Genomic DNA, 144,179 nt, shown 5'->3' on the forward strand with positions numbered 1-144,179 from the left:
AATTTTTTTAACGTAGGTGTTAAAAAAAGAAGGGAAAGGATACAGCTCTCTTGAAATGTGATACATGGTACAAGGCTGTAGCGTAGAGAAAACTCATAGCATTATTTCATTCTTTTAATTATTCAGTGGAAGTTACCTAAATTGATAGATAAGTGCTGCTTCCTCAAGGTAAAAGTCTAAAAAACAGCCTGGTTGGAACTTCTGGGAGTGAAAGTCAGTGGATAGAACTGATTATGATCTGATAATGCCAGATAATTAATCAGATAATTATCTGATAAGGCATAATTTTCTTTGACTGAACTGTTTTATGGGAACACGTATATGTTGTTGCAAGCCTCCACACGTTTGTATGCAGGAGAGGTGGTCCTAAGTGTGTGACTATAGTCAGGGCACGGGTGTGAAATTGTTCAATTACAATAGAATTGGGGTAGAGTTGTAAAAATATGTGTGATGTGAATTTATGGGAAGAATAAAATGTAAAGTATTTGCTGATGATTGAATCCCAACTTAATACAGAACTACTTGTCTTTGATGTGTTTTTTTTTTTTTCTAGAGTCTTACGAGAGACACTGCCACTGAAATAGCCATCAATGTGAAGGCATTATATAATGAAACAGAATCTTTACTAGTGGGCAGGGTTCCTTTGGTAAGGAAGAGATGACTGGTAACACAAGAATGACGATCCATGTGTGGGCCTCAGCTTTATTCGGGAGCATGCATTCATTCATCAGATTCTAACGCAGAAGCAGCCTCCTGGCCTCCATCCTTAGGGCTTCCCTTTTACCTGGCTTTTGCCTTCGAGAAAATGCATGGCTACACCGGGGAGTTATGGTGCGGGCTAACAGGAGTAGAGGTTTCCCCTCATAGATGCCATCAGGTTTTTGTGCAGTACTGTTCTCCCCAGTCAGCTTTGAGAGACTTGAGCCTTATGAAGTGTAGCAGGCATTCCTCAGGAACTCATTGCTTCCTAATTGCAGAGAGGTAGAGGAAATCATCGGTTTTGTTCCTGAAATTAACATTTGAAATATGATTGGTATGGTTTTTAGATTCGCTTAAAGGGCAGCACTTTCTAGACTCGCTGTTTCAAGAACTAAATTCAAGAGCTAGCCCTATCTCTAGATTAACTCAGATTGGTGCTGGAAATGAAGTTTCGGGCAGGTCTGAATTGGACCACAGTCAGTGGACCTCAAGTGCTAGAAGTCCACAGATGTCCTGTTTGGTCTGCCTGGAGTCTGCCTTGTCAGCCTTTTATTCTCTCACCAGTTTCAAACGTTCTAGAATATTGGGTCTTCTCGCCACCTAGTGTTCGATTGTGGGTTATTCACACGCGCTGCTGTAACTGTAGAAAGCCTGATGCATTACGATGCATTAGCTATCTTTTCTTCCTTGTCACGATTCTGATGAACTGATCCGTGATGATCTTACAACATTCCTCTTGACTGTAATTTTATCTCTTGCTTTGGAAAATAAAGTGGTACTAAAAGTCATAGTATCCGGCATAGTGGGAAAATAGGAGGTGTGTCACAGTCTAGCTAACAAAGTGACTGTGCTTGGAGTTTGATTGGGGTCCGGAAGGGTACCATCCTTGGAGCATCTTTTACTTTGAGAAGAGAAGCTTCAAGGATGAATGACACCCATCTCCAGAGGAAGCTGAAGTAGTACAACTTCCTTGGGGCAGGACGTGGCTGCCTATGTTATGGCCCTGAAGAAAAACTTTTAGGAAGACACATTGATTACCTTTTTTGATAAAACCAATGGAACATTTTGCCAATTCTTGGCACTTTTGTTATTAACTAGAGTCTTCTTGTTGCTCTTCTAAAATCAGTCCAGTGAAATCCAGTGAGCTGTGGCTTTGGTCCCAATTTTTATGTGAAGGACATGTATTTTTTGTCTTATTTGAAATACAAAAGGTAACTCCTGACTGACAACAACTAGAAGCATAACTTGTTCTGTGTTTCAGCTCTCTACACTGAAAGCACCCATTGAGTGTTAGTTGGTTAGTATTTATCAATTATATTATGTTCATATAGAACAACCCACACAGACTCTTAATCATTTCGATCTACTTCTGTCATTGTCTAATATGGGTGTATGGTTTAAAATGTATACCAGTGAATTTTTTCAAAACCTTTGACCATATTGATGTCAAAATACAGTGTCAGTCATATTCGAGATCAACTAAGGCTTACACTTTATTTTGCTTCTAGAATGAATATGCAATACCATTTTATCAATTTTATAAGACGTGTATTCTTAGACTCAAAGGAAAGTAGTAAATTTTACATGACAAGGTGGAGAATCTCCATATTTTTATTAACTACTAGAAATGGTAAATACCTTGAATAACCAAGGAGAAAAAAATGACCATAATAAATAACAGGAACAATTTCGCTGAACTTTCAGTTTAAAATTCTGCAAACCTGTATATAGATCCTCTACAATCTTAAAGTAATTTATGAAAGGATTGATTCTCTGGAATAGACCTTAGAAATAATCTGGTCACTTTCTATTATTTATTAAGGAAGAAACTAAGACTCCTACCATCAGTCAGCCTTCCCTTGGTTGCATAGTTAGTAACAAAGCCAGGACCAGAAGGCAGTCGCCTCCCTTCCTGTTCTACATGTAACAGTGTTTATTTCACCTTTACTATTGAATTTATAAGTGCTTTTTAATAGCTGCCTCAAATGAACGGATAATAAGTGACCGGTTAAATTCTCCTTAAAGTTTCCAAACCCTCTTCCAGATTTCAGACCATTCAGCGTTTTGCTTTTGCCCTGATTTTTACAACAGCTTTTCGTCACAAATTTTTCTGAGATTCATGGGGTTTTTTTTTCCCCCTTAAACTTATTATTTTAATTCTCCAGGAGATTTCTGTGCCAAGCAGTTCTTATGATGTGACACGTTTTTGACCAATTTTTAAAATAGTATTATTTGCTTACATAGCGGCCCATGGAAATCGGAAGGATTTTTGCCACAAAGAAGTAGAATAGTGAGATTACTTACTAGCAAGCAGGCAGACTGGGTGGATGGACGCATGGATTGGAAGGGAGGGAGAGAGGAAAGAATTTACAAAAAAAAAAAGAGAGAGAGAAAGAAAGAAAGAAAGAGAGAAAGAAAGAAAGAAAAAGAAAAAAGAGAGAGAGAAAGAAAACCACCAAAAGTGATACTTTTTTTCTGTGACATTATTAAAGTCACACTAGCTACTTATCTTATCTTTGGGAAGTACGGATAAATCTATCCAGGTTTTTCTTTTTTTTAAATAAGCTCAATAGAAAATAATCTTTTCTTTTTTTCCTATATTCCTGTATCTTACCAACAACAATAACCTAGCCTAGCCTAATAAGAGATGAGGATGTTCGTTGTCAAAATAAAATGAATTTCTCCTGTTTGAGATTGGTCACTGAGCCTTGTTTTATTTTGTGTTTTTTAAAATTTGCTGGCGAACAGCAGTTAGAATCCCCGCACGAGGAACGCGTGTCTAATGCCTTACATTCTGTGGAGGTGGAGCTGCAGAAGTTAACGGAGATCCCTTGGCTTTATTATATCTTACACCCAAACGAAGATGCGGTATGTGAAATGTGGCCTGTTTCTTTATAAATGCAGACGTTATGACAATCAAATTTGAACAAGAGATATTCAAGGGAGAATGCATTTTGAATACCACTTTCAAATGTGCTGCTCTTGAACAAGCGAGCAAAGGCTTTTCTGTGAACAAAGGTACCACACGGGAATCAGTACATTTTCAAGGAGTACGTAGCATCATGCACTTTAATTGTTAACAAGCCACGGCTTCAACGGTGTGTTGTGCTTATAACCTGTTCCTGCGTTGGCTTTAAGATCGGGGTGAGTTTTTCTTCTCCTAACGTCCTGAGCAAATTCCTTTTCTTGCCCCACTCGAACAGGAGCCCCCCATGGATTGCACCAAGAGAAACAGCAGAAGCACAGTCTTTCGTATCGTGCCAAAATTTAAAAAGGAAAAGGTTCAGAAGCAGAAGACAAGTTCACAGCCTGGTAGGTGATCTGCACTGCAAGGGAAAGTAAAACCCTGTGGAAAAGATGACTCATTAAAGCGATGTCATCGAGGCGATAAAAATGTTCTGGAATTATTTGTGGTGACCCTTGCACATTATGGAGGTAGTAAACACCATAGAATGGTTAAAATGGTGAATTTTATTTTATGCTCATTTTACCACAATAAAGCAAATCATGTCACACCTAAAGTAAGTCCCCCAACCAGTAGGAGTCTTTAGCAACGAAGCACACAAGAAAACGAGGTGGTCGCTGATGGGCTTCTACTCTGTTCAGTGGACGTCAGTGCGTCTGTTTAGATGGTCCTGTGTCCTGCGTAACAACAATTCAAGGCATCAGTGGTGTGTAACTTGTTTTTCTTCTTCAAAGTTCAAAGTCTAGCTCATTTTGATGAATGGCATGTTGAAACTTCCATTTACTCCTTTAACTTGTTAAATAATTGATTTTTCCACCTAAAGTTACGCATTGTCTTTCTCCTGTTTCAAGGACTTCCTACACCATGTCAGCCCCTCAGTCGTGACAGCCCCCAGTGACACTTGCATTCTCAAGCGAAGATTAAACTGTCTGTGGTGGTATTGGTCTGGTTCCCTTTCCCCCTTCCCCTAGGAAGTAATTTTAATGCTGCAGTGGTGCTGAGGCTCCTTCAAGTTCTGTGTAGATGGCAATAGGCGCCTTGCACGATCAAATCATTTTATAATCCTTCCAAGTGAGCTGTCTCCTTTTAAAAAAGTGATATATGACCTGATTTTTGACAATTGTAGAGCAGCCACTGAAGGGCATTTTAAAACCAAGTATGGCAAATAAATAAATTTGAATTAAGCTAATCAATGTCAAATAAAATGTATAAAACAATGATGATACATATTGAAAAGTAACAGTCCAACTCATCTTAGCAGTACTGACAGTTTTCAGAAGACATTAAGGTGAGCTAACAACACATTTAGTGCTATCATTGTCAATAATTGTGATTACGAACCGTAACAGAATCAATAAAGGCATCCCTTGAATTCAGCCAGACCTGGAGCCGACGTCTGTGTAATATTCAGAAGCCCATGTCAGATTTTCAATTTTCATCAGCACTTGTAGCTACTTCAGTTAGAACTAGTTTCATATACGGTCTAAAGGAAGTCGTCAGAGCTTATTTAGATCTTGGGCTATTTAGATTGTGTAGTTGGGGCGGCTTGGAGAGGAAATGGAGCTAAAGCTCAAGGCACGGTGCACAGCAGTGAACATCCCTGCATAGTCAGATCTCTGTGTTGATTGAGAGTCTGTAACCTGCATGGGGGAAAAAGCGAAATGGGAGTTTTGTCGAAACAACACCTTTAACCTTTCCCTTTGCTAGCACTGCCGCTGTACTCTGTTTTGCATCTTCTTTGGCCAACCTTTGCTTTGTAATGCATTGAGCATGTAGAAATTAAGGGGGTTTTGCTCTTAACTTTGGTAGTTCAAAAATGGGGCACAGAGGAAGTTGCTGCTTGGCTGGATCTGCTCAATTTGGGAGAGTACAAAGAAATCTTCATCCGTCATGACATCAGAGGGGCTGAACTTTTGCATCTGGAAAGGCGAGATCTTAAGGTATTTCCTTTGTGCTACTCTTCTGCTTTTGAAAATTTCCCAGCAAAACAGAATCCTTTCTCCTGCACCTCTTTTGTTACATGCTTATAGCTTGGCTTCTGTCCTGCAAACATGCAGTAATCTAATACGCATTGTCCTGTGGTCGGAGTTCCTTGTATGCTTTTTAAACAAGAATGTCAGCAATATTGTCCTATCAAGTATCATTCTCTGATTATTATGGCTAAAGCTTAGCATGAAGTTAGTAATTTTTTTCTCTGCATCCATTGGTATGGCTGTCCCTGTGTTAATACTTCCAAATAGCTCATGTTTCTATCAGCTCATTTTATTGGATCAGCAAGAGAGGGGATCACTGTTGCTGAAAATGACTAAAAAAAATCTAATAAAAGGTTAACAACTAAAAATTGATTCAAAATACCAATAACAAAGTTTTCCTAATATGTGGAACTAGATTAGAAACTTACAGCAGTGGCAACTGAGGGTCCTATGATGTTGTTGTGTTTCTGACTGCCCTTTCAGAGCTCACGTGAACAACTAGACCTCTCTGTGACTTACTGTTATGCTTGTATTATGCTCAAAAAGAAATTTATTATTTTCTTTAGTAAATGAAGTAAAAATTATGCTTCGCTTTTGCTAGAATGCAGCTTAGAGCCTATTTGGCATTTATTTCAGAGAAAGAAAATCATTAATTCATGGTCTGCAGCAATTCCCTTTTATTTTGGGGGATGGAGACTCAACATGGCCAAAGTAGACTATTCTATTCCAAGGTTACGCGTAGGATTTTGTCATGTTGGATTTTCTTTTTTTTGTTTTGTTTTGTTTTTTTGTTTTTTTGTTTTTGTTTTTGTTTTGTCATGTTGGATTTTCTTACCAAACACCGCCATTTTAAAATTCCAAGATTGAGTAATAAGCAAGTGACAAAGCCTTTAACATATGTTGGAGTGATCTCTTTCCTGTAGACCAAGTTCTGAATTGCACAGAATTATGATACAGTGAATTCCTAACAAATTCATGAACTGCTGTGCCTTTATCTACAAATGTGTTAGCAGAGATCTTTGCACAATTAGTGAGTAATATATAGGATTTTATAAAGCAGAGTCATACAGTTTTAGCACATTAAAAGTGGACACCCCATCTACCTAAACATTTTTAACCAGGATAATAAAACAATAGATTAATTAATTACCGCAGTTGAGAGTCCCAAATCTGGAAAATAGCAAAATATACAGGACTAGAGTTCCTAGAGTAAAGGTTGACTTCAAAACTTGGAATGAGTGCACGAAAAAATAAATGTAGGGGATCATTATATCCAACATATTTATGTAGCTTCTTATATCCTTGGCAGGCAGCAATATTCATTGAATAGCTACTGATTGATATATTCTGCCAGCCTCTCTAGGAGCTTACATTTCATTTGCCATGAATAAGCATAAATTCAAGGAAAAGACTGAATATGTGTGTATATATAATTATATATGTATATGTTATATATGTACACGCGACCATAAACATACAAATACACACACACACACACATACACAATGAGTAAAGCAAATATTTGCAGAATGGAAAAACAAAGCTCCTACACATAGGAGAGTTAGAGTGATAGGACTTGGCTGGAAGAAAGAGTATGAGTAAAAAGGAAATGGTTAAGAATTATTTTCATAAACTTTCTCTTTAGCTTTATCATGGGACTTTTTGTTTTCCTTTGTTTTTATTTTTAATGCAAATTACATCCTTTCCCTTAAAACTTTTCTTTCAGAAATTTGCATTGACATCGTCCTTTTTAACTCTTTTCGTTCTAAAACGGGGCGTGGGGGAATGAAAAAAAGGAAGATAATTTTTCGGAAGGAGCCTGCTGTAGAACAAAGCTGTGAAGGTAGCAGATGAGCTCCCCTTGATCTCTGGTTGTAGCTAGACGAGGGAGCAGACTCTTCAGAATAAAGTCTTTAAGTGTTGCTGAAGGATCACCTATTCTCTGGGTAACCTTGTCCATTCCCGTTGCTGCAAATACGGTCCATGAAGATGTCCGTGGTTCACAGGTTTGTACCTCCAGCCCTGACCTCATTTGGGAGCTTTAGGATTTTATCACCAACTCTACTTGATAGTTGCCTATCACACGGGGGAGTCAGTCTTAACATGTCAAAACCCAAACCTCTGTTCTGCGGATATCTTCGTAAAAGCACCCTTCTCTCCTTCCAGGCACTCAAGCCAGAGAAGCCCACAGTCATACTCAGCGCCTTCCTCTTCCTTATCCTGGTCCCCTAACTCATTAAGCCCATCACCGAGCCAGGTTTCTAAACTCCATCCATTTCTCTTTCTGCTTTCCACGCTCCTACCGCATGCTAGGGCACCGCTCGCCCGTGTGAGACCAGAGTTCCTAACTGGCCTTTCTGCTGCTACCCTTGCTCTCTCTAGCCCATTACCCACACGGCAACCAGAGTGATCTCTTAACATCAGATAGATCACCTTTCAGTTACTTCCCATTTTACTGGAATAGACTCGCATCTTTGGGAGGTCTACACGATTCTGCCCATTTATGGAACCTTCTGTGGAATCACTGGCCCCTCGCTGGGCTGTACCCCATCCACCCTGGCCATTGTCCATTTGCTTAAAAATACTAGACTCTTCCTCACCTTTAGAGGTGCACCCTCCTACGGTATATATCTCCCACGACCCGGCACCTGGCTTACTCCTGCTCAGACCTTGGCTCAGGTATTACTTTCTTATCAGCAAGACAACTAGAGATAGCAATGTGACAGTGTTAAGGTGGGAAAGGAAAAATATTTCTGAGGTGCTTTAGGAAATAAATAAACTGATTGCATTATTCTCCTTCCAGGAAGACCATAGGCAAATGTGAGGGACACCAAAAGACAGCGGCAAAGACGCAATGTTTTTGTTTGTGTGGTTGGTTTTTTTTTTATTTTTTTTTTCATTTGGAAAGTTGCATATGAAAGATAACTGAATATCTACAAAGCATGTCTCTGCAAAATTAGACCTGTTCATCCAAAGAAAGAAAAGGCCCATAATAAAGAATATGATAAAAATAAATTAAGAACGATATAACAGATGTCATGGCATAACTTTATCACAGCCTAACTCCTAGAAGACATGAAGGTATTGAGCTCAAGACAGAGAAATATAGCTAGAAGTTAGTGTAATTCTGTGGAAAACATTCATCTCATTACAACCAAAATGGTAATTCTGAGTAGAGTCTGCTTCTCCCAAAGAAGTTTTTATTCTTGAAAATATAACGTGCGTATGGCCTGAAATAAAATATTTAATATTAAGTGTGTTTCTTAATCAGATAATTATGTTATCACAAAGCAGAAAGAATATTAAAATATCCCACTCAAATCAAAGAATCTAAATGCAACTGTAAATGCATTTATATTTCGCAGTTCGGTAGCAGGCGCGGGCTGTCTTTCTTTAGGATTTGGCCTTGCTTTTAAGTTTGCTATGTGAGCATACACTCAGGAAACATAGTTGCCTTAAGACTGGTTATGAATAGCCTGGTGTCCTATGAGAAAATATTTTTCAGGGTCCGTTGCATATTGTAAAAATGTGACCCAGAAATTATCTCAAGCTTGACAAGAGAACTTGCTGTAGAAAGAGTATTTTCCAGAAAGATTCAAAATTGTCAGTAGCATCACTGCTATAGAATTCAGAGAGCCTGTAGAGTATATGGAAGAGAGAGCACGTGTGTGTGAGTGTGCTTACAATCGTCTGATCTATTTCACTTAAAGCTTAAAAATAAATAATGCTCTTAGCTTACGAAATGGAACAGACTTTTGGAATCTTTATCATCTCAGACACATAATTTTGTGGTACCTTATAATCCTGTTTTCGAGGCTGCTTTGGAAGCCATCTTTTTGCTAATTTTCAGATATTTCAAGCCCTCTCTTTTTTATGCAGAATTGGTTTGACTTCATGTATTAGCCAATTGATAGTGCCCATTACACTTAAACAAATTATAGGGTTCAGAGGCCTTCACCCTTTCTTTTAGTTTTTCAAGTAGTGAATGTCATGGCTTTCTTGTATGCATCTCCTTCATTCCTGCCACAAGGATTTATTTGCCGAGTACCTGCTGTGCGCACTACAGTCTGGAATCCTCCTCCATGCTGAAAGCTAAATATTGAATTCTTGGCCCTTTAAAGGAAGATGGTTCTGTAAGAAACAAGGAGGGTTCTGAGGGAAAAAGGCCACAAGTGTTCTGAGGAAAAGCATCAACCCACAGAGAGCTAGGTTGAAGTAATCTTTTATACTTCTGCCTTACCAAGTAGAACAAATATTTAAACAGTCTGCTCAAATCGAAAACTCTAAATGTAACCGGAAATGCATTGACATTCCAAATTTAGCTGGTGGCCACTGATCTCTGTCATTAGGATTAGGCTTTACTTTGAAGTTTAGTATTTTAGGACGGAAGTGCCTTCAGGCCACTTGCGGCTGCCCTGATGTCTCATGTCACTTTTCTCAGAGATCCCAAAAGGACCTGTGTTTTAAAAAAAGAAGCAGAAGTAAAAAGGAGATTTTAACTCTTGAAGAACCGCCATTGTGTATAATTTCTGAGAATGTTACATTTAAGAGTTTGTATAAGATGTGATTTTTTTTTTTTTTTTACTGGTTGGTAATGTTTCAATGTCAGGTTAGTTTCGCTTTATAAACTGATTTTCGTAGCTTATGCTTCCTAAGTCATTGAGTAGAAACTAAACTAAATGAACTGAATGCTAATTATACTGTTTGCTAGTGAAATAATTAATCCCCAGTTTTCTCTTGTCAATAAACTTCTTTCTTTTCCTTCTTTTTTTTTTCCTACCTTTTCTTTTCTTCTTTTTCTTTCTTTTCTTTCTTTCTTTTTTTTTTTAGGACCTGGGGATAACGAAAGTGGGTCATATGAAGCGAATTCTCCAGGGAATTAAAGAGCTTGGAAGGAGCACTCCCCAGTCTGAGGTGTAATCATATTGGTGCTATTCCTTGGAAGGGAAGTAATTGCTACTTAATGCAAAGCTCTTAGAAGCAATTGTCTGTTTCTGTACTTTTCTGCCTAGAAAAGCAAGCACCAGGGAAGCACCTCTATGGCTTGATATTTTGCTGTGGGTGAAAATTTTCATTTGAGGTATTAGAAAATATTTTTGTGCCAAATAATACATTCCACAAAGCCATTTCCTTATTGTGCAAACTTGACATGTTCAAATATGCTCATATTAGTAAGAAGGTAGGAAGAATCCGAGACAATTGCATTGTCTGAAAGGTGGAAACGTTTACTTACGTTTGACTTTCCTTAAACCTGGTCAGATGGAATGTTCTTACTATGTGACTGCATAACAATATGTGGCTAAAACTTCTTAGGTTTCATTATTGGAGGCATTGGCTTCTTCCTTAAAGTCACTGGTTAGGAGACTAAGATATAAATTAGGTTGTGTTTTGAATGTTAGATTGGGTGTCACCTCAGATTCCTAGCATTCATTGGTCATAGAAAATGGTTGAAACCCCTCAAATATTATGAATGAATGCAAATCTTAATGCACGACATTCCTGCCTGAATGGTCTTTCTTTTTCTTGCATGTCACATGTAATCTCGTAAAACTTAGCTTTCATGTCAGTTTTAATGGAATTTAATTTATTACTACCGAAGTACCCTTTTGTTGGTTCAAGGCACTTTTCTGTTCTTTGATGTGGGACTTTGGATAGATGCTGTATCTAAGAATTTGTGACCATATGTCTGTGCCATAATCAACAAATGATACACATTTTATGCAAGTCAATTTGATGTCACTCTATATCATCAACAGTAGACGTGCGCATTAAGAAAATCTCTGGATATTTTTATAAAATTACATGTTCTGTTGCCGAACAAAACTTATTATAGCTTCCCAAACCAAAATTCCCACATTTTGTGGGGTTTTTTTGCTTTACTTTAGTATTTATTTAATACTCTGTTTGCATTTATAATATAGTGGGCTGTTGACATCCAGGAGTTTCCCCAAGGTCTCAGCTGGGATTTGTATACTGATTGGTCACCCAGACTTACCCACTTAGCTGGAGTGACTACTGACACAACTTCTCAACAAGAAATTTAAATTTTTAAATTTTTTCTTAAGGGCTTTATATTATTATTATTATTATTATCTCACTTAATTCTTATATCAGGTAGATATTATTTTCCTTTTTCTAAACCACTATACTTCAGTGTAAGCTTATTAGGAGTTAACATTACAATTACCAAATCTTTGAAAGCCAAAGGCATGTGTTAAAAAGTCACAAAAATATCCTTAAACAATCTTTCTTTAGACATTATGTACCAAAAATTAATTATAATATTTAAAAATCTATTATATAAGAGAAGAAAACAGGGTATTGACCCAGTGGTGACAATTTTCATGAAGTAGCCTTCTAAGTAGGTGCTCAATAGATACACATACACACACGTATACATACACACTTGTGTGTGTCTATACACATATACATGTACATTCACACTTACATATGCATAATCTTGAAATATACTCTCATTGATATTTTCTAGACAATTATTTGCCAAATGCTTAATGAGAAATATTAGTGGGAAAGCATTTAAAATGAACATTGTCAGACATATAATTTAATTATAGCAAAGGAGTTTAAATATTTGACACTTTATTCTTATTCATAAATTGGGTATTTAACTACTAGGAAAAAAGAAACCACAAAATTTGGATATCTTAAAAATAAATGAGCCTGATGAGTTCCTGACCAAATGTGTCTGACTATATATTTTACCTGTCTAAGTTGTGAATAAATAGAAATTTTCCAAAGGGAATTATATCCACTAGTGTGAAAGAGTCAAAAGCTACTCACTTCATATTGGAATGTTACCTACACTTATGAAATCAAAGGGCTTCTTTTCCAGTCCCTTTATAGTCCCCACCTCCCCATCCCCTGCAAGGGGTCCTGCTTTTCCAGGCATTTCCCTATAGAATTAAAAGAGAGATGCCAGCCTCTCTTTGGAACTCAGCTGTGAGATCACAGATCCCTGATCAGCTCGGCCAAAAAAAGAAAGGTAGGGGCAAAGAGGCAAGGAACTCTAGAGAAGAATTAGCTAATATAAAAATCTTTATTGATTTCCGTTCGCCCAAAATACCCCTTTGCCACTGGAAAAGGTCTAAGCTATTACATGTTCAGAATTTGAGAGTAAGATGTGAACGATTAAATTTTTTGTTTGATGTTGGTCTTTTTACTCCTAGGTAATAACTCTTACCTATGCTGTAAAACCTCCATTAATGGACTCTTTGGTTAACTAGCATTTTCTTGCAGATGGCTTTTGGATGAGGGAAATCCTTTAAAATGACAATTTTGCTCTCTTTTTTGTCGTTGTTAAATAAGAGCAATTTTTCCTGTATGCTTTGCCTGTGCGTGGCTGGTGTGGACCCAGATGACCTTACTCACGTCTGCTTGCCAAGATGGTGTCCTCAGAGCCTCCTCAGGCGCTTGTCAGCGTCACAGAGGAGCAGCTCCTTAGAGTTGATGGGGCCTCGAATAAAAAGTAGGAAGAGCTGCTCTCTGGAATCTGATCACAGCTCAGGGGAGTGCAGGTGGGGCCTTTGTACCTTGATCCATTCCTAAACTGAGGTGAGAAGCTTAAACCTGCTCCGGATTGCCAGCTTTAATTGCACCGTCCTGCCGCTAGGCTCTCCCACACCTGGATAATTTGGGAGGGGTGAAGGGGAATCAGAGCCCAGCCAACATCCATTCCCCTACAGTCTTATTCTCCTGAGGAAGAATTTGTTTTATATATATATATATTTTTTTTTTTTTTTAAAGATTTTTCTTTTAAAGATTTTACTTATTCATTTGACAGAGAGAGACACAGCAAGAGAGGGAACACAAGCAGGGGGAGTGGGAGAGGGAGAAGCAGGCTTCCCGCTGAGCAGGGAGCCTGATGCGGGACTCGATCCCAGGACCCTGGGATCACGACCTGAGCAGACGCTTAACCACTGAGCCACCCAGGCACTCCTAAGATTTTATTTTTAAGTAATGTCCACACCTAACGTGGGGCTTGAACTCACAACCCCAAGACCAAGAGTCCCATGCTCTGCTGACTGAGCCAGCCAGGTGCCCCAGAACTTGTGTTTCAAGGAGGAAGGGGAGAGGGTCAGACCTAAGTAAAATTTTAAAGTATTCCATTTTTCCCTTCAGTATTATCCCACCTCCCTTTGTGAGTTCCCTTCCGGCCTCCTGGCTTCCCATCTCCCACATGCCCAATACCGTGATGGTTGCTCAAATCCTCACTGCCATGTGTGACCCTATCTTCATCAACTCTCCTTCTGCAAAAGGACTCCTTTCACCTCTCCCTACTTAAGTGCCCATTATGGGTCATCTAAGCAAAGTGTTAGGAAGAAAACAATTTAAAGAAACTAATTTTAGGGGCACCTGGGTGGCTCAGTCGTTGGGCGTCTGCCTTCGGCTCGGTCATGATCCTGGGATTCTGGGATCGAGCCCCACATCGGGCTCCCTGCTCGGCGGGAAGCCTGCTTCTCCCTCTCCCTCTCCCCCTGCTTGTGTTCCCTCTCTCGCTGTGTCCCTCTCTGTCAAATAAATAAATAAATCTTTAAAAAAAAAAACAAAACTAATTTTACAGTTTGCATTGTATAAAAGGAAACCTGCTAATCTAAATAAATTGGTGGGTTAGATACTTTGGGGACTGTGATATAGATTGCTCTGGCTGAGAAGAGACGACCTGTGAATGTCTAGACCCATGCTGTCCGATATTGTAGGGACTAGCCACATGTGGCTATTTAAATTTACATTGATTTAATTAGAAAGTTAGTTTCCCAAGCGCACTAGCCACATTTCAAGTGCTCAGTAACTATAGTAGACGGTACAGATGTTGAACATTTCCATCATTGCAAAAATTCTACTGGACAACACTGGTCTAGATCATCGATACTCAAATGTGGTCCATGGACCAGCAGCATCCATACCACCTGGGAGCTTATAGAAATGCGGGATCGCAGGTCCACTCCAGACCTACCAAATCTCAATCTTCCTTTTAAACAAGATTTGTCAGTGATCAGCACTGGCCTAGCCACATTTTATCCCTCCCGGCTATTAGGGATTCAAGGTCTTCAAAAAGCCCTCAGAATAGCTCATTCCCCAACCCACTACTTCCTAGAAATCCCAGAAATGAGCTTTAACTCACTCATCATCCTCACTGAGTTTTCTTCTCAATGCTTATTCCTGATTCTGGTTCTAGATAAACCCTGCCTACTCAGGGGTTATATTTTGGTAGCTAAGATAAAACAGGAGATTGGCTGACCAACGTAGCTGGCCTTTCTCCAGCTCCCCACCTCACATCTAAGTCACTAACAATCCACATTTGCTCAGTTTCTTGCTCACGTGGCATTCTTATTTGTTCACAACTTAAGTCACAGGGAACATTTCAGAAGAATATGTACTGAGATAAGTAAAGACCGGGTCAGTCTCCTACAACTTGTACATTTCACTTTCTCTTATCACTAGATTATCTTGTTGACATAGTTCAAACTTAAGGATACAAACAGCACACGCACGTGAAATGAATCGCTAGGCATGGGAAAAAAAAGAAAGAAGCAAAATGACTCCAAGTAAACTGAATGTGTCATTAAAGTCCTCAAAGAAGGCATGTTTTGCTGGACTTTGTTTTTCTTATTATGCCAACTTATCTTGATTTTTCAGAGACTTAATAATTGCTTAAAGTAGTGCCTGCAAAGTATCATATTTTTGATCCTTAAAATACAAATTATTTAATTCTATAATATGATCTTTCCCAATGATTTATTGTCAATACTTAATCATTTTTACATACTGATATCATTTACCAAGACATTACTGCCTAGAGATTCTTTAGCTAATTTTAAGGAATAAAGAGGGCACTATTTTAGTCCTAAGAGAAGTTATTTTTAACAGGATTTGAGAAAGAAAATATTTATGCAAAGCTATGACTTAGAAAATTACAGTGGAAACCTCTATACACATCATTTCTGAAGTAAATTATCTATTTAGTCCAACACAATGGACTTTCATGTTATACAGATGCGAATTCTTCAAGGATATAGTTTTTCACTAAGCTCCATAAACATTACATCTCTCAGCCTGACGTTTAGGATCTCTCCTGCCCTCTCCCCACAGAATGAACTCATCCTGCATTTTTCAGATGCAAGTTGGGTAAAACAATGGGTTCAGAGTATGATAATAATACAAGTGGCAGTTTTAAAACACCAAGTTTTTAAAATCATTTGGAAAGAGTGAACAGTGAAGATTCTTCAAATACTAACTATTGGTCAATGGAATAACCTCCCTCGCGGTTCTCATGGTGCTTGGCAGCCATGTGTCTCCCTCTCTGGCTTGCCCTTGCCGAGAGCCATGGGGCCTGGGACTTGTTTGTCTCTGCTAGGCATCTCCCCTTGACTTTTGTATAGTGATCTCTGTGTCAGATGGTAATATGATGCCTTTGCAGTAGGATGCTTCCCTAAAGAAACAACCAAAACTTTAAAAAGGCAATGATTTTAGTTTTTTAATACCCAAAGCATTCTTTACCTTTATTATTGCTTCTTTTTATTAATGTCTCCAAATTTCATTTAGAGACATGTCTGTTAGCAGAAAAAACTATAAAGGTTTATCGTTACAGAGAACAGAGAGATAAAAGACAGCTGGACTGTACCTATTTGTATACTTCTTTCCGTTATTTTCAGGAAAATAAGTTTAACAGTAACTGAAACTGCACTAAACTCAGTAACAATGTTTAAGATAAAAACCCATATTACTACTGTAGATGAACATACTGATTCCCCTTATGTAACTAAGATATTCTATTTACACATATTTATATCTTCTCTCTTAATTTTTGATGCACATCCAAGCTTAAGTTGGAAAAACAGAAACCAAGCCACTACTTAAAAGCTAGAAAAGTTCACATAAAACATTTCATTTTAGCTACAAGTTATTCATTGCATAGGACTTTATAAATAGTCTGGTATTTCATAGGAACTGCATTTCAAGAGTAAATTTACCATACCTAAAAGAACATAGGGATACTTTTAAAATGCATTAAGATAAGTTCCATATTCAGTTGATGATGCCATTGAAGTAGGATAATGCAGTTAGATAAACAAGCTGAAAAGAAAAAAGAATATATTTTGTGGTCCTTACTGTTTGCACTATTGTTTACCACAGCTTAGCCATATCTATTTGTATATTCTAAGTATTAAGCTGATATGTAGCTAAAGATTTCTTACAGTTCTGGTAACTGGTAACTAGTGCTGTGAAAGATTTTGGTATTGTAACCGTCCCAGTTTTGTGAGTTATATATTGTATATTGAAGATGACTAATAAATTGGAGTAATATATTTATCTAGAGCTGGGGAAATATGATAATTATTTTCAGATCTTCAAGTAAGTTGTATGGAATTTGTTTCTTCCTCTCAAGTGAGATAAAAGTCTCACTTTTATGTTAAAATGTCTATTTATACAACAGGTTTCTCCTTTTACTGGTTTTATTAATTTTCATATTAAAATTTTTCTTATCTTTTGATACCAAAATAATTATCTTGCTGGTTATTCAAACTGCCAAGATGTATTTTAGTTTGCAGGAATTTTGGCAGACAAAATATTTAATAACAAACCAGCTTTGTATATTTTGTGGCTTCGGGGGCAAGAATTTTACCTTTGAATCTCTATGTGAGGCAGTGCTGATATTAACAAAGTCAATGATAAGACAGTATTACTTGTGATCATCAGTAGAAGGTTTTCTCAAGTTGTATAAATCAGTGCATTTATTTATTATGTTGTGAAATTTAATCTTTATACAAAATGCATATTCTAGCTCTTTTTACTGCTGTTGCTTAGAGTGTAATAGGTCTGTTAATGATTTACTTACGTACTTGAAGTACTCATTTCTGTCAAACAGATGCCCAATTTTTTCCTTGTTAAAAAAAATGATATCTTTTTTACCATCATTGATAACTAAATAGTAATAGGGATTTGTTAAAAAATAACTTGCATATTTAAAATAAATATGGAAAAAGGCATAAAGCCAAAATGAAATCACCAATATTAAGAATTTAATGTAACCAAGGGATTCACTGTGCTGTATTTTCTCAATATATATTTTATCTTCAAGTCAGAACTTCTTTTCTTTGATAAACTTTGTTTTTCTTGTAAAAGAGATCTCAGCGATTGTATGCCATTGTATAACACTCAACTGACCACTGAGATTCTTGAACCCCAAAAATATCACCAACTTCTAGGGGCCAGCTTTAGATTCCAGGGTGTGTATTTTTAACGCATATTTGACTGGCCTACTTTACAAAGAGTAACCTTGATGGATAATGCTTTATTTGTTTCTGTCAATTAAGTCAGTGGGATTTTAATCGAGTTTTGAGTTACTTTTGTTTAAAAAAGTATTCTTTGTTCAACTCTTAAAAAATAGAAATTTGAAACATAATGGCATAACCTACCACAGAGAATAGAATTATGTGTTTTTGAGGAAGAAAAAAAACTGTCCTGACTTAATGTGAGGCAATGTTGTACACCAAAGAACCCGATTTAATAAGCCCTAAATTCAACCATCTTATTGTTTTACAGTGTGAACAATAGGTGAATTGTGAACTGTTTAAGAACTATAGTAGGAGATTAAGAATTAATTTACTATAACTTTAAAGAGAGTTTTGTGTTAATTTTACTGTTGCACAAGCAATTATTGAAGGCAAGAAAAATATATGATAAACATTATATTGAAATATGGAAACATTATAAAGAAAAGGGAGCTCAAGCTGGTAATTTGGCAAAGATTTAGAAATGAATAGTATGAACATAGATATCTTCCACCTTATGTTATAGAAACGCCGAACATGTGTGAGATGGATGGTAGGCACAATACCACAAAAACCAAGAAAGTCACACTGGTCAAGTCTGAGACTGGATCCATGTGGTATCAAAATAGCCAATGAATTCAGGGAGCTCATTCTATGGTTGCAGTTTAGAAGTCAGTGAAGCAGGTAGTTTGGATGACCTCATCGTTTGTGTTTATCACATGACGAAAATGTCTGTGCTTTGTCAACTTCGTGATTGACAGAGGAAGACCGAGTCAGGATTTAGCTAGTTCCTGTAGAAGAATATTTGTAAATGTGGATCGGACGGTACCATGCAGACTGAAGAGATTCTCATGAACTTGCTAAGCCTTGAGATTTGTTAGCAGTGATAGATTTTCCTTTCGTTTGAAACAATGAAAGATTGTCAAAATTTACAGTATCGTAAATAGCTGAATTACATGATTCTGGAGTTCGAAATATGGTTTAGATTTATTTGTTTCTGTAACTGACTCTGGCACTGGCTCACTGTGTCTTTTCTACAAACTGTGCATGTGTTGGTGTTTCAACTGTCCCGATTAGAAATGGCACACAATATTATCAATTCTAAGTACTTGGTAATTTCTCTTTTACAGCAGAAATTATGTAAGTGTGAATCATACTTAAATTTACCAATTCTTTCCCGCTGTCGTTTGATAGACAAAGAAAGACTTCCAAAATTATAGTACGAAAACTGAAAGTCCAAACTAATATCCCTGATGTTCAGTTTGAAAGGAGAGTGAGGTTACATTAATACTCTCTACACCAGAGTAGGTTATGGGAATTTTCATCTGTGTACTACAGGTTCATATTATTCATTCACTCCCACTTCTAAAATCTTCAGAAATTTAGAGTAATTTTGTTTTTTCTACACTCACCCCAACCAACTATTTTATAGTAACATATAGATACATTTTTTTTTAAATTCAGATCTTCATATCTTTTCTTAGATAAACTCCCCAAAGAGGAAAATGTCTCCTTAAATCAGTGGTTACAAAAATGAATATGGGACTTTCTTAACTTGTTTTTTCCTGTGGTGTCACTTCCCTATACTAAGTGAATTCTGAATGTTTCCCCTGCTGTTTGATCTGAAGCTGGATCTCTAGTTTACATTCTCTGGCTGTGGAATGGTGCTCCCTCATGCAAAGTACCTTCGCAACTTCCTGTAAAGAAACTAGAGGTTGTTTTCATTGTTACCACAATGGAAATCTGAGTACAGTTAAAGGGGAAAAATTAGAATAGCCTTGTTAAAATCATTAAATATAGGTGAGGGTAAGTGAATACTGACTTTTATTTTTACCTGACATTTGAATTCAGTCACTGACTGATACTTAAAAATTTTATTCCTAAACCTGGTATTTATTATGGCATACTATGATAACTTGGAGCTCCTGTTACATCCCCTCCCCCTAAAAATGTTGAAATGATGAGAGAGTGTAAGCTGCATGATAGAGGGAAAAGCCCGAATCAGAACTCGTCTGCATGGGATTTTGATGTGTCTTAACGATACAACCTAGTTTTCAAGAAGACAGGTCTCTAAATGGTGGTTCCAGAATGATTTGGTACAGTGCCAGGAAGAAATTATTTTTCTGGGTATTTACTTCTCATGATGACCTGGCATACAGATGACCCTAGTATAATTCAAGTAATTATAACTTTTATTGGAACCTACGGGGTTTACAAATCTCAGTTGGGTATCAGCTTTTTAGTATACATGATGATGAGGATGGAAGAATTTTAAACTTGAGCAGCTCTTTTGTTTCCCCACCTCCTTTTACTTGGAAAAGCTATCAGAAAGCTTTTGAGAGATGACACAGTTTTCATAGCACATGATGTGATTATGTGCCTCTGCCAAACTCATAAACTAAAATATGGAACAAAACCATTGCTTAACCCCAATCTTGGTTTTGGATTGTATAAGCAAAAGCATTTTTTTTATATTAAAGTTTTCTCAGTGTTTATGCAGTTGCGTACTTCATTTTTTTCCATCTCAAAAGTTGAATTGGCATTTTATGTTCTATTTCTAATTGTAAGTAAACCAATAGTCCCCTTGCCTTAGTCAGCCCTCTATCAGTACAGCCCTTCGTGATCTTTCTCTCCTGTGCTTTTGCCACAGTTTTTCCACAACCAGTTTTCCTGCATACATTCTCTCCTACCTCTAGTTCATCTTCCACGAGGTCGACGGAGTGGTCTTTCTAAAACACACGTTTGCGTTGTCATTCCTTTTCTAAAAATTCTTACATAGGTTCTCCTTTTTGTGGAGCAACCTAACTCCTTAGCGTGACAGATGAGGGGCTTACTGGCTTGGCCTCATCCCCCCCTTTTTAGCATGCTCAGCCGCCATTTCCTCTAGAGACCTTTGTAATTCAGGAATTTGGAGCTACTCCCAATTCATTGCCTTGGCATAATCACTTGCCAGAGATCTACACTTTCAAAACTCAGTTCAGATTTAACTTTCTGTGAAGCTCTACCTGACTTTCCCAGCCAGAGTTTAGTATTTCGTCCATGCTCCATAGCATCTTGAAACTTTCTCTGTTAAAATAACATCATATTTCAATAATATATATATGTCTGCCTTTTCCCCCCACCCTCTGAATTTCTTTATCTTTGTAGTCTCAGTGTGGGGTTAGCACATAATAGGACTTCAATAAATGTTTTTGAAGGACTGAAGGTAATAGACCACCCGAACTTCTTTATATTTTTATACTTTCACAAATGCAAGCTTAGACTCCCGTGAGTCACACGAGGGGTGTGTGTATTCATGAGCAGGTAAGCATGCATGCACTCTGGGCAAGCCACCAGAGGATGAACATCAAGGGAGAGAGATTGTTTGGAAAAGGATAGTCATTTGTTAGCTTTAAATCGGAAATATTTACCAAATCTGAATTCTTGTTTCTTAAAAATGAGGCTTACAAAATTTTCACCTGTCAAATTCTTGTTTATAATTCACAAATATGCCCTAAAGATTACCTTTCTCCTTTGAAGACACATTCAGTGTATACAATTATTTAAAACACATACATTGATCACCTACACAAAATAAGATTTAAGAAAGAATCAAAACCAATAGTGAAGGTGAAATTTTCTCAAAAGTAATAGCCAGAGATATAGACTGAATTTGTGTGATTTCAGGTCATTTGTAGCTCATGATTATTTCATTTTTTTATGATGCAAATGTAAGACAGCTTTTCTCTACTGTTATCACCCCTTATAGAACATAAAGACTAAAATCTAATACCTAACAGTTTGTTTTTCTTTTATGATTCTGTAAAACCTTCCTACCATGTTCCCAAATCATGATAAAGGTCAACACAAAAAGTTCTTCGTAGTTAATAATTTCTAAAATTAAATAGTAATAAAAAATGCATGTCACTAAATTAAATGCCCTCTTCCTTTTCTCACTTGAGAGACCTTTTTCTACCTGCTTTATACTTGACACTTAATTAGATGCTGGGAATACAATAAAATAGTTTGTCTTCAGAATTATTTTCTACAGCCTAAGAAATTAGGTGGACAGGTTTTAAACCAAATATTTCTCAGGTGATTTCAGAGTAGTCTTGTTCCACCCCCAAAATTAATCAAATTCTAGGTCATAAAGAATTATTCCCATTTTTATGTCCAGTTTTTATACACCACAAATAATGTTTGACCATCACTTGTCGAGTACATCTTTCATCAATCTATAGAACCCCATTTCCACAACCCTATGTGCTATGTGTGGTCCAAGAGACTAATAGATTTGTCCAACAAGGGTTACATTTCAAGTCCATTTTAGGAAGGCATATATCCCTATTAATGCCACATACACCAAAATATATGAAGTATGCATTGTAGACCCACAGCAGAGGGAAAAAATTATAAAGTTATGCTTTCTGGTATACTTCAGAGACTCCGTTTGAAGTTATGGGTTGGTATTTCCTCCTCGATTATTTTTCATGGGGAGTAGGGAGTAATAATATTTAACGGTAGCATACTTATCTGAGCACATAGTAAATATACTACTAGTATTTGTATGCCCCGGTGCACTGATATAGATGAAAGAAAACAAAAACATTTGAGTTATAAAGAAATTAACTGCTCTGAATATTTATTGATGGTTAAGCGATAGGGTTCCCTTACGGGAAGGAAAAAATTATTGTCAGTAAGTATGAAAAAAACCTTACTTGTATGTATATTTACATTTTGATAGGTCTATTTTGAAGTCATTCTTGCCCATCAGTATAAAGTATCAACCATTTATTTGTTCTCTAGCAAAAGGAAATTCTTATTTTGATACAACTTTACTCTTTGTTCCATATTGTAAAAGGTCCACAAAAGAAAGAGGCTCAGAAGACTGGGCACTTATCTCACCTTTCAATGAAGATAATTAATAATTATTTGCCTCCCTACTTACATCATGTTGAAAACCTCACATTATAGCTCCTTTTGTCCCTTACATTTCAAGATAGTTTTAACCTAGCCTTTTGCCATATTATTTATAGTTAAGAATTTACTACATTTTGGTAGTCTGTTTTGAAACTTTTACTTGTATCGGAAAGATGCAAATCATGTCTATTTATTACACAATGGGCTCTGTTTGCTGCAGAAAAGAGTGAAACTTTTAACTGCTTAGCACACTTGCCAGTGAAATATACCTGACAGAGCAGAGGTTATAACTTTGGCTCTAATTACTTTTAATAATGGTAAGAAAATGTGTTTTGTTTGTTTACATGCTGTTTACAATGGCATAATTTTTTAAATATATACAACTGAGATATTTATTGCATACTATTTTAAAGATGTTTTATGTGTTTTCACCTTTGGAATATATTGTTACAGTTACTTATACAGATAATTTGGGTGGCTTTGTTAATGTAGCTAGTAATTTTTATGACTACTAAGTGACCAGTTTTCCGTGCCTTTTATTGTGGGATGCATGATTATGTATTTATTGTACGGAAGTCACTGATGTGTGTATTTTTGTACTTTGCTGAGAGTAATGGTTGATCTCGATGTACATGATGATGAGAGATGCCTTTCCCAAAGGGCACTGCCTTGAGATCGTCCTTCTCAAATAAAAAGAATGCATTTGGAAAATGTGTGAAGCCTACTTTCTTTGTGGTGGGAAATCTTATTTTTTTAATTAAACTTTTTATTTTGAGATCATTGTAGATTCACGTACAGTTGTACGAAAAAATACAGAGAGAGATCATGTGTCCCTTTTACCCATTTCCTCCCCATGGTAACATCCGGCAAACCGATAGTACAATATCACAACCAGGATGTTGACATTGACAGAGTCCAGATGCTGGACACTTCTCTCACTCCAAAGCCACACAAGGATCCCTTGGGTTGCCCTTTATAGCCACACCTACTTCCCTCCTGCCTCTGTCCTCTCCTTAACCCTAGCAACCATTCATCTCTCTCCACTTGTCATTTTATATTAATGGAATCATACAGTATATGACTTTTTTTTTCACTCAGCCTAATTCCCTGGAGATTCATCCAAATTGTTGCATGGAACGATAGTTCAGTTCTTTTGTTGCTGAGTAATATCCATGTGGCGGGGGAATTCTTAATGATAAAACATAATTTAATTTACCCCTATAGCACATGAGTCCTTGAAGCTCACCAATAAGCACTTGTTAATCAAATGGATGGCAAGTGTTGTCTCCAGCCGTAATGATCTATGACTAGTGAGGAAGAAAGATTATTGTAACAGAGTGATGTGCACTGATAAAACAAAAATACACCACCAAGTATGTGGGGAGCACGGAGGAAAGGAATGTGAAGCAGAGGCTTCGGGGCACCTTCCCGAATAGGGGACATTGAGTTGGGTTTTAAAGCAGTCAGCAAAGTATGTGTGTAAGGAAGGCAGAGGTGACAATCAAGGGGAGACAGCAAAATGACATGGCAGGTCCAGCTGGGTGTTGCTGAAGCATAAAGGTAGTACAGCAAAGGACAAGATGGAACTTGAGCAGTGAGGGGGAGGAACAATGCTATTGGATTTGAGCCCTGGACAGATCAGCACCCTCTGTGGGTGGGATTGACTTGCCAAGGGCTGAGAAAGGAGATCAGCTTGAGGTTGTAGGAAAGGTCTAGGCAAGAGGTGGTGAGGGACTTCTTTAGGGTGGTTTTCGTGGAGCCGGAAAGGAGGGAACAGATCTGAGAAATACTAATGTGTAAGGAGGGAGACGGAAGGAACCCAGGTTTCTACCAACTGGAAGGGAAAGCTCCGAGGTCAAATTCAGATTCAGACATCATGGATTTGAGATGACTGGAGGATGTCTACTAAGATACATGACAATATTGGAGAGAGGTATGGGAGGGAAATACAGATCTGGGAGCCCTCGTCAGGTGGGTTGAAGCCACTAGAGACGATGAAGGTGTCCTAAAAGATCCTCAGGAACTCCGAATAGAGGCCCGCAGTGTGGGACTCAGACCTCGGAGGAGGGAGCCCTGTCCATCAGATGGTGCCTCGCGAAGCTGGGTTCGGTGGGACCGGGTCTGGGAGTGCCAGAAGAAGAAGCTGGAGAAAAGGACCGGCCGCCTCTGCCATGGAGACAGCTGGCATCCAGGCCACATCGGCAGCAACGATGAGTAAAACAAGAAGAGTGAGTCCTTCCTCCTGCCTTCTGTTTCCCGCTTGGGCCCCCATTGGCAGAATGGGTAGGAAGCCAGCTGACAAATGTGGAGTGCCATTTGCATTGTGGAGCCGCAAACCCATGGGGTATGGGGAAATACATATTCCCCACTACGCATAAATATATGTAAACATATACACATATATATACACCTAACATATACATATAAACATATGTATATACATTAGCAGATTTAACATAACAGCACTTATTTACATGCAATGTACTTTAATAATTTTGTTTTCTTTTTTAAAACACCCACAGGGCATAGCAACAAAGGGTATATTTGGAGCTGAGCGCTCACAGTCTAGTAAGTGGCCACTAAAGCTAATAAAGCACTCTTCTTTAAGAACAACACTCGTGGGATGCCTGGGTGGCTCAGTGGGTTAAGCATCTGCCCTCGGCTCAGGTTATGATCCCTGAGTCCCAGGATCGAGTTCCACATGGGGCTTCCTGCTCAGTGGGGAGCCTGCTTCTCCTTCTTCCTCTGCCCCTCCTCCTGCTCATGCTCTCTCTCTTGCTCACTCTCTCTCAAATGAATTGATAAAATCTTAAAAAAAAAAAAAAAAAGAACAACATCACATTCGGTGAAAAGTGGGGCAAGAAGCTGGAGGATTCTTAGTTTGAAAAAGAGAAAATTCAGGGGTGAGGAGTGGGGGTAGATGTAGGAGGATATGAGGTTGGAGGTAAGAACTGTCTTCAAATCTTTGAAGGACTGTCAAGAAAGATTGGGTTTGCATTCGTCCTAAATGAGAGAAGCGAGATTGACGAGAAAAACTGCAATGTCTAGAGATGCACTGAACTGTCTCACAGAATGTGTTCCCTTTTGAGGGAAGAGTTCAAACACAGGCTGCGAGAATGTGAACTCCACTTAGGAAAAAATCTTTTCATTAGTGTGACCCAGTGTATGGAACAGTCCTCGGCACATGGTATGTGCACAGTATCTATTTGTTGACTGACTCAGAAGTAATTCAAACATCAGATCAGAAGACCAGAACACCCTGGGGTCCCTTTCAGTCCTGCAATTAATTGTACATAAAGGAAAAATATGCAGGGTCCTAACCAAATTAGGAAACAAAGGAACCAGAGTTTAAACTCTGCAAAAGCTTGTCATCTAGCAGCCCCTTCAAAGCAACCAAAATTGTATGCATCTCCATGGTGACCCTGAGGCATAGCTTGATGCGGAAGGGTTTTCTGAATCATCGTATTACTTTCACTTTAAAATGCAAATTATATTTTACTTTGTACTAATTCTTTTCAAAGAAGTAATGTGTTATACATAACTATACTTCTTGATTCATCAGAAAGCCCATTTCCTAATCTTGGCAGCCAACGGTTTATAGTCCGTCTTAGTCCCTTTGGGCTGCTATAACAGGATGCATGGATTGTAAACAACAGACATTTATTTCTTACTGTTCTGGAGATCAGGAAGTCCCAAGATCGGGACTGGGCACTGGGAAATTCGGCGTCTGGTGAAAGCCCACTTTCTGGCCATAGACGACCACCTTCTGTGTCCTCACTTGGCAGGAAGGACCAGAGAGCTCTCTGGTGTCTCTTATAAGAGCACTAATCCCATCCATGAGGGCTGTTCTCTCATGACCTAGTCACCTCCAAAAGTCCCCCACCGCCTAATACCATTGGGGGTTAGGATTTCCACAAACATTCAGACCATAGCATAGTGCTAGCAAATTAGACATTTTTCTAATTTTCACCAGGAAATCTAAACACAGTATATTTTTCTGTATTATTATTATTAATTTTAGAAATAAGAGTTGTCCCAGTAGTCCAAGAATTTGAACCCCACGTTTCCTTCCCCTGCGCTGGCCCTGGTGTGTGTCTCCCTCGGTCCCTATGCCACCACTGATACATTTCACAAAATGGGGACATCAGTGCTGTGGTTGGGGACGTGCAGGAGCTCGTCCTATGGCTGGGATGTGGGTACCAACCACAGGAATGAGAGGCTGCAGATAAAAAACACTAGCCTCCTAGCACTGTAGAGTACCTCCTGGTTTCAGGGACTCTATGTACATTTACTCCTCATAACAACCCCATCAATTTAGTATTCACTCCATTTGAATGTCCTCACACGCTGCACACAACTCCAGTTGGTTCTCCTTCTAGCAATGACATTTTGGACAAATATGGACATTGAGCATTACCCTTCCTTAAAGGAGTGACACTGACTTACCAAGTAAGAAGCAGCCCCAAGAAGCATAGTAAGTCAGGTAAAGCATGTTCGCTGCATATCTCCTGTCCCACCCAGACCTCCCTCCCACCCACATCCATGTTGCCGTGGAAACGGAGAGAAAGTCCACAAATGAAAGCAACCTCAGATAATACCGTTTAATTTTTTTCAAATTTTTTTGGCTGCTACCCACAGTAAGAAATACATATTCCCCGTTACGCATAAATATCTGTAAACACACACACACACATACGTATACACCTAACATATACATATAAACATATGTATATACATTAGCAGATTTAACATAACAGCACTTACTTACATGCAATGTACTTTAATATTTTGTTTTGTTTTTTAAAATACTGTTCGCCACCTATTGAAATAATGTTGGAGCCCGTTAATGAAAGGGTAAGCAAACTTCTTCTGTAAAGGGTCAAACAGTAAGTATTTTTCACTTTGTGAGCCATGTGGCCTCTGTCAGGTGCACTTGAGTCTGCCCCTGCAGCGGGAAAGCATAAATGATTAGCACGGCTGTGTTCCAGTAAAATGTTACTTACAGAAACCGACAGTAGCCCAACCCCTGCTCTAATAGAGCAGAGCCCACAGTTCCAAAGTATTAAAATGCAGCACCAGTTCAACAATTTCCAGTGCTCAGCTGACTGCCTGAGAATCATCTGGAAAGCATGTTAAACAATGTCCAGGACCTACCCCCGCCCTACAGACCTACAATCTCTGAGGCGGGGCGGGGTGGGGGGAGCAGGGTACCCCTCTGAACACCCTCCCTGGGTGACTCTTACCTGCAGCCAGTTTAGGAATCACTAAGCTGATCCAACCTCTCTGTTGGTCCATCTAACAAAAATAAACTGAAGCTTGACAGGCCAAGTTCTGGGCTCCAAGCAATTGTCAACAAGTTTCTAAGAACCCAGGCCCTGTGAAACGGGGACTCACCATGTGCTGTTAAGTTGGAAATTAATAAGAAATCTGAAACAGGACATAAAATTTATCTCTTGTAATTTGTGCAATACATATCCCTACAGAAATTCAACCACACTGATAACCAATTAGAGGACAGAAGCCAATGCCCATTAAACTGATAATAAGAATATTAGACATCTCAAGGCTGCTATAAAAGTCTGTTCGGCCCAAAGGCATAAATGGCTAAAAGCTCATTACTCCACGATGACAATTTTTCAACCAATAAGAAACACTAACATGTAACACTCTAATTAGCCTAATTATAATTTGATGAGCTATGCAATTTCAACTGGAAATCAAATTATTAAAGCACATCAGCTGATTTGAAAGTGATTATAGCATGCTGGCAATATGTTTTACTTTTTATTTTTGGCCTGAAGTAATTTTTAAATTTATTTTTTTAATTTTTTTTATTTTTTAAAGATTTTATTTATTTATTTGATAGAGAGAGAGAGCGAGAGAGGGAACACAAGCAGGGTGAGTGGGAGAGGGAGAAGCAAGCTTCCCTCTAAGCAGGGAGCCCAATGTGGGGCTCGATCTCAGGACCCTGGGATCATGACCTGAGCCGAAGGCAGATGTTTGACGACTGAGCGAGCCACCCAGGCGCCCCATGTAATTTTTAAATTTAAAAGTAAAATTCAGTTTCTATTTTCATCAGGATAAATTATCTTGATATAGACTTACTATATGGACTTCAACATACTGAAACACTATGAATAAAAACAATATGAGTAAAAATAAGCACAAGTAAAAATTGAAAGTTAAATGCTAAGATTAGTGGCTTAATTCACTACTCTGTGAACCCTAACCTATATTCATTTTTATACCTGCTTGTATTTGTTCTGCAGTCTCTGATAACATTAATTACAGAGTATTTTAGATATTAACTAAAGTCATGTCTTTCTGCTGCATATCAAGTATAAATTAAAGGAAAACTTACAAGCCCTCCTCTCCATTGCTGGGGTTTTTTCATCCTTCTCCGTTCCATTCTTTACAGTCTGCACATACAATAAACACACACACACACACACACACACACACACACACACACTATACTCTAAATTACATCCTTACTCTCCTCCCTACCTCTACTACCAACACCACCTCTTCTCTACCTGTCAAGCTCCTGCTTATCCATAAAGTCTCAGCTCAAGAAATCTCCCAGTGGAACCTTCTAAAATTTGCCAAGGTGAATTCTAGTCTCTGTTCCTATTACACTTTGTTCCCATTGCATACCTCAACTAGAGCAATTTTATTGCTTCATAATTATTAATGCAGCTCTCTTCCCACTAAATTAGCTGTTTCTTAAGAACAAGAGAATATATATTATTCATCTTGTCTCAATTGCATTGCACAAAGCTTGGCTCCTAGCTGGTCTTCAAAAAATGTCTATTGATGAGTGAAGAGAGTATCTTACTTGCAATATTTTATTTAAAAACTCTTACATCTATGTTAAGTGACATGTCACTGTCCTTGTTTAGTTTGGGATTCAAGTTTACAGTAACTCATAAAATGAGTTGAGGGAGTATTTCTTCTTTTCTATTCTGTGAAAGAATTTGTGTAAGAATAGAGTTGTCCTTTGAATGTATGATGGAATTATCTTTAAAACTGTATAGGCATAGCTTTATTACTTCCTCCTATTTGGGGGGAGGGGGTTGTTCCGTTTTCATTTTCTGACTTCTTGGGTTGGATGCTTAGTATATCCTCTTTATTTTTAATAAAAGCATGTAAAATTATCAGTTTTTCTCTAGGTACTATTTTAGCCACATCCAACAAAGAATTTTTCTCTCCTCCTCCTCCTCCTTCTTCTTCTTTTTAAAGGGATCTTGTATAGGTTCAAGATGGTCATCTGTTTGTCTCAAAATCCAAGGAACAAGTTCAATCACATTAGGGAAGTCAGTGGGCTGAAATTCAGGACAGGACTCCAGCCCCAGTTAGGAAACAGAGGCAAAATCCCAATCAGACCACCAACCCAGCATGGTAGAAACAAGAGAGCTGGAGTTCAGTGGAGAAATCCTGTGCATGCTCAGACTAGAGAGCAAATCCCCCAAACATCCGACTTACAATTGCATACTAATTCCATGTGATAAGCCCTCCAGTGGGCAGAGGCCCATGACCTGCTCAGGAGTGAATGGGCAAGATCGGGCTTCCTGGAGAAGGTCTCATGCATCCCACAACTTTTAATATGTAGCTTCATTATTACCCAATTTCAAGCATTTAATAGTTTATGATTTTTTATTTGATTCACAAGATTTTAATAAGTGTTTTAAAGGCAGCTTTCTACCTTGGAGGTGGTCTAGTCATAGCACATGGGATGGGTTCATTTTTGATTCACTCTTACATTAATTCACTCTTACATTCTCTCCCAGTAAGCCAAAAAGGCATTTAGCCTAATGAAGGAGGGAGGATTTCCTATTAGACTCCCCACCTAGGGTGGGTTCTAGTTTGACTGTCTTCCTCCTGAGATCCTATGAGCCATGAAAATAACAGCTCAATTTAGCCATTTTGGCAAATGGTCTCAAATAAAATCTGATTCAGTGGTAAGCTTAACTCTCTAGGTTCTTGCCTTCATTTAGATTTTATCCAGCACTTTTAGTTATTTACAAAGGGAAGGTTGAACCAAATCTGCACTACCCAATATGGTGGCCACTAGCTACGTGTAGCTATTGAACACTTGAAATGGGGCTAGTCTGAATTTAGATATACACATCAGGTTTTACAACTTAATAGGAAAAAAAATGTAAAATGTCTCAATAATAATTCTTACCTTAGTTAAATGTTGAAATGATAATATTTTTGATATATTGGGTTAAAGAAAATATATTATGGAATTAATTTTGCATGTTCCTCCTGACTCTTAATATTGTTACTAAAAATTTTAAATTATGTACATGGCTTGCATTAGATTTCTTTAAACTGTTGTTGAATGAAAGAATAAGCAAGTTGCTAAATATATATACTATGTGATACCATTTGTGTAAACATTTTAAACACTCAAATATATATGTATTGTTTATGGATTCATACATATATAGTAAAAGTATGAAAACATTAATAGTAATCACATGCATCAATTTCAGGATGGTGGTTTCCTATGGAGAGAAAGGAAGGAGAAAAGATACTGAGAATAAACCTTTAGCTGGAACATTTTACTTCTTCAAAAGCAATCTGTTATATTATTTTCAGTTTGTTTTAAATGTTTCATAATTAAAACTATATTCCACCTAGTTTCCACATTGTGTCTCCATCTTCTCTCTGCAGAACAACCCTGAACCAGGCTTTAGGATTTGTCCTTACTTCAAATTTTCTTTAAGGCACACAAAATATCCTTGTGTTGACTCTGATCTTATGCCCAAATCTAATAATTTGGTTTCCTTATTCATATGATATAATTCTTCTCCTTTCATTGGACCTGAGGTCCTTGGTAACCAAGGTATTGACTGGGGATTGGAGGCTTCCCTTGTTTTGGACATTTTTCTTCGCCAACTGATGTCCCCCCAACTCTTACACCCATATGGATAGAGGCCATTTCATTTGTTGATATACTTTCTTAGTGCTTGCCAGTTGTCAGCCTGGATTGTTGAGTGTCTCTTGAGCCTAGATTCCCTGATGCTGTATTTTGTCTGCCTTTTGGATCACCTCTTATACTTGGTGTTGGATTTTTGGACACCTGCTGCATTCATGAACTATTTTTTGGATATGAGACTCTGAGCTCCAGGCTGGATTTCCACCCAGCTCTGCTGCCTAAAACCTGTCCCAGTCTAGTGGATGAGTGTAATAGATAGCCCAGCTAAGGGTGATGAAAATTTAAAGCGCTCAGCACTTGCTAAGCTTTCAGACTTCCTTCCTAACCTGTGTCAGACTGATCAAATTAAACACTCTTGAGATCCAGACCCTCAAAATAGAAACCCATTTATTAGAACACAGCTGTCTCTCTTTACTTTCCTTCTCTCCTCAGCTTAGAGATAAAGTACTTCTTGGAAATATAACCCTCTGTCTTAGAGATCACTAGGGCATCGTGAGTCCTTTAAGTGCTCACCAAGGCATACTCCCAAGCTACTTGCCTTGTGAAATACAACATCTGTAAGCAGTGCTTTGCCTTAGGTCTCCTGGATAGCTCTGCCTTTGAACAGCTTGACCCTTCTGCTATCTGAAGACTTCTCTCTGGCTCTACTTAGGAGGGTTTCTTGCTTCTCCCCAGGACCCTTCTGTTTATTGTCCTTTTAGAGACTACTACAGCTCATGTCTGATTTAGCTTCTTTAGCAAATGGACCACACCCAACCTGAAGCCCCATTATCTTCAAATCTATGGACTCTGATCCCAGACATTCAATGCTATTTTGTCCCCATTCCTCAGGCAGGAAAATGAAAAGAGGATTAAAAGATAGAGTGGAGCAGCAGAGATGTGTTTGTTGCCCAATTGATGCTTATTGCCCAAATCTGTGACAGACAGGAAAAATCAGCGATATACAAGACATAGTCCCTGCCTGCCTTCAAGGGGCACAGCTGTCAAACTGACTGTGTAGAAACCAAAATGATAGGTGAAGCCAGGCAGAGTCAGTCTAGAGAAATTTATCCTATGAAGGTTTCCTGCCACATGTTTTTCAAGAATTCTCAGGGGGAGTCAGATCCTTGGGGATAGGAGGTGATGCCACCTCCTTTAAGGGGACTGAACTTTTCTAGGGACCAGATGGCAGTAGAAATCCCAGCATTACAAGTCTCTGCATCATCTCTGCAAAGCAGTGGCCATGGTCTCCAGATGGCAGGTGGAGATGAGGTGGCAGGCTCTTCTGATTGAATTTCATTTTCTGAAGTACTGTTGCTGTTTTTTTTTTTTTCCAGTGCATCCATGAATTTAGTATGACATGAACTATATATTTCTAAATATCCTTTGTTAGTAGGAGATTGAATTGAACTGAGAATTGGGCAAAATGAAGGAGAGGCTGATGAATTTGAGAGCTGTAGAATCTGAGCGCATTTAAGAGCTAAATTTCTAGGTCACCAATACGATAGCTCTAATGCTGAGAAGGTAAGAAGGGTGCAATGCAGCTTGGTGCAAGTCTGTAGGGAGAGAAGTTACTAAGATGTTATTGAGACTGGTAACAGCCTATAGGGGTGTCCCAGGGTCCACTGCTGACATATCCTTTCGAGGTCACTCTGGCTTCCTTGAGAAAGCCTGTCAGCTAGCTATCCTTTGTGGCTTAAAATTTCTTCACATATTCTATAACCACAAACACCGATGAAGAGGATAAAGCTCAAGAAGTTCCTTAGAAAATGTAGCTCATGCACATTTGGTATTCTGAGATAGGGGTGGGTGACATTTAAAGAAATGAGTTAGGAAGGAGAAACAACCAGTTATCTTGGTAGTGGGAAAAGTGGAGCTGAAGATATAGCTTTAGGGTTTGGCTGGTTTTTTTCTGTCCAGCTAGCATCTGGGTGGTATCCCGGCACAGGCCTATTTTGACCTGGTAGGTAAAGAAGAGATTCTGTCTAAGGCAGGATATAAATGTCATTATAACTTATTTTCCAAACAGATATTTTTGATAAAGAAAAGAGGTGCTAACAATGGGCAAAAACCATAGTATACGGGATTGCATGTGATTGTACCAGGTAAAAATAGGATATAAAGTCACCCTGAATATAAATACAGGGGAGTCTCCAGACCAGAGCAATCTTGTTGATGTCTTTTTGGAGGCAAAAGATGACCAACATGAATATCCCAGTGGCTCCTGTCACAGGTGGAAGTAAAAGCCAGCCACTTGTTGGAACTGCCGTAAAGTTGGTTTTATATTACTGAAAGGCAGGGAGCTTAGTGAGGAAATCCATTATGAAAGTGGCCCAGGGAAACTGAATGCTTGGCAGGGGGCACAGAGAGCCTTTGGTATCTCCCAGCAGGTATTTGTTCTTGTGTATAGTTGTACATCATTACATTCTATTACTTTCAATTTTGACCTGCAGTTATCAAAAGTCATGAGTCAAGGAATAGGGCACCTGGGTGGCTTGGCTGGTTGAACCTCCGACTCTTGATTTCAGCTCAGGTCATGGTCTAGGGGTTGAAGGATCAAGCCCCATGTGGGCCTCTATGCTCAGTGGGGCATCTGCTTGGGATTCTCTCTCTCCCTCTGCCTCTTCCCCCACCCACGCTCTCACTCTCTCTCTCTCTTTCTCTCCCTAAAATAAATAAATAAATCTTAAAAAAAAAAAGTCATGAGTCAAGGAAAATAGACCCTTAAATTGGTCAAAGTGAACAAGTGAACAGAGGGCAAAATTCAAGATAATCTTCTATGAAATGCAGGTGATTTGAGAGAGACGTCTTTCTGAGGACAAGTAGAGGATTTACTTGGTCTTTTCATATATTATTTGCCATTTCCAGATGAGGGACAAGAGGTCCAATACAAACTGGAACAGAGGATGGAACACTGTGGTGTCAAGGAACCCTGTCCCCAAGGGAGGTGGGGAATCAGATTATTGAAAACACGGAGAGGAAGCATTTGCCATGTTCTGGCAGAAGGGATTGATATATGGATTCTGTACAGTATCTAAGAAGCAAGTGTTATTTCTGCAGAAAGAGTTGTCTGTTTACAAAATGGCATTGTCCAGTCATGTTTTAATGAGAGGATGCTGTAGTAGGAAGCAGCATTGACCTTATAGAGACCAGGCAAAATGCAGGCATTTCAGTGCATCCGGTGTGGAGAGGTAAGAATGATTAAGAATCAGATAGGCTAGGGGTGCCTGGCTGGCTCAGTTGGAAGAGCATGCAACTCTTGATCTTGAGGTCATGAGTTTGAGTACCATGTTGGGTGTAGAGATTACTACTACTACTACTAAACTTAAAAAATTGGATAACACAATGTACATTTCAGCAGCCTTCAACTGAGGACTTTAGTTCCTTCTGGAAGTTAATTGAGAATTCTTAGAATTACATAAAGAGTACAATGGAACAAGAAATGTTCATGATAATTTTAAAAGTTATGAAAAAATGCAGGCAAATATTAAAGTTTGAATGGCACAGGATTTGAAACTAAAACCCAAGCAGCACCTTGTAAAATGTTGACTTCTGTTTCCCATAAAAGAATGACATTTCCTCAAACCAGACACAAAAATTTATCAGACTTTATTTTATTGCACACCTATTTTCATCAGGAGTTTATATGGCAATTTCAAAGTAGCTGCTGAGCAGCTGAAAGAGAGAAAGAGAAAATTATAGGCCATTAAACTGTTAAACAGGAGTTCTGTAGGAATCTTGCTACACCCATCATACCCTGCCTATAGGCATGATGTTTCAAGATAACAAGATCTTTGTAAGAATCTTATTACAGCAACTGATAAGGATAGCAACCTGTATAATCAAATGTGAGATAAGGACACACTTTCAAAAGAAAGAATTTAAAATCAATTTAGAGGTAGGAGCAGAATATGAAAAAGTAAGAGATTAGGACCTTATAAATTTGGGCTCTCAAAAGGGTATTTTAAAAATAAATTGCATAGGGGCGCCTGGGTGGCTCAGTCGTTAAGTGTCTGCCTTTGGCTCAGGTCATGATCCCAGGGTCCTGGGATCGAGCCCCACATCAGGCTCCCTGCTCGGCGGGGAGCCGGCTTCTCCCTCTCCCACTCCCCCTGCTTATGTTCCCTCTCTCCCTGTGTCTCTCTCTGTCAAATGAATAAATAAAATCTTAAAAAAAAAAAAGATTCAAGTTCTTAAAAAAAATTGTATAGATGCTAAGAAATTTGATACCCACTGTTTATAAAGATAACTTTTTCCATTTTAAGGCAGTGCTGATTATTTCCCCCCTTGACACTTGAACCCAAATTCACACCCTTCCCTCTGGAAGAACAGAAGCCTAAGACATTTTTTGTAGCCTTTCAACTTGAGTTTATTATATCCTTGTGAGTTTTTCCTTCTCCAGGTGAAATCTGGACAGGTTAAATTCTACCTATTGTATTTTCTGGTCCCCTCCCCTCGGGTCACATTTCAGTGGGTGAATGCAGATGTGGACCCAACAAGCTTAGGGGAGGGGCCACCGCCTCTTTTGTTCTGCACAGCATCCTAGCTTTCATGTGGCCTCAGGTTGCATTTACTCTACTTTGGTAGCCACATCCTTCGGAGGAAGGAGATTGTCCCAACTGTGAAATGATGCAGACCAGTGAAGCAGCAACCAGAGCTAGTCAGCTACTTCGGAGCTCATGAGGATTGGCTCTGAGGAACCCGAGTCTGTCCTGCACCTGCAGAAGGTTGCGTGCTGATGTCACAAGTTCCGTTGTGGGCAAGGGGAGCCAATTTGTTCCAGGATGATCCCAGGAAATACAAAACAAATAGGAATCTACATTAGTATGGGGCTAAACTAGACATCTCTAGCATAGTTTAAGGGCTAAAAGTCCGAATAGAAGACGGATTCCCTAAAGCCTAGGAAGAATTCGAGGTATCTTAAAAGTTCTGCTACTTTGCAGCCTAGATTTTTACCACAGTGTTTAATGCTTCCTGGACCATAAGTAGGCATGCAATATTCATGCTTCATAGGCGTTGAATATTACCTCCTTTTAAAGATCTAATCACAGGAGGACATTTCTGTTGAATTTCATGTGAGTTAACTTATAAAGATGTTCTTATCTTCATGTTAATGTTTCATTTGAAAAGCAAAGCAGCCAAGCAACAAGGAATGATAGGCCTGGGAACAACTTGTTCTAGGATCTGTTTTATCTTGTCATGAGTTTATGACAATATTCAAAGGACTTCCCTTGCCCTTTAGATACCTAATCCAGGGGGAGTTATCTAATATCTTTTTTTAAGGAGTAAGCATGTATGACTATGATGATTTAAATCAGAAGACTCATTCTATTTGAGTATGAGATATAATAGCACTCAAATTTATTTTGCTAATTCAGAAGTCTTTAATTTGGAGTGGTATTTCTGAATTATCATCTGTACTATTTGCTAATAATTATAGTTGTGATTTTAGAAGTCACTGAGCATTTAATGAAGACCTGCAATATATGAAGCCATCACTTGGTATCATGTTATAATGGCTGAGATATGCTTCTGTCCTTCAAGAGAGTCACTACAAAAGAATTTGGTAAAGTATGTAAGTTAGGAAGTACATCAGAGCGAGGTATAATACACATATTTTGAGACAAAGGCATGATGAGATATTTTATCTTTTTTAAAAAGATTTTATTTATTTATTTGACACAGAGAGACACAGCGAGAGAGGGAACACAAGCAGGGGGAGTGGGAGAGGGAGAAGCAGGCCTCCTGGCGAGAAGGGAGCCCGATGCGGGGCTTGATCCCAGGACCCTGGGATCATGACCTGAGCCGAAGGCAGATGCTTAAGGACTGAGCCACCCAGGCGCCCCGAGATACTTTATCTTTTAAATTTAAAAAGCATTTTTACACGTTTAAATGGCTAATTAAATGATAATGTCCACATTTTTCCACTTCCAGAATGTTTTACATTCGTTTATTAAATAATGAATGTAAAGCATCCTCCAAAAAAGGTGGTCTGCTCCATTGTCTTTTCCTGTATTTTCCAGTGTTCTACATAATGAGTGTGTATGAATTTATCATCACAAAAAAGAAAACAAAATCCAAAAACTGAGCATTGTGAAAAAAAGGACTGGACTTCCCTCCCTTACAAGAACCGCCAGCTGGAGCCATCACTCAGGCAGGAAACAGGAATTCAGCGAGTGGGCCAAAGGGAGCCTCAAGTTTTCCAACAGGAAGCGACATGGAATCCGCTTCTGGCTGTCAGAGATTGCTAGTGTAAAGCTCCTGGGGAAAGATGATGCCTGCCTTTGTAGTCGAAAGGTCATTAGGGGGATTAAGCCCAGAGGCTGGCTTTGTGTAGTCTGCTTAGTTCCACTGATAGAACCAGACAACCAGCTAATTTTAGTCTAAACTATGGCATTTGGTGCCCCTATGTGATCTAGAACGAATCCTTCAAACTTGCTGGGCCATAATTCTTTCATGTGCATATAACCCAAATGTATTGGCTCCATTAGACTATGTAAACAAATGAAAGTAACATTTCCAGGGGCGCCTGGGTGGCTCAGATGGTTGGGTGTCTGCCTTCAGCTCAGGTCGTGGTCCTGGGGTCCTGGGATCGAGCCCCACATCGGGCTCCTGGCTCAGCGGGGAGTCTGCTTCTCCCTCTCCCTCTGCCTCTCCCCCTGCTCATTCTCTCTCTCTCTATCTCTGTGTCTCAAATGAATAAATAAAATCTTTAAAAAAAAAAAAAAAAAAAAAAGAAAGTAACATTTCCATTAAATAGCAAAATTACTTTGGAGGAGACACTACCAACTTGATTACTAGAAATTAGCTCACTAAAATGTTCCCTGGGGACATGTGAGACATTCCCCAGTACAATTTTAGGTGCACTTAGACAGAGCCTGTGTCCTCTGACTTGTCATACTGCTGCCTTGGCTCCTTAGGACACCACTGGTCTTTCCCTCTCCACACCCCCTTCAATAGGGAGCACGGGCAGGGGATACTTGTGTACCCTTCTACACCATCCCAGGCATAGAACAGGCCTTCCATTAATTCCCCTGCCCACAGGGCAGATTTGGTTTATAACATTTATCAAGACTTTACTAAGATTCTTAGGGTTAAAAAAATGATTAAAGAAAACAATTTAGGTGATAACAAAGAAACTTTATTTCATACTTCATTAAGTGGACAGTCTCCTTTGGAGAACTGCAAAATGGAGCAGAAGTCAGGAAGCTTTTATAGAATAAAGAAAAAAGAACAAGGAAAAGAAAAATAGAAAATATCTTATTGGCTGGGGCCACACAGTCAACTTTGTTCAGAGTTGAAAAAGAACAAAGAAATAAGCATAGAGCCCAGAGTTGGCTTGGTTTTGGGGGATTGGCTGACTAGATATACTGTAATTTTGTTCTAGTGGAGCATTTACATAGACAGGAAAGTTAAGTTTTGGTTTGCTGAGGCGGTACCCTGGGCAGGAGCAGTGCCATCTTGGGCCTAGAAATTTATTTGGACACTAGCATTGGAGAGAAAAATAGAGCACAGAATAAGCTGTGAAGATATCTCCCTTCCTTGCTCCCCTTCTTCCTTTTTTCCTTTCCTTTCCTTTCGTTTCCTTTCCTTTCCTTCCTTCCCTCTTCCTTCCTTCCTATGAATAGATATTGAGTAACGCTATGTGCCAGGCACGTGTAAGTAAAAACAGATGTGGTTCCTGCTCATGAATTCTACAGTCTAGTAGAGGAGAAAGACCAAATAATCAATCAAATAATAATCATTATAAGTTGATAAATGCATTGAAGAAAAAGTAGAGTCCAGATAGGGAGGAGCTTACCTAATCTGGGGAGTTAGGACAAGAGTTCTTAAGGAAATGAGAATACAGCTGAATGCTGAAGGATTCACAGGCATTCAGAGGCTCAGGAGATGGAGAGAGGAAGACACCTGATACTGAAGGAAAACCTCCTGGGAAGCCTCCAAAGCAGGGAGGGTCTGGCCCTATTTTGAGGAACTGAAAGAAAGACTTTCTGAGAGGGAGAAATAATAGAAGGGAGTAAGGTAGATCATGGGTGGAATCATTAGATGCCACTGAAAGCTTTTAAGCAGGAGTGACACTGTCAGATAGGAGCTGCCCGAGTAGAAATCCCAGCCCTGTGGGGAGAGAGCACATACCTCAAATAGCAGGCAAGAAAGACAAAGCTAGGAGTGAAGTAGTTGTGCTAGGAAAGGAAATATGGACTTTGTAAACTGGATAAATTTTATTTTTCAAGTATTAAAAAAGAATGATCAACATCCACACAAAGCTTGTACACAAATGCTCAAAGCAGCATTATTCATAATAGCCAAAAAGTGGAAACAATCCACATGTCTATTAAAGGATAAAAGGATAAATAAAATGTGCTATATCTATACAATGGAATCATCATTTGGCAATAAAAGGAAATGAAATACTGACATAAGCTACATGGATGACCCTTGAAAACATCATGCTAAGTGAATGGAGACACCAATGACTACGTATTGTATAATTCCATTTATATGAAATGTCCAGAATAGGCAAATGTATAGACATTAAGTAGATTAGTGGTTGCTTAGGGCTGGGGATGAGGTGAGGTTTGACTGCTAATGGGTATAGAGTTTCTTTTAGGGGGAACAAAACTGTTCTAAAATTAAATTTTGGTGATGATTGCACAACTCCGGGAATATACCAAAACATATTGAATTGTACACTTTAAAAAGGGTGAATTGTATGGTATGTGGATTATATCTCAATAAAGCTGTTAAAACAGAAAATAATTTTAAAAAGAATCCAGGAACTAGGGATATCTATAGAAATGGATCTCAATCTTAAATTTCTTCTCACTTCATATTCATTGTACTCCAAATAGTTGTAGAGCAAAAGAGACCACAATGACTGTCTTGCTAGGGTGAGTTGGGAGGATCTATGGCTCTATTAATACATGTTAGAATGACAGAGTTGAGCCCATTGTTCATCTAAATTAGCAGTACCAAGCAGCTGTTTCAGTTAATCATTATGAGGACAGCAAACAGCACTCAAAACAGCACTCCATTTTTTCCAGCATTTTAAAAGAATGGTCTTAAATTGCTAAAATAATGCCTTTTCTCTTTTTAGCAGTTCTCCTTTTAAAAAGTAACCCCAAAATGTTTCTTGAAATCATATTTTCATTAAAATCAAAGTCTTAGCTTAACTTTAAAATGTTGCCTCTGATCTTTTAAACATTTTCTATTTCTTAAATCTTGATCAGGAACATGTGAACCATTATTTATTAAATACTACTCAGGTTCAAAATAGCTACACGGAATATGAGGTTGGGCAGGTGGCAATGCTTCCGTTTTCACACTCTGAGAAGGCCAAGGTTTCTTAGGGAAGCATTCCTGGTATCTGTATTAACCAGTTTCATACTTCCTCAGCTGGTGTGTGTGTGTGTGTGTGTGTGTGTGTGTGTGTGTGTGTGCGCTTGCGCACGCTGCTGACTCCTGCTGACTTCTAGATTTTACAAAAATTTCATTTCCCTTTCCAGCTTCTGTCTTACTGGTGCATGCATGCCAAAGTGTAATTCAGGCTTAACCACTCTGTGTGTAGGCTAGTTAAATTGTCTTGTTTTATGTATGAGGAAGCTGACACTCAGGAATGATAAGGAACCTTGATTTGGTTGCTTTACCAGTTAATGAGAGGGCTTCCGGTTGGAATTTGTCCCCTGATTTCTGTTTCTTTTAGTGAAACATTTTCATTTTCTAGCCTTTAACCTCTGTCTTTTCAAATCTTATACTTAGGAATAAATATCAGGACTGAACATCACTTTATGTTGTTTTTTTTCTTAGAACTGACTTTAGGAATAGACAGAAGAGGTGGTTATCTGTGTGGTGTACGTGGAGGGAAAAAATCAAATGTGACTTTCCTTTTGGGATATTCATTTTCCCAAGTAACAAAAAAATTTCCATTAATTTCTCTTATTGTAATTAAATAGCAGTAACTGAAGATGTATCCAGATGTTTTTAACAAAAGGCAGCAAACAACACTAGGGCTCTGACCTAATGGATTCTAGAAAAGCAATGTCAAGGTCATTGGAAATTAAGCCTTTCAGGATTGTGTCTGTCTTGGACTACAAGCCTCAATCTCCTTGCTTCCTCTGTGACCTTAAAATCAATCTCTACAGGGAAGAGCTTTAAAGACAAAAAAGGGTAAAGCATTGGTGTTTCTCCCCTCTTTAGAATTCTCCAATGATTTCCATTGCATTTAAATTCTCAATTACTGTCTTAGCTTACAAAGTCTTGCAGGATGTGGCCCATGTTTGTTTACTTCTCCAAGCTTATTTCTTCTTACTTTCTCGTATTTTCCCCCTCAAACTCAACTTGAGGCCTCTGAATTAGCTGTTTCCTTTGCCTGGAATGCTCTCTCCGATGTTTGCATGCCTGTTATGCAAATCATTGCTTAAGCGTCTCCCCCAAAGGTCCGCCCCTCAAGCAGCCACCCAATCACAATCACCATCACATCATTTACTGTATTTTCCTTGCATTGAGCTTGACGCCCACGAACATTTTTTCTTTCTTCCCTCCTCCCCCACAAGCACCCTAGAACCCAGACTCATTTGTCATCATCACTGCTCAATCGACGGCCTGGAGTAGTGTCCGACATTTGTAGTAGCTCAACAAAACTTTGTTGAATGAAGACATCAACATATGAATGCACCCGTTGTTCCCTGTCCCCCCTCCCCCAAAGAGTGCAAAATTCATAATGAGGATAAACTTCAAAATGTCTTTCTCATCTACCAGGTATTTCCACCTTTGAATAGATGTCCATGAGGAGACTGTGCAACTTGACTGGTCTAGGCCTTCCGATTCTAAATGTAAATAATCACACATTAGCTTTTCGTCTAGGGCTTGGTTTCTCAGTGACCAATAGTTTACTTCCTGGTTCCGACACCGTGTAAATTGGTTAGGGTGAGCACTAGGGCCCGGAGATCCCTTGATGCTAATTGTTGAGGTTCGGATAGGGCCGTCGGCCTGGTGCGCTGTGAGTGGTCCTCTCTAGAGATGCTGGGGAGAAGGGGCGGAGCCACCCCAAAGGATGAGCCTGACTTGGGCCGTCAGATCTGCTGGGGCTGCCGCTTTGGGAAGAGCCCTGGCAATCGGAAGACAGCAAAGCTAGCCTGTGGCGAAGAAGAAGCCCAGCTGACTCCAGGAGGTAAGACCAAGGGGTTGAAAGAAAGGAAGAAGGACCTGAAACCAAACCTGCAGAGCCAGCCAATGCTTGGGTATTTTGCCAGAGGAAAGGGTTAAACCGTTTCCAAGGTAACGGATCAGGAAGCGCGCAAGACGTTCGCCGCAGGTTCGTAGGTCAGCCAGGAGTTTAAAGCTCCCACGGCTGAGCGGATTCTGGCCAATAGAGAGGCCGCCTGCACGTCACGTGATGCGCGGGGCCGATCCGCTAGCTGCCCCAGAGCACGTGGGAAGGTTTTTCCTGCTCCTTCTTTCATTTTTTAAAAGCCCACCCACTTTTGCGCGGGCTTGGTCACAGAGTTCTTCTCGCGAGAGGCGCCGCACCCTCTCGCGAGAGTGAGTGGGAGGCGTGGGGACTAGGTGGTGTTGCGGACTGGAACTGCGGCGGCGGAAGCCGGGGGTGGGGAGGGCGGGGGCGGGCCGCGGGGCGGGGAGGGGGGAGGGCTGGGGGCCGGTGCGGGAGGGGGTGCCCCCTGCTCGGCGGCTCGCGCGACTAGTCGTTGCGGGCCGGTGACATGCCTGTGAGCTGCGGAGGCTGCGGCCCCCAGGTGAGGCGGGTGCGGATCCGCCCGCAACATAAGCCGCGCGTTGGCCGGGGTGGCGGCGTGGTGCGGGGCCGCGGTGGATGGCGCGGCCGGGCTCGGGCGCCCCAGCCTCTCCGCCGGCCCGCAGTCCCTGCTCTGATTTCGGGGCTGCCCAGAGCTGCGCCCTGGCACGGCGGTGGGAGGAGGGCGGGAGGAGCTGGGCGGTGGAAGGAAGCCCGCGGCACCGGGCTTGGGGGGAGGGGGTGTCCTCGGGCTCGAGACGGGTCTGCTGGGGTCCAGAGTGTAGCGGCCGAGTTGCAGCCCTTTTGAATGACAAGCTCAGTTTCCATCCCCAGGATGGTCTTCAGAGCCGGATCTCTTCGGTGCGTAGGGTGCGTGTGCTTAGTTTGTGTTCGTGGTGCGCGCACAGGAGCTTATGCAGGAGGAGGAGGACGTTGCACTTTGTCCCCGAGCAGCATCCTTCACTGTCAGAACCCCAGAGCCATGGAACCAGGCGCAACCCAAATCTTATGGCAGAAACGGAAGGCGTCAAGCAGCTCCTGGGAGCGTTGGTGTTTGGAAATGCTGTCAAATTTTCTCTGAGGCTGTTTGTTGTTAATGGTTTAAATGCTGGCCATCCATATCCTGAATGGATTTTTATTATACCAGGCACCTACTCTGCTTTACACGAAAATATGTGGATGTGACCAAAGTATTCAAAACGTTGGTAAAATGGCAGTGGCAGTAGAATCTAAACCACGACAGTGATATAGCTTGGTAGCAATTCTGCTCTCCCTCTCCTCTAAAATCTTATTAAACTGGAGGTGGTTTAGGCTTAAGATGTTAAGGAAATTTCAGGCTGAGAAATACAGCTGACACATATAGCTAATGGTTTTAGTGCAAATCAGAGTTAAAAATTCTGGTTCTCTTTTCAGCTTCGTAATTATTCAGTCCGTTGCAAAACATGTAAGCTTTCCTTAGCTTCTCCCCACCATATTAGGGATATTGTAGTTATATTGATTGATACTGATTTTGATATGTCTGGAAATAGAAAATTTAGAGTACTCAAAATATAAGGTACTCAGTAATGCAACGATGGTTTTAATGTCTTGTTTATGATTTTAGAGTAATTGGCAGCACAGTTCCCAGAATGATTAGTGTCAGTTAAAATAGTGCATTTTAATGAATCTTTTTAAAGTAATACCGTGGTTTTTCTTACTTTCTTATGTACCTTCTGGCAAAACTACCCAGGGTTGACAGTGAATTTCACTGTTAGTTGTGGCTGTGAGTAACAGAGCAGTTTATGAGAGATTAAAGAATTTAAGGCAGTCAGAACAAATGGGTTCCCAGGCTGAACTGGTAACTAGTGATTAGTGAATGTACCCAGATAACTGCGCTATTGCTAAAGGCCTAGAGGTATACTCCTAGGCTAGTGACATTTCTTAGTTGTTGAGGATAGGGGACTTGCTGAAGACCCTGAACTCACAGAAGAGAGTTTCTTTAGCTTCTAAATTCCTGGGATAAATCTAGAATCTAAAGAAATCCTCCTTTACCTTTAGAGGCTGGAAGGAGGATAGTACATTTAATTGTTTTTTTTTTTAATTCCAGGAACTTACTGTCTGGAAAAAGAAATCAAATCAGGTGACACATTATAGGTCATTTTTAGGGGAAATTTCCACTTATAAGTAGGCAGTGGAGTTCTGTTGCATACTTGAAGAAAATGTGAAAAACTTAGGAAATGTCTTTTTGAGAATGGGCAAAACAGACTGGTCTAGATTTAAAAAGTTCCCTCCCATTCCATCTTGGCAAACTGATTTTCAGGGACAGAAAAACAGAATTTTTTACTAGTCTTTATAACCTTTTGGTAAGGGTTTCAAGCTTTTAGCATGTAGATATTTGTTGTTTTGTCTCGCCTTTGAAAAGTAATTGAAGGGGGGCGCCTGGCTGGCTCAGTTGGTGGAGCATGTGCCTCTTGATTTCGGGCTTGTAAGTTTGAGCCCCACATTGGGTGTAGAGATTCCTTAAAAATAAAATATTTAAGCAAAAAGAAAAGTAATGAAGTAGTTTTGGGTAGGATAATTTTTTAGGCAAGCCGAATGTGTTCTTTTTCTGTCAGGTGGCCTGGATTTTAGTAATAAAGTCAACCACTTGGAGGGAACGAGGATGGGACAAGTCAGGAAAAGATCTACACTTAGTTTGGGCTTGACTGAAGGGTGTATCAACTGGTAAGTTAGGGAAAGGAAAGAAAAATACTATATTAGTTTTGAAACAGACCAAAAATATCCAGATGTCTTCATTCTGCCACTCGTCTTTGCATATAAAAGTTCATTTTATTGTTAAATACTTATTAGAGTAAAGGTGTTTGAAGTGTATGGAGACTGAACAGGTTAAAAGGTGAAAAGTTAACATTTTTTGATTCATCTGAGAATGTTTCATGAGAAAAAAATAAATGGCGTGGTCGTCTGGAATAGATTGGATGTAACTTGAATGAAAATGAGGCAAAATAGAGTTTGGGCTTTGGAGTCAGTCAGATCTATTACTTAATACAGGTGAGCCTCCATTTCCTCATCCCTGATGGCGAAGAGTCAAAATACCTCAAAGTTATTTTGAAGCACATAGTAAGTAGCTGCTTTTTCAGTGTTTATCCTTTGACCTCTTTTAATGGCTTGAGGATTATTTGGCTCTAAGAATCAAAAACCCCCTTGAATGAACTTAGTTAAAAAAGGCATTTGTCATAACAGTTGGAGGACTGCCTCTGAAGCCCATTGCGTGAAGTCCAGCTCAGGATCCTGGGAACTAGAAAATCTTCAGGCAGTTAGGTACTCTTCCAGTTTTTCTCTGGGAACACATGGTCTTGTCTCTGCTACTCTGGACTCTATCTGTTCCAATTTCTTTTAAATTGGCTCTCTTTAAAGCTCTTGGTTTCTGCTTCCCTCTGACTTTGGTTAGCATGAAACCTTGGTTTGCTGTGGTGCGAACTCACTTTGCTTTTACAGCATGGTTCTCAGGAAGTGTCTCCATATCTTCATTCTGAATTTCTGGGAAGATAGTCCTGTGGGCCAGGTATCTACTTGTCGTCCCTTTGGCTGAGGAAAGGGGTAGATGGGAATGGGAAAATGGATGGGAAGGAGATTAGGTATGTCTAAGTTTGTACTTTTTTTTTTTTTTAAAGATTTTAAAAAAATGTATTTATTTGAGAGAGAAAGCAGAGTGAGCCAGAGAACGCGGGGAGGGGGGGGCAGGGGCAGAGGGAGAAGCCGACTCCCCTCTGAGCAGGGATCCCAGGATCATGACCTGAGCTGAAGGCAGACGCTTAACCGACTGAGCCACCCAGGCGCCCCCAGTTTGTACTTTTTTAGACTGGGCACTGCAAGTTTCTAATAAAGAGGGGATGGACAGGGAGGAAATGATGGGTACCTCTGGTGTAGTTTAACATCCTGCCGTTTGAGTTTTCCCCCCAGTATTACACTGAACTTGCTCTCCTGGTTTCCTTCAGGACAGAGTCTTCTAGGTTTGTAAGTTAAGGCGAATTATGTAAGCGTTTTGTGCCTCAGTCTCTTTATATGTAAGATGGGTATAGTAACACCAACTTGTGTTGTGAGAAGTGTGAATTCTGTTTAACGGCCATTAAGCAGCACCCGACTGACACAGTGTAAGGATGTGGTATCATTACTCCCGGCTGCATACTGTGATCGAGGCTCCTGCGGCATTCAGCGATGAAAGAATATCATTTCTGCCCTCAGGACTTTAGAAGTTTAATACCATTCCAGACATAAAATTATTTCTTGACTCCAGTGACACTAAATTTTTCTAAATCTCTACTCTTGCTTTTCCAACTGCCCCGTATTTGTGGTATTTGTTTACCTGCCCAGCAAACCTTTATCATGGTTGTCCCCTTAGATTCTTTCTTGATCTTCTGTTCCTAGTCTCTAGGATCAGCTTTCAAGTTCTGTATGTATAGATGGTTCCTAGAATAACAACTCTAGCTCTCACCACCCCAACTAATGTATGTATTTTAGGTGCCTTTTGGATATTATATTGATAGAACACTGTCTTCCAATTACCCTGTAATTGGCAAAGGCTCCACTTTTCTTCCTGCTCCCCAAGCTTGAAATCTTAAAATTATCTTTCACACTCTTCTTTTTTATGCCTTAGATATCCTGTCAGTTAATAGGTTTTGCACAGGCTTTTAGGATGCCTCGTATGTACCAAGCACTGGGCCATCGGCAAAGCAGATCCATTCACTCATTCCTGCTACTGGAGGATTAGGGTAGCGCCTTATTACTATTTGCAAGAGCTAATTAAATGTCTTTTCAGCAGTATATTCTTTGAGTCATGGTGTTGTAGATGTCACTGATGAATGTTTTCCTGGGTTAAAATTCTGAACATATTTTTTGTTAAAATAATCTTGTAGATGGGGGTTATGTAGAAGATTAAGAATATTACTTAAACTTCTAAGCCATGTATTGAAAGCAGAGCCTGAAGATTTTAGGTTTTTTTTTTTTTTTTTTTAAGCTGTGTTTATTGTTGGTATACAGGAAACTAGAGAAGCAAGGATCTTAATAGATAATCACAGGTCATACACAAATTGGGTCTTTTTTTATGGTTAATTATTGTTTTGAAAGAGAAAACAAAGTAATAACTGATAGCTGTGGTATTTTTAGGTTTTATGTCAAACAGCAAGTCTGTTCTTAAGGAAGAAGCAAATATTTGAATTCCTGCTATATCAATTCCTGCTGTATCAGATACTGTTTTTACATATATTATGTAATTGCATTCTTATAGCAGTCCTGTGAAGATGAGCCTTAGCTTCCTGATTTTGCCAAAAAGGGAGATAGCATCACCTTTATGCCACTGTTTGCCTATTAGGTATTATTCTGTTTTGTTTTTAATGGTTGCTCTAGGGCTTACAAGATAACTTTAACTTATCAATATCATTTTTTTGTATACTGTAGGAACAGCATTTTTTTTTAACTCCAGCCTACCACACTGTGTTGGTTTTATTTTGTCATGCCTTTTACTTGTGTATGTTGTAAACCCCATTATATGTTGTTATTACTTTTAGTTTAAATAGTTATTTTTTAAAGGGATTAAACAAGGAGAAAATATCTCTATAAAATATCTTTTGTATTATTTACCCTCATATTTACCCTTTTAAGCATTCTAAATTCCTTGTTTAGATTCAAACTTCCATCTGGTATTGTTTTTCTCTTGCCTATTATTCTAGTGATGGTTGGCTAGTGATGAATTCTCACAGCTTTTTTAGTTCAAATAAACTTATTTTGCCTTAATTTTTGAAAGATATTTTCATTGGGTATGGATATCTCAGTTGACACTTTTTAAGAAAAAATATTTACTTATTTGAGAGAGAAAGAGAACATGTGCACGAGCGTGGGGAGGGATGGAGGGAAAGGGAGAGAGAGAGAGAGCCTCAAGCAGACTCCCTCCTGAGCACAGGAACCCACGAGGGGCTCTGTCCCGGGACCCTGAGATGAAATCTAACCCATGACCTGAGTTGAAATCAAGAGCTGGACCAACTGACTGAGCCACCCAGGCACCCCATCAGTTGACACTTTTTTGAGATGTTGCTCAATTATCTTATTTATGGGCCAGCATAGTTTCTGCCAGGAAGTCTGCTGTCTTTCTTTGTTCCTCTGTATGTAATGTATACTTTTCTTTCTTGTTTAAGATTTTTCTGTCACTAGTTTTCAGAAACTGCGTTATGATGTACTTGGTGTGGTTTTCTTTTTGTTTATTTGTCTTAGGGTTTGTTGATCTCCCTTGCATCTGTCAGTTTGCGGTTTTCATCAACTTTTGGAAATTCTGAGCCATTTTGTTTTCATATAGTGTTCCTCTCCCCCACATTCTTGGGGAGTCCAATTACCTTTCACAGTGAATCACTGATGCTGCTTTGTTGTGGGTTTCTTCTCTCTGTGCTTCATTCTGGATAGCTTCTATTGCTATGTCTTTAAAGTTCATATTCTCTTATAGTTCTCTAATCTGCTGTTGATTGTAACCAGTATGTATTTTAATTTAGATTTATTTTTATCTCTAGAAGTTTGGTTTGGATCTCTTATATTTTCTGTTTCTCTTCTTAGGACCATGTTTTCCTCTCCCTTCTTGAGTATATGGAACATTTGCAATACAATTTTAACATCTTTTCTGTTCATTCCATCATCTTTGTCATTTCTGGATCTGCACTTAATGACTTTTTTCTTCCTGGTTATGGGTCATATTTTTCTCCTCCACTGGTAATTTTTGACTGTGTGCTAGCCATTGAGTTTTCTGCTGTTGCTTGCTTGATTTTGTTGTATTTTTTTTTTTTAAGAGTGTTGGATTTAGTTGGGGTTCACAGGTTATTTGGAACCTGTTGGATTGTTTTGAAGCTTGCTTTTAAGCTTTGTTAGGGTGACTACAGAACAGCCTCTGGTGTAGTGCTGACTTAGTCCCCCAACTAAGATGATTTCCTTCTAAGGAGGCCATCCTTTGCCTAACATATTACAAGGTTTTTCCCACTCTGGTTGGTGGGAGTGCAAATTATTCCAAGCCCTGTCTGGCTCTAGGTATTGTTTGGCTTGCTGCTCTTTGGTAGGTAATTATTTCCCCAATCTCTGATACTCGGCACAGATCAGTATTTGACCAAAGACCCTGGAAGAACCCATCTGCAACTCTCTGATGCTTTCAATCTTTGTGAGCTCTCTCTCCAGTGTGCTGCCCTGCAAATTCTAGGCACCTTGACCTTCCCAGACTCTCATCTCTGTCTCTGCAACTTGATGAGACCGCCATACTGCTTGGCTTTCTTTTGTCCATGCTGTGACCTGAAAATAGCTAGCAGCTAGTGTTTCCCTTCTTTTAGCGGTCATTGGCCTGGATTACCTCTTGTCTAATATCTGAAAACTCATGTTTCATGTATTTTGCCCTGCTTTGTTGTATTTATATTTAACAGAATATTAATTTTTTTTAAGATTTCACTTATTTATTTGAGAGAGAGAATGAGAGAGAGAGAGCATGAGAGTGGGGGAGGGTCAGAGGGAGAAGCAGACTCCCCGCTGAGCAGGGAGCCCAATGTGGGACTCGATCCTGGGACTCCAGGATCATGACCTGAGCCAAAGGCACTCGCCCAACCAACTGAGCCACCCAGGTGCCCCAGAATATTAATTTTTAATGCTTGGCCATTTGGAATTTGGCCAACATGTTTTTGGAGCATTTATTATAAATATTAAATATTATAGAATTAGAAATTATTGGAAACTTTTATATTTTCACAAATAATTCATTAAATGTAGAAGTACCTGTGTAAACATTTAAAGGTATACTTTCCTTTTTAAAGACTTTTTATTTATTAATTCAGTAGATGTTTGAATGCCTTCTGTGTTAGAATACAAATACAATAAAACATTTTTGTCCTCAAGGAATTCACAAAAGGAAGAATGCAAACAACGGCACCAAAGGAATAAAGGACAAACCACTTTGGGAACATAAAGGATGTGGCTACTGTTTGGGCAAAGAGGGATAGATGACATGAGCCAGGTCTTCCTCAAGGAGGGAGGTCCTTGAACTGATACATGAAGAGTAAGTAGCAGTTCAGCTGATGGACGAGAGGGTAGATTGGCGGGAAGTTTAGGAGGGAGCCAGGTCAGGATTGGGGATTGACTAGATGTGGTAATCTGTAGGGATTGAGGGAAAAGCCAGTTTCCAGGTTGACCTGCTGGCTTAGTTGGTTTACTGGCTCTTACTGATGGAATCCAGAAGAAGATTGTTTAGAGAGAACGTTTTATTCAATTTTTTGGACATTCTGATTTTGGAGTAACTGGGATATTTAGTCAGAAGTATCTAATAGAAAATTGGACCAGGGAACTGAAACTCAAGTGCAGGAACTGAACTGGAGATAGACATTAGGGAGTTATTTGCACAGTTAAAACCAAAGGTAGAGATTAACTGTCCTTGGAAAACTAGGTAGAATGAGTACCACAAAGGACAAGGATGGAGGTTAGAAATGTTAGCATTTGAGTAACAAGTTGTGAAAAAATTTAGGGAAAGAGACTAATGTAGTGGCTAGAGAGACGAAGTGTCTCTCAATCAGAAATTACAGAGGGTACTCGTTAAAGATGGAGATTTCAGGGTTCCATGTAGACCTGAATCTGGATCTTTGGACGTGAGGGGGGTGTTAAAAATAAGGTGATCCACATGTGTACTGAAGTTTGAGAACCAGTGCCATAGGAAGAGGGTCAAGATAGGATAAGAGTGTTGGTAGAAGACAAGGAGCGTGTTTCAGAGACTCCTTGGCTTGGTTAACTCATGCTATAAAAAGGTCAGGAAATAGATGATGTCAACTTGAAAATTTCTTAGGCCAGAGGAGAGGAGGAAAGACTTGGAAGTATTTGTTTTCTGATTATGAAAGAAGTTAGGCACGTCCAGAAAAATAAAACTCATATAATTGCATGTACCGAGGTAAAAAACAATGTTTGTACCCATTTAGTAGATGTTCTTTTTTACATTGTGTATATAAATACACACGTGCAGTCATACAGATTTTACACAAAAATGGGATACTGTGAGCATGTGGAAACTTGTCTTCTTTTACTTAACAACGTATCATCTTCCCATATTATAGTTATATGACATTTCATAACATTAAAAAAAAGTCCAAGCTGTCATGAATGACCACTGTCATAAGTTTAGTCTGTATCCACTCTAGTATCTCCTAGACATGTGCAAATATACACACAGAGTTGCATGTATATGTAATTATTTTTTAACGACAAGTAGGGAGCACATACTGTTTACACTGTTCTGCAACTTGCTTTTTACCTTAATATTTTATGGACTTGCTGTCACATCAGTGTGTATTGATCTAACTCCAACAGCTGGTAATAATCAGTCATACAAATGTAGTATAATTTGATGGACTTCTGCATTATTTTTAGTTTTTTGTTTTGTTTTAGTGAACATTCTTTCACATATATCTTCATGAATTTTGTGCAAGTATATATGCAGGATAAATTTTAAGAAAGGAAATCACAGGATCCAAGATAAGTGTAATTTATTCAAAGTGTCCATATGTCTGTTTTCTATACTCTCTATAATTGTTTCTCTAATGCTTTCATCTGTTTTTATTCTGTGATATTTCTTAAGACTTCGTTGGCGTTCTAGTACTTTTTTTTAGCAATATCCATTCTGCTTTTTGGTTGCTTCTAAGGGGATTTCATTTATTTCATGGTATTTTTATTTTTTAATTTATTATTTATTTGTTTAGTTTTAAGGATTTTATTTCTTTATTTGGGAGAGAGAGTGTGTTGCACACACAAGCACAGGAAGGGGCAGAGGGAGAGGGACAAGCAGACTCCCCGCTGAGCAGGAGCTCAACATGGGGCTTGATCCCAGGACCCTGAGATCATGACCTGAGCCGAAGTCAGATGCTTAACTGACCGAGCCACCCAAATGCCCCTATTTCATGGTGGTGTTTTTATATGCTGTGTTTTTACTGAGCTCTAGCAGCTTTCTTTTCAGTTGTTTGCCTTGTCTATCTGTACTTCTGTCTCTGATCTGCTTTCAAACAAATGATCTAGATTCACTTTAATTTCTTTGTAGAGAAACACACTTCGTTATTCCCTACTTAGGACTGTTTATTTACCTATAATGGGGCACAAATCAAAAAAGCATTCAGTGGAAAGTTTATTATCATAACACAAAGGTGTTTAGAGGAAAATACTGTAGTTTTGCCCCTCTTGTGAAATCTATTTAAAACTACATTCTCTCGGGGCACCTGGGTGGCTCAGTTGGTTAAGCATCTGCCTTCGGCTCAGGTCATGATCCCAGCGTCCTGGAATCGAGCCCCGCATCGGGCTCCCTGCTCTGCGGGAAGCCTGCTTCTCCCTCTCCCACTCCCCCGGCTTGTGTTCCGAACCTCTCTCGCTGTCTCTCTCTCTCTCTCTCTCTCTCTCTCTCTCTGTCAAAAAATAAATAAATAAATCTTTAAAAAAAAAAAAGAAAGAAAAACATCTTCTAAAAAACCGAAACAAAACAAAACTACATTCTCTCTAATTATATAAGATGCTGAAGAAACCCTGCTCTGTTGCTCTTTCTCCCCCGTTTGTCTTTGCTTCATTTCCAAAGATCTGCTTTACCAGAAGTATGAGTCATACCATCTCATGTTGGATTCACTTGAATGGACTGTCGCAAAGATTATTCTCTGATAGGTTTTTCCCTTTGTGAGATAGTATTTTACTTATGTGTTAAGTTAAACACAAAGGGATGGAGTAGGGCTCAGAAAATGAGTGAAGATATGGAACTAAATATAGTTTCTTTTTTATTAATACAAATTCTGAGGGACCATTCTGAAAATAGATAATATGAGTTTTGGGTGGCATGATTATATTTGTCTGGATTTTTCTTTCTTTCTTTAGTATATTTATTTATTTTTATTTTATGTTCTTAGTGTTCCTTCATAGGTCTGTTGAATGTTGGGTTCCATTTTGCTTTAGTACTCAACTGTGAAGAGAGTGTTCTCTCTAGGTCTGCTATTCAGGAGTATTGTAGTAGAGCACTGGGGTAATTAGAGGTGTCAAATGCAGGCAGGATGTTGTCTCAGCACCCTGGCTGCCCGCAACCTCCTTGTCACTGTCTCTTGTGCCTCAGGGGCACGGCTTGTCACAGCACCTTCCAGTGAGCGGCTCATCTAGATAATTGGTCACCTTCTCTTCTGAGTTAGTGTGTCATCTTTCCTCCTGTTGACTTCAGTTAGCTGCAAAGGTGATTGCTGTTTCCCATCTCTTTCCCCCATTTCGCCCTTTTAGGAGTCCGAGAAAGTGACGATGCTTTGTGTGCTGCTTCTCTGTCCTTCAGTGTCGTTTTGAATGTGCATCATGGGGGACTGCATCTGGGTTATTCAGTCACTCTCCCGTTTCTGGCATCTAGAGGGCTTATTGTTTCTAATATAAAGTGTGATGAACTGCTTTTCAAACCTTTACACACTCCAGAGGGGTGGTTAAGAGCCTGGGTGCTAGAGTTTGGTTTAGATTTGAACCTCAGCTCTACTGCTTACTGTGTGGGCCGGGGCGAATTGCCTAACTTCCCCTTTCCTCAGTTTGTCTCACTGTAAAACTGGAGTACTACTCTCCCAGTCCTAAGAATTTCATGAGATGTTCACGTAAATCCCTTAGCAAAGTACTTGGGGTTTTATGAGCTCTCATTTGGACCCTCGTTGCTTCAGGATCATTGCTTTCTTTGATGAATTCCCAGAAGGAGAATTATTGTATTAAAGCATAGGAATATTTTCAAAGTTTTGATCTGTATTATACGGTTGCCCACACAAAAGGTGCCAATTGACTCAGGTGCCGAGTTTGAGAATTTTGCTTTTCTGGAACCCTTATGTTGGCCTTTGTATTTTATAGGCTTTGTGTAACATTTAAGACAAGTCCCTTTGCCTCTGAGGGTTTCTGGCAGTTGAAGAGAACTCTGTGGGGAAAAGGAGAATGAGTTGGCCTGGGAAATACAAAAAGATTATTGTCTTGCTTTGGCCACATAAACTTTTATATTTACACCCTGTTTTGAGAATTTGGCTCCCTTGATCATTTTGGTCCATAAGTAAAAATTTTAGTTTTTCTTTTACCTATGATGTATAGTTTCCAAAGTATCTTTTTTTTTATTATGTTAATCACCATACATTACATCATTAGTTTTTGATGTAGTGTTCCATGGTTCACTGTTTACGTATAACACCCTGTGCTCCATTCAATGCGTGCCCTCTTTAATACCCATCACCAGGCTAACCCATCTCCCCACCCCCCTCCACTCTAGAACCCTCAGTTTGTTTCTCAGAGTCCATAGTCTCTCATGGTTCGTCTCCCCCTCCGATTTCCCCCCCTTCATTTTTCCCTTCCTGCTATCTTCTTCTTTTTTTAACATATAATGTATTATTTGTTTCAGAGGTACAGGTCTGTGATTCATCAGTCTTACACAATTCACAGCGCTCACCATAGCACATACCCTCCCCAATGTCTATTACCCAGCCACCCCATCCCTCCCACCCCCCACCACTCCAGCAACCCTCAGTTTCCTGAGATTAAGAATTCCTTATATCAGTGAGGTCATGTGATACATGTCTTTCTCTGATTGACTTATTTCGCATTTCCAAAGTATCTCCTATAAATTATTTTCCATTTGGTTCTTACGATAAACTTCTTCAGAAAGCAAGTTGATATATACATTGAGGAAACAGATCCAGAGATACTGCAATTTACCTAGAGGAAACAAAGCTAATGAGAGGTAGAATAGGGACACAAATGGTACTCTTCTGAGTCCTGGTATATTGTTCTTTATCTTGGGCTTTTGGGGCCTCCCTTGCCTTTCTCAAAATCCTGCTTCAATTCTAGTCATTAATCAAATTTTATTGTTAAGGAGACCACTAGGATTAATTCTAGTTCAGGATAGAATATCATCATAATTCTTTGTTAAAAATTAGAATCTGGAAATCTCTAGAGGGAGGTGCATATGTGTGCGTGCATGCATACACACTGTGGTTTGTTCTCTATGGTGAAAGAATATAAAATTAGAACTCCACCAACATTTAATTTGTTTGCCGTTCTGATGGAAAGTAGGTTCACGCTTGGTTTTTGCATATATGTCTCTTCATAGTGTAAATTTATATTAATCAGATGTTTTAAAAACCTCAACTAGGTTATTCTTGGTAAGGCCAGTTTGATTGAAACTGTTTCTTAAATTTTATTCATTCAAATTTTTAAATTATTTAGTGATTTAGAATTTAGTTCCTCTTCTCATTCTTTATTATAATGAAATACTTTCCTTCCAAGTCTCTGAACCCCAGAGGGCTGTATTGCTTTGTTCTCCCTGTACGCATAGCGTGAGTACAAGTAGATTTTAAATGGACAAGGTACTGTGATTAGATGTGAATATTGAGTACTTAATGCCCAAGTTGACTTAAGCTTTCAAAGGTACTTTCTTAAAACATTGATAAAAAGTTAAGTTCTTAGTTTTAGAGTTTCTTCCAAGGTCTCTGTGTGCATGTGTGTGTGTGTGCATGTGTGTGCGTGCCTGTGTTTTAAGTACTCTTAATCATTTAACTTGGATGTTTTTTGAACTCTGCTCATTGGTGTGCTGTTAAGATTCCTAAATAAGGAGTTTGTTACTGTTTATGGGATTTTATTTGATATATACAGGTTCATAGTCTCATTTGTATATTATCAAATATTTCTGCCCAAGAAATAAGGAGTAGAGCATTCACACACTCACAGTTGCTGTAGGGTTCGAGTGACTTTTGGGAGGCAAGAAGGCTGGGATTCTTTTGTGATACTCACTATTTTAGATTTTAAAAGGTTTTCCAAACATTTCTTTTTTTTTTTGTTAAAGCAGTTAAAGTTCATTGAGCTATAGTACAAAGCTCCCGAAGAGGGAGGGGACTTGAGAGGGCTACCCACCAAACATTTCTTATTAAGACTTTCAAATACTTTCTTATTTGTAAAAAGCAAAACAGAACAAAACACAAAGGCAGTGAGATTGAATAGATAAGGGCAGACTGCTTAAAATAATTTTTTATGTCTTAGAATTTTAATGTTTTTATTTTTTTTTAAATGACTGAATTTAAAGAAGTTATTTTAGTACGGAATGCTTGCCTGAATCACTAAAATCAGTAAATTAGTTGTTTTCTTTTAATATGTTTTCCTTAGGTGTTTTATGGATTAATTCTTCATTGATTACATACAACAGCAATATAGTTATGGCGACCTTCCAGACTTTGAGAAACAGTCACATGAAGCCTAGAGCATCTGTCAGAAAAGTAAGTTCACAGTATTAGATTCCTTTTAGTGATAGTTGTAATAAAAATGTGGATCATTTTTTTAAATCTTGTTAAGCAGCTGATATGATATTCTTGTTTTTAAATGAATCTCAATATTGTAATTAGTAATATTGAAATCTTGCAAAGATTGGCATGTATGAAAATAGTGATAAGAAGTCATGAAGTCAGTCAACCTTATTTCCCAAAGATCACAATGCCTCTCCGTTTCTTCTCAGCAGATAGTTTTCTATCTTCTATCTTCTCAAGATTTTCCGTCTTTTAACAATATAAGCATCAGGTATAAATTTTCTTATGTACCTTTACCTTTGCCCTCAGATATTACCATTTACTCATTTATTCATTCAGCAAATATAAATTTGAGTGTTTATTGTATGCCAGGTCCTGTGCTAGGTACTGGATAATCAGTAGTGAGCAAATTAAATATGATTCCTGATCCTCTTTCTAGTCTGAGGGAGAACCCTCTCTCTTCCACTTAAGACAGTTTGGTTACCCTTCCATTTCTTGACCTTTTTTTCCCTAACATTTTATTATGAAAAATTTTAGGCATACAGAAGAGTTAAAACCATAGCACACCTAAACATAAACTTGCATACCAACCATCCATATTCAACAGTTATTAATACAGCAACCCTTGAACAACATGGGGGTTGGGGTGCCAATCCCCTGTGCAGTCCAAGATCCATGTGTAAGTTTTGGCTCCCCAAAAACTTTACCACTAATAGCCTACAGTTTACCGGAAGCCTTACCAATAATTTAAACAGCCAATTGACACATATTTTGTGTGTTATATGTATGATATTCTGTATTCTTAACAATAAATTCTAGAGAAAAGGAAATGTTATTAAAAAATCATAAGGAAGAGAAAATACATTCACAGCAGTGAACTGTGTTCATTGAAAAAAATCCACCCATGAAATTCAAACCTGTGTCGTTCAGAGGTCAACTGTACTTTGTTTTATTTGCTCTGTGTGTGCACGTGCGCACACATACGTGTTTACTTTCTGGCAGAACTACTTGAAAGTTACAGTCTTAATGTCTCTTCACTCCTGAATCGTGCTTCTCCCAGGGATTATCGTATCCTCCCACATAACAATAATGCAGTTATCATATAATAATATTGGATTCAGTCTAGACTCCTAGGCCTTGAGTTACATTTGATGCTTATGACTTATTTACATTACTTTTGGTCTGAGAGTTTCTCCTCTTTTATTTATTTATTTATATATATATAGACTGATTTCTTGAACAGGCTAGGCCAGTTTCTTATACTATGTCCCATATACTAGATCTGTGGTATTATTCCTCTTAAACTTATTCCTCTCTCTTCTACATTTCATAGACTCTAGAAGTTTGGTGTCAAAGCTTGATTAATTCAGGTTAAACATTTTTGGCAAGACTACCTCATTAGGATGATGTGAGGACAGAATTTCAGGTTCTCCTGTGATCAGTGATGCAAGAATTGCTCAGTTGATGAAGGTAGTAATGCTGCCAGAACTGTCCATTTAAAAGTGTTTTCCATTTTCTAGTTATCAAATAATCTATGAGATGATACTTGGCTGTGTGCAAGTATCTTGTTTTTTTTCCAAAAACTTTTTATCTAATATTTTTGGCATCCTTGATGACCCTTTCCTGAATCTGTTATTTCCTAGAAGCTGCAAAATGATGATTTTCCTAATGTTACCATTCCTTTTACATTTATTAGCTAGAATTTTTAAAGAAAAGCCTTCTCTCATTAATCTTAAATGAACTACGGTATCTCCTATCAAGCCTGAGTAAATGCTTTTGAATTACCAATTTTCAGATTAATAATGTGGTGGAATAGGCAAGTGAATTTATTTCCATTCATTTATTCATTTGTATTGCTCTGGATTCATGGATTTTAAAAATACTATGTTTTATAATCTTTTATTTATTTATGGTTACTTATTCATTTACTTATTTAAGTAGCTCAAGGGATCTCAGACGTGGTCCCCTCTGAGCTGGTGCCTATGTCCTATTGTATTAGGCTCTTAATTCTTTGATCGCTTCCCTGCTTTCTAGTGTAACAGATTAACCCAGTTTCACCTTCTACTTTCCCTTTCTCAGACTTGGAATTGGCTATTTCTCCAAAGAACCCCTTCTAGTGTTTAGAAACCAAGTACTCTGGGTAGTAGGAGTGCCCATTGCTCCTTCAGTGTCATGAATTTATATCAATAGTTTAGGTTCAGATTTCATATTTTTTCCTTTTTTTGAGTTGTTTGTATCTCAGCCTAAAAACCTGCACTCATTAATGAAAATAGAAAATCATTTAAAATTTAGAATATTTTTAAGCCCACAGAAAAGTTGAGAAAAGAAACCAGTACAATGAACACTATACATACCCTTCACTTAGGTTCATCCTCTGTTAACATTCGCCATACCCGTTCTATCTGTGTGGGTATGCAAACACATGTGTGCATATGCACACACATGCACGCACCCACACACACACTTCCGTTTTGAAACCATGTGAGAGTTGGCTGCGGACATCTCTTAAGAACATCAGCATCATTACTACCACTCAGAAAAATTGTTAATTCAGTAACATCATCTAACATGCCGTCCGTATACAAATTTCCCTAATTGTCTCAAATATCTTTGTTACTTTTACCTTGCTCTTCATCTAGGATCCAATCAAGATTCACGTTTTATTTGGGTATTATGTCTCTTTGATCCCCCCCCAGTATCACCAGATATCTCCAACATAAAGACACGTATCCTTTATAATTGGTACAATTAATAAGTAATCTGTAGGGTGATGCTGGGAGAGAGTGAGTATCCTGTTCCCCAGTAGCTTTTAACCCAGGGATAGGATACATCGATAATCTTTCCCTAAATTAGTAATTACATTGGGATTTACAAATGACATTTGTAAATTTTGTCATTCTGTCCATATTTGTCATCCAGCATTCTTATGTAAAGAAGTGTTCTTCCCCCATCCTTTTATCTGTCTCTTTTAATGGATTCATAGATTTAAAAAAAATCTAGTTGTTATAATCCATTACCACTTTTATTCTTTTGATGCCTAAATTTGGCCAGTGGGAATTCCTTCAGGTTGGCTTCTATTTTCTTTTCTTTTTTTTTTTTAATTTTAATTCTAGTATAGTTAACATACAGTGTTATATTAGTTTTAGCCGTACAACACAGTGATTCAACACTTCTATACATTACTCAGTGTTCATCACAGTAAATGTGCTCTTAATCCCCTTCACCTGTTGCTGCTGTTTCTTTTGAAATGACCCAATTAGTCCCTGAGCACTTCGTTGCTTTCTGTCACAATTAAGATGTTCAACCCACATGTCATACTTTCTCTGCCTCCAGCCTGGAACCAGCCATTTTCCCAAGAGCTCTAGTTCTTTTTATTGGCAAAATGGTATTTAGAAACCAAAATCTGGGTGCATTACTACTGAGGGTCATTGCTTCTGTGATGTTTCAGTGGAAAAATGTAGTAGGACATATGTTTAACATGAGTTCATATTGATAATTCATATTCAAATTTAATATTATATATTTTTTCTTTACTGCTCTGGTTTCATATGTATCTCATCTTTTAAACCAAAGATTTCCACCAACTTCTTATTTAGCAAACATTTATTGAATTCATATAGTATGTGAGATACTGAAATCTGAGGAAACAAATTGAGTCAAATACAGTCTCTGACCTTAATAATTTGGTTTAATGGTAGGAAAGACAAATATATAGGAAAACAGTAATGGTAGTATGTTGTGATGTGGATTAAATGACCTCAGTGTGTAGATAATACAGTAGAAACTTTGATTTATTATGACTAAGGGGTGGGAAAATCTTCATAGGTCTTGGGCTGGGTAGGATTTCTACAGGGAAAGATTAGGGAGTAAGAACATTTCTAATAGAAGAGCAGATCAGTAAATCAATGGAAGGAGAATAAAGTAGAATGAAATTAATGTTCTCTTTATGTCTGACTGTAATACTCATTATTTTCTTTATGTAATGTTTTCCTCCCTCTGTTCCTTTGTGTTTGTGACCTCTCCCCCACCAAATCTGAAAACCTTCCCTCATTTTATCATATAGCTGCCTTAGGACCCCTGAAAAGCCTTAGCTCGGTTATTATCTCTTTTTTCCATCTCTCCACCTTCTTTATGAGAGTAATCACTTTTGTTAGCATGCCTTAATATAGTGTCCACATCATCTTACTCCTCATATAATTGTTGCCAGTGACTTGGAAATCAGGTGTGCAGTCTCTTGGGTTTCAGTGTGGGGTAAGAGTAAGTCAACCCAGAGTGAGGGCCTCATGAGCTTCCAGTAGGTCAGATGCCTGGGTTGTGGTGTGTTGTGTTTTGAGCATGTGGAACTCTACTTGATTAAGCCCTTTGTTGGTTCTTCTTCTCAGCTCAGTTGAGGGCTGTATATATCCACAGGTGCCAAATGAATATTAACTGGAGAGTTAGTGACTCTACATTTAAAAATAGAATATCTCTAGGATCTTTTACCTTGTCTTAGAATTAAATAAATTAAGAATATCTTTTATTTTCAGAGCTTCAGTGAAGATGTGTTCCAGTCTGTCAAGTCTTTATTACAGAGTGAGAAGGAACTATGCAGTATATCAGCAGAGGATTGTTTAAAGCAGGACGAACATGCCAATTTGACTGAGGTTTGATGTAATACTTTCTATATCTCTTCCTAATAAAACACAGTGTATTTTCATGCTTCTTTGTAAAGCTGCATCATCTATTTTTAAATTGCCTAAAATCTCTACATATTAATACATGTTTGAGAAGTACGTGTTTTAAATATTGGCTAACATAATTGTCTTAGTTTATTATAGTGAGCACATTTAATTCAGTGTATAGACATTGTTGATCCCAATCACTGGACATACAGCACTGTATTAGATGATTCCTTGCTATATTCAATAATTGATACTTTAATACTAAAATTTTCTACTCTTAAACATGAAATATATACTGTTTTCTTTATTCTTTTTTTGTGGTTTTATTAGTTTTCTTGATTATTTAAATTCAGTACTTTGATACAAAATGAAAAAGTAGTGATAAATTTACTTTGAAATTAATGTGTTTACTACTCAAGATATACTCCTTGCTCACCTATTTCTTTGCTACATCAGTGTTTCCAGTCTTTGTTTGGACTTATTACTATGAAAAGAAGTACACTTTTTCCTGCAATATAGCCATAGTCCCATCAACACATTCATGTCACCAAATAAGGGAAGTAAGGTATTAGGCTGTTCAGGCTCAAAAGTGATACGTATGTTAGTTAAAACAAATTTTTTTTGAAACCAAGGATCTAATAAAAAAAATCTTGATTATTCTTATTGTTGGGAAGGATTTTCTTTCATCTTCCTTGAGAAACTATATTTGAAGTAGTTCCAGAGGATGGTGAGCAGACCTTTTAGGCCTGCAGTGTTCTCTGACCTGAGCCTTTTCCTTTTGTGTCAGCTAATTTCTATGGCTCTTGACTATTATCTTCTCTGTTATCCCTTCTGCTTTACTTGAGTAACGCTGAGCCTCTCTTAATCTCCTCAGTTGTTGCCAAGTGTGACAAGTCTGCTGTGTCCTTCTGCCCTCAAACAGTTTTCCAGCCTGTATCTCTCCAGTTGCTTACGTAGTGCCTTTCCGAGCCCACATTCTTTGGTGAGGCCTTCCTCGATCAATGGGAAATATAAAACTACTGGCATCTTCAAAACTCCTTGTCAGCTTATTTTCTCTTTTGTATTCAGTGAAAGGAAACTTGAAAGAATAGAAGGAATTTCTGTCTCATTTGTGGGTGTGCATATCTCAAAGTATTTTTTCGAAGAAAGGAAGGAAGTTTGTTTTTGAGTGTCTTTGTTATTGAGTGTCTGTGATGTGTGAGGCACTTTCCTCCATGTTTTCGATTAACCCTCACAACTGTGGAAGAGGAGTTGTATCGCTCTAAGTTTTACAGATGAGGAGACTGACTGGCTCCTAGAGCCGAACAGTTTACCTAGAAACCTGGAAATTAACTGTAGCACTTTTGGGAAGTGATAACCGTAATTAGAATAACGATCCTGGAGTAATGTAATATTCTGACATGTTTGTGAGTCATCAGAAAGAGATCAAAAGTATACTGAGTGTTGCTTTATATTTTAACTATGCTGCTTTCCCTTAATTCTTGAGAATTGATTTTCCATATTGCTATCATTTAAGTATTTCATATTTTTAGTCACAGTACTTGCTTAGTCGACAGTTTACCATTCTGTCTTCAGATGGAAATTTTTTCTTCCTATGATGTCAAAGACATAAAGGGAATATAAATTTTAAAAATAATACTTTTTTGGGGTTACAAAAGTAGTACATGATGCTTGTAGAAAATGAAGAAATACTGCAAGCATCAAAAAGAAAATGCTTATCAGGGACGCCTGGGTAGATCAGTCGGTTAAGCATCTGCCTTCAGCTCAGGTCATGATCCCAGGCTCCTGGGATTGAGTCCTGCTTCGGGCTCCTTTCTCAGCGGGGAGCCTGCTTCTCCCTTTGCCTGCTGCTCCCCCTGCTTGTGTGTGCTCGCTCGCTCTCTCTCCCTCTCTCCCTCTCTCCCTCTTTTTGACAAATAAATAAATAAAACCTTTAAAAAAAAAAAGAAAATGCCTATCATTAATCTTACGAATTAGGGGGAAGAAACATGAAAAAAGTAGAAAAAAATAAGATCACTTACAATTCCATCATCTAGAATTAATCTCTGCTTATCTCTTAGTGTATTGCCTTCTAGTACTATTTTTCATGCATGTTTTTAAAAATAAGGTTGAAATGGGGTGCATACCTTGTATCATTTTTTCTGTAACTTGTCCTTTTTACTTAATAATGTGACATGTTTTCATGCCATTAGATATTCTTTAGAAATTTATATAAATTTCTTCAGAGAAATCACTGTATAAGGGTGTTGAAGGAAATAAGTGATAATATCACAGGAAGTCAATAAGGAGTCTTGGGGACCTACCCCGGGAAGGCCTTTCTGAGGGGGTGACATTTAAGTTGGATCTTGAAGAATGAGGAGGAGCGAGTCATGTAAGCATCCAAGGACTAGAGACCCAGGTTGAGGGGGTGTTACTGCATAGCTCTTAGGCAAGAACATGCTGGGCATGTTCTAGACCCAGAAAGGGGGCCCATGTGTATGAATAAAAGTGAGGGAAGGTTGAAAGCCCCAGCTAACCCAGATCCTGGGGGCTTCGGTTAGGACATTGCAGTGGGAAGCGTGGAAGGGTTTTGACAGGGGAGTGACATGATTATTACCGAGACCAGGTGGGACGGGACCGTAGCGCAGATGAGAAGTGACGGCAGGGAGAGCGGAGAGAGGTAGATGTGTGGGAGATATGTTTGTGGAGTAGAATTGATTGAACTTGCTAATGAAGTGGATATGGGGAAGGTTGAAGAGCTGCATTATGGAACCAGATCTTTTGTGAAAAACCTTTGTGATGATCTTTGGAAAAACGAATCATTTTGTCCAAGACAGCCAGCATTTAAAAAATTTACTTATTTATTTTTCACATTAACATTCTTAGTTCATTAATCCTCTTGTGAAAAATCTGCACAAGCACCACAGATAAAGCCACTGCAGCACCTTTACTCCTTCTGGTGTCCAGTCTCCAGCTCGCTTTTTGCCAGCACCAGCACTGGCTTTTGCAGCCCCCCTGACTCTCTTCATTCTGTTCTTGCGTTCCTTTCACTCTTTTCGTGACGTCTTTTCCTTCTTCTACAGGCCATGTCTTGCGAGTCTGTTTGGGTTCATTTTTCTTTGCATAATCCAAGGAATCATAAATCATGCCAAAGCCAGTTGTCTTGCCACCACCAAAATGGGTTCTGAATCCAAGTACAAATATGACATCTGGTGTGGTCTTGTACATTTTGGCTAGTTTTTCCTGAATTTCTGTCTTAGGTACTGTTGCCGTTCTGGGATGAAGGACATCAATGACCATCTGTTTCCCCTGAAGTAGTCGGTTGGTCATGAACTTCCTGGTCCAGATAGTTACTGTGTCGTTCATGATGGCGGCCGAGCCAAAAATGTATTTATTTTTAATCGAGGTATAATCGACATGTAACCTATTGGTTTCAGGTATACTACATAATGCTTCAACATTTGTATATAACAGTCAGCATTTTAATGTTTTATGTGCTTTTTTCTATATCTCAGCTCTGTCAATAATCTAATTGTGGTAAGACTTAAAAACTCAAATTAATGGAGCTTTATTCCTTTCTTATTCAGGTCACATTTCTAGGTTTTAATGAAGAAACAGATGCTGCTCATATACAGGTATGGTCAACTTACTGAACCGGAAAAGACCGTGGGAGATTATTTGGAACAAATTTTGAGACCGTGAAATTTGCCTTATTAGCCCAAAATTTACATCTTTTTTTTTTTTTTTTTACCTTCTTAGTATTTGTGATTGCTGTGTGTTTCCTTTCGTGGCAGTAAAGTATCTCCCAAAAGAAAAAGTAATAACCGTTTACTTCTTTATGAATAATGCCTGTCAGGTGATAATGAAAACTGCTGTGTGTCTTGATTGTGCCCTTGCCTGAAGGAAGCCATTTAGACAGAAGGCACAAGAGAAGACGTACTCCTGGGAACATAAGGCTGCAGGGAGAAGTGTTCAGAGTATTTCTCTCTTAGTCTGCTTCCTCTTTAAGAGTTACTGATAAAGTCATGTTTATAAAGGAAAGTACTCTAGGAGGGGTCAAAGACATTAATTCTTTCACTGGGAAAAGTATTTATATAAAAGGGGCACCTGGGTGGCTCAGTTGGTTAAGCGTCTGCCTTCTGCTCAGGTCATGATCCCAGGGTCCTGGGATCGAGACCCGCATCGGGCTCCCTGCTCGGCAGGGAGCCTGCTTCTCCCTCTCCCTCTGCTGCTTCCCCTGCTTGTGCTCTCCTGCTCTCTGTCTCCGTCAAATAAATGAGTAAAATCTTTAAAAAAAAAAGTATTTATATAAAAAGGACAAATGAGAAAAAAAACCCTGTTTTCCGTAATATCTTCATAAATTTTCAGTCAGAGTCTAATACAATACCTTGGAGAGGAAAGGCAGAAAAATAGATTTGTATTTTACAAATATAAAACTTAAGCTCCAAGAAGCACGTTCTACTTGGAAGAATCCCTATATGTGGGAAGTGTTCCATGATTAACCTGAAGACTGCAGGTTGACATTTACAGCTAAAAACTACTAAAATGCTAATTGTCATGGATGTGTGAGGTACCATGTAAAAATGCTTTAGAGTTTGATGTCTGTACTTTTAAAGGCTACAGAAATAGGTATTAAAATATTTTAGTACATTTTATTTTTGAGTTAAAAAATTGTGTATGATAAGCTACATATGTTAATTATTTTGAACTGGGAAATATATTAACCATAGACCTTGTAGTTTTGGATAAGGCCGTGCACATTATAGGAATCTTGACAAAAGTGTTATTTATTGTATTACTCTTTTAAATTAGGATTTAGCTGCAGTTTCTTTGGAACTTCCAGATCTTCTGAATTCACTGCACTTCTGCAGTCTAAATGAAAATGAAATTATTTGTATGAAGGATATAAGTAAATCATCAGATATAAACAGTGGTCCTCTAAATCAGGTAACTTTTATATATCATTTCTAATGTGTTTTTCAGGGCAAATTTTACAATGACATTGGATAGAGAGTATTTAACTTTTAAATACTTGGATGAAGTTTCTTTTTTTTTAATGCTATCTCAAGGAAATAAGATTTGTAAGAAACATAACTCAGAAAGCTTTGAAATCTCTGAAGGCTAGAATAATTTTGACCATGGCTTTAAATTAGATTTTAAATTAATGTGAAGTTCCCTAAATGATATGCAAGTACATATTAATTTTTTTCCTGAAAACTCATTTCTGGATTTCTTGAATTACTTCTACCTTTGTATAAACTATAAGATCTTTTACTCCTTTATGGCCAATTCCAAATTTATATAAATATTGTGTTCAGTGTTTTAGAGAACATACTTTAACTTGTTTTCTGTCAAAAAAAATTTCGTTATAAAGGTGACATCTGAAAGATGTATTCTTTATTTATAAATAAAAATGTCACCATTTCAGACAGGTAGGTAGTTTTATAACATTCGGCAACTTTAATTCTTTACTAAGTATTATTTTGTTGATAATGCATCAAAGAAAAATGCTTTGCATGTTTTATCTCCTAAAAATTAATCAGTAGGTTTAAAGTTTGGATTACTTACTCCAAGTATAAAAGACTACTGTGTTCATTATGAGGTCTACAGGTAAAAGTAGAACTGCTTTTACCTCATTTCCTTCATTATGCTCTTCATTTATATTAACTTTGATTTATTTGCTAGGATTATGAGAGGTGATCAGCTATTATATTTAATTTCTAGCTTTTTTCACTGAGTCATTTGTCAGTATTTGCATTTTTTAAGATAATAGGTATGGAAAAAACTGATGATTTATATTTTTACTCAGAGCTGTAAACATTATTGTAAAATTGTATTGTAATACTAGAGAAATTTAGGTAAAAGGAGGGGAAGATTCTTTTTTTTTTTAATTTTATTTTATTACGTTAATCACCATACATTACATCATTAGTTTTTGATGTAGTGTTCCATGATTCGTTATTTGCGTATAACACCCAGTGCTCCATGCAGTACATGCCCTCTTTAATACCCATCACCAGGCTAACCCATCCCCCCACCCCCTCCCCTCTAGAACCCTCAGTTTGTTTCTCAGAGTCCATAGTCTCTCATGGTTCATCTCCCCTTCCGATTTCCCCCCATTCATTTTTCAGGAGGGGAAGATTCTTTTATGATAGGGAAGGTGGTATCCTGCTGGAAGCTACTGGAAAATGGGATACAAAAATAGAATAGAACCTGGTTCCTACCGTAGCTCTAGCAGTTTACGGTTGGTGAGCTAGGTTAATGAACAAGGAAACTCATGGGGCTATATAATAATATAGGAAAACATAATTGCCAGAGATATGGATAGTAAGTTCTGTAACATTTCAGGAGATAGAATAGGTGGAATTTGAGTAGCGACGAGAAAAAGATTGGGAGAAAAAGTGATTGGGAAGTGAGAAATGTAGAGAAAGAATGAAAAGAATGAACAAAACCAGGGAGCCTCTCAGGATGCATGCATTTCTTTTTTTTCCCTGAGATTGTGTTATTTCTAGGCTTCACTTCCAGATAATATGCTTTGTATGTATAATATGTTTTGAAAGTAAAATTATTTTTATCTAAACTTTCATCTTTCCCAAGAGTCAGCATTCTGGAATGCTCTGTGTCATGAGAGTGTCACCTACATTACCAAGACTCAGAAGTGATTTTATCTTTAGTCTCCTAAGTAAATATGCTACTGGTATAAGATATACCCTGGACACATACTTGCATCAGAAGCGCCAACTTGAGACTGCTAAGGAAGATGATGATGATACCAACCAGTCCGTGTCTTCCATAGAGGATGACTTTGTCACTGCTTTTGAGCACTTAGAGGAAGAAGAGACCTCAAAGCCATATAATGATGGTTTGTTCTTTACTAGACTTTTTCTTGAAAAAGGAAATTAAAGTTTAACATTCAGTTTTAAAAGTTTTCAGGCTGAGTTCAATTAAATTCATTTTGAAATTCGATGCGATGTAAACATTTTAACTTTTTTTTTTGATTGTGCAAGGAATTCATTTCCTTGTGATTTTTAAATTGTTACCTGGTTCTTAGTTTTGCTATTTCTGTTCTTATCTTGGTGGTGCTGTTCAAGCACTGTTCACCTCATTACATTAAGTGGTTGCACCATGGCTGGGTTCAAGCTGGAGAAGAGTTAGCTGGTGGAGGGGCCGTATTAGTGTTTCCTAGCACATGTGACAAGAAGCTAAGCATTTCATAGACCAGGTATTCCCAGATGTGCGGTAAAATGAAATTATTTTAGTAAAAGCTATATTTGCTCTCAAGTGTGATTTGGGATGAATCTGGTAAACCACATAGTGTAGAAGACACTTACGTTACAAATATTTCATGCTTAAAGTCTACTTATTCCCATTGATATAAATTAATTTTCAAAAGATTCTGTTCAAGAATAATTTGATCATCTTATTCTTTTCCTATAGGAATAACTATTACTGCACTAAAGAGCCAGTGTGATGCTGCTTCTCAGACTTCTTCTGGTCACCATTTAGAAACCCATGATTTAAGGATTCTGGTTAGCTCTGGGAGGCAGAAGTCATTGGCTAAACCTTCAACTTCCTTAATAAATATGCTGGGACATAAAGAACTACCTTCTGTGAAAACTTCAGTCACCACATTAATTTCTGAGCCTTGGATCCAAAAGAGTTTCTACAGGTCATCTAATGCTTCAGATAAAGGTAGTGATGCACAGAAAACGTTTTTTTCTTCTTCTCCTGCCTACTCCTCTGAATCCGAATGCTCCAGTCCAAGTCCTGTTATTTTCTTGGATGAAGAGGGTTATCAGAAAAGTTTAAAAGCAAAACTTGAGTTACCTAAAATTCCTGTGATGAAAGATGATATAGAGGATTCAGACTCAGAAGTAAGTGAATTTTTTGATAGTTTTGATCAGTTTGATGAACTAGAGCAAACTTTAGAGACTTCTTGTCCATTTTCAAAAGATCCTGTCCTAGGAAAGACATCACAAAAGAAAGGACACAAACATGAAAAATCTTGTTCTGTAACCACTACTATGAATCCTCAAAAATTCAAGTTTGATCGTCCAGCTCTCCCAGCTAATGTTAGAAAGCCGACTCCTCGTAAACCAGAATCCCCTTACAGTAACCTGTGTGATGCTCCAGATTCACCTCGCCCGGTGAAGGCGTCAGGGGAAGACAGCGGTTTGTTTAGCCCTATTCGATCCTCTGCCTTTAGTCCTCTTGGAGGCTGTACTCCTGCTGAATGTTTTTGCCAAACAGATATTGGTGGAGATAGGAGTCATGAAAATCATGATTCTATTTATTACACCTTTGAGGATTATGCCCATAGCATTTCATGTGAGGTACTGGACTCTGTTCTTCATGCCCAACCCACTAATGTAACCTCAAACATGAACAGTATTAAAAAGGGAGAAAATAAAACCATAGCTCTTAAGAGTGAAAGCCTTGATCAAAAAAGTAAATCTAAAAATAAATCCTTGATGATTAAAGATAGCATTCAGAAATTTGCATCAGATCTTGTGGAAAAGAGTTTTGGCAGTGCATTTAAAGACTTACAGAAAGGAATGTCTTCATGTACCAATGCACTGTGTCACTTAGCCATCAAATTGACAACCTCCGTTTTTCAGATAGCATTTAATGAACTGAGAAGGCAGTGTGCATTTTCACTGAGAGAACGTGCCATTAGCGGTCTGGCTAACTTTTTGGTGAGTGAAGCTTTAGCAAATGCTTTACAGGATTTACAGTATGTAAAGAAGCAGATATTCACAAACACAGTTGCTAGGTTTGCTGCAGATCTTGCTGAAGAGCTTGTTTTTGAAGGCATCATGGAAGTGTGTCAGTTTTCCTATCCTCCAACACCCGCATCTCCACAGTGTTGGTCGTCGGACTGTGAAGACAGAGTGGTAAAGTCCTATGCAAAAGACTTATCTGAGTCTGTAATACAGGAAGCGTTTATTGAGCTTTCGCAGGTCGATGTGACCTTCACAACCAAGGCAGCAGTGAGTGTTTCTACAGATAACATAAAGTGTGCGAGCACGGAAAATTTAGTGCCGTCGACACAGACCTCCATGTCTTCTGCTTTTAACAGTCAGACCGTTACGGCGACCAGACCCATGCAGGACTATAAAAAGGAGTACACAGTACAGCAGGCCTTGTTTTGTACTTCTGGAGTTGTTACTTCTATACCAGTGCCCTTGGCAGGAAGTGCCCTTCTCCCATATCACATTTCATCTAACATATATCCGGCAAAGTCTCATCGGTCGTCTGATGATACTAATTTGAATGGTGATTCTACCCAGACACGTGTTACCACAAAAAACAGAGAAGAGGAAGTGGCGTGTCTCAGAAATATTTGTTTACCCTCAGACCACAATCCAGGTAACCAGAAAGATTTTAAACCAACAAATGAGGACATCGAAATGCAGAGCTCTTCAAAATTAACAAGCGATCCTGTGATTATTAGCAACTTTTCTGCAGCAGTGGTGCATACGATTGTAAATGAAACGTTAGAGTCAATGACATCCCTCAAAGGTACAAAAACAGCCGATGAACACGCAGATTGGGTAACTGCAACAGTAAAGGGAAAGCCCCTTCCTTTCCACCGCGGTCAAGCAACACTGCAACAGAGTGAAGCTAGCAGTAAGGACCTGTTTGCTGATCAGTTATCAAAATCTATTATTAAACATTCCATAGATAAAAGCAAATCAGCGATCCCAAATGTAGATAAAAATGCCGAACCCAAGGAAGGCTTGCCTGTTTCCAGAGAAGAGTCACACTTGACCTTGGAAAAGTTCCCCAAATTTCTTGATGCTCAAGATCACTTAACCCACTGTTCACTTTCAGCAGGAAAGGATTGTGTTCCAGAATGTAAAGGTTCATCGGTTCACGGCTCTTCTCTAGAGACACTACCACCTTGTCCAACAGCTGCAGGTCAGAAACCTGATTTGAAGGAAGTTGCTAAAGACAAATTTGTGAAAAAGCATAATGTGAATAATACAGCACTTGAGCCCTTGTCTTTCGGGCAAGAACATCCTTTTCCTCATTCACATACTTACCCATCCACAGTGCTTCCATGTGTAGATGGTTTGCATGTGGAAGATAAACAGAAAATTAGAGACGGAAATGTAATACCTGATACTCCTCCCTCCACTCCTCTGGTACCGTCCCAGGCTAGTTCGGAATGGGATATCAAGAAGTTAACCAAAAAACTCAAGGGGGAATTAGCAAAAGAATTTGCACCTGCTACACCTCCCTCTACACCTCACAACTCATCTGTGGGTAGTTTGTCTGAAAATGAACAAAATACGATAGAAAAAGAAGAGTTCATGTTGAAACTCATGCGATCTCTTTCAGAAGAAGTTGAAAGTAGTGAAGATGAAGAGCATCCGGAAGTGGATGTGAAGCCTGAGCACTTAGGGAAGAAAGTTAAGTTTGCAGAATCATTAGCTACCCACATCATCTCTCTCGCAACAGAAATGGCAGCTTCCCACCTAGATAATAAAGTCATTCAAGAACCCAAGGCGAAAAGCCCTCGCTTAAACGCACAAAATCACAGAAGTGTGTCACCTACTGTTTTAAATTGCTCAGAGGAAAATTTACAAACATTACGCAATTTTGCAGGTGATCTGGCCGCTGAAGTCCTTACGGAAGCTGAGAAAATAGCAAAAGTTAGAAGTTGTGTGCTTTTCAGCCAAAGAAAGAACAGTTGTTACGCTGATGGGGGCCGAGATGATAGATCAGAAGAGAAGTTGGATGGAGAGGCTGTAGCCCACTCAAGAGAACTAGAGCCATTCATTCTTTCATTACCACCAAGTTCTTGTATGTCTGGTCTGACCTACAAGTATCCCAGCTGTGAAAGCGTGACAGACGAGTACGCGGGTCACATTATCCAAGTGCTAAAACAGGAGGGTGGCAATAGTGAGTTAATAATGGACCAGTATGCCAATAGACTTGCTTATCGATCTGTTAAATCAGGATTACAAGAAGCCGCTAAGACCGCCAAAATGAAGTGCAGCTCAAAAATGTTCCCCATGCAAAGCTCACAGGTAAAAACCAAGAATGAACTGTTCAAGTTCTTAAACAAAGAACACCACCAAGAAGTAGATAAAGAACGACAAAGTAAAAGAAACGGAGCTTACCTTTGTAAAAATCAAACTTGTGAATGGACACGGGATACATATAAAAATGAGTGCTCTGAACTGTGTGGTTTTTCAAGCTCTCTTGCTCACAGCATAGCAAGAGATGTTACAAAAGAGCTGACAGCATCTGCAGGTGGCTTGCCAAAATCCTTAACAGATTCTTGCCTTTATGAAAAGCCTGGATGTGATGAAGATACCAAGTCTCACATCGAGCCAGAATTTCTTCAGTCTCTTCAACCTTCCTCACAAAGTCACAGAATTTACCACAGTACGGGCAGCTTAAATGGGTCTGCTTATGGAGAGAATGTCGTTCAAGCTATAGAGCAGTATGCTAAGAAAGTAGTGGATGACACTTTAGAGCTAAGTTTAGGATCCGCAGTTTTCCATGTGTCTGAGTCCACGAAAGCAGCCGATAGGGTCACTCATGGGCAAAAGTTGTCACCTATTATAAGCCAAGCTTGCAGATACTGTGGCCGTAAAGAACTGCACGATTGCACTGGAAATTCATCTCTGCATGTTTCCAGACAGGATTCACTTGCTAGTAGGAAGCCAGTTTCTAATTCAAAACTTAGCAATGTCTATCAGGAATCTAGAATTTTTCATCTTGATGTCCCACAAATTCATGTTGGTCTCGATAAGAAGACGGTGCTTGCTGAGAAGATAGTTGCTGAAGCTATTGAAAAAGCAGAGAGAGAGGTGAGCCATACCAGCTTGGCGGCTGATAGCGGAATTGGACAAGATGGCGTTAGCTTTGCTGAGAGCCTTACCACAGAAATAATGACGTCAGCAATGACGAATGTTGGACGTGCGGTTAGCAGGTGAGTTTCAGATTCCTTTTGGGTCTTAATGATAAAACGAAAAGTTAAACTTGATCATATGTGTCTTAGGTCCTATTAAGAAAGGTACAATTTTTTGAACCCCAAGTTAAAAAAAAAATTTTGCCTACTACATTTGAGTGGGGTTTCATATCCCGTATGTTACTCTCCAGCTCTGTTGTCTCATTATCCCCCCAACAGCCCTTTTGAGGGAAGGTGTTAACCCTTTCCCGAACTAGAAGAGGAGGCTTAGGCAGGATAGTCATCTTGCCCCTGTTCACAGAGTAAAGCTGGATTGGAGAAAAAGCCAGAGAGTTTTAGACGGCAAGTGTAGAGTATTACCGTGATCATTAACTACTCTGAGATTAAGTTTTTTTACAGTGTTTTCTTCTTTCTCTTCACAAAGGTAAGTTTTCTTAAAAAGAGCATAATTTAACCAAACTGCTGTGAGGGAAGAAAGCTTTAAAAATTCGCCAAGGATTTCTGTTACTGCCATCACTTCTCTCTTTTTTTTTTTTTTTTAATTTATTTATTTATTTGACAGAGACACAGCAAGAGAGGGAACACAGCAGGGGGAGTGGGAGAGGGAGAAGCAGGCTTCCCGCCAAGCAGGGAGCCCGATGCGGGGCTCCATCCCAGGACCCTGGGACCATGACCTGAACCGAAGGCAGATGCCTAACGACTGAGCCACCCAGGCTCCCAGGATATGAAACCCCACTCAAATGTCACTTCTTTTGATGGGTCCCTGTCTAAGGGGACAGTTCTTTCTGATGGTCTCACAGTGTCCTCTTCTTCAGTAGCTGTGCCTTGTGCTCAGTGATTCCAACACCTTAGTAAAAATTTTCACTTCTAACCGTTTTTTTTACTCCCTGGAAAACATCAGGACCAACTTGTGTTATTAGTTTGTAGGATTTTGTTAGTCCCACCGGACAGAGAAAGTTCCTAGAGTTGAAGTGGAGTCACAGGATTCCTCAGATTTTTTTAGTAGCTTTTGTCAAAGCCGTGGCAAGGACCACCTCTCTTCTTAGCCATCTTAAAATAGGGAGATGCAGTTTGGCCAGGACCCTGGAGTCCAGTTGTGCCATGGCGTCCTCTTGTGATGTTTCCGGTGAACCAAGGGAGGTCTCTGTTTGCTGTAATCAGGTAGCCTCCTTTCTCCTAGAGCAGGGGTTGGCAAAGCATAACCCACAGGCCAAATCTGGCCTCTGCTTGTTTGTTTGTTTATTATTGTCTGTGAGCTAAGAATGGTTTTTACATTTCCTCAGTGATCAAAAGAATACTATTTTGTGACATGTGAAAATTATATGAAATTCAAATGTTAATGTTCATAAATAAAGTTATATTGGAACATAGCTGTGCTCATTCATTTATGTATTGTCTGTGGCTGCTTTTATGCTTTAATGGCAGAGTTGAGTAGTTGAAGTAGGGACGTGGCCAACAATGCCTAAGTGTTTGCTATTTGGCCCTTTACAGTAAAAATCTGCAGACCTGCATTTTCTTTGTTCATGACTGCCTGTCAGTTCTTAATATGATGATAGACATATAATAAGTGGTTAATAAGTACATGAATGAATAAGTGGTAGTAAACTAGGCCTTTCTACAACTGAAGCAACCTTCCGCAAACAAAATCGGCCTCGGGCTATTTTAACTGTTTCTCCCTGTGCCTCCCCCAAGGCCCTGGGAGGAAAAGAGACTCTCCCCTACATTGGAGTCTCTAAAATATCCTTCCCAGGGCCTGGCACATGCCTTTGCTATTGGTAGCTCAGTATTTTCACTTTCCCTTCTTAACTCTCTTGGGTGAGTAGGTAGGCCCCTGGAGTTACTCCTACAGGCCTGTGCTGTCCTAGTCCAACTTTTTATCAAGGCCAGTAGAATATTACTTTGTAGTTCTTTTTCCTTTTCTTAACAGTTGTGTAGAGTTCTGTAAGTGCTGATTATTAAAAGCTGGCTCTAGTTTGTACAGTGTACTGTTTCCCATTTCCTGTTTCTGAAGGTAAAATGGTTTGCCTTTCAAGCTTTAGAGGGATTCGTTCAGATGGATTATTTTTAAAGGTATCATTTGGCATCCCCTTTCTTGTAAATGTTTGATTCATGAAAATAGCCATAAATATTTCACAGAGCTGTAATGTACAGAAGGGTGGTATGTGGGTGGTATGTGAAGTGTCAAATGGGGAATTACATGGTAGTGTATTTTTAGCAGAGCAAACATCTAAACTATATTCTGAGCTATTATTTCTGAGCCAGAATAACCCAGCAGTCATTAAAACTCTTCTCTGGACCTCATCTACTGGGTCATTTCAACCAGAAAACGATTAGATTGCGGCACATTCCAGAAAAGAGTTAAAAATTTTAAAAAGAACAAAGTAGAGCTCTGTTATGGCTCAAAACTATAATGTGCTGGGGCGCCTGGGTGGCTCAGTCGGTTGGGCGGCTGCCTTCGGCTCAGGTCGTGATCCCGGAGTCCTGGGATCCAGCCCCACGTCGGGCTCCCTGCTCAGCGGAGAGCCTGCTTCTCCCTCTCCCTCTGCCTGCCTCTCTGCCTACTTGTGCTCTCTCTCTCTGTCAAATAAATAAATAAAATCTTTAAAAAAAAAACAAAACTATAATGTGCCTGTCCAGTATAATTCCAGTTGCTGTATCTTAAATATAAGATGAGGATAGCCCCAGAGGGGGGTGGGGCAGTTCAGGACTTATTCTGGGCATTGGGGATACAGAAATAAGTAAAACAGTCAAAAATATGTGTTCTCTGGAGCTTATGTTACGGTAGAAAAAGACAAGTAAAATAGCCAAGTGCATCACACAGAAGTGCTTTGGAGGAAAACTGAAGCAAGGAAGGGAGGTGTGGGTGTGGGGTGGGGGTGGTAGCAGCAGGTGGGGATGGTTTACGGTTTTGTTTTTTTTTTTTTTTGAAGATTTTATTTATTTATTTGACAGAGACACAGCAAGAGAGGGAACACAAGCAGGGGGAGTGGGAGAGGGAGAAGCAGGCTTCCCGCTGACCAGGGAGCCGGATGCGGGGCTCGATCCCAAGACCCTGGGATCATGACCTGAGCCAAAGGCAGACGCTTAACGACTGAGCCACCCAGGCGCCCCTGGTTTGCAGTTTTGAATAGGTAGAGAGGGGGAAAGCAACACTGATAAAATAACGTCTGAGCAAAGAGCCAAAGGTGAAGAGAGAGTAAGTCACGTGGGAATTGGGGCAGAGGGTTCCAGGCAAAGGGGTAGGATCATGCATGTTGGGGAAGCCGCACAGGGGCAGGCGTGGCTGCAGTGAGAGGGCTGGGGAGAGTAATAGATGGGACACCATGGAGACTAGGAGAGGGTGTCATACCAGCGAGTATGTTATAAGGATTTGGACTCTCATTCTGATTGGTGTGGAGCCGCTAGGATGTTTTGATCAGACGACTAACATTTTTCCTCTTCATCTTGAAAAACATCATTTTAAACTGCTATGTTGAGAATAAAATATAGAGGGGGCAATTACAGTAATCGAACAGTGGCCTTTCTTGTGAAAATGGAATAAAAATATAAATGTCTCTTCTTCATTGAGAAAAAGAATGAGAAGGGTTATGATCCTATGCTCAAAATCTTAAATTTGACTCTAGGCTTGTTTGACAGTACTAGAATTCTTCGAACTACTTTTTTTGTTCTTGAAGCCAGAAAGAGCTTCCTCTCAGTACAACTAAAAGTACTGTCTTACAAAGTAGGTGATAAACTTAGAAATTTGTGCTCCTTTATAGTGGTCCCAGTTGAAACTATGAATTGCTTTAAAGAGAATTTAGATAAATAGAGCACTTGGGGTGGATAATAGATATAGCTCAGTTAACTTTGAAAATAGTATGCTCTCCTGCAAAGTCTCTTTTTTAGCAGACACAAAGGGTTGGATGGGCCACTGGTGTGGCTGTGAATATCGATTGTTTTTGTCATCTTTATCATCAAATTGATAGTCTTAGAATTGGATTGAATTTTTTTTTCTTTTCGCCCTTCCTTCCTTTCCTTCCTTTTCTTCTTCCCTCCCTCCCTCCCTCCCTTCCTTCCTTCCTTTTTTTTTTTTTTCAGTCCAAAAGAAATAGAAGACTTTCAGTCAACTGAGTCTTTTGGCAGCCAGCAGATGAATCTCAGTATTGGTGATGACAGCACTGGTAGCTGGTCCAATTTAAGTTTTGAAGATGAACACCAGGATGAAAGTAGCAGTTTTCATCACCTAAGTGAAAGGTAACTAAAATTGTGCATGTGATTCCATAGTTTAGGTCCTCAGACCTCGGGAGTAAATTTATACTGGGTTTTTAAAAATGATGAATTTGAAAATCTTTTATTATTTTCAGAATGTATTTTATTATCCATAATGTAGTTCTAATGGTTTTTCACATTTATTAGGTATAGTTATTAGCCAAGCTAAGTTTCCTTACGTGTGCCAGTGGTTGATAATGAAAAATACTCCATACATTTGATTTTATACCCTTAGGATTTTCCTGGACTTTTGTATCTCTCACTTTTTAAAAAGGGTACCTTTTTTTCTTTAGAGGCTGAGAAAAAAGGCAGTGATCTGTAAAAGGTATCTTTTTTTTTAAATTTTATTTTATTATGTTATATTAGCCACCATACAATATATCATTAGTTTTTGATGTGGTGTTCCACAATTCATTGTTTGCGTATAACACCCAGTGCTCCATGCAGAACATGCCCTCTTTAATACCCATCACGGGGCTAACCCATCCCCCACCCCCTTCCCCTCTAGAACCCTCAGTTTGTTTCTCAGAGTCCATAGTCTCTCATGGTTCATCTCTGTAAAAGGTATCTTAATGACCCTGTAATTTTCTTGTTATTAGTGAAAGTAATATCTTTTTTGGGAAGGATTCCTCACTTACCCTGCTATTCAGGAACAAAATGACCTGGAGCATTTATACTTGAATGACTGAAAATACGTAAACTCCTTATAAAAATATGGTTTTGTACAGCAGGAAGCACTTACCTCATATATAACTTGTCTTAGTTTATTTTGTTTATAGTAACAGTCTTTGGCATATTTTATTCTGATACACTTGTTTCTTACATTGTTTACTCTCTAAAGGCATTCCTGACTAAACTATAAAATGCCATAAATTTTTATCCACATTAATTGATAATTGGAAATAATCAGTGCCATCCAGGGCTGAGTCTAGGGAGAGGAAAGGCTTCTTAGTTTCGGGCTGTGGAAAGGAGCCTGTGAGGCTTCAGTGGAACAGAACCCTTGGAATTGACTTACCAAGACGAGGAAGTGAGAAGACGGTGGGAGGAGGGGATGAAGGGAAGGAAATGGCTTTTCACCTGTTAGAAGACATCATCTCAGAGCATTTTGTCTGATGTTTGGATTAACCAGTAAGTATTAATATTTTCATAAAACATCTATTTTGTCATAGTTTCTTAAAATGCTATGTAAACCACCAGTACATCTTAAAATCTGGGTCCGAAAAGACAGTCTTTAAAACTGGTAGTGGGAAGTAAGGGTAATATCACAAACATCATGTGGCCCTTTCCATAACTCTACCAGGAATAGAATGTTAACACTTAAATTCTTCTCTCATCTTGGAGAAACACAGGCTTCTAGAATTTCAGTAAGGGTTGATGTTGCTGCTTAGGAAATCCTGCTGTTAAAATGGGCGAACTAGGGTTCATGGCGTGTGGCATTAAGGGGCCTGTAGCCAGTTGAACAGCTCTGTGCAGAATGTTGTCTGGTTGGATGGCTCTGTCCTTGGTTCTGTCCTCTTTAGCATTTTATTAGTGATAGAAGATAAGTAATGTCCCCCGCACCGCCCACCCCCATCTGCGGTTTTGCTTTCTGTAGTTTCAGTTGCCCATGGTCAGTTAAGGTCCAGAAGCAGATGACCCTCCTTCTGACATGTTGTCAGAAGGTCACTTGTTGCCTAACACTGTGTCACTGTGCCTGTGTCATTCCCCTCACTCCATCTCATCATGTAGGCATTTTATCATCTCACATTATCACAAGGATGGTAAGTACATACAAGAAGTTATTTTTAGAGAGAAAGACCACATTCACATAACTTGTATTATAGTATATTGTTATAATTACTCTTTTATTATTAGTTTTTGTTGTTAACCTCTTACTAGTGCCTAATTTATAAAGTAAACTTCATCATAGGTATGTATGTGAAGAAAAAAACGTAGTATCTGTAGGGTACGGTACTGCCCATGGTTTCAGGCCTCCACTGCGGGCCGTGGAATGCATCCTCTGCACATAAGAAGGGACTGCTCTGCTCATTATTTGTGAATGACTTAAAACAAAGATGGAAAGATCATCTCATTAACAGAGCCAAGTTTCAAAAAGACCGAATCAGGCGGCGACTAAAAGAATTCTGTTAAACATGGGTAAATGCATTTGGTTCAGGAAATTAACTGAATTCAGGATGGGGAATAACTTGGCTTCACAGCATTTTTTCAGAAAAATACCTGTAGTTTTAATTGAACACAGAACAATTATGCTCTGTGGTTATTAAGGTTCAAGCACAAAGAGTAGGGCTCATCCAGGGTTGGTAGTATGCTTGTTGAACACAGAATTTCTAGAGAGATTAAGATTAAGAGAGATAAAGATTCATTAGGTCGTTGGAGGTCCCAAAAATCTCAGATGATTTTAATGCAGGTGGTTCAGAGATCACACTTCAGATACATAGCTGCACATGTTTTGTCTTCGATGCCATCTGCTGTAGGAACTGTAATTTTCTGGTACAGAGATCAGATAGGAGATAAAAGACCTCAATGGTTTGGACACTTCATGTGCTTTTACTCCCAAGTAGGAAGTTTAGTAGAGAGCAGCAGTTAAAAAAGAAATAATAATTTCAGAGTTTCACAGGTGTTTATGAGGAGTGTGTAATTATTCGATCTGAAAGAGACTTGGTCTGTGTATGTGTGTCTCTTAAGTATTTCAAGCAGTCTGTGAATTTCTTAAAAGTTATGTAGTAGATTAGGTAAGAGATGGGACCGGGCTTGCGGAATTTTTGAGATAATACTTATGAGATACGTCAAAATCGATAGTAGTCTTTATGTGGCTGAAAACCACGATAAAGAGTCTTAGCCCTTCACCCCCACTGGCTTGAGGTACACCTGCTCGAGACCTAGGAATTATGAAAAGATGGAAAATACACAGACAGGAATAGATAGGAAATAGGAAAAGATTTAAAAGAAAATGATGGAAGCAGGGCAGTGTTCAAGAATGAAATAGGAACACTGTTAAGTGAAGAAATTAAGTTGTTTTATGTCGGGTTAATGGAGGACAATTGTACCTCCCAATTTGCTTGGGACAGTCTGAATTTACTTCCCGCTGCTCTGGTGTACTTATTAATGGTGACTTCTTTCATTTCCAGAAGTATTCTGGTTAGATGAGAAATTATACGGGCACCCTAGTTAGAGGTGACATTTTATAAATAACTGACTTGGAATCTGACCCATTTTGAGGGGCAAGAGGAAGGGGGAATGAGGTTAAATAGAGGGAGTTTGAGTCTTTGGTCTTGACATTTTTTAGGCGTTATATCTTTGCATGTTCACCGAAACCTTAGGTGATGGATTTTGATGATTAATTAAAAGGAGGACTCATTATTGTTGTTAGCATATGGGTTAAGAATTTTAATTTTGTAATATTTTTCTTTGTTTAGAAAATCATTCTATTAGTAGAGGTGAATGCAATGTTTGAGATCCTCAATTTTTCCTTTTGGTTTGGCTCACAGGCTGTCTGTCCATTCTGTATTTCTATGTTTTCCCATCTTTGGTTTGTCTGACAGCAGGCTACGTAGGCAAAACTCTGGCTGTTTTCATGGTTTTATAACAGAGCTATATTTGTTTGAACATAGGCTGCAAAGACACTGCTCAGTTTTAACTTTTCTTTTTTTTTTAAAGATTTTATTTATTTATTTGACAGAGAGGGAGACAGAGAGAGAGGGAACACAAGCAGGGGGAGTGGGAGAGGGAGAAGTAGGCTTCCCGCTGAGCAGGGAGCCCGATGCGGGGCTCGATCCAGAACCCTGGGATCATGACCTGAGCCGAAGGCAGACGCTTAATGACTGAGCCACCCAGGCGCCCCCAGTTTTAACTTTTCTAACACAGTCTAGTTTGTGACAGTTTGCTAGCGCCAGAGTAAATATGGATATGCAAATTATTGAAATTGCTTGGAAACTCTTTAGAACTTTTAAATAATCATCCTTTTTTTTGTAACCTTGTCAACATTTACTGATGCACAGAAGATGATTTTGTGTTAATTCACTTTTTAGAACCCAAATTTTAGTTTGTGTACGTATTAATTTTTATAATTGCCTAGCCTAATGTGGGGAAATATAAGCTGCTTATCACTGCGAACTAATGTGCTTACTAATTATTTTAATGATTAGTATTTTAAATTGCATGTTTAGGTTTTAATCTGAAAAATTAAATTTAGTTTTGTTTCCGAACACAGTCGCTTTTTGTTTGTTATTGCTTTGCCGCAGTTTTAGAACATAGTTGCTTTCTTCTTTCGATTCAGTAGTTTAAGAAGGTACCCATGTGGCATTAGTGACTGGCCCACCAGACAGGTGTAGTAAGCCTTGGTTACTCAATATTCTGAAGAAAATGTATGTTATTTGCCACCTACTGAATTACACATCATGTATGAAATGAAAGTAATTGACATAATAAGAGTATTTTGAAATCAGAAAACATCTTTTCTCCAAGTAGTTAGAAGAGGTCTATTTGGGACTATGTTTCGGTGCCTGTCCTTTCATTCCCGCCCCCCAAACCCATCAGTGTTTGCGTTGTCTAAAGAGCTGAGAGATAGTTAACCTGTGGTCTTTTTAAAACTTTATCCAAATGGAAGAGTATTGGCTTTTTACAAATTATATCCCAAGATTTGCCATAGATGTTGATTTAATCATTGAAGATTTGCCATAGATGTTGATTTAATCATTGAAACTTCTTACTTCACGCATTCATTTGCTGTCCTACAAGCCATTCTGTTGTGTTCATATGTAAAATACATATAAAATGAGAATAATTTTCCTGATCTATGGAGGACAAGTAAGAGAACTCCCAAATGTCCAAGGCCGCCCAGTTGCAGTGATGGTCTCTCAGCCTCCGCGGATGCACCACTCCGCCGGGCAGCTTCCGAACCTCCCACTTACCACCGACAGAAGCTGTTCCAAGGAAAACCAAGGTCTTCTTTACTATTCATTTTCTGGTTCAGCTCTGTTCTTTTCTTCTTCTGGCAGTAATGGTAACAGCAGTAGCTGGAGCAGTCTTGGTTTAGAAGGAGATTTGTATGAGGACAATTTATCCTTTCCAACATCAGACAGGTTGGTCCAGTCCAGAAACTTACAAACTGATGATTCTTTCACACTAATGCATGATGTCATATTCTTAAAAGAACGTGGGTTACAGTGCCAATATGTATCAGTCTGCTTTTCTCCTATGTTTGGACATGATTCTGCTTGATAATTTACATCTAATGAGAAACTTCAATTATGCTAAGAGACGACTGACATCTAATTGCAAAATGTGTTACATCTATGCATGTGTTGCTTTGCTTGCTATTTCTCATCCTACCAATTATTATTTCATTAAAAAGAGCTTGCTTCCTACAGGATTTCTGGTTTTTGTTGTTGTGTTGTTTTTGTATGTAATTTTATTTCACATGTAAGGAAAGTGTAGGAAAAATGTATTTTTAGTGTGTTAAAAATATGTCCTTGGCATTAGCAGATGCCACGGCATTCTATGATAATTCAAATGCAGTGTTATCCAAAACCAAATTAGTAGAATATTTTAGCTTTAAGCTATTTGAAATTAAATTTTATCATGAAATTACTTGGCGTTCTCCATCACGGTAAGGTAGAACTTCTTGGTTATTGATGACCTGTCTAGGCATCATTTACAATTCAGATTTTAACATGAAATGGTGTGAGAAGCAAAGCTTCCTTTTTTTATTGTCATCTCTTCCCTTTTTAAATGTCATATATCATATTGTAACATTCATTCTTTTCCACGTTTTAAGAATTAGTTTTAATACCATTGTTAATTAAAGCTTTTTTTTTTTTTAACTGCTTCTGCTCTTTTATTCGAAAAGTGATGGGCCAGATGATAAAGATGAAGATCATGAGGATGATGGAGAAGGTAATTGACAGATTGTTTTTCAAAGTGTTTGCATGTGTTTTTGTTTAAGGTTTCCTAGAAGAGTCTTCACCTTGTGCGTTTTCATCACTGAAGCTCCAGGTTATTACAAATCAGGGTATTTACATTACAAATCAGGATATTCTTGAACTAATGTATCCAGCGGCAGGTCCTTTGTTGAACCATTTGTACCATTTGATTGCTAAACTAATGAAGTGCCCATTGGTGTAAAGATTGAACTACTTTAAAAGAATTACTCAATGATTTGAGAGGGAAATTTATGATAATCTCTCTATATGTAAGGGTTTATGTAAACATAAAACCCTTGCATTATAAGATATAATTTATTATAATTATGGCATGTGCCCTAGTTTTTTCCTTCCAAACTAGTAACCTCTCGAATTAGTGTTTAATGTTGATGTTACATAAATTAGTAAGTAAAAATTAAAAGACATTTTAAAATCAATCCTTCCCTCTCTCAGTTCTATTCCTAAACTCACAAATATACATATTTGAAGAAAATAGTTAATTCTTCCTTTGATGAACATAATTCCAAATATCTAAATACTAGATACCATTGGTCACCGTGTTCTCGACCATGATTTATAATCCTTAATTCAAATATTAGAATGTCTGAGTGAATGCAGAAACTTTCCATGTTGAAGCTGAATTTTCATTGTATTTAGATGGCTTATTCTTTTATTATGCAAATACCAATAATGTTTTCTATAAAGTGGCACCTAAAAATATTCATACTGTTTGAGATATTTGTTTTTGAGCTAGTCTTTTTATTTTTCATTTCTTTAGAAATGGGCAAACTGAGAAAATTGCCCAAATGAATTTCTCAAAATGTACTTTATAACACCTGAGTGTCTGATTAGTTTTATCGCCAATTATGCCTTTCTTATTTAGGGAAGTCATGTACTGGTTTCTGAGTTAAAATCCTCAGACTTAAGGTGATTATTTTTTAGTCCCAGTGCTTCTGCTAACTAGACATTCTTTTTTTTTTTTTTAAGTAAACATTCTTCATATAGGACTTCTAGAAGTTTTGTCATCAGATATGAAGTAGGGGTAGGGCAATATTCTTAGAGGGACAGATAGGCTAGGTAATATTTGCTTTCTTTTTGTTGACTAAAAGAGTGTTGACTTTGTCTAGGCAAGTTGTGTCCCTTTTCCCAAATAATGCCTGTGAGGAAAGTTGTTCCAAAGGCTGTAGATGGTGCAAATGCATGTGGTGAGTATTTTCCTCAGTGAACTAGTCATTACTTAACTGACTTTATTACTGAGGGACAATTAAGAGAAAAGAAGATATAAGTTAATATAAATATGAAATTGATTTAAAAAAATTTACTTTTGGCACTAGCAGACTCTTTAGGATTTCTTTTGTGAGTAGATAGAAATTTACTATATGTAAATTCATGTCACTACTCAGCTTTTGAGATCATAGTCATCTCTCATTATATAGAAAATTGTGGCCAGCTTTGAAATTTGTTAAATTAGGAATTGGTAAAATAGGACAGATTGATACGGGTTTATAGAAAGATTCAAAATTATGGAAATCCTAAGGCAACAAACCTCATTTTGTTGTATTTTTAGTTGCAGGAGGTCAGCCACTTGCCTTTTCCCTGGTGTTGAGTGACCTCTCCTTGGCCAGGCAGCCAGGAGCCCCATAACTGAGAAAGCCAATAATACAGAGAAGTCATGGGTGACTTGGCTTCCAACCCCATGACCTCTGCAGGATTTACAAAATGGCCCAGAGACCATGTCTGGTTTCACAGTGCACCAGACCCATTTTTGATTGAGAGTGGGGGGAGAGGAGGGAAAAGGCAGTACGTTTATCTGAAGAGAATGACGTGGATCTGTTTTTTTTTAAGTGAAAAAATTAGGGACCAACCCAAATCCTAAAAATGATTAGTAGTGGTCTAGAATGCCCTGCAACCTGTAAAAAAGAATCAGGGACATTGACCAAGAAATTTCCGTGCCGGGTACGAAGTGGCATGATGTCTGCCAGCAGGCCGGCTGCTCACCTCTTACGTGGGAGGCCCCTTGTCTCAGCGCTGCCTTTTGCTCGGCAGTCACTAAGCAGGAGTGTTGGACACATGGTATCGGCCTACAGGTCATTTGTTTTATAGTCAACAGCGATTCGTCCTTCTTTATGTTGAGAACATAATGTTCATAAAAAAAAAAGAAATGAAACTCGAGAGCAATATCTTATTTATAAAGGGTTATACCCAGAAAATTCCCTGGTCTGGCTTTTGGGATGTAAGTGGCTGCATGTGACATTTTTATCCCCCTCTTCTGCCTAAAGAATGAAGTGATTAAGAGTTTGGAGCCAGACTGTGTGTTCATATCCTGGCCCAGCCACTTCCCCGCTATATGACTCTGGATCTCTCTGCCTCATGTCCCTCACCTGTAAGATGGAGATGATGATAGTTCTGGCTTCACAGGATGGGTGTGAGGGTTCCGGGGGTTTGTATATAGGAAGAGCTTAGAACAATACTTACGATGTAATATGCCCTATACAAGTGTTTGTGGCTTCTGTTACCTCTCTTAGTTCGAGAAGCTTTCTTGAGTCGATTTAATATATTTATTTGAGATTTATATTTAGATTGTAATCATAGCTTTATAGTTTTGTTTTCTCTTTCTTTACCTGTGGATCTTATTTTGACACAAATTATGGCATCTACAGTACTTGATATTCAGTGCCTCAAAATAGAGTTTTGTATTTGTGCTCTCAGTGGATGATCAAAGTTATTCCTTTGTTGTAGAATTATTGTGCCCTTTCAAATAAATGTTTTGGTTGATGTTAAGGTGGGGATAAGAAAAGACAGATTTTTTCCCCAGCGTTCATTGGAATCTTAAGAAATGGAAAATATTTCTCTATCCTTGGAAACCAGAGTATTGAGAGTTGAATTGATGAATTTCACTTTATACTGTTTAAATGTAAATATTAGGTTTGGGGCAAGACAGAAAGATTCTGCTCATTACAAATATCGACATGGAGCCGTGCACAGTAGACCCCCAGCTAAGGATTATTCTTCAGTGGCTCGTTGCTTCTGAGGCCGAAGTGGCAGAACTTTATCTTCATGACTCTGCAAAGAAGGAATTCATACAAGTAAGTACCTGCCTTACAGGGTGGTTGTAAGGACATATTTAACCATATACGATGTTCTGTGTCACATAGTTGATCTAGTAAGATGCCCCTTGATAGCAGAGTGGGTAAGTGCTTACGTGGTAGAGTCTCATAGTGGGTCCACATGTCAGCTCTGCCACTCTAGTCTAACCGTGGGTAGGCTCACTGGTCAGTTTCCTTATCTGCACTATGAAAATGAGTAGAGAGGTTACCTTACAGAGGTTTGTGAGGATTAAACATAATATCATAAAAAATACGCTTGATCTAGTGCCTGACACATCCTAACTACTCAAAGTTACATGTTGTTAATAAACATGTGTTCATATGAAAAGATTGAGTTATTCTTTGTTTTAAATTGATTCATAATTATGCCTGGTAATTAGTATATCTCCTACTACTCTGTTAATCTAGTCTTATTAGTGGGAGAAACTAGCATACTCAAAAGCCAGTGAAGGTTTAAATATCTTATAAGGGACCATGGACCACTTTGAGTATTTTGTAGGGTTCTAATAATAGAACATTCAGATTCGATGCACTAATAGGATGTTTTTATTGAGAACTGTGTGCCAAGCACCTTGTTAGTCAAGATTTTTATTTTATAGTCTTAAGGTTTTTGCCCCAGAATCTTCATTATCAGAATTTTGATTTAATCTTATTATAGGGTATAAAATAGTTCAATGAATAACCAGTGTAAATTTATCTATAACAAAAAGGGAACAGTCCAGTTACTCTTGATTCCTGGTTCAGAATTTACAAAGATATTGTTGAAAGAAGTATGTGAAAAAGATACTCAGTAAAAATAACTTTTTTTTCGTATTTTGTTGTTTGTTTGTTTTTTCTTGGACTTTTTGGATTTTTCTAGTTTATGTTTCGGTTTTTGGGCAGAAGGAGAAAATAAGACAAGGTGATCCTCAAGAAATGAGTTGTCAAGGAGAAGGAGTGGGTAGGAAAGGTGTTAGAACTCACTGGAGGGAGGCAGACATTTTCAAGTCATTTAGTCTTGAATAAACTGTGAGGGCTAAGGAAAAGCTTAGGCAGAGCTGAGCATGAGCATAATGGTGCTTGGTGCTGATCCCCAAGTAACGTAGGAAAACATTCTGGAAATTCCTCAAAAAGTTAAACCTAGCATTATCATATAACCTAGCAATTCCACTCCTAGGTATATACCTAAGAGGAATGAAAATATATGTCCATGGCAACATTATTCATAATAGGCCAGAAGTGGAAACATCCTAGAATGGATAAATAAAATGTGGTTTATCTTTGCAGTGGAGTACTCTCTGTCAATAAAAAGGAAGGAAGTATATACATGCTACACCATGGAGGAAACTTGAAGTCACGTTGGGTGAAAGAAACGTCACCAGAGACCATATGTTTTATGATTACATTTATATGAAATGACCAAAATGGGCAAATCTCAAGACTGAAGTAGATTAGTGATTGCCTAGAGTTGAGGGGTTTGGGAGAAATGGGGAGTGTTTACTAATGCGTAGAGCTTTTCTTTTGGTGTGGTAGACATGTTCTAACACTGATTGTGGTGATGGTTGCATTCAACTCGGTGACTATACTAAAAACCATTGACTTAAGTACTCTTTATTTATTTATTTATTTTTTTCCCTTTAGAGCAAAAATTGCATTTATTTATTTTTTTTCTTTTTTAATTTTATTATGTTATGTTAGTCACCATACATCATTGGTTTTTGATGTGGTGATCCCCGATCCATTGTTTTCATATAACACCCAGTGCTCCATGCAGTACATGCCCTCCTTAATACCCATCACCGGGCTAACCAATCCCCCTCCCCCCTCCCCTCTAAAACCCTCAGTTTGTTTCTCAGAGTCCATAGTCTCTCATGGTTCATCTCTCCCTCCAATTCCCCCCCCCCATTTTTCCCTTCCTTCTCCTAATGTCCTCCATGCTATTCCTTATGTTCCACAAATAAGTGAAACCAATGATAATTGACTTTCTCTGCTTGACTTATTTCACTTAGCATAATCTCCTCCAGTCCCATCCATGTTGATGTAAAAGTTGGGTGTTCATCCTTTCTGATGGCTGAGTAATATTCTATAAGTACACTTTAAATGGATGAATTGTCTGGTCTGTGAATTATATCTCTATAAGGCTATATTTAACAAGGCTAAGCATATTTATATTACAAAATTAAAGTAGTTTTTACAGAACTAAATAGAAAAAAAATGAGTGAAGACATGTTCTGATTCTGGTGACAGTGGAGTTTATTTAAACCTGTATTTATTTACTTTTTTTTAATTGAGTTATTATTGAAATATAACATTATATTAGTTTCAGGTATACAACATGATTCGATATCTGTGTATATTGTGAAATGATCACCACAATATTTACTTTTTTGGTGTTTTTTTTTTTTGTTGAAACATTAACATTTCTTTTTTTTTTTGTTTTTTGTTTAATTGACAGAGAGAGAGAGACAGTGAGAGAGGGAATACAAGCAGGGGGAGTGGGCGAGGGAGAAGCAGGCTTCCTGTGGAGCAGGGAGCCCGATGCGGGGCTCGATCCCAGTCCTGGGATCATGACCTGAGCCGAAGGCAGACGCTTAACGACTGAGCCACCCAGGCGTCCCAAAACATTGACATTCTTTAACTTAGAAAGCCGTGTTTCCAATTGAGGCCAGAGTGTGTATTTCAGAAAAAAGCCACACTGCATATTGTGGAAGGAAAAATCCACATCCTTCTATCAAGATTGATATTGTCTTTATTATTTTATGTTCCTAATTGAGGGTGTGACAGAAGTATTTAGGTCAAGAATTTCGTATAGAAATGGAGACTATACTCCCATACAGAGTCTCAGGTGGGTGAGGTTTGTGCAGTTCTGTCTCCAAGAGTCCCAAAGTGTCATTCTCTGGAGGAGATGTATTTGTCAGGGGCAGGAAGGAAAAATGTTTAATTTGCGTAGAGGGGTAGTAATTTAGGGGAGAGGACCTCATTATACAACTGGGAAATAATACTTTACTGCAGACAGCAAGAATCTTAGAGTTCTCTGATACTAAAAATAAGACTGGAAACTTTGTTGTGAGGAGATTGTTTGTGGTTAACCTGGGACATGCCTTGCCTTCTCACTAGCTCTCCCGACGGTTACAAGGAAGGGGACGGAAGGTGGGGGACATCCTGCAGGCTGTGCTGCGGTACTATGAAGTGCGGGAGAAGCCGGCCGCCCCCGAGAGCTGCAAGTCCCTGTTCGACTGGCTCCTGGAAAACGCGTAGTACAGACCTGTGGCCACTACATCTTACCGTCTGGGGAGAGGAAGAAACGGATAAAGATGCAGATGGTAAACTTGGAATATTAACACTGATAAATGAACTGGGAGGGAAGTAAATTGAGCTTTTCCAGCGCAGTCATCCCACGTTGTATATAGTTGATACTTTTGTAATCTCTGTCGAATATTATCTTCATTATTCTTCTATACACGTGCGTAGTGTGTTAAGACCCTAAGAACGTGGATTTGAAGGAAGGTTTGACCATGAGGTTTTCAGGGACGTTGACTGACAGATTCTTCTTGCATCCAGATAGTGCTGCTACAGACCACACTGCGGTGGCTGAGGGTAGGCTCCAGGGGTAGAGCCTTCCCGGTCTGCTCCTTTGCAAACACGCTGTTCTGTTGAGAACTAACCTGACAAAAGAGCTTTGAGGTTAGTGGGCTCCCCGCCCCACCCCCCATAGAATTTCTGTCTTATTTTTCAAAGTCAATTTTATTTTCATAGCTCAACTATCGGTAGCTTCTTGAATCTCCCAAACTATTTAATTTCTTAGAAACATATTAGTATTTTAGGTTTCTATAAATACCATAAATGATAGTTTCCCCAGCCTTTCATGAAATGACATTATTTGCTAATGTTGCCAATCCATCTGGCATGAAAATGAGTGTGTGTGTGTGTGTGTGTGTGTGTGTGTGTATGTAAGTAAGGGAGTACTTTAACCTTGCCTAGTGGGTTTGTGCCCTTTTTTATTTTACTGTTTTCTTGGTTAGAAACCCACTGTTGACATTTAAAAGGTGCTTTAAAATAAAATGTCTATAAAGATTGTGCAGTAAGAATTTTTATTTCTCTTTTTGACTATTTTGGGTCCCCACCTTATCCTATAAATGAAAATAAAGGTGCAAAACATGCTAAAATTTTTGAAATTAATGTTAATATGGAAATGCATTTAGAGAAGCCCAGTAATGATTTTCATTTTCCGATTTTTGAAAAAAACAAACAAACACATACACAAAACTCTCTGCTTAGCAAGGGTAAGCTTTTTCTAGAAAAAGAGGGGATTCCCAGCCCCTCCTCCCTTTCCCCCGATAAAATGGTATCTGCTCTATTTTGTAAAGTTGTCTGACATGAGTTTTCTGGCTCTATGTTTTCTACTACTTTGTCTTTAGAAACTGCAAGTTGACTTGAATTAGAGGACCAAGATTGTGTCTTGGTTTTGTATGAGGGTATGCACATGTGAATTTTTGGTTCTTCCATTAGCGTAAATCTAGAGTAAATCACTTTTTGTTGGGGGCTTTGGTTTTGCTCCATTACATTTTCTTTTTTCCTGAGCATTGACTGTTCTGGAAGCTGCACAAAGTGTAGAAGACATAGCACCCACCGAGGGGCAAGGAATAAGGCACTTACATTAATTTGAATTAATCATTATGGTAGAGAAATGTATTTTATAATGAGAGAGTAAAATTTGCTTTATAAGAAAAATGCCAAAAGCTACTTAAATATTTTGAGGTTACAGTGTAAACTTTGGTTTTTCTCAATTTAAAATAAAGAAATAGAGCAAGCCTTAAAAATAAATTTTTCCTAAAGTTTCTTCAAGTATTTTTTAAGGTGGAGAAATGCAGGAAATCTATATAGCCAGAATGGTTTCCATCTTTAGCTTCTCAGAAATTGAGATGCAGCAGCACTGGACTGGGTTTATACACGCTAGGAACTGGGTTGTTGATTAGAACATGGATTAACTGATTATTAAGTTTAGATTGGATTTTTACAAGTATATAACTATCAAGCTGTGTTTAGTAACTTCGATACATGTACGGGTTTGATTAACAGCAAATCGAGTTCTGAATTTCTTTTAAACTAAAGTGAAAATATATTCATTTTGTAACACTTTCTGTGCTTGAAAATGTTTATGTTTATATCTCTTATGGTAATAATCATTTTGAAATAAGATTTTCCTCCTACCCTTGTTTTCTCTGCATTTACCTGGAGCTGTGCTGGACTCAGAGTTCCTTTGTGTAGCCACTACGTAATGACAGACCAGTCTTTGGGTGTTGGCATGTGTGGTAAGAATCCTAATGGAGCTCCACCCCTGTATCCATTTAGGGGCATAGAGAAAAATATTAAGTATTGGCAGATGCGAAAAGAAGCGTGAGTAAAAAGCTCCTTATATGGAGAGAAGTATCTTTTAATCAAGTACAGCCTAAACTTACTTTCTTTAAAGGCACTTTGTGATTATTCCAAAGACATCTTATGTCTGTTTGGTTGCTTGGTCTCCGGAACAGCCGTGTTTGTTGAGAGGACCGAACCGCCCCTCACCCCCGTCTCCTTTTATTACAAGTCTCCTTGACATATTTATATTATAACATTGTAATCTTGCCATTCTGTGCATTTCGGCCCTTATGAAATTACCATGTCTTCTTCAGAACTGTTAAAGTTGTGATGTGCATTGAGTTGAATTCTCTGTTTATCAATTTCAGGACCCTTGAGGGATCTTGGGAAAGAAAGTGAATGAGGTCTCTGATAAGGGTTTTATTTTAGAACATTATTTTCGACTGAAATACAGCAATTCTTTCATATTCTTCTTTTCCCAAGCCAAGTTTAAATTACATTTATATTTTGGAGATTATAAATGTTGATTTTGAAAGTATTTCCTGATTTATACAAAATGAATGATTCATTTATAAATCACAGAAGAAAATTAAAATATCTATTGGGATGGTTGATAGAATTTAATGGAGTAATAAAACCTTTTCACTCAGTGAATATGTGTGATAACATCTTTATACTTTGAAAAATGTTCCACTTACCCTTTCAGATATTTGATGTGAATTAATTCAATTCATAATACTTCCATTTTGCTTAAATAAGGGTTTTATGTTGCTGGTAGGAGAATTTAATTACTTATTAAATGTACCAAGTATAAAGTGAAAGATCATTTATCCACATGGCTTTGACATCAGTGCACATTTCCTAAATGCAAAACTTAACCCTGACTCATCACTGGAGTCCAGACTCAAGATGTCTTCTTAGTTAATTATTTAGCTAATAGTATTCTTTCACAGTTAACTATCAATTTCCCATCAGTATGTTGCTTTAAATTTTATGTTTCTCAAAGGAAACTTTCCACAGTTAAAAAATATATATTAATGCATCCACACTCAGGGTATAGGGAACATACTTTTCCATTTAAAACCCTGCCCACCTGTCACCAGCACAAGACAATTAGAGCTTCAGTGGGAATTCTATGGTTATACTAAAGTGAAATGCATTTTTTTTTTGGTCATTTTTAGCAGAAGACCCCACATGCATTTACTCACTTACTGTATTCCTGCTCTGAAGATGCAGTGTTGGTCACTCTTGTCACTTTATTTATTTATTATTATTATTATTATTATTATTTTTTAACCATCCATGTACATTCCTTTCACATGGGTAGAATTGTAGTTCTAGAAGTCCATTGTTTTGTTTTTGTTGTAATGTTTGAATACTATTTAATACCAGGTTTTAATATTGCTGGATTTGCTAACTTTGGTTAATTGTGCAGTGTTTAAAGTAATTCACATTCTTGTTTAATATATATATAGCAGAAGCAGCTTTGAGTAATTGTAGCTGTTTATTTGTGCAGAATTACTACATTAAGACCTTGTATAACAGTAACTTTTTTGGCTTTTCTGTCCTTTGATATGTTCATTTACCAAAATATGAACTTCAGGATGCACTATACTTTTGTTTTTGCAGTGGCTCAAAATAAACATTTCAGAAATTACCTTTGTAATCATTTGCAATTAATTGTTCTTTTATCCTTTATGAATTGTTTGTCTGTTATCTTTCCTCTCCCAACTAAGAATTCTCCAATAAACGTAAGAGATGCCTGGCCTCGGTTTCCTTCTATAATATCTTGTTAACTACTCTGTCCTGAACTAAACAAAGGCATAGAAGCGGAACTGCCATGATAGAAGACATATCAGATGATCTCCACGCTTCTAAAATGGTTTCCGAGTACTAGGGAAGCTAGGTATTTTTAACCGGACACTGGATTCTAGCCATATGTTCAGGTGCCTCTGAATGCTAACATAAGTGACTTGAAAGGCTGTTTGCCCAATCTGGTTTGCACTTGAGCGCCAAGTAGAATATTATGGTTGCATGTCGGGAAATTCTTCTAGCCTGGGTGTAGCACTCCTTCCATAGGATATTGAGAGCATCCATACCTCTGTCATGCCATGAGCATCAGGCACTTAAAAGTTAGATGCTGATTGTTGCTAATGGAATATGACTTGTCTCTAAGTAAGTAAGGCCCAGAAATTAGGGAATGATTTTCTAGCTTTGTGTGAATGTTGTAAAATACTAGGAAATAATGATAGTAAACAGTGGCTTGGGTGTGAGTGGATCCCAGTCACCAACAAAACGATTCAAAAATGCTGAGAAAAAGTAATCAAGATTCCTTAGCCTGGAATTCCACAAAGGAAAAAGGGCTCAAAAGGAACAGGAAGTTGTGACAAATGGCATTTGAGCAATTTTGCACATTGGGATCATTTGCCATCTGTGTCTCAGCTGGGATAGTGAGGAGGATGAGGGACAGGGCTTGAAGAGTTAGCTCAGGGACACCTGGGTGGCTCAGTCGTTCAGCGTCTGCCTTTGACTCAGATCAGGATCCGAGGGTCCTGGGATCGAGCCCCGCATCGGGCTCCCTCCTTGGCAGGAAGCTTGCTTCTCCCTCTCCCACTTGCCCTGCTTGTGTTCCTGCTCTCGCTATCTCTCTCTCTGTCAAATAAATAAAATCTTTATTTTTGAAGATTTTATTTATTTATGTGACAGAGACACAGTGAGAGAGGGAACACAAGCAGGGGTAGTGGGAGAGGGAGAAGCAGACTTCCTGCGGGGCAGGGAACCCGATGCGGGGCTCAATCCTAAGACCCTGGGATCGTGACCTGAGTCGAAGGCAGACGCTTAACGACTGAGCCACCCAGGCGCCCCTAAATAAATAAAATCTTTAAAAAAAAAAAAGGTCAGATATTTCAAAGTATGAAAGATGGAGAGAAGTTACATATCCAAGGAGGAATATACTTTTGGTGCTATTGTGCAAAGAGGGTGAGAATAAAAACATCTAAGCTTGTTGCAGCATTGCGTTTTTTTTTAAAATTAATTAATTTTTGATGTAGTGTTCCATGATTCCTTGATTGCGTATAACACCCAGTGTTCCATTCAATACGTGTCCTCTTTAATACCCATCACCAGGCTAACCCATCCCCCCACCCCCTCCCCTCTAGAACCCTCAGTTTGTTTGTCAGAGTCCACAGTCTCTCATGGTTCGTCTCCCCCTCCGATTTCCCGCCTTCATTTTTCCCTTCCTGCTATCTTCTTTTTTTTTTTTTTTAACATATATGTATTATTTGTTTCAGAGGTACAGGTCTGTGATTCAACAGTCTTACACAATTCACAGCGCTCACCATAGCACATACCCTCCCCAATGTCTATCACCCAGCCACCCCATCCCTCCCACCCCAGCCCCACTCCAGCAACCCTCAGTTTGTTTCCTGAGATTAAGAATTCCTTATATCAGTGAGGTCATGTGATACATGTCTTTCTCTGATTGTCTTATTTCGCTCAGCATAATACCCTCTAGTTGCATCCACGTCGTTGCAAATGGCAAGATCTCATTCCTTTTGATGGCTGCATAATATTCCATTGTATATATACACCACATCTTCTTTATCCATTCATCTGTTGATGACATCTTGGCTCTTTCCTTAGTTTGGCTACTGTGTACATTGCTGCTATAAACATCGGGGTGCACATACCCCTTCGGATCCCTACATTTGTATCTTTGGGCTAAATACCCAGTAGTGCAATTGCTGGGTCGTACGGTAGCTCTGTTTTCAACTTTTTGAGGAACCTCCATACTGTTTTCCAGAGTGGCTGCACCAGCTTGCATTCCCACCAACAGTGTAGGAGGGTTCCCCTTTCTCTGCATCCTCGCCAACATCTGTCCTTTCCTGACTTGTTAATTTTAGCCATTCTGACTGGTGTGAGGTGGTATCTCATTGAGGTTTTGATTTGGATTTCCCTGATGCCGAGCGATGTTGAGCACTTTTTCATGTGTTGCAGCATTGCGTTTAGAGCAGGAACAATGAATGTATGAAACTCACTCCTTGGGAATGGTGGTGGCATTCTTTTCTCCTTCCTTTGTAGGTTTTGTAATCACCTGCTTTTACTTTTGTGCTCTAGGACAAGGAGGATACTATTGTAGATTGGAAAGAGATAAAAATTAACATTTTCAGAGAGAATCGAAGCCCCACCTTTGACTTTTTAGGGACCCCCTCTTTTAAATGGAGACCTGCATGGACTTCTGAGCTTGGAGCAAACGATTAAAATGATCCGTGTGTACTAAATCCTGCCCGCTGAAATGCTTTGGCCCAATGTGAGATCATTATCAACACTTGAAGGAGATTCACATTTGAGTATGTTTTGAATTACAGCTTCTCTTGAAGAATTGGAAGCTCTGGAACCTTGGCCTCCTCCTGTGTGGCGACAGTTTGGCAGGAGCTGAATAATGATGGCCCCTTCAGTCCGGGCTTAGTAGGGTTTTTTTGCCTCTGGCGTGACCTGTTCCATCCACTTCGCCCATTTCTCTTGCCCGCTGGGGCCCTAGTGGTGTTCGTCATGCAACCTCCGACTGAAAGCAGATGAGATCATTAATGTGCTTGGGAAAAATCTGAACAATATTCTAGCAACTCTTCCATTCTCCAGGATTGCTCAAAGAGGGGAGGAAGGTTCTAGAAATTATAGACTTGAGTTGATTGCTTTCGCACAAAAGACAAATCATAGTTGTTAAAAACACAGCCTTTCACGTGTGTAGACAAGAAGGGAGAGGCGGCACAGGTTTACCGAGAGCAGATTCTCTCAGATCTCCATTTCCTTTTTCTTTCTTTCTTTCTTTTTTTTTTTTTAAGATTTTATTTATTTATTTGACAAACACACAGAGAGAGAGGGAACAGAAGCAGGGGGAGCGGGAGAGGGAGAAGCAGGCTTCCCGCAGAGCAAGGAGCCCGATGCAGGGATCGATCCCAGGACCCTGGGGTCATGACCTGAGCTGAAGGCAGACGCTTAGCCATCTGAGCCACCCAGGCGCCCCTCCATTTCCTTTTTCAATAGAATTGTTCAATTGGCGTATTGGAATACCAGGACCTAGTATCTGTATTTTAATGAGGCATTTTCTATGAAGAAAAGAATGAACAATTGTGGCTTCTTGGCTTTCTGAGAATGTGTTCCCAATGACTTGTAGTTAATAGGTCAGTGTCTGCCTACAGGGTCAGCCTCGGCCATCTGATGTACAGGCGCTTTTACTGCCTTGGGTGAAGATTGTGTTGGAGTACACTGACCAGGGGCTGTTGAAGAGCATTGCGGAGAATACACAGTGACCATTTTGAAGGATAATATTCAAACAATTGCAAACAAACTAGGACAAGGAGCTTCTGAATCTGTTTTTTTCCCTTTTGTCCTTGTGACTGAACCATGATTTGACATTTTCCTCCAGAGGTGGGAAGGTTCTATGTTTACACACTTTTACAAATTGAATATTTTGAGCTCAAATATTTTCCTCCAAATACTATATTTTTATGACTTGCTAGTTATAAACTTAGTTCTCTCCCAGTTACATAAGTTCTATGAAACAGGAATTGATGCTTAGAGACCCCATAGGGGCTTACAATGATGTGGACTTGTGCAAAGTCAGAACAAGGCTGTCAGAAAAAAATAAGCTGCCAGAATTACATCTGAAATCAACTTCATCTCCTTTTCTGTTTATAACAGAATATGGGTAGTTGTGGGGTGAGGGGGCATGGATTCTGGGGAGATTGAAATGTTCTGATAATTGCTTTTCCAGCTTATAAGTCTATGTCTTTGAGTCACCTCAGTCACCTTGTGGCAAATGTTGGGCCAACTGAAATTGCCTAAATTTGGGCAAGCCAGCTGACCTCTTTACTGCCTCGAACCCTAAGAAGCCGTGGCTTCCAGGAGGGGTCCCTGGTTAAATGGCAGAGTCTGCGGTTGACACAGAGCTGGGGAGATAACAGACAGTATGTTGAATGCGTCCGATCACCTAAGGCCTCAGTAGACCCAAATGGCTAAGTGCTCTGGTAAGGCAGGAGGTATTAGGTCTGTGTAAGTACAGGGTAGTGGGAGATGAGAGACCCTCAAGGCTTCTCTCAGAAGGCTAAGAGGCTGCAGGGAAAGTAAGCCATTGCCAGCCCCCTTGTGGGAGTGGAATGTGTTTGAATGGGGGAAAAAAAAGCTATACTATTAGTCCCTGCCTTTATGGAGTTTATTATTTAGAAGAAGAGTCATTAAATGAGTAATTATAAATACAATTATTTACACTACTGTTTCAAGGGTGGTGGGAGCCTAAAACAGAGGAGCCTAATTGGGCTTCGCTAAAGATGTGCGGCTGAGGAAAGGGAGTCAGGGCGGTTGGGGGAGGTGGAGAGCTTTTTCGGTAGAACAAACGAACACCTTGAAAAGAGAAGGCTTGTGGCTTATTTGAAGAACCAGAGACCAATTTGGCTAGAGCCTGAGGAGTTGTGACACATCTTGAAAACTATGTAGACATCTTAGATAGCTCTCACTTAGATGCTTAAAGAAAGTATTTGTGGTTTTGTGTACTGCAGTAATGCAGGTTTTTTTCTACCGTAGCAGTTGGTTTTAAATCTGTGGCATGGTGGGTGATAGTCTTGCTTGACCCTGTGCTTTTTAGACCTTGCCTGGAGTAGTAGGTTGAGTCCCAGATACCATCTTACAAAGGACAGAGATCAAGTGAACCATCCACATCCATGACTGTTGAATGCTGAAGGAGCCAAAAAGGACTCATTTGCGTTTTCACTGAAAGACAAAAGGCTTCTTGGCCTGGAGAAGGAAAGTGGGGTTGGGGGTGACCTCAAAACCATTTTTAAGCATCCAGAGGGCTGTCAGTGGAGACAGATCGAAACTTGTGACCCTAGAAGACCAGGTTAGGATCAGTGGGTAGAAATTAGCAGCAGCAGATTTCCGCTTGCTCTCCAAAAATTAAAGCTGTGTAACAATGGGCTAGACCCTTTCTGTGAGAAAGAGTGCACTTGTCCTTGGAGATGAGTCTGCAGTGCTGGCTGATCACTCTTGCAAGTTTTGGTAAGAAATCCAAACCGTTCCTAATTTTGGAGTAGGTGACCTGCTTTCCCATATACTACTTAATTTTTCCCATGGCAGTTTAGTGAAGTTTAGGAGCATAGGCTCTAGGGTTAAAAGAACTTGATTTAAAATCACAGCTCTACCACTTGCAACCTGTCTGTACGATCTAGAGCAAAGGCCTGGAATGGTGGGATTTTCCTCCAGGGGCGATTTTCATTTGCTCATGACAGGTGCCTGGGGGCACAGCTAGTCTTGGAGCTCCTGAATTTAAGTTCAAGCCATGAAGTTTTCTGACTAAATCACACGGCTGGAAATTGTACTGCACACCCGGGCCAGGGGCTATGCATGAGGGGAGCAGCCTGCCAGGGTTCCAACTTGAGAATTGCTTTGTTGGACGGCGTGGAGAGAATTGACTTGCCTTTCTAAAGCCCCATGAGGCTGCTGAAATACTACTCTGTATCACCGTTTTTTCTTCAAGCTTGGCAAATATTCCGAGGACAGAAAAGTGGTGTTGAATGCCGAGCTTACTTGCTGGGGTTCTTTGCTTTTGCTAGATTTTGACCCACTGATTCCTCAATATCCTATGAGCTGTTTGATGCCTCCAAGAGCCTGTTTTGATATTTTATCCAATTTCTTCTCCCAGGTAAACTGCTTATAATATTTTAATTTACATGTAGTACTTAAATTTTTTTTTTTTTTTTTTTTGCTGTTCTCCATGTGCTTGACCCTTGATGCCCCTTTTATTTTTGCCAATATTTTTATCTTTTTTCAAAGGGTCATAAATGCAAATGACATTAAATTTCAAAAGGTATAAGGACATACAGTGACAAGTCCTTACAGCTCTCCAGCCACCAAGCAGCTCTCCTAGAGACAACAACCTTACCAGTTTCTGCTGGGCAGCAGTTGTGCTAAATAGAATGTTTCAAAGCTTGGATTGGCTGTTGTAACCTATTGCTGGATGTTAATTTGAAAGTGTCAAAAACCAGGAAATGGTTACCATGAAAGTCAAGTTAGTGGTTACTCCTGGGGCAGAGGGATATAGACAGGAGGCTAATGTGTCAGTTATACTCTATTTCTTGCCTTGAATGGTGGTTGAACTGTTCCTATAGATTTGTGCAATTCTGTGTATGTTTCATTTAACATGTATGCACGCATGCACACACACACACTTTTGTTTTTGTTTTTTTCACACACACACTGTTTAAAAAAAAAAAAAACAACTGCAGGGCGCTTGGGTGGCTCAGTCCATTAAGTATCTAAATCTTGATTTTGGCTCAGGTCATGATCTCAGGGTCGTTAGATCGAGCCCTGCCTTGGGTTCCATGCTGGAAGTGGAGCCTGCTTAAGATTCTCTCTCTCTCCCTCTCCCTCTCCCACCCCCAACCCCACTCACATGTGCTCTCTCCGCTCTCGCTCTCTCTCAAAAAAAAAAAATAATTAAAATAAAAAAAGTAAAAAAAAACAACTGCAAAATTAATCATCTCAAAAACAACCAGGGAGAACAGATGGATTACCTGCAAAACAGCAGTTTGATTCACAGCAAGTCAACAGTTCTGATAGAAGCCCAAAGATAATAGAATGATATCTTCAAGTGCTGGTTAAAGTCAGATCTAGAATTTCACATACTTCTAAACGATTTTTCAAGAGTGAACATAAAATTAAGGTAATTTCTAATAGCCCCAAAGAATTCACAGGTAATTTACGTATGCCAAGAAAAACTGCTGAATATACCCCTTTCATAAGAAGGATATTGAATGCTATAGAAACAGTGAAGAAGCAATGTTTCAAATAATAATTAAAAAAATGAAAGCAAGGAGGAGCAACCACCCAAATGCAATACTGTTCTTATAATAATTTCTACTTATTCTCTATAGCCAGCACTTCACGTCATTGAATCCAGATATCAACCTTGTCATTATTATTCCTATTTTTCATGTGAGAAAAGTCAGGCTCAGAGAAGTTAAGTGTCTTCCCCAGTGGGCATAGTGGTAGGCCCAGGTCTGCCAGGCTCCAGTTCTGCTTATTACATTACACTGTGTCACCATATCTAAAAACCAAAATACATAAGGTGACAAAATCACCTGCAAATAACACCTAGAGACAACAACCATTTACGTTGGCATATTTCCTTCTAGTTTTTCTCCCATACATATATTTTATACAATTGGAATTTCTTTTATTTCATAAATATTTGCCAAAACTTTTTTTTTTTCTTAATTCCACATTTACCTTTGGGCTTTCCAAGTTTGGTGGTCGATGAATCTTGCCACTCTCTTGGCTAGAAATAACCAGAACTCTTTGTTCTGACTGATATGTATAATGTTGTATTTTCTTTGCATTCCTATTATTTGGTGCTACTTTGAGCCAAAGTTAGGGCAATTGACAGTCTTTACAGTGTAAGTATTTTAAGTAGATCTTTTGTGAAGGGCAGTATGTAAAAAAGATCTCTGGTTGGCTTCCAGAAACCAGGCGAAAGTATCTGTTATCTCAGCTTGACTGTTTGATTTTCCCCTTTCCTGCCTTCACTCTTTTTTTTTTTTTTTTAAGATTACTTGTTTATTTATTTGAGAGGGAGAGAGAGAGCATGAGCAGGGGGAGGGGCAGGCAGAGGGAGAGGCAGACTCCTGACTGAGGGACTCAATCCCAGGCCCCTGGGATCATGACCTGAGCCAAAGGCAGACGCTTAACCAACTGAGCCACCCAGGTGCCCCTCCTGCCTTCACTCACTCCGTCCATCAGCGCTGACAGCAAGAGAGGCAATTCCAGACAGTTTCATGTCCCTCAGAACACGAGAAGAAAGAGTTACAGAAAGGACAGATGTTCTTTCCAAGCTCTAGTCCCCTTTTTTTCAATTAGCTTTTCCCTTTGCCCCCTTATCATTTTATACAAAGTGCTTCTTAGGTCCTGTCCTATAATAAGCGCCTAATAGATGTTATCAATTTTAAACACCATTCTTATCCTATAACTTCTGAGTTCCACTAGAAATGTCAGAGGGTCTGGGTGGTGATTACTTGTAAGCATGAGAAGAAGAGTCCTAGGAAAGCCATTTCTCAGTGTGAGTTCATCCTGAAAAAACATATATATTAAATATAACCAAGTGATAAGCAAGAGCCGATGGACAGGTTTCTTAGAACAAAGGCACAGATGATGGTGCAACAGTGGAAGAGACAGAGAGCAGATGACCAGCGAACCTAGAAGAAGGAGGCAAAGGGTTTGTCCAGTGCAGATGGTGTAAGGCATTTAGGGAAACCAAGTGTAAGAATTCGAGGTAGATGTTGAATTTTTCCTTTTTAAAATTCAATTCTTGTTCAAGGGCATGTCTACCGTCTTGAAGGAGGTCTGCACAGGCTCCTAGTTGGAAGTATACAGGTCTACTTCAGGAGGTTACACTTCAAGTTATCACCCCTAGTTTATGATTTTTTGTAATGATATTGTTTCTGCCAGCCCTCGTGTAAGGCAATGGGGGGCACACATGTGACAAAAACATGCATCTTTTTCTTAATAAGGAGACATCAGTTGTTTTATGTAATGCAAACTGTGGGATATTAAGAGAAGTAAGAACATGAAATATATATATGGTATATGGTATGTGTAGTGGGAAGGGGAGGTGGAGAGAAGAAAACGTGCCCCCTTGTACTTTCACTTTCACCAAAATTTAGTATTGTTTTTAGTTTTGCCCAAATTTAGTATTATATTTTAAATATCTGCCCTCTTGGGATGGTGGTATAGTGGTTTTGGGTTTTGGCAGAATGGGACAGAGAAAATCCGAGTTTCCTGCTGCCACAGAGAGTTGTAAGCAGGAATATAGAACTTTGTTCCTAAGAAAGACAAATGGAACAGTACCGCAGCATGGGCCAAACTGGCTAGAGATGAGGTGGGAATGTGTCCACCTCAGAACATGCCGGTGGGGACAACTGAGAAGAGCTGAGCAGCAAACAGATCAACTACATCGAAGTAACAGTTGTCTCCAGTTTCCATGTGTACATGAGCAATTCCATACCTTCCCTCCATACCTTGAAATTATTGCAAATGCCACCTGCAACTAAAGACTATGATGGACATCTAGGAAATAAGGGGAAGAAAAACATCTGCATTCAAATCTAAATGTCTTTAGGATACTTAGAATTGACTAAGATTCACTTTTCTGCCATCGTACAGAATGGGGCTGGAAATAGAGAATAAGTTATCAATAAGAAATCAATTCTATTTCTTAGACACCTGAGTTAGGGTCTTTAAAACCTCATACAACCAATACCTCCTTTAGAAATGATGTTTAAGGGGCGCCTGGGGGGCTCAGTTGGTTAAGCGTCTGACTCTCGGTTTCGGCTCAGGTCATGATCCCAGGGTCCTGAGATCGAGCCCCAGTGTCTTTCTCTGTGCTCAGCAGGGAGCCTGCTTCTCCCTCTCCCTCTGTCCCTCCCCCTGCTTGTGCTCTCTCTCTAAAATAAATAAATCAATCTTTTTTCTTATTAAGAATTGGCTCACATGTTATGAAGGCTGGCAAATTCAAAATATGCAGGGTAGGCAGCAGGCTGGAGACCCAGGGAAGAGCCCGTGATGTAGCTTGTATCTGAAGGCAGTCTGCTGGAAAAACTCCCTCTTTCTTAGGGGACCTTGGTCTGTTTTCTCTTAAAATCTTTCACTGATTGGGTGAGGCCCATCCACGTAATGGAGAATAATCTTCTTTATTCACAATCTACTGGTTTAAAATGTTAATCTCATCTGAAAAATACCTTTATAGTAACACCCAGATGTGTTTGACCAAATATCTGACACTGTGGCCTAATCAAGTCGGCACATAAAGTTAATCATCACACTGAGATCTGGGGCCTGGTCAAAGTAAAGACCCCAAAGGACTATTCCCACAGTATAAAAGTGAAGTTGGGAGGGTGGAAAAGAATCACAACTCTCTGGAGCACCCTGGGGATTGGAAGAAAACTAACCTGTTCAAGATGTTAGTATTATCAAGCACAGAATGTAAAGTAGTTGTGTTAGATACATAGAGGAAAGCTTAAATATGAACAGGGAACATCTCCATATCCACTAGGATGGTATAATAAAAAAAAGGACGATAACAAGTACTGGCAAGGATGTGAAGAAATTAGAGCTTTTATACACTGCTGGTGGAAATTTAAAAATGATGCAGTCACTTTGAGAACAGTTTGACAATTCCTCAAAAAAGTAAGACAGTTACCATATGAGCCAACAATTCCACTCCTAAGGATATACCCAAGGGAAATGGAAACACGTCTGCACAAAATCTTGTACCTGAATGTTCATAGCATTATTCATAATGGCCCCGAAGTGGAAGGGACCCAGAGGTCAATCAACTGATAGGTAAACAAAATGTGGTTTATCCATATCATGGAAGATTATTTAGCCATAAGAAGGAATGAAGTAGGGATATAAGCTATAAGATGGAGGAACCTTAAAAACAGGATGCTGTGTAAGACAGCAGATACAAGAGGCCACATGTGACATGATTCCATTTACACATAATATCCGGAATAAGCAAATCCATAGTGACAGAAAGTAGATTAGTGGTTTCCAGGGACCGGGGGCTGGAGAAAAAGGAGAGTGACTGCTTATGGGTACAAGGTTCTTTGGGGTGATGAACATGTTCATGTTTGAACAACTCTCTGAAGATCCTGAAGTCCCCCGAGTTGCACATTTAAAAAGGATGAATTTTGTGCTAGGAAATTATATTTCAATAAATCTTATAAAATATGAGCAGAGAATAAATACATATATTATACATATACATATATAGATATATATTTTTCAAGTGGGCTCCACACCAAATTCGAGGCTTGAACTCACGATCCTGAGATCAAGACCTGAGCTGAGATCAAGAGTCGGATGCTTAACCAACTGAGCCACCCAGGCACCCCGAAAAATATATTTTAAAGACAAACTTTTTTTTTTTTTTTTAAAGATTTATTTATTTATTTGACAGAGAGACACAGCGAGAGAGGGAACACAAGCAGGGGGAGTGGGAGAGGGAGAAGCAGGCTTCCCTCGGAGCAGGGAGCCCGATGCGGGGCTCGATCCCAGGACCCTGGGATCATGACCTGAGCCGAAGGCAGATGCTTAACGACTGAGCCACCCAGGCACCCCTAAAAACAAACTTCTAAAAATGAAAACTTGAAATGAGAAAACAGTGGTTGAGTCTAATGGCTGATTAGACATTGCTGAGAGAGAATTAGTGAATTGGAAAAAATTCTCCAGAGTATAGTGTAGAAAAACAACGACAGGATGCATGAGAGAAAGGTTAATTGCCACTGAAGGAAAGGAGAACTAACACGTGTAATAATTACAGAAGGAGAAGAGGGAGAAAATAGGGTATAATTAGTATTTGAAGTTTGCTAGAAATTTTCTGGAAATGACAGAAGAACCATCCACAGATTCAAGAAAATGAACAACTCTCAAGCAGAAACAATACACAGTAAATTTTCTAGGAAGAGCCATATACATATTTGTCTACTTTTCGAGATTATTGAATAAGCAAGCTAAAACGTCCAGGGCGATCAGTAAGAGAATATAGAAATTGCATATATTCAAACTAGTAGGGAAAAAAATAGAAGTCAAGAAAAGATAGAAAAAGAAACAGAAGTAGACCAAAAATTAGAGAGCACAAAATAAGATGGTAGATCTAAAAACTCTTTTCCTCTTCTCTTATAGGTGTTCCCAAGACCACCCCCAATAAAATTCCTACACAGGAATATTCAAATCTGTTTCCAGGGCAACCTGATCTGTGAAACTGGTACAATTGCTCTGGAAAAGGACTGAGTATTACCTGGTTAAGTTGGACTTGTGTGTGTCCTATGTCACAACAGTTTTACTGTTAGAAACTCTAGAGATAATCTTGCATATATAGACCAGGAGATATGTGTAATGCTCATGAGCAGTAGACTGGATGAATAAATCGTGTTATAGGCATCCAATGGAATTTTTTTTAAAGATTTTATTTATTTACTTGACAGAGACAGAGAGAGAGAGCACAAGTAAGCAAAGTGGCAGGCAGAGGGAGAGGAAGAAGCAGGCTCCCCGCTGAGCGGAGAGCCCCACATGGGGCTCGATCCCAGGACCCTGGGATCATGACCTGAGCTGAAGGCAGACGCTTAACTGACAGCCACCCAGGCGCCTCACATCCAATGGAATTTTATACAACACCAGAAAAAGACCATAGCTACATGCATCAACATGGATGCACTGCAAAAACATAACAGCAAAAGAAGCAAGTCACAGAAGAATACAAGAAAGTGAGTCCATTTAAAGTTCAAAAACAGACAAGATCATATACTATGTCATTATATATATATATATACACACACACACACACACACACACACAAACACACACATATATACACACATCCCTTTGGAGTCATACATAACTATAAAAATAGAAAGGAATAATTAATACAAAATTCAGGACAAGGATTTGCCTGTGGAGATTGGGAAAGGGAAGAGCACACAACAGAGGCTTCCAAAGCACCTGTAATATTCTATTTATGAGTGGTAAGTCCCCGGATGTTCAACTTATTTCTTTCAAATTATACACGTCCTTTATATAATATTTTTAAAGTGTGGTATACGGCACAACGATAAAAATTCATTTAAAATAAATTACTCAACAAAATTTATTCAAAGGAGGCTCTGGGCTATGTTAATAGGTAGTTTCTGAAAATGTTGAAAAAAAAAACTTTGAAGAAAAATGATGTGAGCACAACTGAGGATTAAGGAAAAAAACACTTTTCTGTGCTTCCTGAAATGCCCCCCCGGAGAAGGTGTACGTTACTTGGGTTTTCTATTTGTCCGCCTCTGAAAGTTGGGGCCGGTGGGGGTGAGGGAGGAGACTGCTGTCCACGGAGGCAATCAAAGGGAAGCTATTACCATTGGCTGTCTTATCTCTAGGTCTGTCTTGAATCTCCTGGACGTACTCCTACATGTGGATTCCCACCCCCAGCTCCTGACAGAGGCTTCATTGTCCACTCTTGCAGTGGATGTTGCAACGAGAAGGCCCTGTTGCCCCACAAAGGGACTGGATCAGAGGAAGACACTGGAGGGAGGTGGGCAGAGGAGGCAAGGAGGACACTTTAAACCAGAGCCTTTAGCAGGAGTCCATCCCGGGAAAGGGCAGGACACCGGTTAGTCAGGGGGATGTTGCAAAGGGCAGAGCTGCAGGTCGCTGCCCTGTGATTCAGGCTGAAGAAACAGCAGCTGAGATGCTTGAGCCCCGTGTGGGCTAAGGTGGTCTTCTTGGTACCCATGCACCCCGCCAGCCGACTGGACTGGTGAGAGAGCGGCAGGGCTGGACGCCGTGCCCTTCCGCAGGGGCTAATGCAGCCTCTCCGGCCGGGTTCACAGCAGGGCAGTGCTCAAAACCGCCCAGGGGCACATAGCGTTTTAGGACAACCAGAGGGAGTCTTTGCGAAGGGCGCCCAGAAGCGCAGACTCCTGCTGCAGAAACACGGATGATCCGCTCTGCTCTCTTAAAGCTGCAGTGTTACTTTGAGCCTCAAGGTGGTACAGCAGCACAGTGTACGGCGGGCGAGCTTCCTTCGGCACCATGAGCCTGACCGCTTGAACCATCTGTCAGTGTCCTGCCGGCATTCCTTGTTTCAACTGGGCTGGCGCCTAGTCTAGCCTCACTTGCAAGGTCTTTTCTTGCAGGTCCATCCTCTTCCATCCCCAGCCAGAACCTGGATCATTTTCTCAACTCTTTGGTCACTTCTGCTCAGGTTTACCGCTCGGTTTCAGGTCAGAAGGGCTGCCCTGTGGTCATGGGACCTGTCCTCCCAAGGCAGACAGTGCCAGGCACACATGAGACGTGCGTCCACGGGGCTCCTCAGACAGTCATATCCTGCTCAGGTGGGCAGACTGCAGACGCTCACCGCCAGCGGTCCTCGCGAGCTCAAGCCACCCCCTTGCTTCTTATTTTACCCATTCCCACCCACCTCTGTCACTCCTCAGCTTTTTGGGAACTTTCTATTAGCATCTCATCATGACTATGCCATTTAAAATTAGCTTTCATTCTAAGTGTACTCTCAAAATTACTCCTAATTCAGTCTCTGTTCAAAATGGCTTTACCACTAGTCTTCTCTGAAAGAGCAGCTACCTTCTATCATTTCTTATCCCCCTACCTTCTCTTATTGCATTATCGCTTGGTTTTCCTTCTCAGCCCCTTTGCCATCTGAGAGAAGCATGTATTTATCACCTCTTTATCCCCCAGAGTGTAAGCTCCCTTAGAGCTGGGACTTGACCAGTTTTGTCCTCTCCTGTGTCCTCAACCCTGGAACGGTGTCTGGCATGCAGCGGGCACTCGACAAATGTTTGTTGAATGAACAGATGGATGTGTGGACGGATGGACAGGGATTTACCCCTCCCCAGTAAGTCAGTGGAAAAAGCAGTGTACTGGGAGTCTGCAGTCTAGAGTTGAGCCACGAGTCACTTGTAGGACTTTGAGCAAGTTGCTTGGTCCTCCAGTGTGGCCTGTTTCCTAATCTATAAAACGAGTGGGTGGGACTTCATGATCAGAAGTGCTCTCCTGCCCTGATGGTTTTGGTTTTATGAATATGCTTCCAAAGGGGCCAAGGCCATAAACCAGGTGACAACCAACATGCATTCTTGGCCAGAAACTATTACAAATACTAACCTAGCATCAAAAGATGCATTTATATATGTGGATAAACACGTAATTGCTTTATAATCTTTAAGTCTTTAAAAGATCATTTTCCTAAGAAAATCTTATATGTGTTGGTCTTTGCCTATATTCCCTTTTTGGTCTCTGGCTCCACGTATTAAAGATTCTGATTTTTCTGACAAAGTTTCTTTTTCTAAATTATTATTCCTCATTTGGGATTTTCCTGTGTTATTTCTTCTCATTAGTAATTTCCAATTATCTAGAGTTGAGAATATCCTACAGTAGACACACCTACAGGTTCCCAGTTTTGGAAAATCAGTAACATTATTTTGGGAAGGATGGCATGCTCTTAGTGTGTGTCCAACATGGTAGATAGGTTTTTAATAATAATAATAATAATAATAATAATAATAATAATAAATAACCCGTACTTTTGAAAAAGAGCTATCACCTTATGCCATGATTTTCCTCTTGGTACTTGGTTATGGTTGTTTTGTATCATTGGTACACATCTGCTATCTAGAAAAGCTTAAAATACTTTTTGAATGAGTGGTCAGTAGCATGTGAGAGGAAAAATTCATATCCGGAGGGTAGAACTTCATGGAAGTGGTTCTTTCTTATCCAAGGGAGGAAATCTAAATGAGCTCGAGGGCAAAAGGCAGTGCCTTTCCAGTACCTTGATGGATTCTCCAAGTCCCCAATTTTAAATGTCAACTCTTCTTTCTTTATAATAAAAAAAACAGAAAAAAAGTGATACCCGTGATAGGCAGAACGGTGGCCCCCCAAATATGTCCAAATCCCTATCCTCAGAACCTGTAAATATTTTACCTTACATGGCAAAAGGGACTTTGCAGATGTGATAAAGTTAAGGATCTTGAGATGGGGAGATTACTGTGAATTATCCAGGTGGGCCCGATCTAATCTTCTTAAAGTGGGAGACTCTTTTCCAGCTGTGGTCAGAGGAAGATGTGAGTGGAGAGGAAGAGTCAGAGAGAGGCCACGTAGCTGGCTTTGAGGATGGAAGAAGGGGCCAAGAGCAGGCAGCCTTTAGCAGCTGGACAAGGCAAGGAAATGGATTCTCCCTGGGCGTCTTCCAAAGGGATGTGGTCCTGAGGACACTGAGTTTAGCCTGGTGAGACCCATGTCAGACTTCTGATCTATAGAACTCTAAGATAACAAAATTGGTGTTGTGTGACACCACTAAATGTGTAGTAATTTGTTACGCAGCAATAGGAAACCGATACGTTACCTTCTTGTTTGAATGAAAACTTTGAGCTCCCCAGAGGAAAAGAAGAGCAGCCAGGCCAGGCGTCTAGAGCTGAGCCGCCAGCCACATGTGGCCACTGGGCACTTGAAATGTGACTAGTTCAAGTTGAGATGTGCTCTGAGTAGAGAGTCACGTAGATTTCAAAGGTGTAGTATGAAAAGATCTCATTAATAATGTATTCATTTGATTACATGTTGAAATGGTACGATTTGGGATATATTGATTAAATGAAATTTGTTATTAAAATTTATTCACCTGTTCTTTTTTAACTTTCAAAATATGACTATTCGAAAATTTAAACTACACTACATGTATCTGTGGGCCCCATTATGCTTCTATCGGCCAGCGCAGCTACAGAGCATCACTGAAGGACAGAAGGGGGTGATTTCAGGGGCAGATAGTCCTCCAACCAAGTGGTGAGCTGTGATGAGAATAATCGGAGAGAGGCTTCCAAGAGGAAAGGTCAAGTTTTCTTGTGTCTTCCTTCCTGTCCTGGACTGAAAGAGAAGATGTCCTATGGGTCTTTAGATCCTCGGCACCGAGCACAGTAACTAGCACATGCTCAGTATTTGTTTGCCGAGCATGCAAACTGACCCTAGAAGGTGCTTTGACGAGGCACAGCAAGACGATACATTTGTCTTGAACGATTATCTTGAAAGAACTAGAAACTATGGTCTAACAGACAACAGGATGCAACAACTGGCCTTTTCCCTTTTGACCAATATTTGTTGCCCAACCTTACCTCTGGACAGAGCTAGTTAGAATTTCCAGGGAAGAAAGACATCAAAAAGACTTAGAAACCAAAAGGTAGCCTCAGCGTCTGAGAACAAATACCAAGAAGCATTCCATGTAGTGATTTCTGTCTGGCCTATTTCTTATCTCGGTGGCAATTTCTCAGTAATGCAGAGATAAATGGCCCGAGCTTAGAATCAGGAGACAAATTCTTCATCTGAACCTTTGGGTCTTCTCTGATTTGCTGCATGATCAACTTAGCTTCCCTGTAGTTTCCTCCATCGTGCCTCCGTAAAGAGACACATGTTTATATTTATCAGTACAGAGCGCTGGGAGGATTAATTAGTGGCTCTAATTAGAAGTATTTTTTTTTAAATATCAAGAATAATTTGACTCAGAAACAAATGATCCTGGCACAGGATTTGGGATGCTGATCAGTTGCTTTGCTGCAACTCGGACTTTGACATTTGTGGGATCAATTGTGGTTCAACAGTTATTGTAGGCTCAACATACCATATTTGAAAGTGTCCACCGTGGTTATATGCAGCTCAATGTTGCTGATTATTTTTTCCCTGTATGATGTCATTTGCTTAACTGAAATGAACTTTGTGCCATTAAAAATGGGGAAATACAATTGATTTCGATGCCATTTAAGTCTGTTTTGAGGTATTGTGGACGGAAATATCCTGGTTACTGGGTTGGGATGATTCATATAGCAGAACAGTCTGGGGAATAAACTTTATCTTGTCCTTGTCTTTATTTTTGTTTTCTATATGGAAACTAATAATTTGAGGTTGGCAACGTGGATTTGGGATAAATTTCCTCAATGGATTTTTTTCCATGGTTCTCTGCTTCAGACTAAAAATCTCCATCCCTATGCTGTTTTCCAAAGGCAGACCTACGCACTGGCCCTCTGCAAGACTGCTCGCCTGTCAGATTCCACAGTCAGCCCTTCTCCGACGGTGGCGAGGCTCAGAATTCATTGCATTTTAGTCAAAAACAGAGTGTCACAATTTATTCCCAGGAGCCAGAAAGCGAATTAGTCATGACAGTGTTGTCAGTGGAGACTGTTGCCGGGTACACAGGCCGAGCTCATTAGTCTGACCCCCATGCTGGGGCATGGGATGAGTGACCAGCAAGAAAGTGCTGATGGTCTGGTAATTGAAGAACAGCGTGTGTTCATATTCACAGCCCCGCTCACAGAGCTGCCTTCAGCTGACAGCAGGGCTGGTTGGTTACACACACACACACACACACACACACACACACAGAGGCAGAATTATGTTTTTCCTGATGCTTTGAGAAAGTCTGTAAGTTAAGAAATGATATCTCCTGGCAGTGACTGACCATCCCGTCACTATGAAAATGCATAGTCCTAGGAAATGAATAATACGGCCGCCAAAAGACATTCCATATTAATGAAGAGGTCAAGGCTTGGAGAAAATAATAGAGACACAATCCAACTATTTCATAGTAACCTATAACCACCTATTCTAATGATATGGGTAAGATTTATAATACCCATCTATGTTTATCCTCTTCAACTCAACCATTTTAATAGCCCTAAGTCTCCCGTTTGAAACTGAAGACCACTCATTAGTTAAAATTATATTTCTTTTAGTTCACTAAATACAGACTAAATGTCTCAGAGTTTTGGAGAATACCAGTAGCCCATGTACGACTAAGCACAGTGGGATCCAGCTTTGAAGATGTTCATGGTACCTCCCCTCCCTGCTCCCGTCCTGGAGAATGAATAGCTTTTGTCCATGTAATGTCATGTTCGGTTGAAGAGCGGCTGGAAGCAAATGTCTTTTATTCCCCTTTCGTTTCCTTTATTTTGCTAGCTTGCAGAGGCCATGGCATGGTCCGTTATCATCATCACTGTTTAAAGCTTATCTTTGTGGATGTGATTGTACTTGAGGGTTGTCAAAACCGGAGGAAATGTGGCCTTTGGTGAATGGCCACGGAATAATAGGACATTTTCAGAGCATCCCAGCATCGGAAATGCTACTCACGGGCCAGGCAGACATGAGGCAGTTCTTTTGGTCCTGGAAGCCACTGGTACTCAAGTGTAGAGGGAGGTAGATGATGTTTCAGGACCCATTAGTTTTTCTGCTTAAACAGATGTCTCTGGATTGTAGCCTTTTAACAGACTGCGTAGGCACCTGCAATGGAGTCATCTGCTTAGGCTGCTCTAGCAGGTTGATGAGTCTCAAACTAGACCTACTGCATCACAGCCTCTGGGGATGGGACAGCCAGCAATCCCAACTGCTTTATTTTTTTGTTGTTATTGTTGTTGTTTTTAGAGAGAGTGCGCAAGAGTGAGAGCAGGGGAGGAGGGGCAGAGGGAGAGGGAGAAAGAGAATCTCAAGCAGACTCCACGCCCAGCATGGAGCCCGACCCGGGGGCTCGATCTCACAACCCTGAGATCATGACCTGAGCTGAAATCAAGAGTTGGATGCTTAACCAACTGAGCCACCAGGTGCCCCCCCACACCCCTGCCAATTCTTTAAATAAACCTTTCATTTTAGAATAGTTTTAGATTTACAAAAAAGTTGCAAAAATAGTACAAGAGAGGTCCCATTCATATCACACCCAGTTTTCTTCATTAATATCTTGTAGTAGTATGGTACATTTATTACAACTGAAGAACTGGTACTGACACATTATCAACTAAAGTCCATACTTTATTCACATTTTGCCCTTTTTCTATTACAGGGTCCTATCCAGGATACCACATTATGTTTAATTGTCATGTAGATATCTCCTTAGACTTCTCTTTGCTGTGACAGTTTCTCAGACTTTCCTTGTTTTTGATGACCTTTGAGAGTTTTGAGGCTTTCAGGAGAGTATTTTTTTAGAATATTTCTCAATTGGGATTTGTTTGATGTTTTTCTCCTGGTGAGACTGGGGTTCTGGGTTTCTGGAAGGAAGACCACAGAGGTAAAGTGCCCTTCTCGTCACATCACATCATGGGTAGGTACCATCAACATGACTCACTGTTGGTGGAAACCTTGGGCCCCTGACTGAGATGGTTTTGACAGGTTTGTCTACTGTAAAGTTACTCTCTTTTCACACCTTTGCACACTGTACTCTTTGCAAGGAAGTCATTGTGGGTAGCCCACACTAAAGGAGTGGGGAGCTATTGTCCACCTTGAGGGCGAGAGGAGCTGCAGAACTATTTGGAATTCTTCTACATGGGAGATTTGTCTATTCAATCATTTGTCTATTCAATCATTTGTTTACCTCAGTATGGACTCATAGATACTGGGTTATGAGCCAATACTGCTTTTAATCAAATTACTCCAGCTTTGTCCATGGGGAACTCTTTCAGTTGGCTCCTGTATCCCTTTGATAGATCCCCATTGTTGTGGGGTTTTTTGGCACACTGGGACTTTCTGCCACTGCAAGATACTCCAAGAATCCACATTTTCAACAGGCTCCAACACATTCTAAAATTCAAGCTCTCTTGTTTTCAGCCATCAAAACCAGAAATTTCCAAATGGCTTGCTTATTGGTGGATGTGGGACAAAGTTATTTTTAAAAAACTCATAGGATTACCTGTATCTTCAAAGTCTCTCTCAGTTTATTCTGTAACATCTACAGCCAAGGCGTGTACAAAGAAGCAGCTATTCAAACCCAGTCAAGAGACAAGGACTCATCTGAAGAGAGTCATCCATGAAGCATTTTCCTGGGAGCTGCTGGGCTCCCCAGCCACAGGCCCAATGCTGGGTGAGGGCAGCGGTGGCTCTAAGCTAGCCTGGTGCCTGTCAGAGAAGATCTGGAACCATCTCAGCTGCTTCCTTGGGACTTTCTGGAGACTTCCATGAGAGGGAAGGTCATAAAAGACCTATGGACAGCAAACCCAGGGGCTGGCTGTGGAGTGGGGCAGAGGCGTCCTTCAGACAGGGGTTGTGTGAGGGAAAAGCAGGGCTGTGGGGGAGCCCGTGCTGTGGGAATGGGAAGGAAGTGACTCTGTGTTTGCCTAGGGTACCGAGTGCATGTCTGTGCGTGTGTGTGTCTGTGCACACACATAGGGAAACATTTCTTCCACCTACCTCGGTCACTGCCATCTGACCCTTTATCACTGGATTAGACTGAGAGCCTGTTGCTGCAGAATGGGTATGCTGTGCGGAAACATCGAATCCATGGAGGTACATCTAGTACTCGCTTTATTTTTTTATTTTTTAAAAAAGATTTTGTTTATTTATTTGAGAGAGAGAGAGCACGAGCAGGGAGAGGGGCAGAGGGAGAGAGGGAGTCCTCGAGCAGACTCCGCACTGAGCGAGGAGCCCAACGCAGGGCTTGGACCCCAGGATCATGACCTGAGCCAAAGGCAGACGCTTAACCGACTGAGCCACCCAGGCGCCCTTAGCACTCACTTTAGAGTCTTGTTAACCTTCTACAGCGACGACGAAAATGCAGCTGTGGCACACAGAACCACCGCAGCATGAAGGTAACCAGTTCCTGCTTTTCTTGGCTCTTCCCTGGTTTCCATATTTGTCTTGGCTCCTCTGCTGTGGCCGGACATCTGTGTACCTTCTCGGAGTGCATCTGGTAGTGCTTCTAATCAGTGGTAACAACCCATGACATGTACTCCTCCACATTAGGGAATATTAGATGGCTGAATGCCCCATGCCGTGGCCAGGAATTGCTTACCTATTGTTATTATGTATACCCCCATCTTGTCCCATTTTGATTATTCTTCCTCCTCTTTACCCAAATGACACTCCTCCTGCCCCCCTCCTCCCACACATCCTCCCCTGGTGCTGCGGAGAACAAGTCAGGCCTTCCTCCAGCTGATCCTCCTCTGGCGGGCTACCTCACCAGCAGCCGCTGCCCTCCAGGTATGATTCTTGGCACGTTCTACTGCATTCTGGAAGCACTGGTGGGTTTTAGCGCTTCAGCCGCTATTGATTATTTTTATTGGGGACTGGGGATGTTGTATATTGTCTCTCAGGGCTTTTTCCCATCTGCTGCTGGGCTCGAGTTTATGGCAGAGATTCATTTGAAATGGGATAGCGGTTTTTTGGGTTTTTTTTCCCATTTGAGGCAGGAATGCAGATGGGCTGTACTTCTAATTCTTTTGCTGCCACCTGGGAGGAATTTGTCATTTCATTCCTGAAGTAAAGAGGAAAAAGAACCACATTGGAAATAATCTAATGCAAGTGTCTGCCAACACGCTTCAGCTACTCCAACAACCCGGCAACTCTAGCGACACTCACAATGTGTGTGACTCTCTATGTCTTAGGCTCTGCTGGTGGGGAGCTCTCCTTTGAGCTTCCACCAAGGTCTGAATAATGATGATAAAAGTAATGTTCAGGGGCGCCTGGGGGGCTCAGTCGTTAAGCGTCTGCCTTCGGCTCAGGGCATGGTCCCAGGGTCCTGGGATCAAGTCCCACATCGGGCTCCCTGCTCAGCGGGAAGCCTGCTTCTCCCTCTCCCACTCCCCCTGCTTGTGTTCCCTCTCTCGCTGTCTCTCTCTGTCAAATAAATAAATTTAAAAAAAAAGTAATGTTCACCACGGCAGTGAGGTAACTTACATCAGTCAAATGGTGTCTAGCTGATAAAAATTCTTCCACATAACTCAGTTTTCACAATGACATGATGAGGTAGATGTACCACCCTCATTGTACAGCCGAGGAAACTGATGATAAGGGTTTTCTTGTTTTTCTCCTTCAAACTCATAAAACTCCTAAAGGTGTCCCACCATCCTTTGACTGGAGAAGCCACGTAAATAAACCAAAAGTCGAATTACAAGAGGGCTCGTATCACACGGGTGGAAACACAAAGAAAAAAAGATCTTGGTATATCTTTGTGGATTTGCAAAGCGCTAGGTGGAGCCCGGGGTCTTGTCTCTAGGATGGCGACCCAGGGCCCCTGCCTGGGATCTGCCTCCCCACCTCTTTCTCCTGGGCCCTCTCTTCTGGCCCCAGGCTGCACTGTGCTTCCCGTAGCCAGTTCCTCTCCAGGCCTGTCCCCCACTGAGAAGGTACTTTCCTGTCCTGTTCCCTGTGGATGCTCATCTGGGCTCCCAGCCACCCAGCACTGACCTCGCAGTCACCTCCTTCATTCCCTTCCTCTGGGAGGTCTCAGTGGGATTCCGTGCTAACCCCTTACCCATTTCTTCTTCCCAAACTCTTAGAGAGCATCTATTACCAAATACTAAGGCGGGTTCTAGTCTTCAGTGAAGCCTGGCTTTTTAAGCAACGAAATGCTGAGAACTGACTATTGGGTCCTGCCCTGCGATGGCTGTCACAACTCATGGGCTGGCTTGGTCCATCATCCAAAAGGTTCCACCTTCCTCGTGGCTAGCTGGGAGCACACACAGAGGCAGAGGGTGGTTCAGGCATATCTCTGGGGGCTCCACTTGGGTTTCCTATGGACAAGGGAAGCCGACCTTGCATGGGCTCCTGGAAGTTCCCGTTCCTCTTGGCCTTTTGTCCACTTTCCCTTTCCATCTCTCCCTTCAGGGTTCTGCCTCCTCCTGCAATGAGGACAGTTTCTCTTCTTGCTTGGGTGTGGACAACCTCCATTAACTCTTGATCCTTAACATTCTTCCAAGCCAAGTATACACAAGATTTAAAATGACAACAAACCTTCTTGCTAATATAAAAGTTGATGTGTATTATGCCACTACTTTCCCACCCTAAACACACACAGCACACAAACCCCAGGTTGGGAGACTGAGTGTGAACAGAGGCTCATCTTTCTCCACCGGCAATTCTTCAGTAGCCTTGAGGATTCCCAGCTCTATCTAGTTTTGGAGCCAGCATTATATATATAGGTTTCCCTAAAACAGGATGCATATGCCCTCTGTTTCTTTCAAAACAAGCACTTCCTCTGGCAGCAAGTTCCTGCTTCTCATGAGAGGGACAACTTCATCTCCTTGGAGAGAGCAAGGATAACTAACATCCCAGAGCCCAGTGGTCACTGCTCATATTTCCTGTGTTTCTACCCGCCCGGATTTTCTTGATGACTCATGCCATTCCCTGTGTTCCATTTCTTGCAAAGCTTTATTGAATAGTCAAATATTGTGCCAGACAGTGTGAGGGTGGTAGTGCAAATAATGGAAAATTTAGTTCTTGCTCTCCTGAGACCCCCCTTGCAAGGGGCAGGTAGCTGGTGGATAGACTTTTTCATAATTTACATTTCCTTTGCATTATTTATCTGTGCTTGTATTTCTATTGAGGGAGTGTTAAGACAGCTCCAGAGGAAGGAGAGGTGGGCTTTCAAGTAGATGATCAGGAGAGTTTTCTTGTGGGAGGTGGATTTGATCGTGACCTTGAAGGATGTCTAGGTTTCTGGCTGGTAGGAGTATACAGTTGAAAGAGTGGCTCAGGGGGCGCCTGGGTGGCTCAGTCGTTAAGCGTCTGCCTTTGGCTCAGGTCATGATCCCAGGGTCCTGGGATCGAGCCCCGCATCGGGCTCTCTGCTCGGCGGGAAGCCTGCTTCTCCCTCTCCCACTCCCTCTGCTTGTGTTCCCTCTCTCGCTGTGTCTCTCTCTGTCAAATAAATAAAATCTTTAAAAAAAAAAAAAAAAGAAAGAGTGGCTCAGGCAGAGCAGAGCACAGGAGTAAGGCATGTCCTCAGGGTCCCTTGTATGACTAAGTGGTCCCTTGTATGACTAAGTGGGAGGAGGAATGGGAGGGGATATAGGAGTGACACTGTTGGGGGCTTCCACAGTACAGAGGTGTTTTTCCATTATTCTGTGATAACAATACAAAATGTACTTGCTATATACATTAAAGATATCTGGCATAATTCTCTGCAGGGGGAAGGCGGCTATTACTCACCAGCACACTCTCGCCTCCAATTTTGAGCTTTTTAGAGGGCGTGGAAAAAATATGCACCGATATTCTTGTACCTGTGTAGAATTTTTTTACCCCAAAATGAATAATTTATTTGTTTAAATCTGTTTTGACTTCATAAATGGCTTTATGCCTTTTATTTTTGTTTTGTGCTCATAGCCTGTATGTTTTGGGGCCAAAGAAGGCAGGCTTGGGGGCCAATGTGGGTTTCAGTCTCAACCCTGATGCTTTCCAGAGGTTTGATGGCGGGCCAGGTACTTGACTCCCCTGTTTCTTAGTTTCTTTTTCTTTCTTTCTTTTTCTTAGTTTCTTTTTTATTTATTTATTTTTTTTTTTTTAATTTTTTTTTTTTAAGATTTTATTTATTTGCGAGAGAGACAATGAGAGACAGAGAGCATGAGAGGGAGGAGGGTCAGAGGGAGAAGCAGACTCCCTGCTGAGCAGGGAGCCCTATGTGGGACTCGATCCTGGGACTCCAGGATCATGACCTGAGCCGAAGGCAGTCGCTTAACCAACTGAGCCACCCAGGCACCCTCTTTTTCTTAGTTTCTTTTCCAATAATATGTACCTTTCAGGGATATTGTGAGGAATAAATGAAATTATACATGGAAAAGGCCCTTACTGCCTGGCACAGAGTCCATAAGTTTTTGCTGTTGTTATTATGCTTTTAAAAATTAAATGAATTATTCACATTGGTATGGAAAGAACTGAGGGAGTAATACATACACACAGTGAAGCAACAACCACAAACCACTATTCTCTATGAGTACAAGGAGTGAGCAGTAAATGAAACTCCTCCATTCCCAGGCTTCCAATGACTCCCCAGCCTGAGGCTGTCACTGTTACATTTCACAGGTATCCTTCTAGAATCAGTTGGAGTTTCTAGAATATATATATATATGTGTGTGTTCCTTCCTCTCTTTCTGAATCTGAAATATGTGCGTGTGTGCATGCATATTTACATGTATACACTTACATATGTATCGCTTTACACTTTATATTTTTACTTTATAACATACTTAGTGATGATCCCATATCTATAACATGGACTATGTAACTGTTTTAAATGATAACAAAGTATTTCATTTCATATATATAAACCCAGCCTTTTATAAATGGAATATTACATTGTCTGTGTTACAAACAATGTATCAATGATCATTTTAATACATTTTCATTTTGGTGGATAGTATCAACTTGTAACTTAGGAAGTACATTCTTCCGTTCTTTCCAGAAACTCTTCAGTGCAGTGTATTTTCCACTTATGCTTTGTGAGGTGGATTCACTTTGGAGGATGTGATATGAAGTATTGTAGTCGCCTTCAAGGTGGTATAGAAAAACCAGAGGTTGCCCAGATGTGAGGTATAAGGAGAATTTTTTTTTCATAAAAAAAAAAAAACTCTGATGGAGTAATTTTACCTCTAAAATGCTTCTTTTGAAAAAATTGTGTTATATTAAGCGCAAAAAACAAAATACACCTTTTATCAGTTTTTATGGCATCTGTTGCTTTCTCAATACACCTTAAAACAAATCCACGAGTTTATTTTTTTTAAACATTTTTTCTTTTTTTTTTTTAAGATTTTATTTATTCATTTGAGACACAGAGATACACAGAGAGAGAGAGCACGAGCAGGGGGAGAGGCAGAGGGAGAGGGAGAAGTGGGCTCCACGCTGAGCCAGGAGCCCAATGTGGGGCTCGATCCCGGGACCCTGGGATCATGACCTGAGCCGAAGGCAGACGCCCAACCATCTGAGCCACCCAGGCGCCCCCAAATCCACGAGTTAAAAAAAAAAGACAAAGAAGGAACATCTGCGTATGAGTAGGTGACTATTTTAAATTTTCCATTAATTTAAAAAAATTTTCATAGTTCTTTAAGTTTTATAGAATGAGCCTGTATTATTTTCATAATTAAAAATAGGAAATAAGACATCCTTTTTATTTTTATTTTTTTTAAAGATTTATGAGAGAGAGAGAGAGTATGAGTGGGAGAAGCAGAAGGAGAGGGAGGGAGAATCTCAAGCAGACTCCACACTGAGCATGGAGCCTGATGCGGGACTTGATCTCACGACCCTGAAATTACAACCTGAGCTGAAAACAAGAGTTGGAGGCTTAACAGACTGAGCCACCCAGGCTCCCCAAGACATACTTTTAAAAGTATCAAATTAAAAGGGGAAAAAGACTGCTGGAGGAAGGCATACCAACAATTGTGAGAAAAGGGGACAAGCGGTGAAGAGGGTCGCATAAGAATTAAGAAAGTGTAGCAATTGGCTCTACAGCAGAAACCCGAGGGACTCCAGTCAATCCTGTGGACACATTGTGTTACTGATACCCCAATAAATGTTAATATTTGAGGTTCTTGAGTCATTGAGTACAAGGGCTTAGGAAAGACATATTAGACTGGCACAAGTAATCTAGCGAGGAAGTGTGTAGTACGTATTAAAATAATCTTCATCAAGGGGAAATCAGCTGATATTTGGAAAATGCACGTACATCATCAAACTCATCGCTTAGCAATGCTGGATGAATGAGGCCTTGCTGTATTTAGTCTGCTTAAAATTATATTATTCCTTTAAAAAATACTATCTTCAGACAGATCTGTTTGCTTATTCCTCTGTTAACTGTCTTGGATTAGACTGTTCCCTCCTCGTTCAAGTTGTTTAAGAAAGCATCACTATAAAATATTGACAGTGGCCATAGCAAGACTCAGATAAACGACCCACAGGTCTGATTCTTTTCCAAAGAATTCAAGGGACTTTCCAAATTAATTTATTTGAAATCCACATGGAATTTGCAGTTCAGAAAGGGGCTGTTAGAAGCTTATGTTTTTACCATCTGTAAAGATAGAGTTTACAAAGTGAATGATTTAGGTTAAGTTTTCTGGAAACAAACTTCCAGAGTGTGATCAGGTTTGGTGCAGGAGTCTGCTCGCAAACAAACGGTGTGTGGTACCCAGCATCACTGAGCCAGCTCAGCTTTTTATTTTACTTCCAAGGGCTTTACTTGACAACAATCTATTAGTCTACTTGAAATGGTCGATTTTGTTTTGTTTTTCAAAGTCAGATTTTCTAACTTTCTTAAGTTAGAACTTAAATGAGTCAGGATTATTGAGGTTAATACCTTAGTTTAATACTTCATTTTCTGAATTTATTGTATTAAATATTCTTGAAATGATGGGCCTTGACTTTCAGTCTTTCTTTCTTTTTTTTTTTTAATGTAGAAACTTTGTCTCAATAGTTCCAGCTTTGATCTAGATGGAGTAAGTAACCATTTCGTCCTTACTTCCAGCATGTTCTTATCCCCAGTGTTAGCGATGGTTCTTCGAGGCCTCACCATGCTGCTGTTTTTCCCGCTTTTTCTAATATGAGGTACATAAACCACTTGAGGAAAGAAACCACTGTTTGTCTCTCATAGACATAGGATGGTATACTTCTTACCACCTTCCAGCAAATGCCTAACAATGCCACCAGGCTCTGGCCCTCATGATTCGAGTGGCTCTTTCAGATTAGGGCAGTCCATTCCTGCCAGAACTGGCCGGCCAGCCCATCTCAGTGCTTCCAGAGCCCTCTGTGCTAGATGACTCCATTCCTGACTTTAAGCTGTGCTTAAAGAACTTTAGCCTGGATATTGGGACTCCTGGATATTTTTCCAACTCTTGTCCTTGGGAGGTTACCTCACCTCTCTGGTCTTCCAATCTGTCATCTTTGGTATAAGAAGGTGATAATTTAGAAGATCTTTTCTGGCTCTGAAATTCTATGATTCTAATGAAAAAAAAGAGAGGGAGAGAAAATCATAGCATAAGTCGGCATATATTTTTGAGCCTTGTTCTTACTTACTAAGACTTTCCAGATCTCTCTTTTCCTTCCCCCATCTTCCAGGATTCACCTCGCCTTCCACTGTGTTCCCTCAGTGCTTTGTCTTAAGGCTCCCCATTGGAGAGTTTGTCATGGGATATTATAATTATCTATTTATAGTACCTGTCTCCTTCATGGGACCATGACTCCCTAGACGGCAGGAACTATCTCCCTCATCTTTATAAATCTCTAGTCCCACACTCAGAATCTGTCACATCAGGTACCCAGGAATGACTATTGAATAACCATCTATCTGTCAGAGTCAAAAGCAACAACTTTGAGATCCTGAGAGCATTTTCCTCACAAGAGCACTAAACTGTCAGTCAAGAAACCCTGGTTTGGTACTTTATAAGCACTGGGCTCTTGGATACCTCGCTTAACCTGTTATTTGTCGAAATCATTGGGTTGTTCTAAGGATCAAACAATATTATGCACAAGAAAATACCTTGAAGAATAAAGTACTATTAATAGTCATCATTTCTTGAATCCATACTAACCTATCATTACCAGATCCATTTTATTGGTGTGGAAATAAGACTCAGAGAGGACTTGTTTCAAATGCTACAGTTGGCAAGTGGATGGTTTGGGATTTGCAGCTCATCCTCTTTCCCCTACACCACACCGCCTCCTACTAGGCAGTGCATTTTGGTAAGGTGATGGATGTATCAATATTTGGTGAATAACTGCTATGTGCAAGGTGCTGAGTGTATGTGTATGATTGGTGGTGATGAGGAGGTTATAATTCTATAGTACTTAGAGGCCACATTTATATTCCAATGGGTGGTGTTTAGCCTTCATCCTATTTAATCTCTCCCTGCCATTTGACCCTACTGAGCATTTCCTTCTTTTTTTTTTTTTTTTTTAAGATTTTATTTATTTGCGAGAGAGACAATGAGAGACAGAGAACATGAGAGGGAGGAGGGTCAGAGGGAGAAGCAGACTCCCTGCTGAGCAGGGAGCCCGATGTGGGACTCGATCCCAGGACTCCAGGATCATGACCTGAGCCGAAGGCAGTCGCTTAACCAACTGAGCCACCCAGGCGCCCCTGAGCACTTCCTTCTTGAAACATACTCTACCCTTGCCTTTGGTAATGCAGCCCTCTCTTTGTGGTTACGCCAAGTTGTTGTTGTTGTTGTTGTTTTTTAAGATTTTATTTATTTATTTATTGAAGAGAGAGAGAAACAGCTTGAGAGGGGAGAGGGTCAGAGGGAGAAGCAGGCTCCCTGCTGAGCCGGGAGCCTGATGTGGGACTTGATCCCAGGACTCCGGGATCACGACCTGAGCAGAAGGCAGTCGCTTAACCAACTGAGCCACCCAGGCACCCAGTTTTGTTCTGTTTTTTTTTTTTTTTTTTTTAATTCCCTTTTTATCCAGCCATTAAGTGTTGGTGTTTCTTAAGGCTTGGTCCTTGACTCTTCTGTCTTTTCATTCCTTCTTCTTTCCAATGCATCATTGGCTAAGACAAGGGCTTCAGTGTCTACTTCTATATTGATGATTTCTAAATTCAAATATTCAGCTCCAGGTTATCATGCCCACTAGACATCCCCAGGGCACCACAAATTTAGGTTCCAAACTAAGCTCATGCTGCCCACTCCTCTCCCAGTATCCCCTCCTGGATTTCTTCTGGTTGTCCCAAATGCTATCATTTCTGTAAGTCAGAAGCCCAGGAATCATCTTTTATACTGCCTTCTCCTGCACTCTTCCTCTGGATCCATTATCAGGTCTTATCAGTGTTCTTATGAATTCGTTCTCCTATCTGTCTCCTTCTCTCCATTTTGGCTGCCCTACCATTGTGCGAGCTACCAACCACCTCTCACTGAGATGGCTGTATTGGTCTCCTAACTTGGTCTTCCTCCCTGGCCCTCCTCCTCCAGTCCCTTTCTATACTACAGATAGAGTGATCTTTTAAGATTTATTTATTTATCTGACAGAAAGAGAGAGGGTGGAGAGGGAGAGCAGGGGGAGGGGTAGAGGGAGAGGGAGAGAGACATCCCAAGCAGACTCCCCGCTGAGCTCAGAACCTAATGCATGGCTTATCTGCCCGACACTGAGATCATGACCTGAGCTGAAATCAAGAGTCAGATGCCTAACTGACTGAGCCACCCAGGCTCCCCTAGAGTGATCTTTTTAAAAAAATGCAAATGCATTCCTCTTCCCAACCCACAATGGGTTTGTAATGATCTAGGAACAAGAACCAAATCTTTCTCATGGCACAGGCTCTGGAAGATCTGCTTCTTGCTTGCTTTTCTGGCCTCATCTCATCCACTCTTTCCCTCTCTTGACAATTCAGTCTCACTGGCCTTGTAGTTGTAGGGACCTGCCTTCCCCATTCTACAACCAGGTCTTTGCATAGGCTGTTCCTTCTGTTTGAAATGCTTATTCTACTTCCAGCTCCCTGGTGGGAGGCTGAATAATGGTCCCAAAGATATCCAGGTACAGATCCCTAAAAACCTGTAAATGTTACCTTATATGGCATCAGGGATTTTGCTGATGAGGTTAAGATCTTGAATTTGGGAGATTATCCCAGATTATCTGGATGAGCCTTTGCTGTAATCACCAGAAGGAGGCAGAGAGGGATTTGACACAAACAGCAGAAGGCGTTGTGATGATGGAAGCAGAGACAGGTTTGAACATGCTATGATCTGGCTATGAAGATGGAGGAAGGTGACAGGGATTGCAGCACTAGAGGCTGGGAAAGGCAAATGAACAGGTCTTCCTCTAGACCCTCTGGAGGGAGGTGGCCCTGCCTGTCCCTTTGTTTCAGCCCAGGGGAGCCCACTGTAGACTTCTGGCTTCCACAACTGTAAGATAAGAAGATTCTATTTATTTTCAGTCTACTAACTTTATGGTAATTTGCACAGAAGCAGTAGTAAACTAATACAATACTTTCTCATCTAAGCAAATGCTTTGAGCTCCCCAGAGTAAAATAGAGGCCAGGCCAAGGGTCTACAGCTGCATTGTCCATGGAAGCCAGGGTTACAGGTGGCTACTGAGCCCTTGAAGGTTGCACTTGGGCAAGGGCAACTGAGGTGGGGCAGTGAGAGATTTGGGTCCTTTTCCTAAGAGCAGTGCCAATCCAGTGGGGGTTGGGGAGAGGAATGCATCTGAATTTGATGGGGCTGCCAACCTTTGCCCCAGCTATAGTACTGGGTACGTGACCCAGGTCTGGCCATCATGGTAGTCTATCCTCAAGGCCAAGGTAATGGGCTGATGGTCTAGTACTTGAGTCAAAGCAATCAGGGGTCTCATATGTACATGGAAATAATAAACTTTCTCTGTCCTCCAGAGTGCCTGAGCCGGGGTTGTGCAAGATTGAAACTATCTGTGAGCCGGCATGCCCATTCTCCCTCCGCCTGGGGGAAGCACACTGATAACGCACTGACACACAGAGAGGCAGAGCTGGGATTAGTGAGGGTGGGTACAGAGCGATGGAATGACCTGATTACATTTTTGGAGTCCCCAGTGTCTCTAAGGCCGGTGTTATTCCCGAGATCAGAGGGGTAGAAAACCCGCAAAGAGCTGTGGTTGTAGGAGACAGTCTTTGCCGCCATGTGAAGTCAGCTTGCCGAGAATGAAGCCAGCAGGGAGGAAGGCAGAGCTGAAAGATCGGGAAAAAGAGCTGGCGGCCCGAAGGCAGCTTGTGAACTTCGGGGATCCAACGTGCCTGATGCCAGCGTGACCTCCTAGATGCCCCAATCATGCGAGCAAATGCATTCTCCTTTCCTCCCCAAATATTTTGAGTTTGGGTTCTTTCACCTGACCATTAGAGTATGATTCATACAGCAAGCTAAATTACTGTGCATTATTTGAAATACATTTTTAAAAATTCATATTTGCGCAGTGCAGAGAAAAAGAAATTATCCAGAGGTTCCTGAAAGAAGGTTAGGCAATAGAAGCAGTAACCTATTTTACAACGGCCTTGTAAAGGCTGCATTAAATCAACTGCCTCCCTGCTAAGTTCCCTCCCACCCCCAGCCCCCACCCCCAACCCCTAGCCCCCAGCCCCAGCCCCTAGCCCCCAGCCATTTGGTGGGAAGAGTCGTGATGCCAAGGGAGGCACGGGGTCCATGGTCCCAGTGCTTTCATCTCTGTTATTGGTGATGATTTGGAAAGTATTAAAATATAAGGCCTACAAGGCAAGGATTTGGGGGTCTTTTGTTCTCTGTTATGTCTTCAGTGCTAGAGCAGTATCTTGCTCATAAGTACTCAAAAAATATTTTTGAGTGAATAAGTGAATGACAGCACATTTACCTTGCACCTATTAGGTTAAGTACATTAAGAGATGCAAGCGAATTGCAGTTTGAAATGGTTTCCTGCCCTCAGAGAGGGCACGAATTAGTTTTTATTCTAATTCTTTCCTAATTTACTGTAAGCCTATGGACTAAAAAATCATTGAATTTGCTTTCTTACAATTTGTAAAATATGCTTTAAAAAAAAAGTCAATGTTCTTAGAGATTCTCACATTATCTGGTCCAGGCATTTCCTTGGATGCTGCAAATGCATCCAGATCAAACGCTTAAGAATTAGACTCCTTGGAAGCTCCAGGCTTATCCGATGAGATACAACCAACTTTTTGTTTTTAAACTTAGGAAATAGATAATTGAAAGAGTAGGATGATTTAATTCCACATCTGGGGTAAAAACATGGCAATGCATTCTGTGTTACTCATGGAGCAAATATAACCCATTCAAGCAAGCCACGGAAATTGTGAATAAATGACCATAACAACTTTGCGATGGTGGTTTTCTGAATGCCACCAGTCAGTCCACAATGGGAGATCTGCCAGAGTCCCCTCCTCTGTAGCTGTGCTTCTGAACTGGGCTTGAATCCCAGCCAATGTGCTGTCATTCCCTGACCCGACCGCCAGTGCTGTTTAGGGTAATCTACGTGGCCCCTGGCCCCCCGTTGGCCAATGCCCTGAGCACATGCATGGAGCAAGTGTAGCTTCGGCATCATGTCCCCCTCAGTAAATACTGGCCATAGGTCTGGGCAGGGGTACAGCCGCTGTTTGCTTACCCTCGCCCAGTGCACAAAGTAAACAGTCTCTAAAGCAGCCCACAGGGGCAGTCTGCCCGGGTCCTCACAGGGAAGGGGTGTGCGCACTTGCTCAGCATCAGGCGTTGGGTGCTGTTTATTTCTGTCAAGTTAAGAAATGATTATTAGCCGGAAAGGAACTATGACGTCAGTTTGGTCTTTGTGGATTTCCTGATTCAGTGTTTACGAAGGAGACACACTCTTAATGGTCTAAGATATCTGGTGATGTATCTGGTCCAATTTGTACCATACAAGAGTCATTTTTTTTATTTTCCCATGCTTGGGTGATTTTAATGTGCTCTCCCCTGTCATGCTGTGGAAATAATACTGTGGAGGAAGATGGAAGGAGTTGGTGCTTTTTCAGTCTTTCTTTCCCTTGGAGCAACAGGGTGGGGTTAAAAAAAAAAAAAAAAAAAGGCCTCAGCCAGAGTCAGCTTGGAGAATCCTTATTGTCTTGTGATTCTGTCTTGTAACAACAAAAGCCGTAGTTTAGGTGTCCTCTGTGATGTGGCGGCACCCAGCCCGGAGGCAGGCGAGTTTCTGGGTCTGAGCACTGGGCAGCTCCGGGAAGGGCCTGCACAGGAGGTCTGGGGTCCCGTTGGCCCCCTTTCTCAGCACTGAGGGAAGATCAGAGGGCTGAGCCCGCCGATGTTCAAGGGGCCAAATAGCATCTGGGAGGTGCTTCGGCCTTTGAAAGCAGGTGCTGTAAGAACGTGAGATAAAAGTTTCTGGAGATGAAATGATGGTCAGGAAGCCCTTTGAAGGCTGACAGCATCAGTACAACTGATTTTCCTGTGTCTTGCCAAGCCCTTGGGCATTCAATGTGTTGTAACGTAAGGACTTACTTAGTTTGGGGGTGGTGGGAAAGGTACTGTAATCACCTGTAATGTCTCTGGGAGAGAAGAAGGGAGGGAAAGAGGAAAGGTCAGAGGGGGCGGCCAAGGGAGGGTTTTGATGCTGATCTCTTCTTCAGAGCCCAGAAGGCAGAGAGAGGCTCTGAAAGGGCCCCGAGCACCTGGCTGCTCACTGTATGCAGGAAGCATCTGCCCCTTCGAGCCTCGGTGTAGTTGCCGTTCTCCCAGCGGGGCCTCCCTTATCTCCTTCTTCATCCAGGAACTTGTGGAACTTTCGTTGGTATTGGGGCCTGGTGGTTAGCCAGCTCTCCTTGACCCTTCGTGACAACCCTGCTCCAACCCACCGTGTGATTCCCCACCATTTGTTGTCTGTCTCTCTCAGTAGCCTGAACGCCTTTTAAGGAGAGGATCTGAGCTTTATCCATTTTACACCACCTCCCCGATCCTGGCACCCAAGTGCTCAGAACCTGCCCCATAACAAAGGCTGATGGTTTAAGATGAGTGCCCCCTGCCTCATGTCAAGTCCAGGGGAGTACCCATCCTCTAGAATCCGGAAATCCTTCTCGCATGGCCATGCCACCAAGAGAGTTGAAATGTGACAATTTTTTTTGAAGCAGGTCAGTTTCCTATGAAGCCCACATCCCATTTGTCCACATGTGTGTTTTCTGTATCACATCCGTACTCTGAGTTCCTTTATAGGGAGACATGTAATCTCATGTATATGTATAAATTTTGTGCTTCCCAACACCTCTCCCCCGCATAGGATAACACTCTGTACTTAGTAGGTGTTTCAAAAATGTTTGTGTAATCTAAGTTTCCTCAGCTTAAATAAGCCTGGGTAGTTGTGGTAGGTGGATTGATGGCTCCCCCATATGTCCACATCCTACTCCTTGGAACTTGAAAATATCACCTCTATATGGCAAAAGGACTTTGCCGATGTGACTGAGTTAAGAATCTTGAGATGAGGAGGGTGCCTGGGTGGCTCATGGTTTCGGCTCAGGTCATGATCTCAGGATTGTGAGATGGAGCCCCACTGGGGTCTGTGCTGGGTGTGGAGTCTGCTTAAGATTCTCTCTCTCCCAGGGAGACAAACCATAATCTTAATCATAGGAAACAAGCTGAGGGTTGCTGTAGGGGAGGGGGTGTGGGGAGATGGGGTAACTGGGTGATGGACATTAAGGAGGGCACGGGATGTAATGAGCACTGGGTGTTGTATGCAACTGATGAATCACTGAATTCTACCTCTGAAACTAATAATACACTGTATGTTAATTAATTGAATTTAAATTAAAAAAAAAGATTCTCTCTCTCTCCCTCTGCCCCTCTCTCCCCAAAAGAATCTCCAGATGAGGAGATTATCCTGGATTATCTAGGGGCCTGATGGGATCACAACAGTCCCTATAAGAGGGACACAGGGGGATTCAGTCAGAGGAGGAGGTGATGTAGCCACAGAAGCAGAGATCAGATGTACTGTGAAGATAGAAGGTGCCGCGAGAATCTGAAAAAGTCAAGGAAATGGACGGTCCCTTGGAGTCCCCAGAAGGAACCAGTCCTACTGACACATTGACCTGTTAGCCTAGTGAAACTGATTTAGGATTTCAAACCTCCCTCCAGAACTATAAGAGAATTTCTGTTCTTGTAAGGCATGAAGTTTGCTTTGCCCCCGTGTGACCTCAGGGCAATGCAGAAGCTGCTGGATTGAGGAGTCAGGAAACAGGTGCAGACCGACTTGCTGACTTCCAGCCTTCCCCCTCAGCTTTGTGTGTCCCTAAAGATTTAAATGTCAAATTCTGGCTGGAGGAGTTGCTTGGTGAAGAAGCGGCAAATGGGAACCACCAACCATGCTTCTATGGCGTCTGGGGCTCCCCGATAGGGGCCCATCCCACTTCCCCTTACAATCACCCACAGTGACACAAACTAGGGCTTTTGGCTCTTCCCCAAAACACATTCCCTGGAAAAGGACCTCTTGCCCCAGGGGAAATGAGTGTTGAGTCACAGTAACTGCCTTGAAGACAGTAAGTCAGACAGCATCCGCGATCCCAATCTCTCACTGACACACTGGCACGGAATTAAGTGCACCCGGAGAGATAAGGGGCACTGCAAAATAAGGCCACGGAGTAAAAAAGAACAAAATGGAAGCAGGTATGAAAAACTGAATAGTTGAGATCAACAATATGGTGAGGGGATAAATACTTGGAGGAATACAGCTGAGACTAAGCTTGTGAGTTAGAATGTCAGATGAGGAACTCTCCTTGAGGGAAAGGGTCAAGAGATAGAAAATTTAAAAGAAAAACCAAACGCAAGAACCCAGAAGATAAAAGTATAAGTGCTATTATTCATCTGATAGGAATCCCTGAAAGAGAAAAATGTAAAAAAAAAAAAAAGAAAGAAAGAAAGAAAGAAAGAAAAGAAAAGAAGAAATGTTTGGAGAAACCAGGGAGATTTACTTCCTACAATTACAGATGAAAAAATAGGTTAAAAAGACCGATATCAAAATATAGAGAGACCCACACATAGACACATTATAAGAGGGACACAGGAGAAGTTCCACAAAGAAAACAGACCATTTATTAAGCCATCAAGAAAGCTGCCAGAAATACCAAAGGATGAGTAACATATGGACTGTGTTCTACATTTATGAAACAATATGGGCCGACTTCTTTTTTTTCATATTAAACAATCATCTTCATAATTTATTTATTTGTTTATTTACTTTTATTTCAAGTTTTTATTTAAATTACAGTTAGTTAACATACAGTGTAATATTAGTTTCAGAAGTAGAATTGAGTGATTCATCACTTACATACAACACCCGGTGCTCATCATGGGCCAATTTCCCTGTTGGATGTAAATGCATGGTCCTTAACTAAAACGTGAGCTAACTGAATCCAACAATGGTTTAAAAGCATAGCATGATTGAATAGGGTAGATCCATAAACATAAGAATGACAGTAGATGGATCATAGGATCATGGATGGACCTTAAAGGCATAAAGCTGAGTAAAAAAGAAACAGAATGACATACACAAAATGAAATTTTACATAACATGAAAGCACGTGCACACAAAACATCGATATACATTTTGTAGGAAGGTGTACAAACAAAAAGATGCACAATGATCAAAACAGGATGGTTTGGGCAGGGGGAGAGGAATGAGAGTGGAGATTGGAGATGAAAAGATACATAAAAATTAAAGGGACAGTCTTAGTGCAGCATGAAATAGTGAAAGTCAGTGACTCCTTTCATCCCCTTCTAAGGCCGATTTTCAAAATGGCTGCAGTAATTTGCAACTCTTTTTATTAAGAGCTGAAGTCTATTTTCCCATCCTTCGTATTTCATTTTGTAACTTTCTTGGATCAAGTTTCTTTGGGGGAAGTTCTGACCCTAGGTCTCAAGAGGCCATACAGCTTTTGCTGTTACTGCTGGGAACCCTGAATCTATCATGTGAGCATGACTTGGTAGCCTGTCAGCGTAGAACAGCCATGTAGAGAGAGGCCCCAGTTGTCCCAACTGGCTTAGCAAGGCTTTCATAAACCACCCAGCCTCAGTCAACTCACCAGCTGTCAGGAGAAGCATATACAAGTCCAGTCAAGATCAGAGGACCCATATCAGATCAGAAAAATGATGCAGCTCAGTCCAGCCCTAATAGTGACCTGAAGAACCAGGATTGGTTTAAGTCATTAAGTTTTGGAGCTGTTTGTTATGCAGCAAATGCTAACTTCCTATTCTTAGCCATTATCTTTGGTGTAAGAGTTATACCTTCTCACTTTCTCTAGATCCATCCATCCATCCATCCATCCATCCATCCATTTGTCATTTATTGAGTGCTCATTAATTGTGTCAAAGGCTGGAGATACAGAGAGAAAAAATAAGATCCCAGCCCCTCAAGGATTTAGATAAGGTGACAGAGAAATTATAATATGATAATAGGGCACCCAGCAGGCAAACTTGATCCAGACAAAAGCAACACCTTAGCCAAATTTGGAAGTAGGAGTGAGAGCTAGCCATGGTGAAAAGTGATGTATGCATGTATATAAGAACTGAGGTGATGTGGTTTGGACTTCTGGTTTCCTGAAGTGTGAGAGTGTGAATTTGTTTGAAGCCACGAAGTTTCTGGTCATCTGTTACAGTGGTGATAGGAAATGAAGACACCCACCCATGCCCTTGGAGTAAATTTAAATTTTTTCTTTTTTTTTTAAGATTTTATTTTTTTATTTAAGAGACAGAGCAGAGAGCACAAGTGGGGAGGAGGGGAGAGAAGAGAGAGAGGGGCAAAAGGAGAGGGAAGGGATCCTTGGGATCCCAGGACCCCAAGATCATGACCTGAGCCAAAGGCAGATGCTTGACTGACTGAGCCACCCAGGCGCCCCAAAACTTTTCTATTTTTTATCTACATCTAATTTAGTTGGGAGGCTTTGAGTAAGTTGTATAACCATCTGGCCTGTTTCCTCAGCTACAAAATGAGAGTGTTTGGTTTCGTGCTCCCCAAGTCCCCCCAAATCTATGTCTCCAGCCCACTTATTGATCTCCATCTTAATTGGCAAATATATATCCTCATAGCAATAGAAAAAGAGTTTGGATCATTTGGCCCATTGGTTATTTCATGTCCGGTCTACCAGTCCTGGATAGCTGTGGGAAGAATAGATACGTAGTTTAAACCTTGTAGACATTTTAGGTGTTTTTGAGGAATTTATCTCTTTTAAATAAATAACGATCCTTTTGTGTTTGTTTCAGTTAGTCTTGTCTCTTGTGGCAACACTGAATTTTGGCTAATCGAACACCATTCCTAACCCTTCTCCCTTGAGGGCCTCCACTGGCAGGCGGTAAGAGGTAAATAGTTGCTTTCCTAGCCAGCCCTCCCTTGTTTGCCGCTGTTGCTGGGGGGAGACAATATACTCAAAGGGACATAAATGGAAGTCAGGGGGCCTGGCAAAATTTTTCCTTTTTCTGATACAAGCACAAACATTGTGCCCTTCTACACTGAAGAACACTTTTCTAAAATTTTAAAGAGAAAGGAAAAGACTTTCATTCAAGCCCAAGTTAGGACAACTGCCCAGGATACACAATCTTCACAAAGAAGAGAATGCTCAGGAGAAGGAACGTTTGGTGTAGGGTTATATATGCTTTTTACATGAAGAGTTACAGATCGTCATGACAAAGGACATTCCAGAAAGTTACAGGCTTTATCTTATGTTTTTAGTATGTACAAGGCTGTATGACTTTTACCTTATGGGAACCAGAGAGGTTTGTTTTTCATATCTTTATGTTCGGAATGCTCCTTTTTGGCTATTTATTTATTTTTTTAATGAAGCAGACATACAATGTGTGCTGGTGGCAGAAATAGAGCCCATGCTTTGAGGTTTTGCCGAGTCATTCTGACCTTGGTAAAGGTTAAAGTATAGCTTCCCCGGGAGCCCAGGAGCAGGGTCCACAGACATTAACAGTTGAACATTTCCTTTCTTGATTTCTAGAACAATTCTTCCCCTCCTTTCTGCTTTGAATATGGACATGGTGCTGCTGCAGGGATTTATTAATTTGTTGTTCATGTATTCAACAAATATTTATCGAGCGCTTACTAGTAGCCATGACCAAAATAGTCCCTGTTTTCATGGAATTTTCATTATGAAGTAGGGGAGGGAAGCGAAAATTAAAAAAAAATACATATATATGTGTGTATGTGTATATATATATGTATATGATGTATATGTATATGTATATGTATATGTATATGTATATGTATATAAAACGTATCCGATGTGGTTGCTAAGTTCCGGGAAGAAAATAAGCCAAGATAAGGGGGTAGGGAGTGACAGTAGGAGATTTGGGTGTGTGCGCACATGTTATTTTAGGTATAGCGGTCTTGGCGGGCCTTTTGATAAGAAGACATTTCTGCCCAGACTGGAGGAAGGAAAGAAGTTGGCTATGTGCATATGTTGGGAAGAGGGTTCCAGACAGGGGGACAGTAAGTACAAAGAGCCCAGGCAGAAGCGTGGCTGGCACGGTCTAGGAACAGCAAGGGAATAATCATGATGGGAGCAGAGGGACTGAGCCGTGGGCGGGAGGAGGCGAGGTCTGTGCTTTTCAACTGGACCTACACAGCTATGTCATCTGTGTAACTTCTAACACATAATGATGCCTAGACCCGCTGGCTAGAGATTTTGATTCAGGGGTTGGGGTGGGATTTTAGAAATCCCACAGACATGGAGAAGCCCACTGAGGTGGAATTTATTTGCTTACCTGTTGGTTTCTCTCCACAGTGGTGTAGAGCCGAGGGTTCTGGAAAAAGATCGCTGCCTATGTTTGAATCCCGGCTCAGCCACTTGGCTGCAGAGTCCTCTGAAGTAACTTCCTTCACCTTATCGGTAAACAGGGATAATAATAGCACTTAGCTGACAAGTCGTGATGATTACATAAGTAATATATGTAAAGCCCTTACAACAATGCCTAGGAAGTACTCAATCTGTGTGAACTACTATTTGCTGTTAACGAAAGTGTCCAGAACAGGGACTAAGTTGTTTATTCTTAGAATTCCAAGGCATAGTGCCTTCTCCTGGCTTATGGGTTGGCATTTAGTAAATGTTTGAGGAATTGAACTGAAAATTAGAATCTACGTGGGAAAAATATTGGCAGACAGGATGGGAGTCACTTTAGGCCCTTAACTTCCTGCTTTATCAGAAAGACTTAGTGGAATAACAAGTTGGTAGCCCACCCAGCTGTTGTCCAAACATGAGCACCAGCAGAGGAACATGGAGTGAAAACAGCTCAGGCTACAGAAAATGAGGAAACATGGAGGAAAAGCAGGCAGCCTCCAGAAGATTTGTTGGAAAAGTTTTTTTTTTTTTCCCCCAGGTATTTTGGCTGGTAAATTAAATACACCCTGAATAAATATAATGCATGTCCATTAGAGTGGTGGCTTCAAACAATTACATGAATTTACTATCTTGGCACCTTAGAGCTAGAAGGGATATTAGACATCTTAACTCTTGAGATCACTGTTTCTTTATCTATGAATGAGGGAAAGTTGCCATGGGTTCTCTAAACTTACCTGACCACTTGTGCCAAAATCAGTGACCCAAGTCAGTGCTGGGGTTACTATAATATAAAATCAAACACATTATCTTCTCATTTCTGTCAAGACTGCTCCTCTTTTTGTTGTAATGCATAGCATTGCTTCCCTCCCAGCTACCTCGGGTTGGTTAGGATGGATCAGAATGAAAACCTATCATATTAGAAGGTGACATGGTAGAATGTGCTATGTCAATGGCTCAGGAAGACATATGGAGACCAGCAGATGAGTCTAGAAAAGCAAATGAGATAGCAAATATAGGACCATAAAAGGTTGATATTCTTTTAGTCATAAGAAGAGAAGCCAAGTAAACTTCTTTTCTTTTTTTTTAAAGCCTGGTAAGTAAGCTGAAAGTCTTGATAAACACTGGAGTTCAAAAATGCTGCTTCCAGGTGCGTTCAGTGGTGGTAATTTAGTTCATCATAATATCCTGATACCTATTTTAACTAACTGTGTTCAGTTTTATTCCTTCCAAGATTATAAAGCACCCTGCCCTCTACATAGATACCAGTAATAAATAATATGTTGAATTGAATTCAGCTGTACCGCAATGTTATAATCCAGCTTTACCAAAAATCAAAGAATTAGATAATTTCTCTTGATATCCTTTTCACCCAGATTCATCTGTTCAAATCAGGTTCAAATCTGTTCATTTCATACAAATGAAATTACATAATTAGACTAGAGAGAGGCGTACATTTGGATTTGTCCCCAGCCTTGGACAACTTCTAGGCTATCCCGGTTGTGTGACCTCTGGGCGTGTTTCTTCACTTCTCTGAACCTATTTGTCTTCAGTAAAACAAGACTAATAGTATCACTCTCCCAAAAGGTTGTATATGTGTCCCTGAGCATCGGAAAGCTCCAGTAAAACAGCTGGTAGGTGGTAAACAAATATTTTGTTCCTACTGCCATTTTACCCTTTCCGTTCCTTTCTTTTCAGCTCTTCAAGGATTAGCAAATCATCCTTGCCTTAGACATTTCGATCATCTGGAGAGTTCTTGTCTAATTTCCCGGGAAGTAGCTGGGACTGGTTATTACTTCTCCCTTAGTCCGATCTCATCTCTTCTCATATAAATGTTTACAGACACAGGAAGGAACCCTCGGTGGTTGATTCTTCTAAGCTCCCAGTGAGATATGACTGTTGTACAATCCAACAGTGTCTCTGTAAATGAAGCACTTTGATTGTAGGCACCAGCTCCTCCGAGTAATACAGGATCCAGATCCAGGACCAAGCTCCAAAAGAGGCAATTACGTGTATGGATCAGCAAATTTATTTCTGCAGGATTTTCTACCCAGAGGCCTGTCTGGCAAGGCAGCTGTCCTGTGACTAAGGAGGAAGGCATCCTGGAGAGGGATTATCCTAGAGGTGAAAGAAATGCCTTGTTTAGAAAAAATCTTAAATTTAACAAATTTTTAGATTTTACATGCTTAATATAAAAATTTAATTATTTCAAAAAAGAGGGGTCAGGAACCTGATATCCAGATTTTTAGAGATAACAACTCTGAACAAGGCGATAAACATCTTTCCAGACATCTCTCTATGTATTTATATAATTTAGGGCATATGTGTATACCTTTACATTAATGGGGTTATGCAACTTGCGTTTTTTACTCAACAGTATGTCTTAGGTTTCTATTGTCAAAAGATCAAGATCTTTGTTATTATTGTTAATGGATACATAATATTTTGTCATGCAGCAATTTAGTCCAGAGAGTTTCTTTTGTTTTATTTTATTTTATTATTATTATTTTTTAGTACTCTCCACACCCAAGATGGGGCTGGAACCCATGTCCCTGAGATTGAGAGTCATAAGCTCTTCTGACTGAGTCTGCCAGGCACCCTGAAAGACTTTCCTTTTGATTGGTGATATAAACAATGTTATAATAAAATTCTCCTGGTAAACATGTTAGGTAAATTCCTAAAAAGTTAGTTTATTGGGTCATTTTATATTTGGTACACATTATCTAAATTTATACTTTGCTGCATACTATATAAATTTATAATTCCACAGTGATACCTGAGTACCTGTTTCCCACACCCTCACCCGAAATATAAATCGGGTGTCTTTTGTATGTAATGGAAATATTTTTCTCTAGGCCAGTTATTTCCAACTCTTTTTTATGGTGTGTTTTTATTTTTTTTTTTAATTTTTTATTGTTATGTTAATCCCCATACATTACATCATTAGTTTTAGATGTAGTGTTCCATGATTCATTGTTTGTGCATAACACCCAGTGCTCCATGCAGAACGTGCCCTCTTTAATACCCATCACCAGGCTAACCCATTCTCCCACCCCCCTCCCCTCTAGAACCCTCAGTTTGTTTTTCAGAGTCCATCGTCTCTCATGGTTCGTCTCCCCCTCCGATCTCCCCCCCTTCATTCTTCCCCTCCTGCTATCTTCTTCTTTTTTCTTTCTTAACATATATTGCATTATTTGTTTCATAGGTACAGATCTGAGATTCAACAGTCTTGCACAATTCACAGCGCTTACCAGAGCACATACCCTCCCCAGTGTCTATTACCCAATCACCCCATCCCTCCCACCCCACCCCCCACTCCAGCAACCCTCAGTTTGTTTCCTGAGATTAAGACTTCCTCATATCAGTGAGGTCATATGATACATGTCTTTCTCTGATTGACTTACTTCGCTCAGCATAATACCCTCCAGTTCCATCCATGTCATTGCAAATAGCAAGATTTCATTCCTTTTCGTGGCTGCATAATATTCCATTGTATATATGTACCACATCTTCTTTATCCATTCATCTGTTGATGGACATCTTGGCTCTTTCCACAGTTTGGCTATTGTGGACATTGTTGCTATAAACATTGGGGTGCACATACCCTTTCTGATCCCTACTTTTGTATCTTTGGGGTAAATACCCAGTAGTGCAATTGCTGGATCGTATGGTAGCTCTATTTTCAACTTTTTGAGGAACCTCCATCCTGTTTTCCAGAGTGGCTGCACCAGCTTGCATCTAACCAAAGAGGCAAAGGATCTGTACTCAGAAAACTATAAAATACTCATGAAAGAAATTGAGGAAGACACAAAAAAATGGAAAAACGTTCCATGCTCATGGATTGGAAGAACAAATATTGTGAAGATGTCAATGCTACCTAGGGCAATCTACACATTCAATGCAATCCCGATCAAAATACCATCCACTTTTTTCAAAGAAATGGTACAAATAATCCTAAAATTTGTATGGAACCAGAAAAGACCCCGAATAGCCAGAGGAATGTTGAAAAAGAAAAGCAAAGCTGGCGGCATCACAATTCCAGACTTCCAGCTCTATTACAAAGCTGTCATCATCAAGACAGTATGGTACTGGCACAAAAACAGGCACACAGATCAATGGAACAGAATAGAGAGCCCAGAAATGGACCCTCAACTCTATGGTCAACTAATCTTTGACAAAGCAGGAAAGAATGTCCAATGGAAAAAAGACAGTCTCTTCAACAAATGGTGTTGGGAAAACTGGACAGCCACATGCAGAAGAATGAAACTGGACCATTTCCTTACACCACACACAAAAATAGACTCCAAATGGTTGAAAGACCTCAATGTGAGACAAGAGTCCATCAAAATCCTAAAGGAGAACACAGGCAGCAACCTCTTCGACCTCAGCCACAACTTCTTCCAAAAAATAGAAATGGAAGGAAAACTTCCAAACTCATTTTATGAGGCCAGCATTACCTTGATGCCAAAACCAGACAAAGACCCCATCAAAAAGGAGAATTACAGACCAATATCCCTGATGAACATGGATGCAAAAATTCTCATCAAAATACTAGCCAATAGGATCCAACAGTACATTAAAAGGATTATTCACCACGACCAAGTGGGATTTATCCTTGGGCTGCAAGGTTGGTTCAACATCCGCAAATCAATCAACGTGATACAATACATTAACAAAAGAAAGAACAAGGACCATATGATCCTCTCAATAGATGCAGAAAAAGCATTTGACAAAGTACAGCATCCTTTCTTGATCAAAACTCTTCAGAGTATAGGCATAGAGGGTACATACCTCAATATCATAAAAGCCATCTATGAAAAACCTACAGCGAATATCATTCTCAATGGGGAAAAACTGAGAGCTTTCCCCCTAAGGTCAGGAACGCAGCAGGGATGTACATTATCACCACTGCTATTCAACATAGTATTGGAAGTCCTAGCCACAGCAATCAGACAACAAAAAGAAATCAAAGGCATCCAAATCGGGAAAGAAGAAGTCAAACTCTCACTCTTTGCAGATGATATGATTCTTTATGTGGAAAACCCCAAAGACTCCACCCCAAAACTGCTAGAACTCATACAGGAATTCAGTAAAGTGGCAGGATATAAAATCAATGCACAGAAGTCAGTGGCATTCCTATACACCAACAACAAGACAGAAGAAAGAAATTAAGGAGTCGATCCCATTTACAATTGCACCCAAAACCATAAGATACCTAGGAATAAATCTAACCAAAGAGGCAAAGGATATGGTGTGTTTTTAAATAGAAGCTTCAAACTTTATATATTTAAATTTCTCAACTTCATATATTTAAAATTTATCAGTCTTTTTATTTCTGTTCATGTGTGTGTGTGATATGCTTGCTTTTCTATCGAAATATTACACCAAATCATTTTGTGGTACTTTATATAATTTTATTTTTCAAATCTTTAAATCTTAGAGATATCTGGAATTTATTTTGATATAAAGGAAAAGGCAGGGATCTTGCTGTATTTCTCTTCCCCCTCCAAATAGTGATTTAGTTTTCCAATATCTTTCTTAAATAGATCATATTTCCTTATTGATTTTAAAAGTGATCTTTACCTTCTGTACATATCTGGACTTATTATTAGATCTATTGTTTCTATTCTTATTTATCAGTTTATCCATTCCTGTGCTAGTGACTCACATAAATTTACTATTATATGTGTTTTTAAATATCTGTGGGACAAACTCTGTATTGTCAATCCCACCTCCAATTTCTCTTATTTTTCAGATTAGATATTTTTTTTGTCTGTCTTTTAGACAATCTTTTAGAAGCATTCTTTTTTTTTTTTAGAAGCATTCTTGATTGACTATAATTTTGATTTGGATTGCACAAAATTTATAGATTAATTTAGAACTGATGTTGCCATAATATTGATTCTTTTTATCCATCAATACCTCTTATTTATTCATATTTTCTTTTATATCTTTCAGTAATGTTTTATGTTTCAGATTTTTTTATGTATAAATCCAATGTATTGCTGATGAAGTTTATTTCTGGTCATTTGGCAAACCATGAAGTTTTGTTCTTTCTCATGGTAGGTAATTAGGACCTATGTTTCTGAGAATTCTTTCCCCTGTTGACCCAGGTTAGGACTGGCCACAGGAGAAATTTGCACGAGGTTTGGGAGTGAGAGATGAATCAGCGGCTATTGTGTTCTGAAGGTCATCTTTGGTCTGAGGCAGTGAGAGACCAAGGTGCTGGTGGGTTCCACTTTGTCCTTGCTCTTCCAACACCACATGGTGTTTCTCATCGCTGACCACTGACTAGCAGTAACTCCACGTGCACCACCAGATTCTTCGTTGCAACTCACATGGGTGGCAGCTATGAGGAGCCACCGACTTTCCATGAACGTCTCCACAGTCCCAGCCATCCAGCAGCTGGGTGAGCCTAACTTCTGGCCAGTGCTGACTCAGTTATCCACCCCAGGGCTAGTTAGTGAGTTTTCTCTGATCCTTTCCAGAACTTTACTTTCACCTCACAACTATCCAAGGTCTAATTGGAATAATAAGTTCCTTATCCTTAATATTCACAGAAGTTCTGCTACCCTGACCAAATCCTAACCAAGATACCAAGGGCGTGGAGAAGGACGTAGGGACAGGCTCCCATGGATCTGTAAGGAAAGCTTCAGATGCAGGACTGGTGGGATGTCTATAGATTGGCAGACAAGAACAGGATGCACTGGAGTTTGAGCACCAGGAGAGGGACCCCAATCTTCCACCGCATTCCTTGTTCATAGAGGAGTTGGGAAGGGAAGGATCCTTTGGTCAAGTAGTGGGACCTGATTTTTGCCAGTAAAATTACAGCCTTGCTGGTGTGAGAAATATTAACTAGATTTTTCAATATTAAATATAAATGTTGATCAAGGGCACCTTTCTAGTTCCTGATTTGGAATATGTCTAGATTACCCCCCACACACACACACAAGTGGGGTGGGGTGGAATGGGGAGAGAGAAGCATTGTGATAATGAGTATCCATCTATTTCTACTTTACTGAGTATTTTGATCAGTAGGAATAGTTATCAAAATTTATTAAAAGTCATTATATATATATATATAATGAACATTTCTATAAATGGACTGAAAGTTTATGTTCTTCCAAAAGTCATATGTTGAAATCCTAACCCCCAATGTGATGGTGTTCGGAGGTGGGGTCTTTGGGAGGTGATGAGGTCATGAGGGTGGAGCCTTCACAAATGGGATTAGTGTCTTTATAAAAGAGACCCAGAGAACCCCCTCACCTCTTCCCCCCGCTTCTGTCAAGTGAGGACACAGCAAAAAAAAGCCACAAACCTGGAAGTGGACCCTTACCGAACCTGCTGGCACCTGATCTTGGAGTTCCCAGCCTCCAGAATTGTGAGAATTGAATTTCTATTGTTTATAAACCACCCACTCTACGGTATTTTGTTATAGCAGCCCAAAGGGACTAAGACACTTTTGTGAATAGATTTCCTCGGTTAGTTCTGTTTGCAGTCCTGGTCAGATTTTGGGATCAGGGCCATGCAGGTCTAGAGAAATGGAAACCTTCCCAACTTTTTGTTTGTTTGGAACTAATAAATACCAAAGGTATTACCTATTCCTTGAAGGTTTGCTGTAACTTATCTATAAAATTAATCAGGTCTTATCTACTTTCTAGGGATAAATCTTTAACTGTTTTTCAATTAAAAAAAATGGTTTCTTTGGAGCGGGGTAAATTCTGTTAATTTCAGTTTCTCTAGAAAACAGTTATGACAATTATACATTTTTACACAGTATTTCTTTACAAAAATTTTGACCTGTACCTATGATTTGTAAACTTGTAAAAATTTTTTTCTAGTAATATAGAGTTGTGCTTTCTCTCTCATAGGTTAGTTTTCTTTGCATCTGTTCACTGATAAGTCTTATTCATTCTGATGCTTTTATTTTCTTTCCAAATCATTTATTTCTGATTTATATTTATTCATTCTTTACTCTTACTATTTTTGATTTGTTATGCTTTTTTAAGCTTCTTAAGTTGAATGCTTCTTTCATTTAATTGAAATTTTTCTTATGCATTAGTAAAATGTCTAAGGTTATGGATTTTCTATTGAAAATGGCATTGGCTGTATTTCTTGAGTTTTCTGTGGAGTATTTATATTGTCATTAATTCTTTTTTTTAAGTGAATCAATCTTAGATTTAATACAGTTAAGATTGTAATGAAAACTCCATGCCAATTTTCAGAATAAAAAATTTCTGACAGAACTATTCCAGAAATAACTTTACTTCATGTTTCACTTTTTTGGCAGGATCATAGTCTTTAATTCCCGAAATACTTTTTTAAACTAATATTTGAAGGTTTCACCAGTTTTCCAAGGGCCTTTCTTAATCTTGAATTAATTAATTAATTAATTTATGGTTTTTATTTTAATTCCAGTTAGTTAACATACAGTGTTATATTAGTTTCAGGTGTACAATATAGTGATTCAACACTTTCATACATCACCCAGTGCTCATCACAACAAGTGCATTCCTTAACCCCCCGCCTATTTCACCCATCCTCCCTTCCACCCCCATCCACCTCCCCTCTGGTAATCATCAGTTTGTTCTCTATAGTGAAGAGTCTGTTTCTTGTTTTGTCTCTCTCTCTCTTTTTGCCTTTTGCTTGTTTGTTTTGTTTCTTTATTGTCATTAATCCTTAAATAATGTGTAATATAAGTTTTAGTTTCCCTTTGACTGAAGAATTATTTATAGATCAAGTTTTCATTTTCTTTTTTTTTTTTTTAAGATTTTACTTATTTATTTGACAGAGAGAGAGACAGCGAGAGAGGGAACACAAGCAGGGGGAGTGGGAGAAGGAGAAGCAGGCCTCCCGCCAAGCAGGGAGCCCGATGTGGGGCTCGATCCCAGGACCCTGGGATCATGACCTGAGCCGAAGGCAGACGCTTAACGACTGAGCCACCCAAGGGCCCCTCAAGTTTTCATTTTCAAGAGGATATTTTTTAGATCTTATTTTATTGTCAGTTTATACTATTGTGTTGCAGTCAGAAAATTACCAGGCGTCTCGCTGGTCGGTGAAAAGAAAGTCTACTATTTGCTTTGATGTATGTTGCCAGGGGTTGAAGGGGGAGGGATGAACAGGTAGAGAAGAGGGGATTTT

General features: G+C 39.9%; 2 protein-coding genes across 10 annotated transcripts in view; both read left to right on the forward strand.

Moving 5' to 3' along the window:
• DGKH (diacylglycerol kinase eta) overlaps positions 1-13,353 on the forward strand; it is a 169,146-nt gene extending 155,793 nt beyond the window's left edge. For 3 of the 5 annotated variants that reach the window (XM_032402940.1, XM_032402941.1, XM_032402944.1), the window contains 5 exons: positions 554-646; positions 3,448-3,567; positions 3,903-4,011; positions 5,474-5,604; positions 10,468-13,353. In XM_032402940.1, the coding sequence (XP_032258831.1) occupies positions 554-646; positions 3,448-3,567; positions 3,903-4,011; positions 5,474-5,604; positions 10,468-10,557 (543 nt within the window). In that variant the 3' untranslated portion in view covers positions 10,558-13,353. The remainder of the gene's footprint in view (positions 1-553; positions 647-3,447; positions 3,568-3,902; positions 4,012-5,473; positions 5,605-10,467) is intronic. The other 2 variants (XM_032402942.1, XM_032402943.1) reach the window with 2 other exon arrangements.
• A 29,415-nt stretch (positions 13,354-42,768) lies between these two features.
• AKAP11 (A-kinase anchoring protein 11) lies at positions 42,769-94,252 on the forward strand. Of its 5 annotated transcripts, XM_032402947.1 has the most exons (13): positions 43,395-43,508; positions 50,897-51,056; positions 57,170-57,279; positions 61,833-61,949; positions 65,534-65,581; positions 66,759-66,893; positions 68,544-68,808; positions 69,384-73,893; positions 77,950-78,105; positions 83,118-83,201; positions 83,969-84,015; positions 86,967-87,127; positions 90,245-94,252. In XM_032402947.1, exons 2-13 carry the CDS (start codon positions 51,050-51,052, stop codon positions 90,383-90,385), a joined length of 5,781 nt encoding a protein of 1,926 aa, XP_032258838.1. In that variant the 5' UTR covers positions 43,395-43,508; positions 50,897-51,049; the 3' UTR covers positions 90,386-94,252. The 5 variants fall into 5 exon arrangements, with proteins under 5 accessions (XP_032258836.1, XP_032258837.1, XP_032258840.1 ...); XM_032402945.1 differs by lacking the exons at positions 43,395-43,508; positions 50,897-51,056 and adding an exon at positions 42,769-42,925; XM_032402949.1 differs by lacking the exons at positions 43,395-43,508; positions 50,897-51,056 and adding an exon at positions 43,276-43,296.
• Positions 94,253-144,179: the final 49,927 nt, after the last annotated feature.

Source organism: Phoca vitulina, unplaced genomic scaffold (assembly GCF_004348235.1).
Source record: "Phoca vitulina isolate PV1807 unplaced genomic scaffold, GSC_HSeal_1.0 scaffold5, whole genome shotgun sequence".
In the NCBI taxonomy this organism is placed as follows: domain Eukaryota; kingdom Metazoa; phylum Chordata; class Mammalia; order Carnivora; family Phocidae; genus Phoca; species Phoca vitulina.

Excerpts from the sequence above, each read along its gene's own strand:
- AKAP11 (XM_032402945.1), top strand. The coding sequence starts at position 42,775 with ATGCTGGGGAGAAGGGGCGGAGCCACCCCAAAGGATGAGCCTGACTTG. Across the intron at positions 61,950-65,533 it reads AACATGCCAATTTGACTGAG|GTCACATTTCTAGGTTTTAA; the intron begins GTTTGATGTAAT and ends TTTCTTATTCAG. Across the intron at positions 83,202-83,968 it reads TCCTTTCCAACATCAGACAG|TGATGGGCCAGATGATAAAG; the intron begins GTTGGTCCAGTC and ends TTATTCGAAAAG.